Source organism: Podarcis liolepis (genome assembly GCF_965112155.1).
Source record: "Podarcis liolepis genome assembly, chromosome: 12".
Taxonomy (NCBI): Eukaryota; Metazoa; Chordata; class Lepidosauria; order Squamata; family Lacertidae; genus Podarcis; species Podarcis liolepis.
Genome location: NC_139563.1, coordinates 27,936,302 through 28,064,702, shown reverse-complemented (window position 1 = coordinate 28,064,702; position 128,401 = coordinate 27,936,302). Strand labels below are relative to the sequence as shown.

Sequence of the window (128,401 nt, the reverse complement as noted above, 5' to 3'; positions counted from 1 at the left end):
AAGAGAACCCAGGGAGGGGAAGGTGGGAAGTCCAGAGATTTGGAGGAATCTTCTAATTGCAGATGTGTTGTGGCATTATTATAAATTTAAATTTGTAAAACCAAATAAAAATTATTCAGTCTTTTGGTCCTCAGTCTTGCTTGGAAAAATGTAAGTTAAGAGTGGGCCTGTGCACTTGCTTAAGTGCACCTTACCCTTATTAATTGGCTTTATATGCCACCTTTCTGCCAAGGCATTCAAGGTGATTTACAATTCTACGATACTATCCCCCCTTCCCTTGCCTCTCTTGCTCTCATCCTTCCCACAGGACAGAGGGGTGTCCAGGATGGAGAAAGGGGACAACCTGCCCAGCACAAGCCTGCCTCCCTCCCTCCTTCCCTTCCTTCTTGAGAGTTCAGTTTCCTTGATGGGAGATTTGGATTTGGAGAGGCTGGGTGGAGTGGAGAGAGCAATTAGCTTTATGGATTGAAACTGGTGTCATTGTTTGAACAATGAGCTTGAAAGAGCTGGCTTTTTGTGTGATGATGATAGTGTTGACGGAGCTGTAGAAAATCCACCATAAAAGAACATGCCCCTTATTTAAACTGAATTTAACACACACACACTCGGTCTCTGGAAATTTCAACCCATTCTTTATTTCAGGGTGTGATGAGAAGTCTATATACTATTATGGACATTTCACCACTTCTAATACTGGTGGGTTGAAATCTATTGGAATGGCTATATATATATAATTTTTTCTGCTTGCCTCCCTCCTTCTCTCCCTCCCCATCTCTTTGTGTGCCGCTCAGCTGCAGTTTATGCTGAAGAGAAAACATACGGCTTTTTATAGCTAGCCTGTTAAATTGATTTATTTGAAGCCTCCACACAAGAAGTGACTAGCAGTGCTCTCATCTGGGTAGCAATTAAGAACATAAACATGCTAATTATTAGCATTACAGTGCATAAACGTCACAGAAGAAGAAGAAGAAGAAAAACACCTATGTATTGCAAGAGTGTTAGAAAACGTTTTGCCAATTACGTTACATTTTATACAGCTAAATGGGAAATAATGATCGTGTGCCAGAACAAATGTGTGGAAAATGGCAATGCCAATATTTACCTGCTCAGGTTTTAATCCACATCCAACCTGAAAAGAAATAATTATGCACAAAAAGAATCCATTTTCTGTATATAAGGAAAGTTATTTCCATAATCAGCTAAGTCTTCCTTTTCCCTCCTTCTCAAATATTTATTATCTGATCATAGTAACAGTTTTCAAGAATACCTTTCTGTCCTTTTCATGCAACTCCTTTCCCCACAAATAATCCATGACTTGACATCCTCTTCTTGCATTGATCACCTCGCTTCTGTTTGGTATTCTGCTGCCAAAGCCAGTTAATTCAAGCTTGGAGAACCTTCTCACTCCATGGGCTGTGCTCTCTTTCATTGATTGATTGATTGATTGATTGATTGATTGATTGATTACATTACAGTTATATCCCACCTTTCCTGCAAAGACTTCATGGTGGAGTACATAGTTCATAGTTCATAGATTAGGCTGAGAGTAAATGCCTGGCCCCAATTCACCCTGTGAGCTCCATGGCAGAGTGGGGATTTGAACCCTGGTCTCCCAGGTCCTAGTCCAGCACTCTGACCACTACACCACAAGGACTGTCCTTCTAGGCAACCTTCTGGAAGTGGGGACATAAGACAGTGGTGGGCGGGGCCAGAAGCTCACGTGGGTGGAGCAATGGATGCTGATTTTAACTTTGTACAGTAGGCTTGCTTCTGCACTCACTCATCCCACTCTATGCTCCACCAGCATGATCAGAGTTCAAGGATAATTTCTAGCCAAGCAAAAACGCAATGCAAGCAGTGGTGGTGGAAGGTGTGGCCTGTGGAGAAGACTTGTGGCTGAGGAGGAGGAGAGTCCTGAGGGCTAAAGAGAGAGGCTCAAAGGGCCACATTGGGCCCCTGGGCCTCAGTTTCCCTATCTGCGACTTAGCTTCTTGTTGTCAGAAAATGAGACTGCTTAAACTGCTCCACTGGAATAGATCTTGTGCCAGCTTCCAGCTTCCCCATGGTGTTGCCTTTCTTTAGGGCTCTGCCCTTATATCCTGAGCATCTCTGCCCACGACCTTCATTTGCTGCTTTCCTCTCCAAATGCTTCCTGATCCTTGGAAACACTTTTCCCTTTCTCCCTGGGGTGATAATGTCTCCAAGACTTTTTTCCTTCCCCCAAATATTTCTGCACAGGTCACCCTGAAGCTTTTGGCATAACCCTCCTGTGCCCCACTGCAATGGGCAGAACAATCTGATCTAACCCCCCCTCTGCTTTAGATTAGGCACAGGTGCCCTAACTCTCCTGGTTCAACCAACCTCCCATCAGCTGCCACTGCCGCCTCCCTCCACACTTCTTCCCACTGACTATATGAGTCTGCTAGCAATATCCCTATTGGTTGGGACCAGCTGACAGTTCCCCAAATGAGTGTTCCAAGGATGGGGATGGAGCAGGGTGGAGCTGGCCTGGGGTCTGCCAGATTCTGAGCTGCTCTCACAGCCATGGCCAATGGCATCAGGACCAAATTTTCAGACCATCAACTTCCACTGTGAGCAGCAGGGCTGAGAAGGTAGTGGTGGACCTGTCACGCTGCAAAGGCCACTGCAAAGGCCCTCCGTCTGCTGCCTCCTCATGCCACTTTCTAGTTTGTAAGCTCTAGGGGGGCAGGGACTGGTCTTTTCATTCTTTTCATTCTACAGCCACACTTTTAAGCACAGTGTGTGAAAATGAGCCTCCCCCCAGTCTTCCTCTTCCCCGAAAGAAATGAGAACATTCCATTTAGTATTTATGGGCAGTTCAGTCTTCTTCTACTCTTGTCTATTTTGAAATACAGGTTAAAAACATTGTCTCCAACAACAATTAAATCTGCAAAGAAGAGAGAAAGGAAGAATGGCCTGTTTGGCCAGGTAAACTAAAGAGATTCACAGTGCTTTCTATTGCAAAGTTCATCAGGCTCAGCTTAGTGACTGTAAATTTTGTCAAGAAATTCCCTTGAGCTTAAAAAACACTCAACTGGAGGTAAAGGAAGCCATCAATTCTTGGCAATCTAATTTGAGCCTCCGGGGGGGAAAGAAAACCGCTTCTTACACAGGATTTCTGAGCCATCTTCTAACAATGAATGTGTGGTGCTGATCACTGATTACCTGGAGACACCAGGGATGGCATTCAACCCAACAGTTGGAGACTGAGGACTCATCCAGACTTCCTTTTGTGCCGTGTTTCTAGGCACAGATCTGTGCTTTAAGGTGCCATGTCTGAGCTCTTTCCCCCCCTTTTTTGCCCCAGTTCTTTCCTCACAAAACCCCACTTTATCACTGAATCGGAGCAAACAGCAATCTACAGAAAACTCAAATTGCCATTTGTATCGATTCAGTGTTCTTGTGAGAAGGGCCAGGGCAAAACAATATTTTTTTAAAAAAAATGCTCAGACCTGTGCCTAGAAAGTGTGGGGCAAATGTGTGGATGAGTCCTGAGGAAACATTACTTCCCTCTTGTGGACACCACAAGGGCAGAGCTGTGTAGACTTTGTGGTTTGCCTTGCAACCGCTAAGCTAGCTTGCTAGCCTGCTGCCTTCAGGAGGGTGCTGTCCCACTCCCAGTGCTGAAATAAAAATTGACTGCCAGTCTGATCAGCTTCTGTATGTGGAATGGGGCAGCCGGGTGGCAAGCAGCAAATTATCTTGGTCTGACCCTGCTTGCCTTACACTGCCACAGCTAAAGTGGGAACACCAACATGGGTTTCCCAACAAATGAATAACTTTGGTTTAACCCTTCTCCAGCAGAAGTAGTAAATTTAAGTAAATCAATTTAAAATCAATGGGGAAAGCAACACTTGATTAGGCATTTCTCTTGGGAAGCATGAGTTCCTTTAATGGAGCCTCTATTGCTTTTAAAGCGCTAAATGTCTTAATGGAATCTTCCTTGCAGCTTCCTTGCACATATAACACATGTTTGCTCCCTTTAACTGTGAAGATGCTTATAAAGTCTGCAGGATGGCTTTGGATAGGAAGAACGGCTTCAAGACATTGAATAAGGTAGCTATATGTCCAGCATGAAGGGTTGGTCCAAACTAGCATCTGAAGGAGAAAATCCAAATAACCTCCTCTTCTCAGAATATGCAATACTTAAATGTGAATGTTGCAATGTCAATGACTCCAACAGCACCCATAATCTAATGCTAGTGCCAAAGTTCAGTAGTAGACCACATCACTTGCATGTGGAATGCTCTGGGTTCTATCCATGGCTGGGAATGACCCCTGTGCGATTCTTCGATATGAAAAGCCCTGCTAGTGGATTGAACCTCCATGGATTGAACTTGGAGTCTTCTTGCATGCATGTGGTATGCTCAGAAACTGAGCTATGGCTTTGCTGTTGGATTCTGACTGGCAACCCTGGACTAGACAAGACTCATGGGCAGACTTGGTGTAAAGATCCAGCCTTGTCAGCATGTCAGCTTGCAGCAGACACCAGTTCACCAGCTGTCTGGGACTACTGCCAAGCTCCCATTGTACAGAGAAGTGTACCTGAAATAAGCAATGAGTACTGAGGCTCCCAGATCCTCTAAAGCAGCCAAACAATTAATCAACTGTTACTCTATATTGCATTTTGCTCTGCTGAAAGGGAAGGTGCACTCAATGTGTTGCAATCACTCAGCATTTGCCCATCAATTTCTATCCTAACCTGTCCCATGGTCTCAGAACAGGCTCCCCCCCCCCTTAATACACAATGACCCAAATGCAGAATGCACAGTAGTGTTCAGTACCAATGTTCAAATTCATAAGTCTAACCTTTGGACAGCTCTTAAGATATTGTAACCAAATTTTGCATGGTGGCTCCTAATATCAAGGAGCAGGTTTCCCCCTGTGTTTGGATACAATTGGACACCATTTTGAATAAAGATGGAACTCTTGAAAATGCTCTGATTTGAACCACTGATTTTGAAACTACCCTGGGTGTTCGCTTCTAGTTTCATTGAATTCCCGACCAAAGCTGGGTATGAGGCTGCTCCTATTTAATAAAGTGGATTATTATTTTACTCATGATAGAATCTATTCATTTCCACCCACTGCATTTCCACTCCTCTGTTGCTTAAGCACCCACTGCCCTCAGAAAGAAGCAAGGAAACAGAAGACGGACTCCAGAGTTGTTGACTCCAATATTTTGTTAGGCGTGAGTGCATAGAGGCAAAAGGGAAGAGGCAGGGGAGGAGGTTTCGGTGTGGTGCCTAGTCACACAGATAGAAACATCCACAGCACATTAAAGTAATAACAATAAAGCTGGAATGGAGATAATTGGAATTTCTGCAGTGTAGAATACCTCACATGATGGTGAAATCAAATCACTCCTTTGTGCAGGTGACACTGAAAAGGTTTACAGTGTAGAATGGGGAGGTAGACCGTTTTTCTTTGGCTTCATATTTTTCACATTTGTTTTCTTGTCTGTCCTCTCATTATTTACACTCATACTTACACACATTTTGTTCACTTCTCTTTTGCCAAAGACCTGCCCACCCTAATATTCCTCCTTAGTTCGTTCATCTCCACAACCTGGTCAATTTTGTATTCAGTTCACATTCATGGTCAGGGGTCAGCAAACTTTTTCAGCAGGGGGCTGGTCCACTGTCCCTCAGACCTTGTGGGGGGCTGGACTGCATTTTTTTGGGGGGGGGTGAACGAATTCCTGTGCCCCACAAATAACACAGAGATGCATTTTAAATAAAAGCACACATTCTACTCATGTAAAAACACGCTGATTCCCAGACTGTCTGCGGGCTGGATTGAGAAGGCGATTGGGCCAGATCCGGTCCCCGGGCCTTAGCTTGTCTACCCATGTTCATGGTCAACAGCAAGGAGAGCACATTATAGCTTGCCCTTTGGTGGCCCATGCCTGCTTGCTATTCGCTGATTAGGCGAGCGGGTGGGACCAATTACCCAGGCAGCAAGCTTGGCCCTTTCCTTTGCTGCTTGGGAAATTCCCTGGGACTTCCCACAATGGCACCCATGAGGAAGGGTGGGTGGACTTCTTGAGCTGTGATTAATATATTTATTTTAAGTCATGGTGTTCCAATTAGAGGGATGCCATTGGATTGAAGATTCTGTGTATACCACCCACTGCAAAACATTCGAAGAATGTTGAAATGGAATGAAAAATTGACATGTTTGGCATGTTCCATCTGCCAAACATTGCAGATAACTTTAGCAACTGATACTCTTAGCTACTGCCCCTGTGTGTCGCTGGTCCGTGCCGTTTTCTTTCATTCACAGGTAGATTTCAGTAATGCAACAGAGCACCCAGCTCTTTCCTCTAGCATTTCCCTGCACTTCATATCTCACATGCCATAACTCAGGGTCATTTACCTAAAGCAATTCCATTTCCAGAATGCCTTTCGCAACCAAGGCATTTATGTGACTGACACCTCTTCACTTCCACGGAAGATTCATAGTGTGCACTTCCCCTGTCTGCTAATAGAGGTTAAGAGAGTTACTTTTGGTGTCAAAGTTATTGCAGTAGTTCATGGTAAGAGCACTTTATTTATTTATTTATTCAACCCCCTTTGGGCAAAGGGGCAGTGAGCGCAGGGTGGGGGCTGCTACGGCACTGCCCAAGGGCTTCTTATGGTAATAAAGAATTCTCTTTCACTTTGAGAAGGCTTAGTAATTGCAGTTCACCTGAAGCCGGTGGAAAGCATAATGGGTTTGTTGCTGTGTTTGATCCAGTTGCCAGCTCCCAGCTCCCTAACCCATCTCCCTTTAGCCTCCTGTTTTCAGAAGAATAACTCGTTCCAACGCACTCGGAAATGAAATTTTAGGACTCCAGTGAGATTGTAAATGCCTTTGAAACTGTGCTAATCCCTGATAAAGGAAGGGTGTTTGCAGTTAATTAGGAATTTCTGGTTCTTGGTATGCAGGTTACCAAAAAAAAAAAAAAGACCTATGCATGTTGTTGTTTTACTGAAATCCAGCAGTCCTCCAGTTATTACTGGGCTCCAGCTGCCCTCATCCTTGATGATTCGTTATGCTGGCTAGTGCTGATGGGAGTTGGAGTCTAACAAGGGAGCCATACTCTACTTAATTAACTGGGAGGAAAGTCCATTAAGCTCAATGGAACTTTTGATTACACATGTCTAGAATCGCCTTGTTAGCTACAAGCTTCCTCTTTGTGGCCAAAGCGATCGCTCACTTTTTAAAAATAAATGTGGGGGCCAGCTAAATTCTACTTAGAGTCGACCCATTGAAATTAATGGACCCGAGTTAGACACGTCTATTAATTTCAGTGGGTCTGCTGTGAGTAGAATCTATGCTGAAGATCACCCTATGCTGTGAGCACAATTGCCTGGTATTATTGCTGCGAACTTAGGTGCTCTCATAAACGTACTTCCAAGTGAGCTTGCATAGGCTTAGGCTCCACATCAGCTTCATCCAATCAGTGCAGTTTGGTCGCCATGAACCAGTCTTCCAGGAAACAAGGCTAGCCACCGTTTCCTGTGACTTAAAGAGTAATGCCTGCAGTTTCTAACCATGACCTGGCCATGGTTGCTTATGCCTTAGTCACATCCTGGGCAGATGAGTGTCCCATGCTGTAGATAGGGATGCCTTTGAAGAATTATCGGAAACTCCAGCTGGGACAAAACGCAGCCTGCTGTCTGGAAGTTGGCCATGGAGAACATATGGGGCCAATTTTGAAACAGCTGCATTGGATCACTGTTTGTTTCTGGGCCTGGTGTTCATTCTTTCCCTTGGAGATTATATTTTTTAGAAACAGCCTGGATACAGGGTCCTTGAAGTCCTATCATATTCTGTATGATTAGCCAAATGTTAAGTTCTCTTTCAGAGGCTATGCTTTAGAATTAAGCACTTGGGGTGGGTGCTTTTTTTGTGTGGTGGCTGCAAAACCCTGAAACTCTTACTAAAGCCAGGCAGATGCTATTTCTTTTTATGGTGGCGGTGGGTAGTACCGGCATTGGTGTACAAAGCACTATACAGCTTGGGACCAGAATATCTAAAAGATAATCTCACTCATTATACATTCAATGCTTCGAAAGGAGAGACTCCTGCAGATGTCATCTCATCAGGAGGTCTGACTTATACAATCTAGGAATTGGTTGTTTACTTGGTAGGTGGTGGCACCTACCTTTCAGAACTCCCTCCCATTAAATTCCAAATAAGCAGCATCTCTTGTTGGACCCCAGAACTTTTTTTCTGGTGGTACTCAAGGGTACACAATACCGGCACCCCCCAATCACACACAGTCTGTTGAGGACATGGGGAAAGTAGGCAACAGCCCATTTCAAAATGTGGTCTGGCTTGCCAACTTTGTTTACCAGTCCTGCTCCTGTGCCTTTAACCATAACCTGGTGAAGCTTTACTTAGCATCACAGTAAGTGGTAGGGAAAGGTGCAGCAAGGAATGTTCAGGATTCATCCTGCACACCAAGTTATGGGAGCAGAACCAGTAAAAAGTTGGCAACTCTTATTTCTAATTTTAATTCCTAACATTTTCATCTATACTTTCTGCTGAGGGCATGTTTTCTTGCACCCTGCGATCAAGTATTTCAGATTGCCTTTCCCCACCCTAGAGTTACATTGATCTTGGTGCTTTCCGGAGAACATGGCCTGTCCTGCATTAAAGAAGCATTGAGATTTGAACTTTAAAAATGCTGATTGAATAGTTATTAATGCATGGTTTGTGTGAAATGCAAAACCAATTTAACAGCCACTTTTGAAAGCATTCTAATGTAGGTCATGGAACTTCCATAAACTTCCTAGAAGCAATCTTCTTACTGTGAATCACACACAATGCGATATTGATGGGGATTTGCAGCAGTACATTTTTAAAATGCTGTAATCAGTGGGCAGATGATTGTTACCTTTCTGCCTGCTAGCGTTTCTGGACCAAACAGCCATAGGCTGAAATTGAACAGGTTCTATTCTCTCTCTCTCTCCCTATCCCTATCCCAGTGCCTGATCCTATTGTGCAGTGTGATGACATGTAAGCTAATACTTACTGCGCCAGTGCAGTATCTCAACCTATAGTGTGGCATCAGTGATACATTTTGACCAGGGGCCAGGAAGCTTTTTCATCTGGGGTGGCACATTCTCTCATGGGAAGCAAGGTGGTGTGTAACCATGTGATGAGAACAGCTTAAAAAACAGACAGCAATTAAACACAACACAGAAAATAACAGCCTATAATTTTAAAAGCACTACAAAATAGACATCCGTCCCATAGATTGAATATAGGCCATGAAACTTCTTCATAAACCCTTGGCTTCATTTATATCTGGTCATCTTATTCATGGATTGAACCCCGTTCCCCCGCAGAATGATGTAATTTCATATATAAACCACCCTTCGTCCCATAGGAGGTTATTTATCATGACATTTAATATTCCACACTTTAGCATATGGGATACAGCAATGTCTGAGTGTCTCACCAGACACAGGAGAGCGATTAAAGGCGAAACAAAATGAGATACCTTCCAATAAACATGGACCCCTTTCTTTAACTATGCTAATGACCAGTCTTCTCAGTGGAGAGGCTGAATTACCGGTAAGTAATATGTTTGAACACTGAATGTGTAAGCTTATGCCTAAAGTCAATGGGTAGAAGAAACACCGTTAGATGTACTGCTGGATAAGTGTTTTAATTGTTCCAGTTTTTGTTTAAATTTTTTTAAAAAATGTTGTTAAAAGAAAAAAATATTCCACACTATTGGTCCCAAGGATCGTCCCTGTTTCCATTTGAATGATGGTGTGAGGTGAGGCTTCACTGGTACCTGAGACAGCTCCATGCAGGCCAGCGGCTGCCAATTCCACCAATGTTAGACTCAGATGTTCCTTTACCAACAATTGTCCTCAAACTGAGCCTTAAAAATGAGTTGCAATCCCTTCTCAGTTGTTGCTATCACCACCTTCAGCAAGGGGAGCCTTTTCACTTAAACAGGACCAGCCCACTTTAACAGCCATTGAGTCTGACAAAATGAGGGAGAATGTGGATAGTATTCAACTAAGTTTTACTCAAAGGAGGTATACTCAGAGTAAAGCCTAGCTGAGCTGGAATCAGAGAGGGCAAGATGGCATCCTCAGGCTAGAGAGGCACTGGCAGGCTTTGTGGACAGATTCCAATTCCCTGAAGAAGAGAAGCCCAGCCTAAAAGTCATGCCACCTCACTCTAGGCAGCCGCTAATGATTAAAAAACAAAACAAAACACACTTTTAAACAGTACACTTTTAAACAATTATGCCCATAAACTGTCCTTCTGTTTGAGCCTCAACAAAATGGAGTCATTCACAAGATCTACCCACCTTGGAAGAATGGCAGATGAAGGTGATGGACTATATGGAACTGGCAGAAATGACTGGCAGAATCCGAGACCAGGGAGAAGAGTCGGTGGAAGAAGATTGGAAAAAGTTTAAAGACTATTTACAGAAATATTGTAAAATTAATGAATGTTAGAATGATGTTGGATAGAAACTAAGTGGTTTCTAGCTGTAATGTTACAAGGGAATATGAGAAAATGGACTATTAATAGGTAAAAATCTAATGTTACAATATTTTAAGATTGAAGACTAGGATAAACAAAGAGGGGAGGGATTTGCTGAACTAACAAACTGAACTGGAATACAGAAAAGGGAGGCGTGAGGAGGTCCGGGAAATAAGCAAATGAAAGATAAGTCATTGAAAGATTGAATTGTTTTTAACTATTTTTATTTTGTATTTTTCTTTTTTCTTTTGTAATATTTTGAAAATCTTAATAAATATCTTTTAAAAAATATATGGAGTCATTCCCATACAATCATGAATTTTACATTAGAGAATGTTTCATGTAAGTCAAGGGTAGGCAATTCTTAGAGGGCCACATTACCTTGGTGTTAATCCAGCAGGGTCCACAAGTTAGCAGGGCCACCTCTCCCCTCCTTCTCTCTCTCTCTTTCTCTTTCTCTTTCTCTTTCTCTTTCTCTTTCTGGGGCTTCCTTATCTCTCTCCACCTCTTCCTCCCCACCCAAAAAGCTGCCAGGGCAGGGACGGAATGCTGTTGCCTACGATTGGGACTGATTGCTTACAGAGGACTTTTGAAACTAGACTAAGGTCTGCATGCCACCTAGGGCCTAGGGTTACCTACCTGTAAAGAGATTCCTGTGTTGTATTAACATAAAAATACATGTGTTTAATGCTATTTCTGTTTGTGGCCAAAATAAATGTGGTTGTGTGTTGTTGTTTTTAAAGTTCAGTCATAAAAGGCCAACAGACCTAGACATCAAAGTAGTACAGTAAGTCATTATTTAATGACCATTTTCAGGAAAAGTAAGAATTGTGTGTTCCTTGAATCATTATTACAGATTTCCTTTTTCTTGATATTATTAAGCACCTCTGAATAGAGCCTCTGGCTTTTACACAGGCTACTAGTCGTTGTCCTACCCAAGTTCTCCTCTTTTGACTCTGGAACTCTTAACCAGCTTCAAGAGTTTCTGCTGAATTTGTCTCACCCACTCAGTTGATTATTCATCAGTCAAAGCTGACAACCCAAGTGCTACCTTAATGTTGCCAAAGGAAAACATGACTAGTGTTATGAATAAAGTAGGTAGCAATCAGGACCCAGCTTCTGGTAGATTTTTTTTAAAAAAAATAAATAATCCAAACCTGAAGCCCATTAAAACAGTTAAAAGGTTGCTGCTTCCTGAGCCCTTGCAAAGTGAATGAATATTGATGGAAATGGCGACATTAAGATTCCACCAATGTAGAAGGAACACGATGCAGTGCTTTTCAACTAGTGTGCTGTGGCACCCTGGGGTGCCTTGAATCGTTGTCAGGGGTGCTGCGGGCAACACCGGCCTCTGTCCCTCTTTCCTTCCCTCCCTCCTCTGATGCCTCTGCCTCCCCAAGGCTTGTGTGGCTGTTTGTTGCAGCAGCCCTGGCTACAAGCTCCGCAAGTAAATGGTGACTTAGGGGCTGGCCAGGGAGTGCTGGTTGCCAGGAGCTGAAGCAGCCTCAGAGTAAGCAAGCAAGTGGGTGAGGGAGCCCAGCCAGCCAATCCGCCAGTCCTTGCTGTTGGGAGAGGACAAACTAGTAGGAGGCTGAGTGGGCAGGTAGGCACTGCTGGCCTTCCTTGTACTTGCTGTGTGCAAGGCCTGCCCGGGAGCCAAGTGTCCATTGCTGAAGGGGAGACTTTCCACCATGCAGGCCTGCCAGTGCCTGCTGCTGCCACTGCTGCCGTTGGGCCCCTAGGGCTGGGGGCATCCTCTTCCCAGGCCCCTATGGATAAGTATGAGGAGGAACCTCTCCTTGGGACCAGAGTGGGCAGCTCAGAGACCAGGTGTGGCAGCGGTGGCTGCTCAGAGGATTCCCAAGGAGAGGGGAGAGGAGACTAAGAGGGAGGGTGTTCGTAAAAGGGTGAGAGGCTGCCAGCTCTGCAGGCAAGGGGTGATATGACTGGGCTCCTGAGTCCCACAGGGGTGCCACAGACAGAATGTAGTTGGTCAAGGGAGCTATGGACTCAAAAAGGTTGAAAACCTCTGGGAGGTTGATGGTATTGTTGCCACAACAACAACAGATGCCCTTATAGAATAAATTAGGTACAGTATATAGTTCAGACATTCAAACAAAGAGTTTTTAACAAGTATGAGAATCCTCTTGTTATCTTCATTAACATTTGCAGTGTGACACATGTGGCAGGAACCTGCGGATCTCTGCTATGACAAGGTCCGTGGCCTCCAGTGCTCTGAAATGCACATCTGCAACATAAAAAGAACGATTCCAGTTACAGATAGGTAGCCGTGTTGGTCTGCCATAGTCAAAATAAAAAAAAATCCTTCCAGTAGCACCTTAAAAACTAAGTTAGTTCTTGGTATGAGCTTTCGTGTGCATGCACACTTCTTCAGATACACTGAAACAGAAGTTGCCAGATCCTTCTATAAGGAGTCGTCAACAGGCTCATCTCAGCTACCTGCCAATCTCCCATTCCCACCACCCTTCTGAGTAATACCCCTCCCCACCTTCTCACTATATAGAAGGATCTGGCAACTTCTGTTTCAGTGTATCTGAAGAAGTGTGCATGCACACGAAAGCTCATACCAAGAACTAACTTAGTTGGTCTTTAAGGTGCTACTGGAAGGAATTTTTTTATAAAAAGAATGAGAAACTGATGGGGCTTGGGAGTAATTAAATGACTGTATGGGTGGAAGTTCAGGAAATTGTTCAAAGCCGTTTTTGATAATGTCATGAGTCTCAGGAGCTGCGTTAAATCACACTGATTGGGGAGACTTTTGCTGATTGAAGGCAGCAATCCTATGCATTGTAAGTAAGTCCCATTCAACCAAGTGAAAACATCATTGCAGACTTGCGGCAGCGGGGTGAGGTGGAGAGATTGCAAGAGTGCAATCAGGAAGGTAGCACTACAAGTGGAGCTTGCAACAAAATGTTGCAGCATGGAGCCAGTGTGCCAGTCAGCCATGCCCTTCTTCCAAGAGATTCTATTCCCTGCCACCCCACCAGAAGCCAAGCCTATACTTTAAATATTGTTGGTGCTTTACTTATTTTATTTTTAATTGTATTGTTTTGCTGCTTTGTTGTTTGTCACCTTGGACTCCTTACGGAGGAATGGTAGGACAGAAATGTAATACGTCGTCTTTGTCATCAGGCTCTTTTTGTGTGTGTGTAACTGTTTTTCCTTAAGGGAAAAACTTGGGACTCCCCCTAGCATGCTGGTACCCCCCCTTGTCTTTCTGTAGCCCTGTTTTGCCATCTGCTGAGTTTGCTGTTTTGTGCTATGTGGAGCCAAAGTTATAAGTGCACTCCCCGTTGATGGCAGAATATCAATGCCTCAGCAGTAGTGAAGGGTGCTGGTATGCAAAGGACCTCAGCTAAATTCTAAGGATTCCCAGGATCATAGCAGTATCTGAGCCCCACCGGGATACACAGGACCAATTTTTCACATAAAGTTGCACACAATTTTCTTTTCATTTTTCACAGTAATTTGTGAACGCGAACCACACATCTTCATGAATAATGGGAACCTCCAGTTTAATCTAGGGACATGCTAGTGTCTATATTTTATTACAGATACTCAGTATAATCTTTTCATCATTAGAATGGCTTCCTATGATCAGTCCAGTTTGCCAGCAGCCTAACACCATGGGATGAAATGCAAGGGCTGAAACAATTGCCACACCTCAGACCAAGGACAGAAGGAGGAGAAGGAGAAGGAGAAGGAGAAGGAGAAGGAGAAGGAGAAGGAGAAGGAGAAGGAGAAGAAACACTTTTCTCACTTTGGGGAGGATTGCTGGTTATATGATGTAGTTTCTACTTTTCTTCCTCCTCCCCCAAGCAGGCAACCCATTACAATATGTAGACATAGCACTTTAAAATAATGTAAGGATTTGTGGAACTCCCCCCACCACTTCAGCTCAACCTCTGCATGTACGACTGGAACCAAAGATGAACTCCTAACCTACAGTAAATCAACCATAAGATGCTTCCAAAATAATGCAATTCATATGCACAAAACTATAGCTAGAAATGTTTCTTAGAGGCTCTAATTTGGGGAGGAGGAACCCTCAAAACCAACATGTCATGAACTATACAAGTGAAGATCAACAGCATCAGTTCAAAGATTTGTCCATTTGCACACCTGATGACCTCTTCCATCCTGTGTTGCTTTAGTGTTCTGGGTACCTGGGAAGGGGCTAGAAGGTGGGCAGCCTTTTTTTTTTTTTAGCTCAGGCTTGCCAACAAAGATGATACTCAGCAAGTTAAAGAAACAAAGGCACAAGAGGCTCCTTGCAGATACTGCAAGATATTTAAAACAACCACATGACAATACAGTAAATTGATTTAAGAGGATGCTTCGAGATGTGGTAAGCCGAAAGAGCATGCTTTCCATGTTGATTTCCATCATCTGATGAGGATTTCGCTAGTTCAAAAGGATTGCCAGAATTCCTGTCTGACAGGAACCCATGGGCTTCTTAGATGTTGCTCACCTACAACTCCCATCATCCCTCACCATTGACAATGCTGCCTGGGGTTGATGGGAGCAGGAGTCCAACAATGTCTGGAAGGACGGGGATCCTCCATCCCTGCTGTGAGCAGTGACAGTGCTATTTAATAGGGAAACCCTCCATGAAGCTGTGAAATTCCCCCCAATCAGATGCTGCATCAATCCCAAAGCCACTGAATGATTCTGACTGCCACAAGGTCACTGGATACTTTCCTTGAGTAAAGAGCAAACCAGAGCAGGCATTTTCAAATTCTGATTGATTTTGTTCTGCCCAGCAGCCCAAGTGATTTATGCGCTAGCAATTACCAGTTTCTACAAGGTGTTAAATGAATAGGGGAGCGGCAGAACTTGCACTATATTCCCTGCAGGAAACAAAAAGTGCTCCTTTAAAAGGGATACACGCTTGCTTTTATGCAGCTGATGTAGCGGATTGTGCTTATAAAAATCTCAGGCAGCCATTATCTAATTACAGTGATGGATCACCCATTAACAGGCAAGCCTTCTTTCGAAGAAGGTGGTGGTAGTGGTGAGAGAAGCAATTTCTTTCTCAAAACGCAAACCGATCGAACATTAAGATTCAGATGCGCAAAAGCCCAAGATAACAGCTTGGTAGCTCACTAATGGTGTCAGACAACATCTGTAAAGTACAGGGAAGGAGCAGACTGAGAAAAATAAATGGCCATTAAGAACATTGTGCTCAAGAGCTCTGAAAACACAGAGGAGAGGAGAAAACTTCTACACCTGCGGCTACGGCAGTATTTTCCTCAAGGGAAGGATGCAGCCGAGAGAATGAACACAGGCTGCACATGTGGAAGGTGCCAAATTTAATCTCCCAGGCCAAACTAGGTGTGCTATCAATTAAAGATAAAGGGACCCCTGACCATTAGGTCCAGTCGTGGCCGACTCCGGGGTTGCGGCGCTCATCTCGATTTATTGGCCGAGGGAGCCGGCGTACAGCTTCCGGGTCATGTGGCCAGCATGACTAAGCCACTTCTGGCAAACCAGAGCAGCGCACGGAAACGCCAGAGCGGTACCTATTTATCTACTTGCACTTTGACGTGCTTTCGAACTGCTAGGTCGGCAGGAGCAGGGACTGAGGAACGGGAGCTCACCCCGTCACAGCCGACCTTCTGATCAGCAAGTCCTAGGCTCTGTGGTTTAACCCACAGCGCCACTAGCGTCCCACTTGTGGTATCAATTACATGGATGCAATTTACAATGCTTGGTTATGTGGGGAACGGCATTCTGTAAACAGTTGCTACAGGAAAGCCTAAGTAACCTTGAGATCATGGGGGTGGGGGGGGTGGGGAAGTTGAGCTTGAGATCCAGGGCCCATTGCAGAAACCCCAGGGCTCTCCGCACCTGCTAGTCACTATCAACTCCCCTCCCTGTCATGGTCCTGGCTGAAACACCAAATGAGATGCAAATACAAGCTTCAGAAAGCCTGATTTCCATTCAAAGCATTTGTCCCTTTGGATCTTCCTGTAGCGCCACTGTCTTTTACTAAAACCGTGAACAGCGTTTTGGGCTATGATTGCAAATGAGGGGGGAGGAGATGCAAATGAGCTGGAAAGCATTGGGAAATTGTGTATGCCTCTGTTCTGTAATTAATTTTTTTTTTTTTAAAAAAAACCCCTCAGTTAATCAGGAGGAGCATAAAGAGAACAGAACAACAAGAGGTTTGTTCACATGGTATACAGTACAAGCTGCCTCTACAGAAGCACAAGTATTTGTGTGAAGGAATGTACACTTTCTGTGTACATGAGAATACACTTGTTGACTGTAATGTGTCAACACCTTTAGGAACGCAATAGGCAACAGCTGCTCCCCCCTGTACTGTATTTAATTCAGCCAAGATTCCAGTTACCTTGACTTTATTCTTATTGCTGTCACATTCCATTGCTATCCTTCTTTTCCCCTGTAGGGAGACTTAGCAGCATGCAGACGAAAGAAGATATTGAAACTGAGAAAACAGTTTTGTAACAGCTTTAGGCAAGGGAAAATAAGAAAGGAAGTTGTACTCGAGTGATTCACTGCTTCCAAATGCCGCATCCCCCCCCCCCCCCGTGAAGGTTATCATCCTGGGAAATAAATCTATAATCCTGAAATGTATGGCATGAGTCACATCCATAATATAGGAAGATAATGCTGAATTCTCATGAAACATTTTGAATGGAGGCAAGTTGTAGGAGAAGACAAATTAGCTTTGCAAATTAATTCTAGGGCATTTCTGAGCTCAGAAGTACAGAGAGAAATCTGAAGCATTACACTAGATGCTGCAGTAGTGCCACCTTTGATATATTCTGCTGAGGATTCAGTAATATTGACTATGGTATTTATTTTAAACATGTAAGTACTGTACTTGGCATTTATATGGTGCTTTACAGCGTAATCGCATGTGCTAACTCAAAGGGGAGCTTTAGGTGACTCATGACCCCATATCTCAAGGACTGCCTCTCTGCACATGAACCAACCGGGACCTCATGATCATCACCGGAGTCCCTTCTGTGCCCTTTCTGAGGGAGATGCGAAATGTGGCGATGTGAGAACAAGCCTTCTCAGAATGCTCTCCCCAGAATTCTCAATATCTGTTTATAGGGGGCAAGCAAAAACAGTTTTATTCACCCAGGCTTTGGGACGCTACTTTTCTGCTCATTACTTTTTGGTCAGCAAGAGCTGCTCAACACTGGAACAGGCTGCCACAAGAGGTGGTGGACTCGCCTTCTGTGGAGGTTTTTAAGCAGAGGTTGAATGATCATCTGTCATGTACAATCTAATTAATATTTCTGCACTGCAGGGGGTTGGAATGGATAGCCGTCAGTGTCCTTTCCAACTCTACAATTCTATGATTCTATGAGTTGGCCCTGCTCTTCTATACACACTATTGGTTGTTTTTACTCTTGCTTTCATACCTGTTTTAAAAGCTTCTTTCTGTAAGTCACTTTAAATTCACCTTTGGGGTAAAAGCGACTAATAAATCTAATATGATATAAATAAACAAATACCCCCCCCCCCATAGGCAAAAACTGTCATAAAGGCGAGGAGCACACACACACTCAAGATATAAGGGAGTATTCTGAGAAGAAATATATTAAACTGAGGCCGGGGTGCATCATAGGCTGTGTTCTACAAATCAACCCACAGCCCCACGTTTTCTAATCCTAATAAACAACCAAAAACTAACGAGCAGCCTCAGACTGCAATTCATTAAGTTAAGTGCGATCCTGTACGTGCCTATTTAGAAGTAAGAGTGCAACAATCCTAACCCCTTACCGGGGAGTAAGACCCCTTGAATTACTTCTGAGCAGGCATGGTTAGGCGTGTTCTGTAAGTCCCATCAAGTTCAACAGATTTCCTCCCCTGGGATAAATGGATTACAGCCGTAGGTGCCCATTAAGCGAGAGGGTGAGAAAGTTGGAACGATGAGCAGGTAAATATGAACCACTTTCACTTCCTTTCCTTTTCCTCGACGGCGTGCTTTTGTTCTTTTTACTTTGCTTTTTTTCATTTTTGATTATTTAGGAATAGGCGAGAGCCCTCCGCCGCATACCTCACCATCCACGCTTATTACTCGCCCGTGGAACTTAAATTTCCCAGCGGAGGCATTGGGTCTCCTGGAACTACATTACCCAGAAACCTCCAGGCCCTGCCGACTTTCCTCTTTGCCTCTTCCCATTCGCTCACGGGGACCTCGTTACCCAGAGAACCTTGCGGGGAAAAAAAACCCAACCAGAACTACATTACCCGGAACGCTTTGCGGGACTTAAGCGCTGTCGTGGCGTTTGTGGGGTGATCAGAGTCTGGCGAAAGAGTTTCGTAAAGCTCCCCCACTTTTGCCCGGCTGAGTGTCGGAAGCAGGCCGGCTTCGAGAGGGGCCCGCGGGTCGCAGGAGCGAGGCTTCACCGCGTCTCCTCCCCCGCCCCACGCAGAGCGAGGATGAGGAGGGCCGGGCTGGGTAAGTGGGGCGCAGTTGGGGAGCGGGGCCTAGGCGGCCTCTGGGGGAGAGAGGCCTGTTGCCTAGCAACCCCGGCTGGGTCTTCAGGCTAACTCTTCCTTTTGCTGCGAAGGCAGTGTTTTCCTCTCGGGGGAAGAGCTTGGGGTGCAGGGGGGAGTTGGGGGTCCCATCAACACCTGGCGGGGGGGGACAGGTTACCTGTCCCTGGAAAGCGTCCCCTGCTCTTTGCACGGAGCTACTGAGCCCTGCAGGGCTTACTCCCGAGTAAGTGTGTGTGCATGAGATGGGCAGCCCGGACGAGAGGAGACGTGTTGTAACTTACTCCTTCCTTACTCCTTGGTGTTGTCTGCTGCCGTCGGGGGTTGGGCCTGGAAGCTCAGCATCTCTGCAGTTGTTACCAGAACCCGCTGCATGTTTTTGCTTAGGCACCTGAGCCTTGTAAACTTGAGTGGTGGATCTCTACGATGCCACCTGTTTCCTGTGATTCATGTTGAGCTTTCATTGAATTACAGCTGTGAGGGGAGAATTTGTACTTCAGTTTCACTTTTTGAACTGAGATTAGAGTTCACTGGTAGTGATAAGTAATCTCACGTTCTGTGATTGGGTAGTAACTGTCCCTACTTAGTGAAATTTAAATAAAAATATTCCCCCACCCCAGGATCAGAAGCTTCATGCCTCTGAATACCATTTGCTGGACTTCCCATGAGCATCTGGTTAGTTGCTAATAGTAATATGAGTAATAACACATATATTCTACCTTTACTTCAAGGAGCACATGGTTCTCCCCACCCTCCATTTTATCCTCAAAACAACCTTGTGAAGTAGGTTAGACTGAGAGTCCATGACTGGTCCAGGGTCATCCAGTGAGCTTCACAGCTGACTGGCAATTTGAGTGTCCTAGTTTGACACTCTAATCATTACACACTGGTTCCCAGGAGAAACAGGATACCGAATTAGACAGGCTTTTGCCAGTGTAGAACAGAATAGCATTTATTGCATTAGTACATAGACCACAGCAGAAGTTTTCCTTTGTAATCAGTAAGGAAGTATGGAGAAGGATGCCTTTGAACAAGGAGTTTTATTCAACTTCTTTGGGTGGGTGAATCCATATTTTGTACTGATCTTCCATGCTATTTTCCCCAAAACTTTTTGGTGCGATTGTTTCCAACAATACAACTGTTCTCTTTCTAGCTAGTGGGGTGAGATGCCATCCCACTTCTTTTGACACAGACTTAATAATGTCTGTCTTGGCCATTCCTCTTCCTTTTCTCTCTTACATTGGGCGCTGGTTTCAATATGAACTGGCAGTATCCAAATCTTTGTCCCAGAAATCCTTTCAACTAGTAGTTCCAATGAGGAAATGATAAAGTTTTTTGAGAGGTGCTCACTATATGTGTCATAACTTAGTGGCAGAGCACACAAAATCCCAGATTCAGTCCCTGGCTTCTCCAGGTAGAACTGGAAAAGACCTCTGTCTGAAACCCTGGAAGGCCACGGCCAATCACTGTACTGTAATTTACTGAACTAAAAGTACCAAGGGACTGACTCTGGATAAGACCCCTTTCATTGTTTCCAGGTCTAGTAGCAGTACTATGAAAACAGCAGCATTTCCCATATGGATGCTCCACATGCAGCCTGGTCTTCATCAGGTTAATCATGTCCCACTGAGTGTTGTGAAATTTTCTCCCTAGCTGTGAGTTCTGTGAAACAAACTCCCACTCTTTGACCTGCGACCCTTTGTGATATTTTCCCGTTTATCAGCAGCTCTTTGGTGGGTGAATGCTAATTTTCATGGATAAGATGGAAAATACCATTTACTGTTACAATGGTAATGCCACGTAATGGGCAGTGAACCCACCTAATTTGAACAGCAAACTAATGGATAGCTAGGGTATTCGTCAAACTCTTAGTCCCTGTGGAATAATTAGGGACTTACACAAAGTTGCCCACACAGTAATTTGGTTATAACGCATTCTGCACAATGAGGTGTTTTCTTCCCTCTCTTGTCTCCTCATGTCCCGCTGAGTATTGTGAAATTTTCTCCCTAGCAGTGAGTTCTGTAAAAGAAAACTCCCACTCTTTGACCTGCGAACCTTTGTGATATTTTCCGTTTATCAGCAGCTCTTTGGTGGGTGAATGCTAATTTTCATGGATAAGACAGAAAATACCATTTACTGTTACAATGGTAATGTCACGTAATGGGCAATGAACCCGCCTAATTTGAACAGCAAACTAATGGATAGCTAGGGTATTCGGCAAACTCTTAGTCCCTGTGGAATACCGGTAATTAGGGACTTGCAGAGTTGCCTGCACAGTAATTTGGTTATAACAAATTCTGCACAATGAGGTGTTTTCTTCGCTCTCTTGTCTCCTCTTTACATCTTTCTTCCATATTTGGATTGATTTGTGAAAATTTTCTCTCTCTTTGCAGTGCAGAAACAATTTGTTTCAGGTGTGGGGAACCTGTGGCTCAGGGCCCAGTTGCAGCTCTCTAGGCCTATCTCTCCAGGTTACACCTCTTGTTAACCACATCCCTCACCATCCCTACTTTGCACCTTCATTAAGTGTTTTGACTTGGTTGGAATGTATCTTTGAACTTTGATAATGCCTCTTGCTTGCCTGGAAGGGAGGAGAGATAGTGGTGTGTTGGAAACCAGTCTACTGTACAAAGGTAAAATTTACCTTAGTTGTTCCACTCACCTTTGCCTCTGATCCTGCCTACCACTGATGTGTGATGTAAGAAGGTTGTCCAGAAGAGAGTGCAGCCCTTAGGCCAATGAAAATGGTTCCCCATCCCTTATTTATTTATTATTACACACACACACACACACACACACACACATATATATATATATATATATATATATATATATATATATATATATATAATATTTATTACTTTTCCAACAATTTAAACACAACAACAACAACAAAAGACAATACAGTACAATACAAAGACACTACATAACACTAACACATTAAACTAACAAAACAAAACAAAAACCGTTTAAAACACATCAAACAAATTCAATATCTTATCTTTCATTCACTTATTTCAACGACCTCCTCACACCTCCCTTTTTGTATTCCACTTCTGTTAATTTTTTCAGCAATTCCTTTCCATCTTCCTCTGTTTTCTATCCTATAATTATCTTGACACATTCTAACCTTATTTTTCCCTTTAATACTCTATTCATCTATTTATACTTAGTTCCTTATAACATTTCTACTAAAGCCATATAACTTCATTCCAACATTTTTCTAACATTCATTAATTTTACAGTATTTCTGTAAATAGTCTTTAAACTTTTTCCAATCTTCTTCCACCGACTCTTCTCCCTGGTCTCGGATTCTGCCAGTCATTTCCGCCAGTTCCATATAGTCCATCAACTTCATCTGCCATTCTTCCCGGGTGGGTAAATCTTGTGTCTTCCAGTACTTCGCAATAAGTATTCTTGCTGCTGTTGTTGCATACATAAAAAAAGTTCTTATTATTACATTTATATTCCACCTTGCCTCTAAGGAGCTCAAGAGACAAAGACTGGCCCATGGTCACAGAGTGAGCTTCATGACTGAGTGCGGATTTGAACCCTGGGCTCTCTGGTCCTAGTCTAACATTCCCACATCTGGGCGTCACAAAGTTAAACAGCTGTCTTCTTGGCTTACCAGCATGGTTCCTTGTTTGAGTGTAATGCGAAGCTAGGGATTCTGAGAGAACATTCCACATGCATCACAGCTGCGTAGACCCCCAACTGAGCCAGACCCCTTGTATTTAGGTAGAGGAAGGTAGAAGAACTCTAAGGGTTTCTGCTCCCATAATAGTCATATGGGAGAAGATGGTCCTGAAGCTACGCAGGTCCCAATCTGTTTCAGATGTGATCACCAGCACTTTGAAGTATGCCCAGAGATGGACTGGCAGTCTGTGCAGACCTGGCAAAATATGATCCCTCTGGGCTGTCTCCGACTACCAGCAGCGTAACCCATTGAAGTTTCTGGCAAGTCTTCAAAGGCAGCTCCCCATACAGCATATTGCAGTAGTCTAATAAACATGTTATCAGGACATGGATAACTGTGGCCAGGCTGTCTGTCCAGGGTCCAGCTTCCACTGACTGTCCAGGGTCTATCAGGACCACCAGGCTACAAACTTGCTCCATATGAAGAGTGCAGCCTCATCAAGAGCAGGTTCAATCTCACCTCCATTCTCAAATGATCCACCCATGGATGAAAACTGAGGAATCTTACCTGTTTATTAGCCCTCATCCAGTCCATTACAGCTTCCAAGCCCTGATTCAGCACTTCCACTGCCTCACCTGACTGATGAGAAAGATAAGTAGAGCTGAGTTTCATCAGTGTACTGATGACCTCATTCCAAATCTCATTGAGTTCTTCATGGAACAAAGGAGGGGGTGGTTTCTCTCCTCTTTGCTGGACTGTCTTATGAGGCATTAGTAGCACCTCACTGATATTGCTGCTTTTTTAATCACACAGAAGTCATGCGTGAGGATATTTTCTTTGCTTTCATGTTGTTTTCTCTTGGGATCTTTGTGGTAAGAGTGTGGGGCAGGGACACTTGCTTCTGGTGATCAGGTGTGTGGACGTTTGAATATTGCAGTTGTGAAATTGCTAAGTGTGTAATCGAAGTGTCATCGGTGGATTCAAGAAACATTCTTGTGGGAGAGATGCAGTTTTGAGTCATTGTCTGAAAGTGACAGCTGAGATTCTAGAAGAATCTGTGGTTTGTATGTTGCGTCAGTCATAAAACAGAAAACATCTGGGTTAAGACATCCCTAGGGTGTGATACGTAACTGAACTTTGACTGAGTAGAGTAATTATTTGATACACAGCTTCCTAAGAAAAGTCAGTGAGCTGGTCTACAAGTTACATAATGAGTATTTCTGATATCTTTCGTTCTAGCCATTTGTAAATATTGTTCCAGCTAAACTCTGTGCATGGAAATCTCACAGGAAAATTAATACACACACACACACACAAATAAAACAAAACTCATTATTTCACTTTTGTTATTGGGGGTCAAATAGTCTTCCAGGCCATAAAGTTTTCAGTAAACTGGCAGAGTGTAAAGCATCTGTAATTAATTTTGGCACTCCCACTTGGAGTGGGATAGGCTTACAGGCTTATAAACTATGCAATTATAAACTTTACAATTATAAACATTGGATTTTGTATTTATTTATTGTTCTGACTGATTTGTTTGTTTGTTTTTATGTGGGAAGAATAATGCAGATCAACCAAAAGGAACGTTTGAGCTAAGGATCATGTTGGCGACAAAATGCAGTCTTCTGCAATGTTTACATTAGGTGGACTGATATAACACTTGCAGTTACATCACTTGTGGTCTTTGTTGCACAGTCATTGCTCTTTAATGCAGGAAAAAAGTCAAAAGTACTTGCTATCTTTTTGCCTGACAGTTTTGTCTTTTTGTGGTGTCTCTGTTTTCGGAAAAGACAGACTCTCAATAACCAGCCTGTTGAAAGTTGTGGTAATGTCCGCTTCCAAAAGTCTCCTTAAAGTGGTGGGCTACAGACTGAAGCACTGATTAAAATTGGAAATAAATTAAGGCCAGTTAAAATTGCCAATAATTATTCTAAACAGTACATGTTGTATTTTCAGATTATTTGGCTACACCATGGATTTTCTTTCAGATGTGCACATAACAGCTTGTGTGTTGACTAGGGCAGCTTGTACTTTCATAGTGTTGAAAAGGAGTTCCTTGCTAATTCTAGTCTGGTGACTCCGATGACTTGCATGTCCGGAGACCTGAATGTATGCAGCAGAGCTTCCAATGTTGTTTCTAAGTAGCTCTGCCATGCCATATTGCAGGCACTGAAGAGTGAGTTACAAACAGTACTTCCTTAAAGGCTGGGGTGAGGAACCTGGGGCCAACACAGTGGTGGACTAAAGTTCCAAGCACCCAGCCAGCATGGCCAGTGGTCAAGAATGATGGGAGTTGCAGTCCAGCAAGAAATGCCATTAATGGCTTGTTTTTGCATTTGTGTGACACAGCATGAAGCAGCTGCGCTGTGTGTGTGTGTGTGTGTGCGCATGTATGAAATATTTACAGCATGGATTTGGGGTTTCTTTTAACACTTAAAATCTATGCTGTAAAAATGGATATTGTTGCATGTAGCTCTGGCTGTATCCATGGCTGTCCACTAATTGTTGTAGTGTAGTAAATTATCTTTTGAGCCATCTGGTAGCATTTGAATGTACATGAGGAATTCATTCAGATATGCGTCTCTGTTCAAGTATAATCAAGATGGTGCAACAGGAGATGATTCAGCAAGGCATTAGCATTTTGGAAGGTGAAAGAAAGAACAGTGATGGACCTGCATGTTTGTCAGGATGGAAGTTGTGGGAATGGGAGTGATTCTGGACTGTTCAATCATTTTTGAATGATATACACTTCTGGATCCAAAGGTTCCCTTTGGTTTGGAATTGTATGTGAAAAAGTTTTGTGGGGAGGCATTTGGTGGAGTAGGTACATTTGTTTGTGTTCCCTTCATCTCCTTTCTTCATATACTTTGGGTCTTCATCTTGTGTAATACCAGTGCCTGCCTCAATCTCTTTAGACAGGTGTAATAAAAGGAAATTGCTCTTCCCCCTCTAGAAATCCTGTTTGTTTTGTTTTTTGCTCTATTTATGGGGTCTAAACTGATGTTCTTCTTAGGTGAAGGAGCTGCTGGCGGCAATTATGGCTACAGCAACAGTGGGTACAGTGTATTTGAGGAAGAAAATGAGAAGTTAACAGAAAGTTTGCGTTCAAAAGTCACTACCATAAAATCAGTAAGTATATTATTATAGAAGCATTAAAATTGATGGCAGTACATAATGCTTGCTCAATCAGGGTAATAGCAATATAGTCGCAAAAACTGAGACAGCTTAATTGAATTTGGGCAAAATATTGCCCATCAGAAGGCCTAGTGGACTCATTCGTGGAACAAATTTTCTGTCTAATTGGATTTGAGCTCCTGCTGACCTTTCTGGCTAATCAAGATATTAGTTACAGGTTGGGAAAGCAGAAGCTCTGCTTATTTGGCACACCGTGACTAAGGGTTGCATTCCCAAAGGACTTATAAGTCAGCAAGGTCAGTTAACCGACCTACCAGTAAACCATCAGGCTAAATTATTCCTATTCCAATGGAATAAATATAGCTAAATGGGTTGTGTCAAAGCAAGACAATTCTCACCCCCATCAGCCTATGTTATTTGAACCACAGTGTGTCATGTGAGAGCAAGGGTGCTGCAGATAAAGTACAGTAAATCTAATTTGATTGGGCATTGTACACTATAAGGAAGATAACTGTTCTCTACTGCAGGCTTCCCCAACCTGGTGCCCTCCATATGTTGTTGGACTACCACACCCATCAGGGAACCAGGCTGTAGAAGGCTGCACTATAGCACATCTCTTACAGCATAAATATGGAGGTGGTTTAAAATACTCAAGTAGAATGAAAACAAAAACTGGGGTATGTTAAATAACTTGAAGCATCTCATATCAAGAAATAAAGAAATTTGAACAAAAGATTTGTAACATGACACTACAAAATATCAATACTTGGCTTGAGTTGCTGTTAGTTTGAGACAAGTTTTATACAGTATCTGAAAGCCGTAGACTAGAATTTACTATTATAGACTAGAATTTACTATTATCTTTTAGAATATTTTCAGAGTTGCCTGTATCTTGGATCTTTAAGATGATTCCAGAAAGCATATTAGCTACATTTGATGTTTCCCAAAGAAACTTAGTTTTGCATGATGTAATCCAGTTAGCAGTATGGGATCACAATCTTCTTTTTCCTCATAGCTTTCCATTGAAATTGGATCAGAAGTCAAACAGCAAAATAAAATGCTAGCTGAAATGGTATGTATATGATTAAAGTATTCAGTTCCTTTAGATGAATTTAGAATTTGTTTAACTCTCTGACTGATAAATTTAGTTGCACATTCTTTTCTGAAATGTGTCAGTATATAATTTGTTGGGTTTTAATTTTTTTTATAAACCTGTAATTTTGAATTCTAATAGTAGATGTGCTTTTATTTCCAGAAAAAAATTCTAGGTATCAATTTTTCAAACATTTTCATATGTTTACTTAAATTATTTTGAGATTTCTCTCTAGAATTTGCATCAACGTCAAAATATGCCTATAAATTTTGTGGTGTGCCTGGCCACAGTTTTCTTAATTAAAAAAGAAAAAGCGCTCTTTTCTGGTCAGAACGACACATGCAGAATCTGGCTTTCCCCACCTGGATGGTGAACCATGTTGTCAATTGGTGCCCTTCCATTTCCAATTTCATAGGTGAAGCTGAGCTTGGGGAACCCTTTCTAAAAAGGTAAAAAATTCACTGCTCATCTGTTTGGGAGGAAGAGCTAGAGTCAGACTCCCTTTCCCCCTTAAACAGATGATTGCAAGGAGTTTAAGTGGCTTTGCAAGCAGAGTCTCTAAAAGTCCCTTGGCACACATGCTGCTTTGGATCATGGCAAAGCTGTTTATTTATCACATTTATATTCCACCTTTCCTCTAAGGAGCTCAAGACGGTTAGCATGGTTGTCTTTCTGCCCCACCCCCAAATTCCCACAGCAACTCTGAGGAGCCATTCTTTGCTAGTTTAGTGTTGCAAATTAAAATTAGACTAATTTCCTACTTTGTTACTACAGGACAATGAATTTGATACAACAAGTGGATTTCTTGGTGCCACGATGGGTAGACTGAAAACACTCTCCAGAGGAAGCCAAACAAAACTCTTATGCTACATGATGCTGTTCTCCCTGTTCGTTTTTTTTGTAATTTACTGGATTATTAAATTGAGGTGATGCATATTCTCCAATGCGAGATGATTTGCGCCACGTCAAGATCCTAGGAAGGTATCTGCGAAAAATGATCAACTATTTTTTGTAAACTGCATTAAGTATTAATGCGTGTGGTTTCTCAATGATTATCAGGCCAGAACTACTTCTATTTTTAAAACCCTTATTTTGTAGGGTTCTTAAATTGAATTCTGCTCAAGGCTGAGCACTCTGTAGAGCGCCCCCCCCCCAAAAAAAAGAGAAGTTACATTGTGGAGTGAAGTGTATATATTAAGAATGACATGCAAAGGATTTTTTAAAAAATGTCTAAAAGCACCAGTTCCACTTTCCAAATACCACTAACAATAAAATGAACGAATTGCATTTGATGATGCTGTAAAGTTATATTCAGTTGTTGTTTTTTAATGAAGTACATGATCGTGGCAAAGCAAAGTACTGTTAAGCCTCGTTGTTTCAATGGGAAAGGTCAGCATGTGCTTAACTTTGGCTGGATTATGTCCATGGCAGTTTGTTCATTCCTGCAGTTAGAATTTATATTAACCAGAACTGTTAAAAAGAATGGCTGATGTGTGGAGCGGCTAATTTTCTCAGTATCTTAAGTTGCCTTGTGACTGCTTTTTTGTGGTGTTAGGGTTTCAACAAAATCGGCAAGTGGTCCAACCCACAAAGAGTGAGCGTGAAAGTGGGCTTCTGTGTCTGGATCTCTATGGTTCTTGTGTCCCGTTCATAGAATCATGGAGCTGAGAGGTCCTTCCAATGTAATCCTCTTCTACAGCATCCCTCATAGGTTGGCACCCTGCTCCTACTTAAAAGCCTTCAATGAAGGAAAAGCTACCACCTTCTGAGGTAGCCTCTCCCATTGTCAATCAGCTTGTATCGCCAGGAAGTTCTTCCTGCTTAGTCTAAATCCTTTTTTTGGGGGGGAGGGGTTGTTCTAATCCACTAGTTTTAATTCTGGACCAACAGAGACTAGATTTGCTCCATAATCTTTGTGACAACTCTTCAGATATTTGAAAATAGCTATCTTGCTTGTCTCTTCTCCAGGGTAAGCTTCAACCTAACTTTCCACCTAGCACCTGGGCTCCTAGTCCCTCACACACACACCCCTTCATTGCCTTCCTTGGAACGCATTCTGGTTCATCAGGATCCTTTGAGAATGGCAGTGCCCAGAACTGGACCCAGTACTCTAGATAAGGCCTGACCAAAGCAAAGTAGTATCATTACTTCTTGCAATCTGGATACAATCCTTCAAGACAACCTGGAATAACAGTTGCCTTTTTAATTGCCTCACACTGCCAACTCATGTTTATTTCTTTTAACGTGTTGAAACCAGTCCAGAGTGCACATCTGGCTAATTCCGCTTTCTCTTTCACCCTTGTCATGAATCTCAACATAGCATTGCCTCTTCTCCCAAGCTCCCACTGCTTCCATCTCCTCAACCAGTTCTTCCTTATTGGTGAGACTCGGGTCTAGGGTAGCAGTTCCTGCAGTTGGTTCCAGTAGGCTTATAGTTCTGTGTCCCTCTCTGGGTTAGGCAAAATGGTTGCAAATCAAAATAATGCTACATTATTTTTGTTTTCATTAGTTAAACCTTGATAGCTTATTACATAGACTTACTGGTTAATATAACAGCAAAAGCTTCTTACACTTTCCTTGGTGTCGGTCTCATTGAACTTATTTGGATTTACTTCTGAGTAGATATGCATAGGATTGCATTATAAATTGCTAGCTGTGGTATAGACAATGTCATTTGCTTTTTTCAGGAAGATTAAACTATTTTCTAGCGCTGTAGTCTTCAGCCTTTTCAGACCTGGGCCCCACCTTTAACTTGATGCACTTCAGAACCATTTTCTTATTAAGGTATATTTATATGGTGCCAGGGCTGCTGTTGCAATCCACCTTGGATTAGGCCCAACCCACCAGTATGAAGAGCAGTATACTAGACTAGGAAGCTCTGATCAAAAGTTAAGACTTTGCCAGGTTGTTGAAATATTGTACAAGCATATTTGTAAGCTTCAGGGGGGAACAGAGCACAAAAATATTTGGAGCTGCTGTGATGGCTACAGACATTCTTTCTGAGAAGTAATGCCAAATTGATTAATTCAGTACAAAATACTTCCTGAATATGGAAATTCCCTACTTCGTCAGCCAGTTTCCTGGGACAGCTGCAGGACAAGAGTGAGGCTGTGGCAGTAAAGTAGTTTTCCGACTGATTACATGGTCTCACGGTAGCCAGATTTGTGGGAGCTCTTTATGAGATATGGGGCTTTCACCTTGGCAGGCTGCCATTTCTGCAGAAGTTAAGAGGGGCTCATCTTAACACAGTTCCACTATTTTAGGAAATGGTAAAAGAACATGTAGTCTTGGAAATTATCTTTGAGAGGGCTTTGTCCAGAAAGGCAGCCTATAAATATTTTAAATAAGCTATCCCAACTACTGCTTGCCAATCAGATGTTAACCCATCTATCTAGAACCTCAGCCAATCTAATCTGCCTTTATGAAATGACCGGGAGCAATGTATTGTGGAATTGTATTCGCTAGAGGTGAATGATGATTTTTTAAAAAATAAATCAATCTCTAGATTGCAGAAATGGTAGAGTGTATACACTGAGGGATCTTGTGATGGCCAACTCAGTTGTACTGCATCTGATCATTGATAAGATCGGTCACATGATCCCATTAACAAGGGCTGAGGAGAGGGTTCAGGTCATGAAGATTTCCCATTCCACCAGCTCTATAAATACATGGCACCAGGGCTTTTTATCAGGGAGTAGTCAAGGGTACGCAGCACTGGCACCTCTTTTTTGTTGTTGTTAAAACATGCGGCACTTACTGTAACAACTTCATGGTGAGCACTATGGAAAAGAGCACTGCAAGGCACCGTATTGGCAGGAGCAAGGATATATTGATGCGTTCATGTGCTTTAGAACTCCTTTCTGCAGATAACTTTTAATATTTGTATTTTTTAAAAAATACTCAAATGAAATGTGTCATGAGTTATAGTTATTGTTATAAAATTTAAAAATGGCTGCAATTTACTGAAAATAGCACTTCCATTGTGGTAATTCTTAGAAATGGTGGGGGATATCCTATCCAAAATTCATATATCCACAGTGTCTCTGCTGAAGTAGGTTAGTGACTGGCCCAAGTTTACCTAGTGAGCTTTGTGTCTGGGTGAATTTGAAGCTTCCCAATCTAAGTCAGGCAACTTGACAGCTAGAAGAAAGGGAGAGCGCAGTTTACCAGCCCAAAGGCCTTTGGGGCAACAGTGCCTACAGCTTTCTGGGTAGATCATCATGGTCAGAGGGAGACCAACTCAGATTCCATTCAGAAGCTGGCGAAGAAGCAGCAGCTGCTGCAATGCTTCTTTTCCTCTTCCCCTCACCAATCTATATTTCTTCTGCATCCCTCTGTTACATTGTGAGCCTGTGGGCAGAGAAGGTCTCATTTTTTTAATATCTGTATGGCACTTAGAAGATTTTAAAAATCACCAAAGTGCTCAATATTAAACTATGCTGGCTTAATACTAACTTCAAAAAAAATGTGAATGGGTGGCCGGGGTTGGGGTTGGAGAAAGCCACCTACTGAAGAAAAAAAACATACATAAAACTAGAATTTGACACTAATGTTGAACTGTTTGTTAAATATTTTTTAAAATCCTAGAACTGCTGCCTCACCTACAGTTTATAAGAAGAACAGAAAATTTGATCTTACTCTTTCTTCCAACGTTGTTATTTCATCACTAATTTTTTTAATGAATGAATGAATTGATGCATCGTTCTTGTTTTGCAATCATAAAACTCAATAAATATTTTTTTAAAAACAGTTCTGTGGTAGAGAAAATAACATAAATTTAAAACTCTTGGTATTGAGCTGTTACAAGGGTAAGACTTGGAGCGGGGTAGACAATTCCAGAGATCTCCCACTTCTTTACTGAGTGTTTGTTTGATCATTAGAATACAGTGGTACCTCTAGTTACGTACTTAATTCATTTCGGGGATCCGTTCTTAACCTGAAACTGTTCTTAACCTGAAGCACCACTTTAGCTAATGGGGCCTCCCGCTGCTTCCAGAGCAGGATTTCTGTTCTCATCCTGAAGCAAAGTTCTTAACCCGAGGTACTATTTCTGGGGCAGCAGAGTCTGTAACCTGAAGCGTATGTAACCCGAGGTACCACTGTATTGGGGCACCTGGGCACTCGTTCTATTGTGGCTATAGTTCTTGCCCCTTTTTTTTCTCTTCTCTAGCCAGTCCTTCCGACTGACAAGCCAAGCAGGTGAGACAGACTACAGTGGTACCTCGGGTTACATACACTTCACAGACTCCACTAACCCAGAAATAGTGCTTCAGGTTAAGAACTTTACCTCAGCATGAGAACAGAAATCGTGCTCCGGGGGCATAGCAGCAGGAGGCCCCATTAGCTAAAGTGGTGCTTCAGGTTAAGAACAGTTTCAGGTTAAGTACGGACCTCCGGAACGAATTAAGTACTTAACCCGAGGTTCCACTGTATCTGTGTGTGGCTGCTTCAGTCCCTTTTACCCAGGAGCTCCAGACTTAGGATTTAGTGGGCTGAGAGCAGGGCGACTAAATAGCAAAATGAGGGGGGCAAAGGGATATTTCCTACTATGGCTACTACCCCCATCCGTCTAGCCAGTGGCCTGATGAAGGCCAGTCACGTGGACACAAAAGGGGCAAGAGATCAAAACAAGTCCTTTTAAAGCAGATAAACTTTAAGATAGCAATGTGCAATGCGTATTGTGAGCGGTGAAAGTTATTACTATGAAATCCCATCATTTGCGAACTGTTTCAGGATCTGAATCGTCTGTCATAAATGTAAACTGCATGCCTCACTCTTGCACTGTTCAGATGGGTAAGGCTTTGTTTTTGCTTTAGACAAAATAAATAGTGCGAGCCAGTTCTTCAAAATTTAAAAATATTTTTTATTCAGCTTAGTACAGAGCCAGTGTTTGCAACTTATTGCAAAGTCAATTACCACTTCTTGATTGTCAGATGCGTTAACAAATTACACTAATTTAGCCAACCAGATGGAATTTTAGGGGGTTTGCTTTGAAACATGTTCTGTGAATTACCCATTTTAATTGTCTCCTCTCTGAAAACGGCTACGCTAACAATAAACCTAAACAATTACTCTGGAGCAGCCTAGATATGTGCTGTGCACACAAAGGTGTGCAATCAATACTTTGCTATTCCAATTGAGGAATTGCCGGAAGCCTCCCTTGGAGCAGAGAGGATTCACACAGGCATTTAAGAAACTCTTATTGGTATTTGAAGTTCTTCTTGACACATGATGAGGGTCTTCTATTATATGGAATTTAAAAGCAAATAAACAATTGCACTTCTACAGCAATTAAAAGCAGGCCCAGAAAAAACAATCTTTCACCAGAAGCTACTGCTCAAAGCTCTGGTTTTTGTGACGTATTTAAAATGTTTTAGCTTTGTAAGAATAGCCAGAGAAGTAGTCCATCTTTGCCCAACCAGAGAGTGAGTATAGGTCATGCCATATAATATTTGAGGTAAAATAAGGTTGCATGTGTTTCTGGCAATGATTAGGTATGGTATTACCATATAAGGCACAATCCCCAGCAACATGAATGTTAAGAACATTCAAGGTAAGTAACTCTTAGAATAGATCTTTTGGATATTTTTCCCTCACTTACAGAATCTTCCCAATTCAGCTTACTGAAATGTAAGCAGAGATCAGCAGGAGTCCTGGGAGTTACTTCCTTGGTAAGATGTCCATATACTTGCATATAATAGAAAGCATGACCTCATCAGCACCAGCTCCTATGGAGAGCAATCTAGAGTCTCTGCGAAGGAAAAACAAAGCAAAAATAACATTGGCAAAACGAAGATTGTCCCATCTGGCAACTTTTAAACACAACTGCAGTTAGGTGTTCTTATTACTGCATAGAATGTTAGGTTCTGAAAGAAGTTACCCTCCGCCCAATTAAATGAATGAACCAGTAAGTCACTGTTTAGTTTAAAATGCAAATTGACTCTTTGGAAATTGAAACTCTTCAGCTGAGCCTCAGTATCATGTAGTCAAAAAACAACTACACACAGCCAGCCCTCATTTTTCTAGGGAAAGGGCATGGCTGGCTGGAACGCTTGACAAGAGCATTCCGCAACTTTTTCTTGCAGATCCCTCCTCTTGCTTTAATTTCTTACAAGCATGGGGAAGGACTGTGCCTCAGTGGTATGCTCTGCATGCAGAAGGTCCCCGAGTATCTCCAGGTAGAGCTAGCAATTTCCTGTCTGAAATCCTGGAGAGCCTCTGCCCCGTCAGTGTAGACAATATTCCACAGGATGGACCTATAGTCTGACTTGGTATATGGCAGGTTCCTATGTTCCTCAGGGAAAAGCTCTGAATATTTCACCCTCTGTGCCCATGGTGGCAGCCCAGTCTTTGAAGTGAATGGGGAAACTTACCAACAATATATTCACCCAATGGGGCAATATATGTGTGCCTCCTCCCATATGAAAGAACTGCTGGGTTGAAATAACTACAGTAGCTGGTCAAATTAATTTGTCCAAGCAAGTGGGATTTCTAAACTACTTGCATGATAAACACAATATTTTAAAAAATGTGCATTTGTGGTAAGGGACGCATACCCACAAACAATGTGTCCATTTGTACAATCATATAGCCAAGGTATTCCATGAAAACTCTTGTATAAGTAAAAAGAGTGACACAGAGAAGGAAGTTGATAAATAGAAATCCCAGAGCGTGGCAATTGAGGTAAGCAGACTTTTTGTAAATTAATTCTTCCACAGCACTAGAGGGGGAAATGATTCCATAGCCAAGAGCAATTTTGGAAAGGTTGATCCAAGAATAAGACAGCTGACGGACTTGCATGGTGCCTGACTAAAGTATTCCTCTATGGAGCAACTTGCAGCCCAAACGCAGCAGCCAGATGCTATGGGATATGATGGCTGTAGTAATGCAAACTGACCTATGCGTCAGACGCTTACTAAAGGCTGTGCAGCAGAAACATCACCAGGGAGTGAGGTTAAGGGTGCATGCTGCTCAGTTATGAGAGACAAACCTCCCTCCTGTGACAACGTCATTGACAACAGTCATAAAGTCTGAGCAAAAGTAGCAGCATTTATCGAAAAGCTTTCCATGTCCCCAGAAAAATAAAATGTAGTTCGTTCTATGACTACGTAATACTGTATATCTGGTGAGGGTGGGTGGGCAAGAGGGATGAGGAATGAAGTCAATCTCTGACTTTCATTTGGGAAAGCAAAGAACAGTTTTTCTAAGGAAGTTACCAAATATTCTTGCAGAAAGGAAGAATAGAAAGGCAGGGGGGGGACTGTCTGTAGCATTCCTGCTACCGCCCCTTCAGCCTGGCCAGGATTCAAAGATGGATACTTGCACACACAACTGGAACTTTATAAATTGCATTTGGCTGAAGAGTTTCAATTCCCAAAAGTACAATTTGCATTTTAAACTAAACCGCGAACAAAGGGCATGATGTTTGCTGAAAGACCGATGCTTTGCATCTGGCTCATAAATGGACATAAGACAGAACAGGTAAAGAAAGTCCTTTAGAAAGTCTTTCAAGCCAATGGCAGCTGGAAGGCACAAGCAGAATTCGCTGATCTGACAGCCCAAAATAATACTTCTGCCATATTTTTTTAAAAAAAACCATACCAGAGGAGTTAATAATTTATGTAATGAGGTTGTTCCAGGCCAAATCACTAACCCAGCTCTAGTTTTACACTTCCGGGAGCAATTCAATCTAAATTTCTGAGGGCTATTCTTCAAATACCGCATTGCATGCCCAATGCTGCCCTGTGTCAAGGTCAGCCTTCAGAAGGCCAAAGCCGGGGCTTGGCTTGCCGTTTTCAACTTTGCCTGAAGCTCACCTTCCATCCAACTGGCTCAGCCCCACTCACCCTTCAGGATGGCTTTCAGTCTGTATGGGTTAAGCCAACCCACAAACGCCAGCTATATGGATTATCCCTGGGCTCCCTCATCCCTCTGGGACATGAAAAGGCTGGAGTGGCTCTCAAACGGCCTACTGTAAGATGTTGAATGGCAGCGCAGTTTAGGTTCAACCTCCAACCACACTCTGACTGACAGAGCACTCCAGCCACTCAATAAGCCAACTCTCTATCTCTATACTCTAGGTCAGGGGTCTGCAACCTTTAAGACAAAAAGAGCCACTTGGACCCGTTTCCGAAGAAAAAAAACACTGGGAGCCACAAAGCCATTGCATGTGCGCCGCTGCCCTCCGATCTGACAGCGGGCGGGAAGGTGACGTCGGGATGGTGCGTGACTAACGCACGCACCGCCCCCATGCGACATCACAGCCAGTACAGCACCCGCCACAGTGGGGAGTGTCGGGGCGCACAATGCGCCTCCTCCCCTCGCTAGTATCCACCCCGGAGCCACAGCAAAGGTGTAAAACAGCCACATGTGGCACCGGAGCCGCGGGTTGCAGACCCCTGTTCTAGGTCAAAAAGCATTGCGGAGCTTTCATTCTGGCATGCCTAAAGGCTATTCCCTCAGCAATGCTGGAGGCAAGCTACCAAGACTGCAAGTGCCCATGTGCTTCTGGAGAGGTTGAGTTTGCAACCCATGTCCTCCCACACTGCTCCGTTTATGGAGATCTGCTAGAAAGCAACACGCGCCAGGAACTGTTGTTAATTTTTTTAATGCTGATGACCATTTTAATTCATTTTATGCTACTTTTATTACTTTGTTTTATTTCATTTCCCCCCCTTATTGTATACATATGGATAATATGTTCTATGTACTCCTTACCCTGGTTTCTAAATGCTGGCCATTGACTGTAATAATAAACATTTGAACTAAACAGTGGCTTGCCTATTTAGCAGGAGTCTCCTGTGTGTGTGTGTACACTTCTGAATTCCATCAATTGAGCTTAAAATACCAAATTGTGATGTACTGCTTAAAGTAGGGTTGTGAAGAAATATGTTGGATGCATGGATGTAATAACATAAAGATACCTTCCCCATATTTATATTAACTCCAAGCATACAACACCTTGCATTCTGAGAAACAAAACATTTAAATCAAAGGTTATTTCTTCTATCTATATATTGATCACAGAGTATTCACTCACCTGTAGAGTCTGCTCACAAGCACCTCATTAGTGAACCCCATTCCTCCCCAGAACTGGAGACAACTATCTGTTAACTCCCGAGCCAGACGCCCTGCCTTTAATTTAGCCATGGATGCAAATTTGGTCACATCATTGCCACAGATATACAGAGCTATAATAAAAAAAGACATAAAGAATACATTTTAAGAATGCCTATATGGATATTTTGTTTGTTAGGTTTTATAGTTTATATGTCTTTCTTCCATCATGGAACCTAAGGCGGCATACTTGCAGTTCCATCCAAGCAGAGACCACAGCCAGACCTCCTTAGCTTCAGCAAGATGGTGGCTTAATGTGTCTCCATGGATGATAGGGCTATCAATGGCTGCTAGCCATAATGGCTATGCATTACCTCCAGAGTCAAAGGTGGTATGTCTGAATACCGCTTGCTGGGATTCACAGGTGGGGAGAGTGGTACTGAGCTCATGTCCTGCTTGTGGGCTTCCCAGAGGCATCTGGCTGGATGTTGTTGCATGAGCTAGGCCTTTGATCTGATCCAACAAGCAGATAAATCCTAACAAAATAGTATGGGGGTTTCCCCCCAATACTGTCTGTGCACGAATGTACCAGACTCCAGCTTGCACAACAGGACTTCACTTTCTCCTCCAGCCTGCAGTCTCCCAAGGACCCTCAAAATCTGCTCCGGAAAGTTGAGGATGGGAATCTCTCTCCCCCCCCCCCGCCCCCCGGTCAAGCAGATATCTGAAGCAAAACTTCAATCCACTTACCAATAGCCCGATAGAGTAAAGATCGAAGGAGTTCCACCTCCGTCGCTAATTCTGCCAGACGAAAGTGCACTGTTTGGTTATGAAGTATTGGCTGGTTGAATGCCTTACGCTGGCGAGTGTAATCGACCGTCTCTTGTATCACATTCTCTAGTGGCATCAAAACTATAGAAATTGGAGAATGAAAGAGGAAGTGAGTTTAATGAATGACTTTTCCGCAAAGGTTATGAACCCTAACCCTTTGTATTTACTGGAGAAGTGGCCCATAACGACAAGGGTAAATATGGTCGTGTGTGTGGCCCTAGAGCCTGTGGTTAAACAATGACTGCTTCGTTCAGACTTAGTTCACACACCCATGCGCATCGTTCCATTGCTCTTCTTCACAGGCGTTTCTGTGAATGGACCACTGAAAAGCATTGTGGGCGAGAAGATGAGAGGCAAAAATGAAAGTTTCACCCGTGACAACCCGTTCACTCATGCAAGTCCTCAAGCAACAAACAGGAATGTTCATTCACAGAGGGCCCGATTCCCCAATTCAGGGTAGATTAACTTGCGACCTCCAAACAAGTTACTGTTTGGAAACAGCTTTAAAGGACATGATATGTCATATGTCTTGGAATGGATCACTAAGGTATTAATTTACTTACAGCACGTGTTTCCTTGAAAATAAGTCCTACTGTGCTCTATGGTGTTTACTGCCTGGAAACGACACTTAACACCCCATGGCTCATGCTAGCAGCTCTGAGAGACCCTAGGGGATGGGAGAATCCAATGTACACCTCTGTATAGGCTTGTTCACCTGTTAACAGTTCTAAGGAGAAATCTCCACCTGGGAAGAGTCCAATACATTCTCTCAAGCAACCCTCCTAATGGGGAAAAAGTGAATCAGGATATACTGTGTCTATTTGAACACTGTTACTCCTTTCTTTTCCTCTCTCCCCACCTCTCTTTCTCTCTCACTGTCACTCCTCACACACACAGATGCACACGCAACCCAAAAAAACCTCCGTTTTTCTTTCATTGCATGAGTTACATTTCATATTCAAATAAAATGTGGTTGCACTCTGGTTTGGTTGTAACTTTTATCTCATGGCAAGGGGCAAGGCCCATATCCAAGACTCTTACTGGCTTGAGATTCCCCCTTCTCCCCCACAAAGTAGAAAGTGAATAGGTCCATCACTCCATGAGAATGGCAACAGCTCCTCACACTTCTGTCTTGCAGAACGCTCCACCTTTCACACAAGAAGACAACATTTGTGAGGTGTTTTCTGACACAGAAGAGAAGCTTGTGAGGAGCTTTGCATGTGTGTTAGAGCTTCTGTGGGACTCTGGATTGCGACAAAATAGAGCTTACAGTACTTTGTTCACCAAGAATTCACCCCAGGAATCTCAGCCAAATCCTATTCCCACTGAGCCACAGCAAACACCACTTTATAAACCATCACAGTGGCAAAACTGTTTTCAAGGGTTGAGAAGGGAGAGAAATCCGCTTAATCTTCAGCGTTAGTGCTTAAGAATCCATTAGTTGCAAAGCAACTGGGAACCTTCCTTTGTTAAGACGTTTTCATGTCCCACGCGAGTTCTCAGCGTAACACTGAAGGAAAATGACTCTTAAGTGTTACTGTGCCTCTGTGAACATTTGACACTGCCTGCCATTTTCCATTCCCCCTGCTGCTTCCGCACAACAAATGTGTAGCCAAAAATAGTTATTCCCAGCATTCATGTGAAAACATATCCAGCTTCTCAAGCTGAAGTTGCTTTGTTGCTATTTTACAGCTCACTTAGCAAACTCAGGCTTCACTTTGTCCAGGATGTTGTGGCAGCGCCATGTCCCCTGGGTCGCCTCCTGACACCAAACGGGCACCTTCACTCTGCTGGTCTAGGCAGTGGCTGAAGAAACTTCTGTCTCAGAAAACCTATCCAGACGTTGTACTTAAATGTCTGGCTGATATTATATATGCTTTTAAGTGGTTTGTATATTTTTGTCATGTTAATCATAGAATCGTAGAATTGGAAAGGGACCACGAGGGTCATGGAGTCCAACCCCCCTGCAACACAGGAATCTCTTGCCCAGTGCGGCACTCGAACCCATGACCATGAGATTAAGTCTCATGCTCTACTGAGGTACCTGTTCTATATATAACTGCACTTGCATACCGCTTGGATAATTTGATCTTATTTTTTAACAAGTGGTTTATAAATTTTCAAAATGAATAAAATACTTAAGACCTGTGTGCCCTGATAGAATTATTATTAATTACCTGCTCTTTGCTCTTAAGATCCCAGGGTGGGTTACAATGTTAAAACACAGCAGTCCTCGTAGTGGTGCAGCAGTACAATTGCTGGCACATTTGCAAAGCTAAGCAGGGTCTGGTATGGTTTCAAATTGGGTGGGGGACTGTGTTTTGGGGTTCCTGCATTGTTGAACTAGATGACCCTGAGGATCCCTTTTCAACTCTACAATTCTATGACTGTATGAGTATTAAAAAATGGTTTAAAACAACATAAAAAGGTCAAAATAAATAAAAACATTGTCCAGTAGCACCTTAGAGACCAACTAAGTTTGTTCTGGTTATAAGCTTTCGTGTGCATGCACACTTCTTCAGATGGTCTCTAAGGTGCTACTGGACAAGTTTTTTTTATTTTGACTGCATCAGACCAACACGTCTACCTACCTGAAAATAAAAAGAAAGTGTGTCCTAAAAATATGCAACTCAAGTGTCAAAAGCCAGGATAAAGAGGTATGTATATTCAGCATTTGCTGGAAGCTGTATAATGAAGGTGCCAGACGCACCTCTGTGGGGAGGGAGTTGCACAAGTGGTAAAAGGTAAAGGACCCCTGGACGGTTGTCCAGTCAAAGGCGACTGGGGCTGTGGTGCCCATCTTGCTTTCAGGTTGACGGAGCCGGCGTTTGTCCACAGTGGAACACTGTGACAGAAAGCAGAGCGCACGGAAACACCCTTTACCTTCCTGCTGCAGCAGTACCTATTTATCTACTTGCACTGGTGTTCTTTTGAACTGCTAGGTTGGCAGAAGCTGGGACAGACCAATGGGAGCTCACTCGATTGCGGGGATTCAAACCACTGACCACCTGATCAGCAAGCCCAAGAGGCTCAGTGGTTTAGACCACAGCGCCACCCATCACACACCTTTTACAAGTGTTAATCTGTATTTCATACCATAGGTTTATTTCAATTTGCAAACTGCCTTGGGTACCTTGGCAGAAAGGTGGCATACAGTATAAATATAACAAGGGGGAATTAGCGGAGATTGGAATGCAGGCATTCCCTTGGTCTCTCCATGAAAGTCTCCTGCTTTAATTGCCATGCTGTTTTAACAGCCTGGTGTATTTCTAATTGTTTTGTATTTAAACAATGTTGTGCAATTGGTTTTCATGTTTCGCAAACCACTTGAGTGCTACCTTGACATTAAGCAGTATATATGAATCAATAAAATGGGTTGTATGCAATGCTGGGCATAGTCAAAACAGGCCCACTGAAATTAATTGGCATGGCTAAAGTAGGTCTATTAATTTCAATAGGTCTGCTCTGAGTAGAAGCTGGTTGGCAGCAACCCAATAATACTTTGTTTCCCATAAGGACTGCAGAAGCGGAATTCAATCATTAATTTGTTGCATTTACTATAAGAACATATGAAAGTGATCTCTATAATAAAATTAAGAAAATGGCATTTCCAACAGAGAGTTTTGTTTTTGTTTTTTTAATCCATCGTAATGGCATTGTGAAGCAGATGGCAGTGCTATATGGTTTATAAAAAATGCACTAAAAACCCTAGTTAAGGAAAGGGAAAAAATGTTAATTTCTTAGTTTTGAGTGCTGAGCGAAGCAGAGGGTAAGATTAAGTGCAAGAAAATTCTACACATTTTCTAGGAGGACCTTTTCATAATAAGCATGTACAGCTGAGTTCTGAAAGGCCCTCTGGAAAATTTACAACCGCTAACTTATAAGAACATAGGGAGCTGCCTCTTACTGAGTCAGAAACGGAACTTTTTGTTCCATTTGTGGACTCCTGCTTGTTGAACTTTCATTTATGTATTTTTATGAAAACAGAATGTCAAGTATGCAGAAGGGAGGAAAAAACTGACTTTGCCAGCGCATACCAAAGTATTTGGTGTTCTGCAAAAATAAGGGCTTTCAAAATGCCCATCAAGATATGGCTGAGATCTACCACTAAAATGCATTTTGTAAGTTGTTATGTAAGGGTCAGGCTTTATCACTGCCCAGAGGACTTACTGTTGGCTACTCCCCACATTCGCTCCTCTTGGAATTGCAACATCTGGTATGTAAAGCCCATTCCTTCCTCCCCAATGAGGTATTTTCTGGGAACTCTGACATCTTCAAAAAAGATTTGTGCCGTGTCGGATGACCGCATGCCCATCTTGTCGATTTTCTTAGCAATGTGAACACCTAAAAATAAGGGTTCGTGGAAAAAGTGACAGGAAACAATTAGTCCCAAACGTACCGTGGTATTTTCTTTTTAAAAGGTATAACCAAGAGTCTTCCTTTTTAAACACATAAGATTTCAAAATTTAAGAACACATGCAAGTGTGTGTGTATTTAAAAACCCCCAAGATAAGGTAAATACTTCCATTTCTACCTCATCTGTAAAAGCGGTGGGGCTGTTGTTAATCAGCAAATCAGAATTCTCAAGATCTAAAAAAGGTCTTGCTTTTCATAATCCTGAAAACAGGAACAGCTTCCTAATGAGAGTAAGCTGAATTTTAAAGTGAAAAATGTCAAAACTGCCCAGGTTGCTTATTATGGTAAAACGTTAGAATCTTGATTAATAAAGGAAACAAAACATGTAAAAAAAATTACAGAGAATTAGTATGAAATTTGTTCAGTCTTTCAGAGCATCATTCAAGTATCTAAACCCTTGAGAATGTACCCTCCATTCCCATACAGAATATGGTTCTGAGAGCAAAACACCCGCAACAATTAACCTCAGGTCATTCCAGGATAAGTGAGCTTTTTAAAAAGAAAAGAAAAGCATTTGGAGAAAATGGGAAGGAGTGGGTTGAGAGAAGGGGAAATTTCATCTTTGTTCTCTTTGCTGGGTGGAGGTCAGAATGAAATAGATAAATGCTATTTTCTTTAAGGTCACATGACCCGAGACAGTCAGCAAAACAAGGCTGCGGAATCATCCTGGGCTTTCTTCTCTTTTTAACCATGTGTTGGCATGGCAGGGATAAGCAGCTGTGTGTCGGACCATATGGAAGCTAGCTGCCTTAAACCAAGTCAAGCCATTGGTCTGCCTAGCTCAGCATCGTTCACTCTGGCTGCCAACAGCCCCCCAGGGTTCCCCCAAGGAGCTGGAGGCAGTGTACATGGTTTCCCCCTCCTTATTTAATCCCATGAGCCTCTAGGGCTCTTCCACGTAATGTTTCAATCTTGCGTGTGTAATTAAGCCCATTAGCAGAACGGAGTTCACAGTGACGCATGGAAAAACGAAAGCATGATTGAAAACATCCTCCAGATTCCAAATTCAAAAAAGTTTCTGAATCTTGGCTGCGTAGCAAAGTCCTAATTTTGTTATGTTTCTAAGGCCGCTTGGTTAGAACTGCACGCACATTTGTAATTCCAAAGGAAACAAAAGTCCACAGAATGATAATCAAAGCAGCTGGATTCAGTAAGGTTCAAAAACTAAGAGAGGTATTTCACCCTGGTTAGGAACAAAACAAAGAAGAAATAATTCAGGATTACTGGCCATTTTTAAAAGAAAAAAACAAACGGGCTGCAAGTTTAGCTATGTTATGACCAGACTTAATTTTGGTGAAGTCCATAAACTCAGTTCACATAAATTTTAATTGATCTCAGTCACGGTATTATCATTCCTTCCATTTGCATGTTCAGGCAGTGGGTGCTGTTTACTTATGTAGCCCAAACATCACCACCCACACACAAGGGAAGATATTAGCAGGCTTGAGCAGGGCGGAACCCAAGATTCACAGAAGTACAAAAAATATTGAGGGTGGGGGGAAACCCCTAAGGAGGAAGGAGAAAACTCCAAAGCCAGCCTAATGAGAACTGGGGGTGCTCAATGGTCACAGAATGCTGACAGACCATTGTGGGAGGGTGGTAGCGTTAATGGAACCCTGAACAGAGACACTGCATGCTGCAACATTTCGTTGCGGATTCTACCTGTCCTTCTCCAATGCAGAAGAGGGGAGGGATCAGCCCTGAAGATGCATGAGAAGTTTGTTGGTTTGTTCTTTTAACGGAAAAGGAGCAGTTAATGGAACAAAAGTCCTTTAATCATAAATGGAAATATTTTCATCTGAGATTGTGGGCAGTGCCGACAATGGAGATTCCAGTCTTATCTGGGGGGAGAACAGTAATTTTCCCATGCAGAAAACATACTGACTCTGATGCAGGAAACCCTACGATGGTCTGTTCCTATCGAAATCGGCCACAACTATCTACTTATCCTTAAGTTGACCTGGAGGCCTTCACCAGTTGTCCACAATGTCTCTGAGATCCCCCTCGCTGCCTCACAGCATCATGAGATGCTGAGAGTGGTTGTCTCTTTCGCCCATGAAAACTGAAGAAGGAAGTTTCAGCTCTGTGTGCTTTTCAATTGTCATTGCCAATCTCAACTCTACATACAGTGGTACCTTGGGTTAAGAACTTAATTCATTCCGGAGGTCCGTTCTTAATCTGAAACTGTTCTTAACCTGAAGCACCACTTTAGCTAATGGGGCCTCCAGCTGCCGCCACGCTGCCGCCGCACGATTTCTGTTCTTAACCCGAGGCATCATTTCTGGGTTTGCGGAGTCTGTAACCTGAAGCGTCTGTAACCTGAGGTACCACTGTATATGTCTTTGGACATATTAAACCGACCCCAGCTTCAACCATATTTTGTAAAGAAAGATGGTGATGGCTCTGGGTTTTCATTGGTTTGGACCCCAAATTGCTCCTTTGTCGACTGTAAAGTGTCGGGGGGAAGCAATTTCTACAAACAGCCGTTTCACCTGAAGCCCCGACCACCACATCCCACATCACTCCCAAGCCGCCTCCAGCTCCCAGGAGCAGATTTGTAGGAAGGGAGGTGAGGGGGTTGCAGAAAGGGGAAAGGTAAGGCAGTAAAGCCTATTTCATGAACTGTTTTAAATTCATGGGTGGAAAGTTGGGATTCTGGCCATCAGGTTTCCAGGTCACCTAATGAAGTTAAGCAACAAAAACAGTTTATACAGCAAAGAAATATATCTATCTATCTCCTGGCTGTAGCTTTGGTGACCGTTCTCCAAGACATACTAGATTGATAGCACTATTGTTCAGTGTGTTTGGATGTTTCAAGCCGTGTTTTTACAAGTATTATTTTTTTTAAAAGAAAATAGAAATCTGTGGGTTCCTTATCTATTCCTACAATAGGTTACAAGTTTCCACATCAAACACATTTCTAAGAGAAAGATGGTTTTAAATTTCCGCTGCTTGGGGTGAGGGAAGGGGTAGAGACTATGCATAAAATATTTACTTTCCTTTCGTTCCCATTTCTCATTTCCCACCCATCCCCCCTGCGACTTTCAAACCATGACATATCATTTAGCCTCTTTCAAATGTGATTGATTACTTTAAGAGAGTATCTCATTTCCAGGCAACACTGTTTTCATTTGAGGATGGAAGGACAGGTTAGGGAGGTCAGAACAGAAGATGTTCCAGCCCTCCAATTTTTGGTACTACTGCCATTTCCCCATATAATTTATTATATTTGCATCCTGCCTTTGTTGCATCATGGAACTGAAGGCAGCAGACTTGCAGTTCCCAGGCAGTCACCCATCCAGGCACAGGCCAGACCCGGACCTGCTTAGCTTCAGCAAGTTGGTGGCTTCATGCGCCTTCACGTGCCTTCACAGACACTCACAAAGACACCAGTTTTATTACCAGGTAGCTTCATCGGCAGACACAGAAGAGATTTGTTTCTGTGAGGTGGTCCGTCACTAGTGTTTGCCAGCAAGCACATCCAATCTGCCTGACAACCAGATGTAATCCACATTTTGCCACCATTTATAATATAGTCGTCTCCTTTTCTTACAGCCTTCGTCTTGATGCCTATTCAAAAGTAAAGAAGTTGTTAGGTGTACCTGTTCCAGAAATTCAGGCTGCACAGGGCTTTGTGTAACAGCACCAGCATACTGGAACTTAGCCTAGTAGCTAACTGGCAGCCAGTGCAATTCTTTCAGCAGTTGTGTAACACGATGGTTATAGTCTGCCCTAGTGAGCTGAGTTGAGCCACTGCATTCTGCACTAACTACAGCTTCTGAACCAACCTCAGAGGCAGCCCCACATGTTGCCATTTGCATTGCAATATCATGCAAAACACTAGGCCCTTTCCCCCCGCAAGAGCCCATTCTGCAAAGCTTTTTCATAACAGCACGCAATGTCCCAAATGCTGTAAGATTATGACCCACAACCCTGATGAGGAACCCTTGTCGCCACCAGCTCAGGAAGCCCACTCGCAGAGAATCCTTTCCATACCCAAGGTCCCAGTTTTGTGCAATTTCAATAGCCCTCTGCAAGCTAGTAAGTCACAGCTCTGGCAAGAGTGATCTGCTCTCCCCACTGCAGCCGCTAGACATGGAGGAAGAGGGAGGGGAAAGCAGTGGTCCCTCCCACTTTAAGTATGGCTCCACCTATCAGTGGCATGCAGCCCTTGACAGATTGCCTTGGAGAGAATGTGACAGAAATGGTTACTCGTCCATGCCCTATAGCATAGCAACTAGCAGCTTAATCTCCTGCACATTTGTGAAATTGAGAATGTAAACACAGTTTACTGGGTGATCTCGGGCCAATCACCATCTCGCAAAATTAAAGTTTCTGTGTTGTCTGTGCGGGGCAGAGGGATTGTGTGTGCGTCACCCTGAGGAACTTTGAGGAGAAGCAAGATCCAAAAACATGATGAAATGAACACCAGCTTACACATCTTATAAAAATCCTCAGCATCGTCTATTTACTTACTTGCAACATCTGAGCCTGCAGCAGGTTCACTGACTCCTAAGCAAGCCACAACATCTCCAGCTATACTTGGGGCAAGGAATTCTCTCTTCAGCTCTTCAGATCCAAATCTGCAATGTGAAATATTCACAACATTGTTTGCTACAATTCTGAAGATTTCTGAATGCAAGTGGCATTACAATATTCCTCTCCCCCCCCCCCATTTTTTTTCTTTGAATGGGAGAGCAATACTTTCATTTATGTCTTTTCAAAATACATATTCAGAAGAGACAGAAGCCATGGAAATAACTTGTATGTCTGCAGAAGGGGAGAAACAAAAAGAAACCACAGAAAAATAAGATTTAGAATGTGGCTGTCAAGCAAGTAAGGCAAGGGCACCAAGAGGCAGCTTCTTCTAAGGAATGAGAACCAATCCAAATGGACTGGTGGCTTGCTGGGGCAATTGACAAATGCCCTGTTTTTGCAATACCCTCCTTCTTTGCAGTCCCTGGCAAGCACCCAAAAACAAAATACTCCAAACATATAGGGACATAGGAAGCTGCCTTATACAGAAGCACCTGCTCACACAAAGGGGTTTTTTTGGAGGAGTTTGGATTTGATATCCCACCTTTCACTCCCTTTAAGGAGTCTCAAAGTGGCTAACATTCTCCATTCCCTTCCTCCCCCACAACAAACACCCTGTGAGGTGAGTGGGGCTGAGAGACTTCAGAGAAGTGTGACTGGCCCAAGGTCACCCAGCAGCTGCATGTGGAGGAGCGGAGATGCAAACCCGGTTCCCCAGATTACGAGACTACCGCTCTTAACCACTACACCACGCTGGCTCTGACCATACTCAATTGCCGATGACCATACTCAATGCTTCTACGTTCATGTATTAATTTACAAGGCCCTTAACAATTTGAGTCCAGGATACCGCAACAGCCAGCTAATCCCATATATCCCTGCCCAATCACCGAGTTCTTTGGGGGAGTCGCTGTTAAGAGGCCTCCCCCCCCCCCGGCGCTTGGATGCACAGCTCAAATACAACAGGAGCTGTGTGTTTAGTATTGTGGGCTCAATTTTACACAATGCCCTTCCAGTTGGGGGACAAGCGGCTTCCCTCCTTCCTGAACCTCCAAACCTCTTTTTTTTGCAAGCAAGCAAGCAGGCAAGCAAGCATTTTAACTCAAGTTTGATTTTATATATTTAACTGATTTTTTTCTGTATTGTGTTTTTGTAAACCACTTAGAGATTTATTATAAATTGCTCAGACAAATAAAGATAATTGCATAAATGTGCAGACTTCGACACAGCCCTGCTCCTGCCCTACATGCAAACCATCCGTGAGCGGAACCGATGTTTCAATTCCAGAACAAAATGTGAATGCAATTCTGTTGAATGGAGTTACAAAGAAGAGATTTATAAGGGCATCCGAACACTATTACGTTTACCACACTCACTTCTTCCACGCAGATGCCTGTGTATCCCAGGGAAATGCTTCCCAAGTTCCCCTTAAAGAGCAATCAATATGCTTTCTGGCAGATGGGAGTCTTGCTGAACTGAACAAAAACATGTCTTAAATGCCTGCACTTCATTCTGATTTAACTGGAGGGGGGGCATTTGTTCCCTTCTCTTAATATGAAGGAGGGAGGCAGGGAGACGAGATGGTACTCTTTCTTCTTTCACATCCCACAGGGGAGGAAAAAGGAGCCATGCAGAGCGTCGTGCAACTGAATTAATTAAATCTAGAGTGAGGAACGTTTCTAATTAGGACTGACACTTTATGGCATACCATCAGTGGGGGGAAAATTGTAGCTTCAAGTAGGAACAGCTGCAGGTGAGTTCTTTCACATTCCACATTTCATTAAACCACCCTACGCTCGCGTCTTTCTAAGCGCCACGTCAAGTGACCCACTTCAAAAGAAATGGCAGGTCTTCCAGGACGAGTGTGGCACTTGGCACACATAAGTGGCGCAGCGGATCTGCACAGAAGGGCATCGAACTGCTGATAACCCAAGACTGAGCAGCAGCAATACTGAAAAGAGTCAATCTTGAGAGTCACACGCTTAGGGAGGGTTGAATATAACCATTTCTGTTTCTCTCCGTTTCTTGTTTTTCCATTCTTAAGTTTGGTTCTCCGCATCAGTTTGCAATAATAATAATAATAATAATAATAATAATAATAATAATAATAATAATAATAATAAATGAAACAGTCCTCCTGAAAAAGTCTCATAATAAGACACATTTCTGGAACCAATTTTTGCTCTATACGTGTTTTTGCTAAGCAAACATCCTCAATGTAACAGATTTTTTTGGTATGTTGCTGTTCACAAATATATGCGTGTACAGTATATGAATCTTCACACATGTACGCGTTACCTAGTTGAAGAAATGCATTGCAATATCTGGAGAAGTGTGAGTTTTGAAGGATGGGGGATGACTTTCTGCAGGGATTGAGTGTGTGATCAAGTTCCCTGAGGTGAACTCAGATAAGCAGCTGATTCAGCTGCATCTCCACCTGCCATCAGGTATGGGGAAAGTGGCCGTGATTGGGGGAAACCACCTTATGGGCCGAGCTGGGACCTGTGACGGGCCAAAGCGGGCTTGTGGACTGCAGACTCTCCACTCCTGCTTTAGAAGTTTTATTCAAAAATTACTTCCTCAAACCTCAGTGTTCCCTTAAGCAGGGCAGTGCCACCCTTTTGTTGGAGACCTGCTATGGGCTGCACTTCCGTTGCCCCTGGAGTTTGTTATTAGAAGGAAGGCTAAGCGGTCCATTTGACCTCCTGCAATTCCTTTGGAAAATAAGTATCAGGGTAAGTGGTTTAGGGTTTATTATGAAGGACTCCCAATATAATCAGAATTTCTCATGTCGCTCTTCTGCCAACAGTGCCTGCAATTTCTGCTGCAAAGATTCTTGTGTTCCAGGCATGTCCAACAGGTCAATCGCGATCTACCTACCAGTCGATCGTGGGGTGTCTGTGGTCAATCATGGTCGAAGTTTGGTGAAGCCTCCCTCCCAAAAGCTCAAAAACTCTGGTCATTCCCCCCCCCCCAAAAAAGCTCAGCAACTAACTGTGGTCAATCCAATGGGTAGATCACTGCCAGTTTATTTATAGTGGGAGTAGATCGCAATCTCTTGTAAGTTGGACGTGCCAGTTGTATTCAGTTCTCAACCAATGTGTCCCTTCCCTGCCTCCTCCCATCTCTTTTAGTGCAGCATATTCTTGCAATTTCCATGAGACATTTGTGTAGCTTGTAAATGGATGTGATTAGTATCCCAGAGGCTGTCATTGCCACATGGTGTTGAAAAAACACAGCAAACGTAAGCCAAAACACTGGGGGAGGGGGGGGATGAAGCCATGTGTCAGCTATTTATTGATTTGTTTAAAAACCACAGGGAAGAATTAAATATAATAAAAGCCTGTTCTGGGGAATTCTTTCCACAGTCTTATTGCATCAAGCTGCCATTTTTATCCTCAGCAGTACAATAAATGGGCCAGAGTTTGGGAGGAAGCAATCGATATGTGAAATTATGGCAACCCGCATGTTGCCAGGGGGTTTATACCACACATGTTTAAAAGGAAAAAGAAAAGGCTATTTGGAAAGATCTCTCTGGGGGAAGCCTTCATATCGAACAAAGAATGTTCACATTTCTAACTTGTCTGGATAAATTCAAGAACGGGGTGTTAATTCAGAAAGGAGTAGAGGTGGGAAGACAAGCAAAATGCTTTTTACACCTGGACTTGACCAATTCCAAATTCAACTTTAACCACACGGTTGGATTACTGCAAAGGACTTTTTGTGGGGCCACCCTTGGGGTTGGTCCTGAGGCTACAGGTGGTGCAGAACATGGAAGCTAGGTTGCTTGTGGGGACAAATTACCACCAGCATATAACGTATTGATTGCAGGATATTCACTGGCTGCCGCTTTGCTACTGGGTCAAGTCCAAGGTGTTGGTACTAAAATCTACAGCTCAGGACCAGGTGACTTGAGATACTACCTTAAACCCAATGGTCTGCAGGAAAGCTTCTTTGGCAAGTTTCACAAATCTCAGAAGCCTGTGCTCCAGTAACTCAGAGCAGGACTTTCAGTATGACTGCCCCTGTACTGTAGAATAACGTTTCTGTCAAAATATGACAGGCACCCATTATCTCCACTTTCTGGAAGCAGCTGAAGACATTTCTCGTCCCAACAGGCTTTCCCAGGTGGGTGAATGGGTCTCTGCCACAGGTCTCTATCCTGTATTGTTTTAGTTTTGTTTTAAATGTATCAGCTGGTTGTTGTTGTGTAATACCATTTGCTGTTTTAATTGTACACTGCCTTAAGATGATTGTGTGCAAGGCCAACAGTAATTAATGATAATGCGCCTACATGTGCTTAAATCTCAATCTACAGGCTTCCTTGATAGTTGACAACACAACAGAAGGCAATCTCTGCCCCACCAAGAAAGCATAAAACAGGTTGTCTCAGAGGCTAGGGACGCCATTGATCTGCTTCAGCTGCAGCCACTGATGTAGCCCATGCATTGGTAACCTCAAGTCTGGATTACGACAACATGCTGTATGTCAGGCTACCCTTAGCTTTGCTCTAGAAGATTTGGTCTGTAGTGCTTTTAATGACCACCTTACCCCATATGTCCAAGTAAATTACTGAGAACATTTGGGAGAACATTATTAGTGGATCCTCTGTAGTCCAGAAGCATGACTTGTGTCAACAAGGAGCCATGCCTTGAGTGTTGTGGGCCCAACTCCATGGAACTCCCTTCTATTAGAAATCCAGCAGGCACCATCTCTGGTAGGTTTCAGATGTCAGGTGGAAGCTGTTCTATTTCAGAAGGATACTGTTTTGCTGGAAAAGCTGCACAAAAGGGCAACCAAAATGATCCCGTGGCTGGAGCAACCAACATTTTTGACTTATTAGTTTAGGGGGGAAACTGAACAATGGTGATGGAGACATGACAGGCATAAAAATTATGAATGGTGTGGACAGAGAGAACTTTTCAACAGCGTCTACATACACAAGTTTCTAAGACAGGTGATAAAAATCCCTTTGAGATTTTCTTTCATAGTATTTTCAACTCTGGTGTCTACATGTTAAATTGTTGATGGTCCTATGATTCTCTCATCCCGAATTACTTCCATCCATCTTCTTGCAAACCAACTGTCCAATCTTGTTCTTGTCTCTATCGAGTTGGGTGGCAATATTACCTGCTGAGAGTTTATTTACTTATTTATTTTTTTACCTTGAGGCTCGTCTCATCAGCAGTAGTAATGGTACTGCAGTGGGGAAAAAAACATGTAACATGGCTTCTATTTCCTGAACTCCCAAACAAGATAATCAGCAGCTTTGATAAACTAGAGCGATTATCGACCTGCCGAAGTGGCGGGTGCTGGTGAGCTGCGATAATATGCAGGCTCAGGTGTACAGAACCATTTCTACTAATGGGTTTTTCTATGTTACCTTTCCTTCTAATTTGCAGAGTGGTCTTTGATCTTCACAGCATTTGCCTTCAAAACAACTGCTAAGTAGGTCATATGGCAGTTCCCATATTACAGATGGGAAATTGGTGAAGAGTGCACACCTTGCCCCATACGATGTTCACAGAGGCAGCTGGAGGGGCCATCAGTCAGGCGGTGAGCCAGCTTGACAATGTGAACACATGTGGGGAAACTTGACAGTGAGATGCTGATCTGTTATCCAGGTACTAAGAGTCAACAGCCTCCTTAGATACGGTTACACCACAAGATAGATGGGAAGGCACTTTCCCACTCCCAAGCTATGTACTGCAGCTAGAGACCAAATGGGATGTCAAGGTGGTGATGAAGTTGATGATAACAATAATGTTTTGGGGTTAGCGCATCTATTTTATTTAGTGTTGAAATATGTGCTTATATCTCACAAACTATCTGGAAAAAAACCTCTTGCATATTTACAAACTCACAAAAAAGATATGGCAATTACATATATGAAATGTATAGTAGTATGGTTTTTTTTGTTTTTTCATTCTCTTTTGCTCTCTTATATTCTTTCTTTCTTTTTTATTTTCTCGTTTTGTGTCTGTAGTAAATGTTGTTTGATATTTTTTAATTCAAATAAATAAATATTGATTTTTTTTAAAAAGGGGGAAAAAATCCTCTTGCTATAGCTTCATTTTGCCTTTGCACCAAAATAATAGCAGCTTTCTTGAAATTAGTAGTAAACAAATTAAATCAGGACCTTACCATTTATTGCAGATCTTTGCTGAATTGTGGTGAATACATAAAAGTAAACACATACCAGGCGAGTTAATAGTTACCCTATTTATTTATTTGTGGGATTTCCTAGATTGCCTTTTGTTAATTGATCCCAGGGCGATTCACAATAATTGAAACAACCAAATGAAGCATTTAAACAAATCCTCCAACAAGAATATAGCTTTTCATTAAAATCTGTGTGAGCTATTCTTTTTCCTTTGTGGTATTTTATGACTTTGGGTGAAACATATGTCACATTTAAAATCTTCCATTTTTGCCTTCCTTCATTATGCAGAGCTAGATTGAAAGCTGTAGCTCTCTTTCTGCTTTTGTAAAAAAAACCTCACTGTCCCCTGAAGAACAAACCCTTTAAAGTCAAGAGAAAGAGCCAATGAGTTTTTCTTGGGAAATCTACCTTGCAAGGGCAGGTGTCGCCATGTCAGCTTGTACTCCAATCGCCATGGGAACCCCTCCACAGCGAATATTTCCCAGTTCTTCAGCCACTGCAATACTGTATGAGAAGTCCAGGCCAAGGCCGCCATATTCTGTTATAAGAAAGGGAATTTTCTTCTTAAGAATTATAAAATGGTATTCAATCAAATTTGTTGTTGTTGTTGTTGTTGCTACTACCACCACTTACTCTATATTATGGAAAATTGGTTGTTCACTATGCATTTGGATACCTCTTAAGCTATCGTAACCTAATTTTTGAAGGATGTTCCCTCACAGAAAAGAGTAGGTTTTCATCTATGCTTGGATACAACTGGATGTCGTTTTAAATCAATATTGTAAACTGAATTTTTCAAAACTGATTTTTTGCTTTCTAAGAATTCCCGATCAATGCTGGCGAAGCTACCAGTATACTATAATGCAGCTTTCTCTGACCTGATATTTTGCATTCCAATGACCTTCAGCTCCAGCCAGCATGAGAAATTGTCATGGACTGTAGTCCAAAATATCTGAAGTATGTGAGGAATCAAGTGTTATACTGTTTGTACATCTTGTAAAGCCAAACTATAGTTTACTGGGACTGCAGAAACATGCAGGCTCCTGAGGAGGAGCTCACACCTCCTCTAAGTGCTCAAGGGATGTTGGTTTGCACTGCTCGCTTAATATACCCAATTTAAAATCATGATTAAGAAGAATGCATACATTGGTAGAAGGCATCTTCTAAATTCTCTTCTTAAAGGTTATTCCTCCCATTTCCATCACCGGGAATAAACCTAATTCATGCTTATTTGTCTGAAGTTATATATGTACAGCCTAAAAGGATTTTTAGCAACTGACATTAAGAAAAACTCATAAAGCCCTCATATTCTGAAGCAAATGGCATTTGTTCAATAATGGAAATATACCACAAATCATGGGCTAAGATTTATCCAGGGTTAGCATGGCTTTAAGTTGATGTTAATGCTTCTCTAAATGGGACTTATTTCATTAGTCTGGGCTGAAAGAAGTCAGGTTCTTGACTTGCTCCACTGGGTCAGAGTTTGCTCCTCTGGGACATCTGTCGGAAAAGAAATTAAGTCTCCACCAGGGCAAACTACAGAGTACATACCAGCTCTATTTTCCCACACATGTACGCTTAAGGGGGACCATTACACACCACTGACCAAGCTCGGACATATGTATGTTGCTTCAAAGCTCAAACTCTAGAAAAGGACCTCGAAAGTTACACCAAATCTGGTGCCTACACTTGGTAATGATGCAGCCCTCTTGAAAAGAAGGAAACCTGGAGTTGCATCTAAGGAAGTTCTGCTCAGAATTGGCCCATTAAAATTCATCAGCCTAACTTAGCCATGCCCATTAATTTCAATGGGTGTACTCCGAGTAGGACGCGGGTGGCGCTGTGGCTAGCCTAGGACAGAGCCTAGGACTTGCCGATCAGAAGGTTGGCGGTTCGAATCCCCGCAATGGGGTGAGCTCCCGTTGCTCAATTCTAGCTCCTGCCAACCTAGCAGTTCGGAAGCATGTCAAAGTGCAAGTAGATAAATAGGAACCGCTCTGGCGGGAAGGTAAACGGCATTTCCGTGTGCTGCTCTGGTTCACCAGAGGCGGCTTAGTCATGCTGACCACATGACCCGGAAGCTGTCTGCGGACAAACGCCGGCTCCCTCGGCCTATAGAGCGAGATGAGCGCGCAACCCCAGAGTCGGTCACGACTGGACCTAATGGTCAGGGGTCCCTTTACCTTTTAACTTAGCCATACCCATTCATTTCAATGGGTCTACTCCGAGTATGACTAGCAATGGCTATACCCACTGGGCTCCACAGAGCGTGGTATTAATTGGCTTAGATTCAGTTTCAGAAGGAATCCAATCAAGGGGCACTCCTGCTAATAGAGGTGGAAGGAGTGACTTTTGTCAATTCGCTATTCTTGTACCCTGCAAAAATCTGCTCTGGGGAACTTGGGGACTTATTGTAATGAGGTAAGGGGACTGCAGGGGGAGAGGGAAAGTTTTTAAGTTAATAAAATGTAAAATTTAGAAGCAACAATTTAAATGCATAATAAGCTGACTTCAAGCTGCTTTTCATATGCAAATGCCAACATTACTCGAAACCTGACAATCATCTCTCAGAGTCCAGAACAATGAGGAAAGGCACTTTTGTGAAAAGATTTGATCTGCCACATTTTACCAGCTATAGAAAAACACTCAAGGGGGCAGAGGAGATTGCTGTCCTCTCACAAATATGAGCATTAAACATACTGATGTATTGTGATTCAGTGGTTTTTGATGTTTACGAAAGCTTAAACCATAATAAACCATAATAAATCTAAATAAAAAAATTCCTTCCAGTAGCACCTTAAAGACCAACCAAGTTAAAGTTAAAGTTAGGTTAGGAAACTTAGGTCTTTAAGGTGCTACTGGAAGGAATTTTTTTATTTTGACTATGGCAGACCAACACGGCTACCTATCATAATAAATCTGTTAGCCTTTAAGGTTCGATAAGGCTTTCGTTGTTTTTTGCTGGACGAGACATAGCTACCCCACTAGAAACCATAAAAAACTACGAAAAAACTCTTCTCCCTTAATACATGCACACATAAGTTTTATGCGTATGCCTCCTTTCCGCAGTTCAAACTAAGCTCAAGGCAGCTTGCAACATGAAGAAGATACACAACTACAGTGGTACCTCAGGTTAAGAACTTAATTCATTCTGGAGGTCCGTTCTTAACCTAAAACTGTTCTTAACCTGAGGTATCACTTTAGCTGATGGGGCCTCCCGCTGCCGCCACACGATTTCTGTTCTCGTCCTGCAGCAAAGTTCTTAACCCAAGGTACTATTTCTGGGTTAGCGGAGTCTGTAACCTGAAGTGTCTGTAACCCAAGGTACCACTGTATAACATAACAAAAGTAGTCATAAACAATAAATAAAACAATAAAAAATACTGAACAATTTCCACATAAATCGCAAGATTCAAAACTAAGATACACAGACCAACAGAAACAACAGCAGCACCACAGTCGGAGATGTCAGAACACAAAATTTGTAAGTGTAATCAGCACTTTGCCTAGTTGAACATCCTAGAAAATGATAATTCCACAAAGGGCATTAGCAGTTCCCCTGCAGTACAGGCTGTTCAGACACTGTGGTTGAGGGAGCTATACATCTGTAACCTCCTGATTCAAATGTCACCTCACCCGATGGACTTAAGCACATTCTTCTCCCTCAGCTTCAATATCCCTTTCTGCAGTGAGTGGGGATATAATCATACAGACTTGCCTTGAGGGATTCATCATCAACATCATCATCATCATCATCATCATCATCATCATCATCATATTCCAGACCAGAGATAAAGCACAATGAGAAAGCTATTCTATTCTGACACTTCCATTATCAGGCTATTTCCAGGACTACTTGGCAAACGTGATCTTCATGCCCACCTGCCTGCTAGCCCAACACATTTTCTACAATTTACCCCTGCATCCATTCCTCTCCCTTTCTGCCGTTGCCTCCCTTGTGCAAAATTTTGGAGCAGGAGTAGGGGACCCCCAACTCCCATCTGCATGGCCATTAGTCATGGGAACTGCAGTTCAGAACTTTGATAGCACTATATAAATGATACACAACCTGAAACGAATCTAGCTGCAAAAGACAAGACCCAATTTTTTTAAAAAAATTATGCAATAGCAATACAGGCATTTGACTATAATAGTACCTGTCAATGCTAATTGCAATGCAATTTATCACAGATCACACAGCAACGCAGTGGAATGCATAATCGCTTTATTAAGAGGTTCAAAGCCAATAAAGTAACACACATGGATACACTGAATATGCATTGAATGGTCCGTCAAGCCAAGAGCAGTTTTAAAAACAAATGCCCTATTCTGTATTAACTAATGCATAAAATACCAAACAAGATCATGCAAAATCCTAGCTGGCACCTATTCAGGACCCTGCCACTGATTTTAATTAGCCTTATTTCATTTTCAAATATACAAACAAACCTCTTCTCAGGCTAATTTAAATTCATCTATTTCATAAGGCCCCTTCCCCAATAGTTATTTCAAAGGCATCTGGTTTTCTTAAATAAACACGCTATGAGGGTTAGGCATGTTACATTTATGTTGCACCCTTCCATCAGGGGGACATGGATTTCTCTGAACATCACAAACATGCAGTTTATCCTCCTATCAAGGGGTATATGAGAGAGAGAGAGAGAGAGAGAGAGAGAGAGAGAGAGAGAGAGAGAGAGAGATTGGTCCAAGGTCACACGAGCTTCATGGCTGAGTTGGAATTTAAAGAGAGCCTGTGGCCCTCCAGATGTTGTCAGGCATCAACTCGTATCAGCCCCAAGCAGCATGGTCAATGGTCAGGGATGATAAGAGCTGCATCCAACAACATCTGCAAGGATGGGATGGGGCACAGATTCCACATTGCTATTCTTGCTAATATGGAACCTCTTATTAAAGGAAGTTTGACTAAACAAAAGCTTAAACCAGGGATGTTTTAAATACGCTTTTCTTTTATTTTAAATTGTGCTGCTTTAATTTTTTTATGTTTGTCACCCTGGGCTCTGACATCCACTTAAAAACAGTTTCAATTTCTGTTTATAAATAACAGCTATAGACGTTTGCCAGCATAAGCAGTCAAGTGGATATGTGGGCACAATAAAAGAGGGAGAAGATATAGCAACCTGTTCCCTTGACCGTGGATCTGAGATATATTTACAATCAAGACCAGCTTTTCCATCCAACGATTCCATCCAAAGGTAAGCTGCATTTGTGCCATACATTTGAAGCAACCTCTGAGGAAAAGAATTCTGGGATCTGTATTTTGTCAAGAGTGCTGGGAATTGTAGCTCTTTGAAGGGTAAACTACAGTTCCCGGGATTCTTTTTTCCAGGGGTTGCCTGAAATATATGTTGTGTACACAACCTACAGCTCTATTCCTCCCTACATCAGGAAAAGGGGAAGGGTAGAAAAGGATGGCAGGCCACTACTTTTGTGGCGAGGGCAGAGGAAAGAAGGTAGAGAAAGAAAAGGTGGGGGACAGAACCAAAACATAATGCTTATTAAAAAGCCTGGGAAACCAGAATTAATGTATAACTATTTAATTTTTAAAAAACAAGTGAGCTTGTTGAGAAAAAGAACAGCCAGGTTTTTTGGCAACGTGCCTTGATTTTTAATCAGTATTTCCAAGGCTCTGTTTTCCTTAATATGCAGGGGAGATTAGTGTTCTGATTCTCTCCTTTTCTCAACGTGTGGAAAACTGCTTCCTCTGCAAAACAAAATTTTAACAAGGTCGTGGAAGATGAAACGCATGACCTAAAATGCAGCTCTGCCCTCAAAAAGTGGACTTTGACGTTTGTGCCTTAATCCATGCCTTATTATGAGATGAAGTAAAAACAATTTTAAAAACTGAGAGCAGCAAACTAATAACCTAAATAAACAAACAAGCAAACCAAACTTATCAAACTGCAGCAGATTCATGCTACAGTCCCTCACCCAAGACTCCTAAGCAAACTTAGTAATCATAGGTCTATAAGAGGCAAGATGCTCTTATGGATATAGAATATGGAACAGTTAAAAGTTTCTGGTTAAAGAATATGAAACTGAGAACACAATAAATGAATAGTTCTCACAACGGAGGCATGTAAAAAGTGGGGTCCCCCAAAGTTATATATTGTGACAAGACAGTGATGAGCACTGCGCAGGACAAGTTTGCCGATGACTCCAATTAATTTAGGGTGATAAAAACAAAACAGGGACAGCAAAGAGCCCCAGAAGTATCTCTCCAAAATGGCAGAATGGGGATCAAAAAGGCAAAAACAGCTCAACCGAAGCAAGTGTAAAGTGGGATAAAAAATTCCTAGCTTCACTTATAGTGCTAGTGGTGTCTGTGTTGGCAGCAGCAGGGCAGGAATGGGATCTGGGCATTGACTGAAATGTCTCTGTACTGATGCTGTGAAAAAGGCAACTTCCATCTTGAGGAACAATGAGAAGAGAAGAGAAAATAGACAACAAATATCACAACACCTTTATACAAATCTATAACGCAACAACGCATGGAATACTGTGTACAGTTGGTGATGCAGTACAATTGGCTTCAGTTTAGTCAGCCTTTGTGGCTGTGGGGCTGTCACTTGGGCCTCTGCGCTGAAGTGTTATAACTTGTGCATCCTTGCCCTTTGGTATTAAGGAACAATTCAATTTAGCTTGCATTTAATGAGAAACTGCCTCATTCTTACTGCTCCAACCACTGAAACACAGGTACTCCTCAAAATTTGCACTCCTCAAAATTTGCAATGCAGTTCTCCATCCAAAAATGCATTATTTTAGGGGCATTTCCTAGCAAAAATGCATGTACAGTGGTACCTCGGGTTACATATGCTTCAGGTTACATACGCTTCAGGTTACAGCCTCGTTAACCCAGAAAGAGTACCTCGGGTTAAGAACTTTGCTTCAGGATGAGAACAGAAATTGTGCGGTGGCGGTGCGACAACAGTGGGAGGCCCCATTAGCTAAAGTGGTGCTTCAGGTTAGGAACAGTTTCAGGTTAAGAATGGACCTCCGGAACAAATTAAGTACGTAACCAGAGGTACCACTGTATCCGTCAAAGCGGCATACCCAAATGTTTTGTATCGGGAGAAAAATCACACTAAAATGCTGATGAAGTTTCATGAGGACTTAATTAAATCACAATTTGCTGTGGGAATGTGGAGAAATGAGAAACTTACACAACCGAAAGTGACAGTGTCATTGTTCCCTACTTTCCAGGAGCTGCATTTGCTCACGGATTAAATGTTTCCAAGAAACATTCCTAGACTAAACTTGCTGTTGCTTGCCTAAGCAGGCCTGGCTGTTTAATGGAAAACACATTATTGTAATTAATTGCAAATCAAATTATATCACAAATGACTAACGATCGTGGCACAAAGGCCATGTTCATTAAAAATTTAACCTGCCACTATCGAGAAAGGTGTTTTTCTGCTCCTAGATGACAAAAAGGAACCCTGGCCTCAACGCAGATTAATTACCATCAAGACTGAGCATCATTTTGACCTTTTAAATAATCAATGTCCAATGAACACGACAGCCAAACTTTACATCTTTTGCCTTAAATAGCTGAAAGAGAGTGAATAGTGGAGGAAGGGGGAACTGCATTTCCTAAGAACTATGCAGACAGTTATGACATCCTAAGCACCACACAAAGGTTATTTGGTTTCTTCCTACCACTCACCATCTTGGAACCATGAATTTTTATGGACAGACGCTTCCTGTGAAATTTGAGAGAAAGCAAGTGGAAGCATCTAGAGAACATAAGGGACTGCTGGTTCAGTTGCAGTAGCCCATCTAGTCCAGCATCTTGTTCTCACAGTGGTCCCCCACAGGCAAGCAGGAAAGAAACACAACAGCCCTCGTCCCTCCTGCAGTTTACAGCAACTGGAAATTCAAAACCATACTTTTACTCCATGAATTTGTATAATACTCTATTAAAGCTCTCCAAGTTGGTAGCCACCGCTGCCTCTTGTAGCAGCCAATTCCATAGTTCAGCTATGCGTCGTGTGAACAACGTTCTTTTGTCCACAATCTTCCAACATTCAGCTTCACTGGCTATCCCCAAGTTCTTCTCACTTTTTTTAAAAGCACTGCCCATGATCCCCAAACAGTGTGACAGGTCCACCAACATGTACAGGGCCACAGGTTGCCCATCCCTGTTGGAAGGCCCCACTGCCCCATTCTCCTAAGCGACCGCAGTGCACATCTCTCACTCCTGCTAACAATTCCTCCATCTCCATCCATCCTCAGCCTTAGCTGGGGTTGAGCTGGGAAAACAACAAAACCTATCAAGCGATCTTCCCAGAACTATTAGAAGAGGCATAGGCAAACTCCGGCCCTCCAGATGTTTGGGACTACAGTTCCCACTATCCCTGACCACTGGTCCTGTTAGCTAGGGATGATGGGAATTGTAGTCCCAAACATCTGGAGGGCCGGAGTTTGCCTACGCCTGAATTAGAAAATGTACATTTCATGCTCCAGCTGTACCGTTTCCTCCCCAGGGAGACAGGATTTTATCCAAGTATCCACAGAGATACTGGCAAGCCTTCTCCCTTCCCAAGGACAGTAATCAACTTTCTGAGTAGCAGAGGGCTCTTTCCTGCAACAAAGGGGCAAAAAACAAGGTTGGACATAGCATTTTTTAAAATCAATTTTCCTTGTATATCTACTGAGGTTAAGGATTCTCCTTTCACACACATGGAAAGTATTCAGCCCAGCACCGTCTGAGATCAGCTATTAAGATTCTGCAGGTATGGAAACAATAGACTGCCCCTGTTTTCCACAGGGATCTCCAGTCCCTGCCATTAGACACTTTTATACCATTTGTCTCTGCTTGGGTCACAAGAAAGGTCTCCGAAACTCACACTTAGAATTCAGAGCTCAGAGTTAACGCTTGCTGGAGCTTCCCCTTCGGAAAGGGGCATCTGCAAAACAGCAGGCAATGAATCTGCCAATCTGAAGTCGCTGCTATGTTGACAAGCAAGGTGAAATGGCTCCTCAAGGTAAATGCGCCACCAGAAAAAGGGCAGAACAATCCTAGGAGTGCAAATACTGAAGCTCCCTTAATAGAGGCTGGATGCTCCTTTAACACGCTAGCCAATCTGCCGAGTTTACATTTTGCCCTTGGGATGTCTTCCCATACTCTGCAGTTGCATTTAAAAATGCTCCCCCTCGCAAAAGCAGCATGTAAACAATTCTATGCCTGCCTCCTAAGGAGTCAGTTGCACTGAGATTAAGACAATTTACTCCCAGGTAAGGGCATATGAAATTGCAGCCTTATACCAAGTCAGACGACCTACGTACTGTCTGCACTGTTCTACAATGGCTGGCAGCAGATCTCCAAGGCTTCCAGCGCTGCTTGCAGACCCCAAGATTTCACCTGGGTCCTCTGGCATGCAAAGCCCATGCTCTGAGCTACTGGGGTTGTGCCATCCCAAACCACTCCCCACCCCCCGCTTCTGAATAGTCAGGTTATCAGTAAGCACAATTACTGTGGGAACTCTTTTTTAAAGCAATAGATCAAGCCATACCTCTACCAACCTAGAGTGTTGCCTACATCATTCCCCTAATTAGAAGCTTGTGTCGCTTCATGCCATGCTGCCATTAAAAAATGTTAATGAGAACAGCCTTTTCTAGCTTTATTGTGTACTCTGGAGATTGCATGGACACTTGATTTAATTTGCCTCAACGTTTATTTATGCATTCCCTCCTAACGAATCTGCACTCTTCGTTTAAAATATTCAGGAGACAAACATTAATAAACGGAGGCCTAGATATTGGACAATATTCTCGTCTTGCATAGCAATCCGGCAGCCCAGTGCAAATGGCCGTAGCTATGCTATGCAGACATAGCTGGTTGGGATCCTTGGCAACACCACTAGGTAAAGGTAAAGGGACCATTAGGTCCAGTCGTGACCGATTCTGGGGTTGAGGCGCTCATCTCGCTTTACTGGCCGAGGGAGCCGGCGTACAGCTTCCGGGTCATGTGACCAGCATGACTAAGCCGCTTCTGGCGAACCAGAGCAGTGCACGGAAACGCCATTTACCTTCCCGTCAGAGCAGTTCCTGTTTATCTACTTGCACTTTGACATGCTTTCGAACTGCTAGGTTGGCAGGAGCAGGGACCGAGCAACGGGAGCTCACCCCATTGTGGGGATTCGAACTGCCGACCTTCTGATCGGCAAGTCCTAAGCTCTGTGGTTTACCCCACAGCACCACCCGCGTCCCTGGCAACACCACTAGCAATGTCAAAAAACAGAGTAAGAGAAGGAAGAGGTATAGGGGGACCCAAAACAGAAAAAGAGAAGAAAAAAATTAAGGGGAGGACAGCTGGTGTGGCACTAGCCATCAGCAACTCATCCAGGTCTAGCCCTGACTTCTTGCTTGTTGCACTGAATTGTTTGAAAATGAACACTTGAAGGCATTCAAGTAATGATGAATGGCCCTTGCTTGACCTGCAAGCTTTTAACCTCAGAGTTGCAAAGAACTCTTTAGTGGACAGGATGGAATGATACCTAGGTTTTCTTTTCTGTAGAAAAAAAATGTTAGGTGTTAATGCATGTATTTGATATGCACATTATTATTTCTTTCATTTATAAAATGTTTCCTATATGGGGCATCTCAAAGTGATTTATAGTACACTTGGTAGAAAACTGCAGTAAACAAAATAATTTCACTCTTCAAAACATATTATAAAAGAGATTATAGAGAGAGTACCAACTTTCCAAGAACTCTACTTTAAATCATTGGCTATTGTATTTTAACTGCTGGTTTGTACAAACTTTTTAACATTCTTTTTTTCTCCCAAAAAAATAACCCAAAGATAACAGTAACAAAAATAAAACAATGAAAGCCAGTATATAAAACAAACAGGAATCAGTATCTAACACCAATAATAAAATTAGTGTCATACAAGTAAATACTGCAAGTGTTGTGTGTTGGGATCTTTACTCTTCCATTACAAAGTATAGAAAAGTTGCCTTCAGTTGGAGATCTGTGCTTCTGGTTGTATCATACAGAAGAGAAATGTTTTCAGTTTCTTTATAACACATATCCTGTCCTTTCTTGTACTACATTTAGTTCTATAATCCAAAAGGTTTTTATTTTAGTATTATACAACTATTTTTTGAAATTGACTCCGCTTCTCTTTCACCTCAAACATAACATGTTTTGATTATATATTTTGCTCAGTCAATATGAAACAAGTTAACATGGATAAATTGTTCCAAATAAATTTTCCTTTAAGTTAGCATGGATTAATGGAGCATGTGTATTTTTGAACAGCCATTCCAATCACTCTGTTGCATTATCAGACGTTGTTTCATAAGAACTTTTCCCCCCATTTTCAAACATTTGGATGTCTGGATGGCATATATGGATTTGTATGTGTAAATTAAGATGGATTTAGTGATATTTATTATACTGTTAACACAAGGTGACAGAATTACGCCCCCTCTTCCCTTTTTTTCCCTTTTTTCTTTACAAATTTGCAATAAACATGTTTTTTTTAAAAAAATATCCCATTTTTGTGCATGTTGCTTGCCAGTCTTCTCTTTTAAATTTAGAAAGAATTGTATAGATTTTTTAAAACCAACTTTCTCTGAGCATTCTGTAACAAGAGATTTTTGAATGGAATTTTAAGACAAGCAATTCCATATTTTGTTAAAAGTTGTTCTCTTGTGGGTCTTATTTGGAAAGATGGAAGGTATGTCTGATTCAGTAGATTACTGCTTGATATTAAGCAACTATGTGTCCTTGGTTTATCCAATCCTTAAAATGAAGAATGTTTCACCAGATTGAGCCATTAAGTATATGTTGTAGTTGACTTTCTAGAAACTCATTAGTCAAAGGTAAGGGGAAACATTTCTGGAGCAAGTTTTTGAAAACACATGCTCCAAACTTTAAGCATAGCTTTTGTAAACATAAGATTGGTTTCCTTTTTAAAAAAAAACTGGTGGGGGGGAATACTTTCTGACACTTACCATATTTTTCGCACCATAGGGCGCACCGGACCATAGGGCGCACCCAGTTTTTTGGGGGGAAATCAAGAAAAAAATATTCCCCCCCCCCAGCCCCAAAGAGCAGCGTACAGGCTCCACACAACCTCTCCCTGCCAGAGGGGTTGCGCGCAGCTATGGAACAAGCCAAGGATGGATCCCGCTCGCTGTTTTGGCTTCCCCTTTAGCCCCGTGCAGCCTCTACCTCCTGGGAGAGGCTGTGTGGGGCTAAAGAAGCCATAGCCCCGTGCAGCCTCTCCTTGGTGGAGGGGTTGCGCGCAGCTATGGAAGAAGGCAAGGCAGCGAGTGGGATGGATCCCGCTCGCTGTTTTGGCTTTCCCTTTAGCCCCCTGCAGCCTCTCCTTGCCGGGAGATGCTGCGCAGGGCTAAAGAAGCCATAGCCCCGTGCAGCCTCTCCCTGCCGGAGGGGTTGCACGCGGCTATGGCACAAGCCTGCATTCGCTCCATAGGACGCACACACATTTCCCCTCAATTTTTGGAGGGGAAAAACTGCGTCCAATAGAGCAAAAAATACGGTAATTTTGGAAACAAGAAGTGATTATTTAACAGAATCAGCTTATAAATCTACACAAATGATCAACTTTAAAAAAGGTAAAATACATTCCAAGTTAGTACCAGGTAATTAGTGTAAAAATATGTGGTTGACGTCTTAAAATAAAAGGCATAAAAATCAAACCCTAGCAGTATGATTCAGAAGATGTCCTCAAACAGCATTTCTGTCATTCATTTTTAGGATTCACTGATTATTTATCGTTTCCCTTTTCCTCTGGCAAGAATGAAAACTGCTTACTAACTTCCCCAAACTTGCACCAGAGTTTACTATTAGTAAAGGAATGTACTGGAATGACAAACTAATAAGCTACAACTACGTACGTAGACAAAAGCTGATGACACCTTCACAATAAAAACCCAATACAATTCAGTTGATCACAGTCAAACACGGCTGTCCACTTCTATTGAAACATTCTATTCCTATTACACACTTCATTCTTCACAATGGAACAATCAAGCAGATGTTTCCTACTTTTGAAGTAGAACAGGTGGCTGGACAGAAATTGTGTGTGAATGTGTTGTAGAGGTTAGAGTGTCAGACAGAGACCCGGGAGACCAGGGTTCAAATCACACTTGGTCATGAAGATCACTGGGTGACCTTGGGTCGGTGACTGCCTTCCAGCCTTACATATCTCAAGGGGTTATTGTAGGGATTAAATGATGAGCGGGGGATGGGGGAGCATGCACAACATCTTCCTGAACATTTTTAAATTATTATATATTAATTGTATAGGGGGACGCGCGTGGCGCTGTGGTCTAAACCACTGAGCCTCTTGGGCTTGCTGATCAGAAGGTTGGCGGTTCGAATCCCCGCAACGGGGTGAGCTCCAGTTGCTCAGTCCCAGCTCCTGTCAACCTAACAGTTTGAAAGCACGCCAAAAAGTGCAAGTAGATAAATAGGTTTCCATGCGCTGCTCTGGTTTCGGTGTTCAGTTGCGCCAGAAGCGGCTTAGTCATGCTGGCCACATGACCTCGAAAAACTGTCTGCAGACAAACGCCCGCTCCCTCAGCCTGTAAAGCGAGATGAGCGCCGCAACCCCAGAGTTGTCTGTGACTGGACTTAACTGTCAGGAGCCCTTTACCTTTACCTTTTTTTAATTCCATAAACACCTACAAAGTGATACACAACATAAAACACAAAGACTTGCCCAAAGGTTTGCAATCCAATCCAGCAAAGAAAAGAAAGGAGATGGGATGACTGAAGACAAAGATGGAAAGAGGCACACGAAATATAGACACCTTGTGATGCAGGATTTCAAAACACTTTTTTAAATCATATACAAAAACTAGTGAAGTTATTTTCAAAGGCAGCTGCTCCATCAGAACTGGCATAATACCAACTGACTGCAGCCTAAATACCTTCAGACTAGCCATGTTACGAGCACGTTCATATTAGTGGTTGGAAACACAGCAAGGTCATGTCTCTTCACAGTGTGACAACAGTTAGGGTATGTTCACATTATTCTGCATTTGTGTGTTTTTTTAAAAAAAATGGATTGAAACTGGTTTGTGGCGGGGAAACACCACATTGAACAGCAGTATTTGTCAAGAAACTCCAGGATCAATATGGATTGCAGCCAACAGCATGTAAGTTTGGCTTCAAAGATTAGCAGTGGTAGTGCACTGGATTAGAAGCAAACAGTTCCGTGAACATACCCTTAGATATGAAAAGAGAAGTCAAATCATCGACCAAATTGGGAATGCAAGACTGCTCGTAAGTATGCCAGTCTAGAGAACTGCTTTGATCCAGTTTCTGGTTTCAAGTTCTCTTTAACCAGTAATCTCATTTGTCCTTTAAAGTTAATCTTTAATGTTCTCTTTGCACCGTCAGCATTTTTATAAAGTGGAAGCTCAAAACTAATTGGATTTGTCAAACAAACCCATCACGGTGTAGCAGTTTTCTGAAGCTGAGCAACTGTTTATTGCTCCTGTTCCGTCATTCTGGGCCAAACCCTATTAAAATAATGGCATTGTTTCGACAGAATTTTGGCTTTCGTTTTCTATCAGAGAGATACGATCAACGGTCAGAGAGAGAGAGAGAGATAGAACACACACGTGTGTGCATGCATAAACACGTTCTTTCTTTTGTCTGGGTTCCTGGGCCTTTCCTGCAGCTGTTAACTGTCCAAGATAAACAATAAAGGAGACAATGCCTTCAAGGATACTCTCCATTAAATGGTTAATCCCACAGTCTGCCTCTTACAAAATCAAAGAAGTATCCTCCCAGCCAGCCCAGTTGAAGCACAGTTTCCACAATGAGACGGTGACAATATTATACCTTGAGGAGCATATTCACATTGGAGACTTACAAAACATTTGCAAAGGGAGCTATTTTTAAATAGTTGCATTCTTACAGGGAAGCAAAATCACAGAGGCTGAATTCTGGAGCATTTAAGAGACAATTACCCAAGTCCTCATTACCTGCAGACAATATTAAAACATGCGCACACACGACCCTGCAAGGAAAACCCCGCACTTGAGTGGGACATAACAAATAGCAGGCGCTCAACAAGATCTGGCAATATGTTCAAAACGTTTGCCTTGCACATCTTGCTAGTTTTCTTGTGGTGAAATGCCATCCAGCACACAGCTAGAGATGTGACCCAAGCTGTAGGATAATAAAAGAAGTACAATCTTGTGCAATTTAAATATGCAGTGCATTTTGAAGCCCATGTTCAATTTATGCTAAAAGCTGAGCATTAAAAAAAGGGGGGCAGCAGGCGAAAAAAGAAAACAAGATAAGTGATACATTACCAAGCTTTTGTTCCATTTAACTCTGCAATTTGGTTTTTAAAAGTGCATTTCTTAAACAGGAATGACCAAATGCTCACGTATAACTACTCAGAACTAGATCTGAACCATGCAATTATGCCTCATTTGCTTTTCGTGGATTCTGTATCTTTTCAACCCTGACTATGATTCAAAGTATGTTTACTAAAAAATTAGTAACTAGACTAGTTCTAGTTCTCTTTCAGAAGCTACTAAGAATTAAAAAAAAGTCTTCCCAAGATAAGAGCAAGAAGTTATTTCTCTCTCAATTTCCACTTGAGTGTTTCAACAGAGATATGACAGCAGACCCTAGGACAAAATTGGCAAGTGATTTGAATTCTTGGCCTAGTCCACTTTTGTCCAAATTTTACAAGGTGTCCTGCCACAAATTTAAAGGTCTGTTTTTAACAAAAAACAAAAACCTGAGGCAAAGCAAACCAATGCTCTTTTTCAAAGATAGCAGTCCTCCTGAAAATAAGGTGAAAAAATGTAACTTGGCAACAACCTATGTTCTCCTGGACCTATCCCTAATGAACTACTTTTGGCTGTATATACACCAGACCTATAAAGCACATTCAAAATACATTTCTTCTGTCAAAGAACCCTGGGAACTGTAGTTTGTTAAGGGTGCTGGGAATTGCAGGTCTGTGGGCTATGTGTGAACTATAATTCCCATAATTATTTGAGGGTAGGTTTTGAATGTGTTTTATAGGTCTGCTGCATCCCCAATCCTTGTCCTTTTCTATTATGTGCTGTGTAAAGGATCTGTGCAGCAACCCTAAATCCTATGATGAAACCGTCCTCAGATTTATGGGGTTGACATGGTGATCACATTGTCCAATCCCTATGTAGACAAAATAGCACCACACACACAGAAGGTATAAGCAAGTCTCAGGGAAACCCCAAGTTTTTCAGAAGTACAAGACCCCTTAAATAGGAAAACAACAACCCCAAACCTAAGCATGCTCAGTAACCATAAAATATTGATTGACCGTTGGGGGAGGGAGAGGGGGGAAAGACAGGAGAGAAAAAGAAATTGTACTGATGAGCTTGGCTGGCACCTTGAACAGCACTGCAACATTCTGTTGCCGTTCCCAGTTGTTGCATTAAATTCTACAATGCAGTCAGTTCACACAAGGCAATTATGTTAAGATTGACCACAAGGAACTTTGATTCTCATCCTACACACCTGTTTGCTGGTACAGTGGTTCATAAGTCAGACTCTTCATTCAAATGTGTAAGGAGGCTCTGCAAGAATAAATTAAACATGTCCCGGAATACACCCAGAGCAAATTACACCTGTGGTCGGGAGGGTAGGGGAAACTGCTATGTATCTTGGTGAAATCCCCCCGGTGTTAAAATGTTCTAAATGAGATGAATTTACAAATAGCTATTGAGATTAATTTAGAAACAGCTTTTGGTAAATCTCTGAACCAAGCCCTTTAAAGGCCAGAACATGCCTTTTACATTAAAAGTAGAGACTTAAGACTATTTCTTACCAGTTGGCTTATTCACTCCAAGGAATCCAGCTTTCCCCAGAGTCTTAAAAACTTGGTGTGCTGGAAACTGCCCCTCTTCTTCCCATTTGTCCACAAATGGGTTGATTTCTTTGTCAATAATCTGTATTTTGAGAAGTGGGGGGGGGGGGGGAGAGGGAGAGACAAGAGTTCGGAAAGTTAAGCTTGTGCTATTTGGCCTGGCTGAGTCCGATTAGCTTCAGTGGGCCTAAATAGGCTTAACACCAGATGCTACAGTTTAAATGAGATTGTGGCAGGGTTTGTGTGTCAGGCTTCTCATCTTAAATTGAAACAAAGCACTTTGTTAACACCTAAGGACAGCTGACTTTTCTAGTTCTTGGGAGATTTCCCTCATCTTAATCACACTTTCAATTCAAATCAACAGCATCCTGTAGGCAGTGCTGGCTGGTGCCCACTGGGACTGGTAGGGCAGAAGGCAGGGAGCCCCACAGTAGATGGCGCCACAGCCAACTTATTCTAAGTTTGCCCCTCTTCCTCCCCACTGAGTTCTACAAGGGCAATATGGAGACTAAGCAGGGGGAAAGCCGATAGGCCCCATTTGCCCTAATGGACTAGCCTCCATGTGTTGGCTGGGGCTGATGGGAGTTGTAGTCCAAAGCATGTGGAGGGCAACAGATTGGTGGAGGCTGCTGGATGGCCTGACAAATGGCAGCTCTTTCCCCACTTCCAACTAAGTCCCCTTTGGGGAACCACAGAAATTCACATACTCCTTTGTGAATCCTTTCTGCCCTGCAGGTGTATTGAAGCTGCTTGGAAGTAAATGGCAAAATGAAGGCAGATAAACATATGAGATAAGAATTATTTTCCTCATGAATCTTGAAAGGTTCTGGAAACCAAGCCTTACGAGCAATGGTTGAGGGAGTTGGGTATGTTTAGCATGGTAAAGAAGAGACTGAAATAGGATAGCCATCTTCAAATATCTAAAGGGCTGTTGTACAGAGAATGGAGCAAGCTTGTTTTCTCCTGCTCCAGAGGCTAGGACCCAAATCAATGGATTCAAGTTACAAGAAAGGAGATTCTGACTAAACATCAAGAACTTTCTGACAGTTAAGAGCTGTTCAACAGTGGCTCAGACTCCCACAAGAGGTGGTGGACTCTCCTTCCTTTGAGGTTTTTAAGCAGAGGTTGAATGATCTAGTTGAGATCATGTATGGTCCAGATGAGATTCCTGCATTGCAAGGAGTTGGACTGGATGACCCTTGGGGTCCCTTCCAACTCTACCATTCTATGGTTCTATTAACATGAGGAAAACGTTGTTTTTTTGTCAGAAAAAAGAACAATTTATTACAAACAGCTAAAACTATCGCAGAGGTACGCAAGTCAGCATTCAGGTTACATATTCAGATGACGCACCAAAGTTTGCAGGAAATGAGTTACTGACTCATGTGCAGTAGAGTATATTTTGTCAGTGAACTTTGAAATCATTTCCCCTGTTTCTGAGGCTAGGTGTCATTGCTTATATAGCCAACACTGTAACACATTCACACATGGAAGAGGTGTCAGCAAACTTGTGAAACCCCAAGGTTACAAAAAATATTCTGGGGGAGAGAATCCTAAGAAGGCACAAAACCCCCATCAGCCAAATGAACACTGAGCTAAGTGGTCACAGAATGCAGATTGACAGGGCCAGAGAGACAGAAAACTGGAAAGTGAGACAGGAATGGCATGGCTGAAATTCTGAACACTCCACACTGCAACATTTTGTTGTAGGTTCCACTTGCAAAATTGAATCCCCTTTATTATATATATAGAACACACCAATGAAACACTCTTTAACAGGTTTCTTGAAATCTGCTTATAGCAGCAACTCGATTTTCGGTAAGAAGATTGAACAAGCCTAATTGCTAACCAGCACCTTTATTTATATCCTGACTTTCCTCCATAGAGCTAAAGATGACATTTGTAGTTCTACCACCACATCTCATTTTATCCTCACAACAATCAGTTCATATACATCTGATAGAAATGTTAGTCTTTTTTATGAGAAAGTTACTGCTTTTCTGTTCAGTTTTGTCGTGAAAACTGGCTATGTGCTGAAGGAAGACAGAGAGATGAATGCAAAATCATTATCACAAAAGAAGTGTGTTTGCTGTTTTTAATCTTTTTCCCCTCACCAGGAAAATAAGCAAATCTCATGGTGCAAAAATAGGCAACCATATAAATCTGGAAGTAAACACATCTACTTTCTAAACTGTCACGTGTTGGCAAATCTACGTAGAGCTTCTCTAGAGATGTTCAGAAGAATATAGTGTTTTCTTGTCAATACTCCCTATACCACTCCTTTAACATGACATTCTTGAAATGGATTAAACAGGGTTATTAATGATTGTCATCTGTGCCAAGTGTTTGCCTTGTAATCAGCACAAACAAAAGGAGTCCTGGGCTTCCTTTTCCAGTGATGGTATCAACTCCTTGCAGGCTTCCACCATGGATATATATAAATATACACATTCCAGACAGTCAGATTGTTATTTTATGTGTGTGCACGTACTGAACTGCAGGTTAACAGTACCTGGAGTTTAGAAAGAGTCGCTGGCGGCTGGTGCCTGTTGGACTGGTAGGGTGGGAGGCAGGGAGACGAACAGTAGGTGGCGCCAGAGAAAATGACAGGCAGATCCAACTAATTCTGATTTTGTCCCTCCCCTCCCTATTGAGTTCTACAAGGGACAACACTGAGCCTATGGAGGAAGCTGACAGTCAGTGCCATCCCTTGAACTAGTTGTAAGGAAGGACACAGGCTGGTGGTCAGACAGTGCCCTGTTCATCCTAGTGAACCTGCCTCCACAATCAGTGATGAGCTACATGGAACACAGTACAAATAAAAGTTGCTTTCTACATGCATCTGTATCTGGGACTACGGGGGCGGGGGGGGGGGGGACAGCCGGCAGGTATAAAACAGCTGCTCTCTGAAGTCTATAAAAGCCAAGAGAGCAGTTAGCAGTCTGAGTAGTTTTCCCCATCATGTTTGTAAGCCAGGATAGCTCATAAGTTTGGGCCTAAGGGCTGCATTCACCCTGCGGAGGGGCTACACACCTACAGTAGCTATGGCCACAAACATTTTCGCACACACTACCCCCCTCAACTGATCCATGCAAATCAAATAAGGAAGAGAATTACTGCTCCTTCCTTCTCATTAAATGAACAATCTGGTGACTGGGGAGGAACAACTCACATTCCCGCCAGAGTACTGTGGCTATTTTTATTTTGCTGCCACTATTGCCAAAATCAGTGGGCTCTTTTTGGTTTATGAGCTAGCCTCTGGCTGGGTATTACTAACCTCAGCTGTAAAGTGTCAACTGGTGTCACTTAGGCCAGCTCCATGTTTACTACTGTCCCATCTAGTTCCGCCTAGAATGAGTCAAGGTACAAAACCATTTTTTAATATGGTGAAAATTACCATGAGATCACCTTTGGCACCTCATTTTTCATGCTGAGAAAAATAGGTCTGTGAAAAGTTCCCTTTGGGGCAAAAGTGGAAGATTCCATACTGGAAAACCAAGAGAAAAACAAAAACAAGAAGCCCAGAATTGGTGACTGGTGACTACACCATGGATGAATATCTTGAATCTTCATATTATATGAAAACATAGACGCCATCAGCAGCTGTCCCAAGCATTCTGCACCAGTCATGGCCTCCAAATGGTCCCCAAGAGCAAACAAATACAGAGTAGAAGTTCTAAACCAGGCTATATCTGGGAGGAAATACAAACTACTGCAACTTGATAACATTATCTTGCCATAAAGCACTGTAGATTCTAATACGGCCGTACCTTGGAAGTTGAACAGCCTAGTTCTCAAACATTTTGGCTCCCAATCAAAACCCAGAAGTGACTGTTCTTTTGGAAGCTGAACATCTGACGGGGCTTCCGTGGTTTCTGATTGGCTACAGGAGCTTCCTGCAGCCAATCAGAAGCTGTGATTTGGTTTTTGAACATTTTGGAAATGTTCGGATTCCATTCAACTTCCAAGGTACAACTGTACTAGGAAAGCTGGATCACAAACTTTGGCTTATGCTTCATGAAGGCAAAAGATGCTCCACCCTCTTTCACCTCAAGATCTCCTCTACAAACCTGGAGCATTAACCAATATTGAAGAGAAATTAGCAAACCCACCTGAATGAAATTCTGTGCTCATTCACATGCGTGCACAAGAACGTGTGGTTGTTCATGATTAGTTATTTGCCACAATACAGAATTATACACAATTCCTGCGGCAAAGGTGGTGCTCTCAATCTGGGGGGGGGGGGGAGAACCATGCCTACTGGATCGGCTTCCTTTATACCAATTGCCCTACATCTCTGTTACAAGTTACTTAAAAGGTAAAGGTAAAGGACCCCTGACCGTAAAGTCTAGTCGCGAACGACTCTGGGGTTGCAGTGCTCATCTCGCTTTACTGGCCGAGGGAGCTGGCGTTTGTCTGCAGACAGTTTTTCTGGGTCATGTGGCCAGCATGACTAAGCCGCTTCTGGCAAACCAGAGCAGCACACGGAAACACCATTTACCTTCCTGCCAGAGCGGTACGTATTTATCTACTTGCACTTTGACGTGCTTTCGAACTGCTGGGTTGGCAGGAGTTACTTAATGGGCCTTAATGAAATCTTCCCTTGATCATAAGCCAAGCATGGGGTCATCTGTGCAAGGCTTTAAAATCATCTGAGAAAGATTTTAAAATACACAGTCTGGTGACCTTAGTTATTGATTAAAGGTCAGTTTTTAGGTTGCAATGGAAATTAAAAGCAACAACTGTTTTTTTACAAGTCCACTCTCTTGTCCAAAATTAGGTACTACTAACTGTAGACAGAATTTATTTTCCAGAGTGGTTTAACAATCAATCCTCCTTCCCATAAATCTCTAGGAATTGTATGTCTGTGAGAGGAACAGAAATCGCTCAACAACTTTCAGCGCCCTTAAAAAGCTACATTTCCCAGAATTCTTTGAGGGAAACCTTGACTGTTAAAGTAGAGTAAGAGTGCTTTAGCTCTAAGATGCAGATGTAGCCTAATTAATTAATCCCTTAAGTATTATCCATAACTGTGATATCCACTTTAGCTCCTGTATATATTAATACGACCAGTATGGTGCTTAATTACATTTTGGGACCTAATAAATAGAGCACATTTGAGTTATTATATTAACAGTGCCTATAATGCCAGCGGGAGACAGCAAGGGAAAGACTTCCTCATAGCCTCATGACAAAATAATTCATGAAGACTGCTCTTTAATTAATGAGGAGAAAGATAGTAGGAGCAAAGAATGAGCAAAGAGCCAGACATAGTTCTTTAATGATAACAGGGCAATTTTAAAAGCTAATATTAAGATCAATGACTGCGAGACGATAGCTATTTTTGCTACTTATACCAATAATCAAGACGATAATCACTTTAAAAGGATCTTTTAAAAGTAATTTCTTGAATTCACTTCACAATACAGCATGTTTTCATTTATTATAAAGTCTGGGAATAATTCTAATAGAAGGCACTAAAAACTGCTTACAGTACCATCCCTATTCACGTTCAGAACAATGGAAACCAAACCCTTTAAGTTTCCCTTGTCAAGTTACAGATAGGTAGCCGTGTTGGTCTGCCATAGTCAAAATAAAAAAGTTCCTTCCAGTAGCACCTTAAAGACCAACTAAGTTAGTTCTTGGTATGAGCTTTCGTGTGCATACACGTATCTGAAGAAGTGTGCATGCACACGAAAGCTCATACCAAGAACTAACTTAGTTGGTCTTTAAGGTGCTACTGGAAGGAACTTTTTTATTTTCCCTTGTCAACCAACAGTATAATCCTACATATGTTTACATGGAAGTAAGTCCCATTAACTTCAACAGGGCTTACTTCCAGGTTAAGTGGGCATAGGATTTCCACCTAAATATGCAGGTGCTGCATATTAGATCCTGAAGCTGAGGCTCCAATACTTTGGCCACCTCATGAGAAGAGAAGACTCCCTGGAAAAGACCCTGGTGTTGGGAAAGATGGAGGGCACAAGGAGAAGGGGACGACAGAGGATGATATGGTTGGACAGTGTTCTCAAAGCTACCAGCATGAGTTTGACCAAACTGCGGGAGGCAGTGGAGGACAGGAGTGCCTGGCTGCTCTGGTCCATGGGGTCATGAAGAGTCGGAAACGACTAAATGACTAAACAAACAAAAATATCTCACTGTTGCCCAACATACACATAAATTAGAGGGAATCACCTGCAAGTGCAGTCCTAATCCTAATTTATTAAATGGAAAAAGCAACAGGGCTGTTGGGCCATTGTGTTTACCGGTAGTCCCTTCAAAAACACAGCATTTCCATACTATATAGACAATGAGTACTCTGTTGTAAATCTGACCCAGAGAGTGCCTTGGATAACCACAAATGTCTGCAGATTTCACCTGCCATAAAACCTCTCCACTTTTTGGGAATTGCTCTGAGGTCTTAGGTTTTCTCTCATAACTTTTACTCTCCAGGACAGGTTCCTTGGGCCTTTCCCCATAAAACTATTTATTTATATTAAAAGTTATATGCTGCTTTCCATTTGTATGAAAGAGCTAGCAAAATGTAAAAACAATATATAATGAAACACAATCAGATAATCATCATGATGCAGCTGAATAATCTGTTGAAGTACTACAGCAAGTCGGGAATAGAAGATAGTACAGTCTTGATTGCAAGACAGTACATCTATCATGTGGGCACGTAAAAAAAGCCAGTGTGGAGTAGTGGTTAGAGTGCTGGACTAGCACCTGGGAGAACAGAGTTCAAATCCCCACTCAGCCATGAAGCCCACTAGGTGACCTTGGGCCAAATGACTGTCTCTTTGCCAAACCTACCTCAGAAGGTTGTTGCAAGGATAAAGTGGATAAAGTGAAGAGAGGGAGAAGTTTGTATGCCACTTTGAGCTGCTCTTACAAGGAAAGGCAGGGTATAAATGTGGTGTCTTTTTAAGCCTCCCAGGCCAGAGGGTTCCATCCCCTCAGTCCCACCACCCATCAAAAAGGCCCTTTCTCATGCCACAGTCAATTCTTCACAGGCTTATGAGCCTGCTATCGTCAAACATGTCACAGCAATTCCTTCAAATACCACAGTGTGATTGGGTCTAAGGACGTAAAATGTACTTGCATGTATTGTGCCTTTGTTGTGCTGACAGATTGAGGTGACGGGAAGGGGGGAAACGCAGCAACATCATTCCTTCCCCAGCCATTTTTAGCTCAATCCCATCTATGTGAATCATGTCACACATTTATGGAATCACCAGAAACAAAGTGAACTAAAGCAACTCCTACCATGTCCAGTCTTGCTTTATCTCTTTCTAGGGGAAGCTCAAATACTGGATTCCGTCGCTTAACCAGAATACATGCTCTAATTGGACACACCAGTGTTTTAAACATCACTGACCTTCTCAAAGATTAATATTGTTGACTGTGGCTTCTCAAAGATAATTATGCTAGCATATCATCTCCCCTTTCTTCTTCTTTTGGAATCTAAAATACTTTTTGATTCTTTCATTTAGCAGAGAAGCACAATCAAAACAAGATTGCAGAGCACCTTCTCTCTGTTTGCAAGGGCAGGGAAGATAAGACAAGAGGACAATGGTTTCGGCCAATAGTAGTAATAAACATCCCTTGTGTTTCACTAATGTCCACAGGAAGGTTCTAAGAGGCAAGCCAAAAAAAGTATTTATTGTGGCCGAAGTATTATTGAAGCAGAAAGGTTTATTCAGAGTTCAGACATGTGTTCTGTGACCTGCCTCTGGCACAATTAAGAGTTTCTTTCCCTCCATAGAGAGTCCGAAGTATTGTGGTTTAGTCAGAAAATGGTACAGTGGCCTGTTTCACATATCATGATAAGCCAAACCATGGCTCACTGGGACTACGCAGGTTCCCAAAGAGAAGTTCAAAGCTGCTCTGCTCCTACCTGGTCTGTTTGTTTTCTTCTTCTTTTTTAACTTCTGCATTGCACTGAGCTAAGCCCAGGTTTGGCTCAGCATGCTGTCCAAACTTGGGCTTGTGCTTAAGCTCCCTAACCACAAGCCATAGCCAAGTTTTCTGGCGCATGCCAAAACCTCCCTCTTGCACCTCAATAGCTGCAGAAGAAGTCTGAGATCTGCTGCCCTAGATAGCCTGAGAAATCTCTAGTCTTGCATGCTTGCTGAAAGGCTTGCAAGAAGTGAAGGAAGCTAAATGATTACCCTGGCTCGTGCACTGGTCAAAAGTACAGTATACCAGAGGAAAGACAACATGAAACAGAACTATTCCTGTAAACCTAGTTTTTCCACTCGGCAAAAGAGACCAAGATTCCATCATACCCAGATAAGCATCAGCAATATTTGCATGTTCCCAGGCAGCAGTAATGCATGTGTTGGTGTAATCCAGTGTTCCCAGGCAGGATACCTACAGTTCCTACTCAGAATAACTAGAGCACCAGAATGTTTAATCATAAGCAAAGATCCTCAGTCCATAAGTCTTACCTCCCTCACCTTTTAAACAAGCAACACTAGCGCTTAGGCAGAAAGATAGTAGACTTGTGGCTGCCCCCTTACAAACCAATCCTATACATATCAACTCAGAAGTTAAGTCCCAATGACTTCAAGGGAACTTCCTCCCAAAGTTAGTATAGGATCGCAGCCTTACAATGCTAAAAATACTGCAGTGTACATCCAGTCACACAGGAACACATTACTGAGTTAAAATACTATTCCCCAACCTTTTGAAAGTATTAGGAAACAAAAAAATTAATAACTGCAAATGCTTGACATATTAGTTAATACTATTTGATGAAATAATGTAATGTTCTTGTAGATTTTAATGAAACCAACTCCCAAAGCACGCCCTGGGCTCAGTAATCAGGGTGGTGCAGTTTCTCCTTTGAGCCACAACTATTATCCCAATTGTTTCTAATCCCATCTACAAATTATGCCAGTACTGGAGCAGCTACTCAGAATGCTGGCAGTAGGAACCTATTTCTCCAGCATTGCATTTTCAGTTACCTCAGCTATTGACCCTTTGTCTCATAGCTCTGGAACCTACACCAGAGCCCGGCTGCTTCCACGCCTAAGTCCACAGTTTGCTTGCTTTTCAAAGGGTGTCTGCGTGGCACAAAGCATCGCTACCTCATGTTATCCCTGTTCAGCTTCAGGACTTTCTTTTTCTTTTTCAGAACTCAAAGCCCAACTTAAAAACTCAACCAAACACCAGTGCAATTTCCCTAGGTGTTGATAGCCTGTTATGCTACTATCCTGCGCTATGGAGATTGTTCTAGCCAGTGTGGGGACTTCCAGAAGTTGCTGGACTACAATTCCCATCATCCCTGGTTCTTGACCATGCTGGCTGGGCCTGATGAAAGCTAAGAGTGGAGGCTGCCAGGACAGGGGAAAAGCCCCATTGCCTTCATGGCACCAAATGGGAGTCTGCAGCCGGTGACAGTAAAACCACATCTGCACTATAGAAAGAACCATGATCAGTCATGTAGCCCCCCAAGGTATCCTGGGAAATGTAGTCTGTTAGTGGAGCATTACTAGGAGTCCCCTGATCCTATCCCAGAACTACAACACCCAGGGTTCCCCAGGAAGAGAGAATGCCTGTTAAACCACTCTGGGAATTGTAGCTCTCTGAGAACAGGGGGTCACCTAAGAACTCTCGGGACCCTTCACAAACTACATCTCCCAGAATTCTTTGGGTGGGTGGGGAAGCCGTGACTGGTTTAAAGCGGTACCGTGTTGTTTTCAATGCGCGGTCTGGATGCGGCCTTGAATTCAAAAGGCACCGCGGCTGCGGATTCCAGCGCCCAATTCACTGCACACAAAAAACAACCAGAGGCGAGGCGGGCGGTGAGGCCGAGGCGCCCCAGCCTACCTTTCTCAGAGACTCCCTCAAGGCGAAATGCTCCTGCGTGTATATTAGGTGGTCTCCGGAGGGGGACCCGGCCACGGCGGCAGCGCTGCTGCTCCGGCTGCGAGGAGAGCTTCCTTGCGCCCCGCGCAAAAGGAGCAGCGACTTAGCTGCCTCTTTGCGCCTTAGCGCAGAAGCCCAGCGCAAAGCCATGTTCGACAGGGCAGCTAAAGAGCATGCGCGGGTCCTGCGGCGGAGAAGGACGGAACGAAGCTGGGCCGCCTCTCGAAACGCCCCTCCGACCTTCGCCTCCGCTGCTGCGAACGCGCTTTGGGTCGCTTGGGAAAAGGCTTCGCGGGCGGTCCCTGAGCAGGAGCCGCGTCAGCTCCAGGGACCGTCGTCGCACCCTTAAGGTGGAGCCTTCCCTTTGCAGGTCCCTGCAAATAAACAACAGCGAAAGCTGCAAACAGTATAATTTACTTATTCACAAGCGCTTGAGTCGCTTAGCAGACTCAAGCAGCATCTCTGAAGCAGAAAAGCCTGTTTTCCTTGTCTGGTAATGCAGGCATTGGGGGTGGGGGAGTGATACTGAGTTGCTGTTTTTATTTTGATTATAGACTTTGTGGTTTTATATTTTGATTTTGTTCTGTGAACCGCCCTGGGACCTCCAGGTATTGGACGGTATATAAATTCAATTAATAATAACAACAACAACATGGACTACCAATGGTGTGTCTCAGCAGTTTCTTATGTGGCCTGGAGGCATCTTGGAAGAGGTATTCCCTTCTGCATAAGAAAGGGAATCCCTGTGTTGTGCTTGCTAGCTGCCGTTTTTTATAAGTACAGTACGTACACTAAGATTGTCAGTAAGTATATCAAGTTTGTAGAAGTCTATTAAAAGTACATATTTTCTTTAGAAATCTCCAATTCCATACTTTTGCATCTTTAGGCTGCAATTTCTTACTCACCTGGGAGGATGTTCCATTGAATTTGATGGGGCTTATTGGGAAGGACTGTGGCTCAATGGCAGAGAACCTACTTTGCAAGCGGAAGGTCCCACCTTCAGTCGCTACTGGCCAGCAAAGGCTCCCTGTCTGAAATCCTAGATCCACTGCCTGTCTGTGTAGACAATACTGAGCTAGATGCACTGGTAATCTGGTTCAATATAAGAGTTTCCTATGATCCTGTAGGACTTTGCCGTTAATCAGTTTAATTTCTGGTTAATTTTAAAATTAACTAAATTTTCAATCGTGGTCGGGAGAATTGAGTCTGCATGTGGATAGGCAGTGCATAACCAAGGAAAATGCAGCCTTCCAGGTGGAAAAAGCTTCCACATACCTCATTGAACCTATTAACAGCGCAAGCCTTCTGTTTTACTCAGAAGTAAAGCCTACTCAAGTTCAGTAAAAGCCCCACTGCCTTAAATGGCTCCAGTAGCAGTTGGTGGGGTGGCATAGGCAGGACAGGGTTGCTGACCTGCCTTCCCAACACAGCATCACAGCTGGCTTCTCGCAGGGAGCGAGGTGACTGGAGATCATGGAAGTTGTGGTTCAAAAAGATTTGGGTTCCCAAGGTAGAAGAATGCTGCCCTGAGCTGAGGTTTGAGTGTTTGGGGTCCTGGGAAGAGCCTTCTCCACTGTGGCACCCACTGTGTCAGGGGTGGGGGAGTTTTGGCCCTCCAGGTGCTGTGGAACTTAATCTCCCATCAACTGCAGCCAGCGTGGCCAATTGCCGAGGCTGATAGTTGTAGGGAAGGGCCATGGTTCAGTGGTAGAGCAGCTACCTTGTAAGCAGAAGCTCCCAGGTTCAATCCCTGGCATCTCCCAGGTAGGATTGGAAGAGACTCCTGCTTGAAATCCTGGAGAGTGTCTACCAGTCAATGTATACAATACTGAGCTAGATGGACCAGTGGTGTGTCTTCGTAGGAGGCAGCTTCCTCTGTTCCAACAACACAGAGAGGGCCAAAGGCTCCCCAGCCCTGCACTATGTAGAATGAACTCCTAGTGGAGATCAGGCAGTCAGTAATGGTGTGATATTTCCTACCCTGGCATTTCCTAACTCTTCAGAACAGTTTTTGCTGGTTTGATTACTGTGGTTATTGCAGCCGTGCTATTGTATAGTTTGTTTACCAGATTTCAATTGCTTTTTGTTGGTTTGGTTTTTTTAATCAGATTTTGGATCGCCTGTTGTGAACTGCTTTAATATATTTTTTTCTAAACAAAAAGCAGTAGATAAGGGTTTTTTAATAAACGAATAAAGCCGATTTAATCTGAAGTACATTGTTTGCAGCAGTCCAGGGTCGTGGAGGCTTGAAGACCTGCGGCAGTTTCTACAGCAGGGGCCCTGACTCCTGTGTCCTAGAGCTACTCTTGTTAGTATAGAAGGCAAGCTTTTTAGCCACTGAGAAAAGGCCTTCTCACCCTTTGTGCTGATTGGAGCCAATCGGAGTGAAAGGTGGTCAGTCAGCCATTGAGGACTGGCTCCTAGGGTCACTTTGGAGAAAGCGCATGGGAAGAACGTTGAGGAGTTGCTGTTCTGTAGCTCCAAAGCTTAAGCGTTTAGGAACACTGAAACCAGGTGCCTCAATTTCAAGGCAATAGTGTGCAGGTTCTGTTATATACAATGGAACTTCAAGGGAAATGCAACTTAGGTCACTCTGAAAGAAGATATTGGAGCAATCCGAATCATTTGCCCATGTATGTGCATAGAAAATAGGATCTAGTTGAAAGCAACATGTGGAGATCTGCACTAATTATAGCAATGCATCCCTAATTATTATTATTATTGGGTAAATATAATCTTAGAATGTTCTTGTTTTATTATTACTGTTTATTAAATTTCTATACTGCCCTTCATGTGAAGTTCACAGGGCAGTTTACAATATAAAAACATTAAAAGGTTGTATAATCTTAGAAGGGTGGGACCGGGGGGGGGGTATGGCTGTGACTTCCACGAGAAGCCCCTGCACTTCTGAATTTGCCACCACACTACTGCATCTGACCAAAAAACTAAAACCCTCACATAATCACTGTACTTCACCAGATGTAAATGAACTCCTATTTTTATTATAACAGTGCTATCATGGTGTTCTCACGGTTACAGTTCTATTTTCTGCAAAGAAAAAAAGAAGCCTTTCACCGTGCATCTTAGCATTCTCTTTACCAAAATAACACTGTAGTTGATTGTTCAAATAGATTTCTTTTATTACTCAAATCAGCATGTGCAGGAAATTAAAAGAACAGGAAGCAGCCTCTAGAAACTTATTTAGGGATACAGTAAGCAAGAATCTGCTTCATGGAATAAAATTATAAGCAGGCATTTTCTGTTTTCTTTAAAAATAAAAAAAGATTATCACTGTCTATTTGTTCTGTAAGGACTCCTGGAACTTAAATCTGGCTAGTTATGCTAGGATGCTTTTTATTCCACTTTCAATATTGCTTAACCATCTTCTTCTAAGCAATAACACATCCTCCTTTTTCTTTGAAAGGGTTCCTGTCTTCAGGAATGCCTTTAACCAGAGGGTCTTCTCCAGATCTTTCTTCAATGTAATTTTTAATTTCTTCAGAACATTTGGAAACCTTCAAAAAGAGAGAGCGAAAGAAATCTAAATACAGGGGTCGTTTTGGAAGGCAAGAAAAGAGTTTCACATTGATACACAAACACATATTGATTAATGATAAACACCAGAAACAAAATTTGCAAGTTGCTATGTATAAATATTTTTTCCTGCAACTTGTGTTATTTAACAAAATTTGTATAACTGCAAGTGAAACCTCTAGGCAGTTTACTAAGAACATGACATATACATTAAATCTGATTTTTGAAAAAGCAAGTGTATAAAGAAGCAAAATGAATATAACAGCAGTTTAAAGTGTACATTATGATATTGCATATGAAAATATACATTGCATGTGAAAACGTGTTGAGTAGTAGGAATACAGGCAACACCTGGTTTAGGTGTGTCCAAATAACATGTGCATGGTGCCAAACCCAGAAGTAGCTCCAAAATGCCACAAAAAGGGGCGGAGCAGACGTATGCGAACTCTGACAACGCATGTGGGGTCTAGGATGGAACCCCCACACAAAATGAGGTTTGCCTGTATTCTGTACCATCAATTTGTTTTATATTTGCTATGTTAAAAAAACAACAACCTCACACCCACCTGGAGAGGAAGGGCAGGATATGAATTCAGTATATTATAAATAAAAATAAGAAAATTATATCCTCTGGGAGGGCACAGGTTCCCCATCCCTCATCCACTCGGCCAAGGCTAGATATTAGTGAAAAATAACAGTACCTCCTACCCTGCCGGGACGCGGGTGGCGCTGTGGGTAAAACCTCAGCGCCTAGGACTTGCCGATCGCATGGTCGGCAGTTTGAATCCCCGCAGCGGGGTGCGCTCCCATCATTCGGTTCCAGCTCCTGCCCACCTAGCAGTTCGAAAGCACACAAGTGCAAGTAGATAAATAGGGACCGCTTTATAGCAGGAAGGTAAATGGCGTTTCCGTGTGCTGCTCTGGTGCCGGTTCGCCGGAGCAGCTTCGTCACGCTGGCCACGTGACCCGGAAGTGTCTGCGGACAGCGCTGGTTCCCGGCCTCTAGAGTGAGATGAGCGCACAACCCTAGAGTCTGTCAAGACTGGCCCGTACGGGCAGGGGTACCTTTACCTTTACCTTACCTACCCTGCCACTGGATGAACTTTATGAAAATGTAGTTTCTTGCAATTCTCTTGAGTATCTCCACTTCTCTACAATATTTGCCAGGAGAGGCAAATCTGTCCAGATTTCTGGAAATAATCATGGAAACACTTCATGCCCAATTTGTTTTTCCCCCCCCCCTCCCTAGTCATCTGGCCATTTCTTCCTTACTATATTGCATACCTCAGCTCCCTGAAGTCTTGTACTAAAGCAGTAAAAAAGCCCCAAATTTAGCCCTCTGCTTGCCTACCCCATAATTAGCCTCTTCACGCTTCTCCCCTTTCCTTGTAATTGCAGCTTCCACTCTAATTCAGGCTGTGTCATCAGTTCTGCAGCTGATGTCAATAGGCATTCCCTCGTGTGTCAGTGATTCCCAAATTGTGGTTGTTTTTGGGAAGAGGGGGCCGGGCCAGGCAGAATCAGCCAAAGACATTTTGTACCCAAGAGACAGAAAATCCAGATAGTCCTATACTCATTTCACAGTTGTACATATGATAGATTAAATCAGGAATGGTGTAGAACAGAAATAAAGGCAGAAGTACCGTACTAAGAAGTTCTGATCTAGACTTAAGAAAAGTGCTCATGAAACTTCATCAGCATTTTAGTGTCAGCTTCTAATATACACATGTTTGTAGGCAATCTGCACGTTTTTACAGAGTGCTTTCCCTTAATATAGTGGATTTTTGTACGTTATTTTCACTCGTACAGTATGTGCATTTATATGCACACTTTACCTCAATGCATGCATTTTTGTATACGTTACTTGGCTGAATAATTAGAATTGTTGAGTTGAAAGGGACTCCAAGAGTCATCTAGCCTAACCCCATGCAATGCACGATAGGACAGGTTCTAGACTAGCTTTCTACCTCACATGCTAGTCCCCTGTGTGTAGTCTGGAGAGACGGCCCTCTCATTAGGCAAAATGAGGAAGCTACCTCAGGCGAGAGATGCATTGCAAAATTCAGCAAACTGCACCTTTTGAGGGATGGTTTGTTCCAGTTCTCTTACTGTTTTGTAAAGTGTGGATTAGGTAGGGGTCACCTGCACATGTGAACTGTATTGTATTTCTCCGCCCCGCCCCCCCAAGACTGCTGTTAGTCAATCACATTGTTAATGACTTGGTTCGATCACACGCCCTTGCCTGGCAATAATTGCTAGGGATCCCTGGCATATCCTGTTAGGGCCAACTAGTCTGAAACCCTGGGTAGCTTCTGCCAGTCGTATAAAATCATGGAATTATAGAGCTGGAAGGCTTATCTAATCCAAACCCCTGCAATGCAGAAATATCAGATCTAAATAATCCATTGGTCTGACTCTGTATAAGGCAGCTTCCCATGCTCATATGGATTTCACATGTGTACCTTTTGAGCGCAATCTGGCCAGAGTAGTCTTTCCCCACAACGGAATACAATTCAGATCATTTATCCCTACCTGTGTCCCTTATGTATCGGGGAGAGATGGTTGTGTTTTGTTTGGTTTTGATTTCACCCGAGTCTAGAAAAATCAGTCATCCCTTCCTCCCTTTCACACACCCCTCCCTTCAATTTGGGCCTCCTTTCGAGGCCCCTTTAATGATCCTAGGCAGTCAAATTGCCAAACTGCTTTGTAACCAGCGAGCTGCAGACATGCACAGAAGGCCTCTTCCAAACAAACAGGCTTTGATCCGCCTGCCACTGAAAACAGGAGCTGCTCCAACCAACAGCCAGGCTCCCCAGATATAATAAAAAAAGAAACCACGCAGCACTCACCGGCTGCCGTTCCAGCTTGACTTCTTTCCGGAGCTGTTCCACTTGCATTTTCAGTTTATCCTTCTCGCTCAGATCCTCTATATTGATCGCTGGCATCGCTGGCTTAAAGCAGGGAGAGAGGCAGAGGGAGAAGGAGAGTTAAATGAGGTTGAGAGGTGCAGCTGAGTGCATAAGACGCCCTTCCCCACCCCGGTGGTGCCATGGGGGGGTTGGACTTTAGGGCAGAGGTCCATGGCCCCACTCACCAAAAGGAGCAGGAGGGCCCTGAAACACAGCAGGAATGAGTGAACTAAAAAGCAGGGGCACAAGATCATTAAGTCCGGCGTCTAAAGTTACCTAATTATGTCTCTGCCCTCTCCTTTTCTCCCCAGAAAATCCTTACCTCCTCTTTGTGAGTTTGTCCCGGTTTCTCTGTAGCAGCGGTGGCAACTTCCTGTTCAGCCAACTTTCTTGCCAGGCTCTTTGAGCTCCTAGTAACTACTTTCAGGATTTTAATTCATCAGCAGAATCCGTCCTAATCTGATTAAACTGCACAGTTTGACCTCTCTCTGTGGCGCTCTCTCTCTCTCTCTCTAGTTTTCACTGCTTCAAACCAAAAAGAAGCATTACACATACATGGAAAACCATCCTTCGCTCCTCTGTCTCCAGGCCATCCCCAAATTTCCCTAACATTTCCCTAACATCACACAAGGCAGAGAAGGGGGGAAACCCCAGCTCTCTCGCTACCTAGAAAGACTCTCGGGTCCCAGGAGAGGAGAAGAATGGAGGTCAGGGAATTTCACAGAGAAATCCCCTTGGATAATTTTTTTATATGGGATTATTAACACACCTGGAGGCTGTAAGCTCTCAAGTGTGCATGAAGAGAGACTGCGGAGCTGGGGGGGGACGGGACGGAGAGGAGGATGGGAGGAGGGAAACTCTGAGAGACAGGATGTGTGCTTCGGCTTTCTCTACAATGGAAAACACCAGCCATGCTGAGTTCTCCAGAGGAAACAGGTTTGCTAAGGAAATGTCTGGCCCTTTCTGCCTGCCCGAAACAATAGGGTGGCTTGGAAAGCAGCATGGGAAAATAGAAAAGGCAAACCTATAGAGGGGGGAAACACTATTAGAGTTGTCCTTCTCCCCACCCCAAGGGAAGCAGGGGAACACCCTAGCAACAGCTTGTTTATTTACATATATTAGGCTGCAAACCTATTTTGGCTGTGCATGCCTATATGCAGTGGGGTGTAATGTACTTCTGGGTATTCTTTATTTCATTCCCTTCTTGTGAGGCATCTTGAAGCAATTGACTATAAGAACATCAACAAGCTGGGTTTGATGGGAGCTGGAGTCCATTAACCTTTGGAGCGCCACAAGCTCCTCTCCCCGGGCCTAAAGTCTCTCTTTTTTTTTAATGACTTATTTTCTGCTGTTCATATATATTATGGTGATCACCAGCATTGCATATTAATATGTTTCAAAAGCTCACAAACTTCTTTTGAAGCACAGTATTGATATTGCTGTGATGCTGGTGGTCAACAAAAGAGGTTAAAAGACTCACTCAAGGCAAATCTAAAAAGAAAAGTGGTGCAAACACTGACAACTGGGCAACACTGGCCTACAAGCGCTCCAGTTGGAGAACAGCCTTTAACCAAAGGTGTCGTGGACTTTGAAGACGCTCGAACTCAGGACGAAGGGGAGTAATGTGTTAAGAGGAAGGCATGCTTGGCAAACCCTCACCGTGATCAACTCCCACCCAGAAACATGTTCCCACTGTGGAAGGACGTGTAGATCCAGAATTGGTCTCCACAGTCACTTACGGACTCACTGTTAAAACTGTGTTCATGGAAGACAATCTTACTCAACTATGAGTGATCACCAAAGAGAAGACAGCACAGTAAGTGCTATTCACTCATAGTGCCCGTTTTATATGAACCTGTGAAGTTGGACTACTGGCCCATCAAGGGATATTTTATCATGCATGGTGGACATGTAAATAAGTCCCCCCAAAAGAGGATAAGAATACATACACTGATATGGAGAATTTTGAAGATTAACTTTCAACTGAAACCAGAACTTTTCCTGCTTGGACTTATGGATATACAATTAGAAAAGTTCGATGGAACTTTGTTGCAGTATATGATTACAGTGGCGAGACTATTACATACGCAAAGATGGAAAGATTCATCATTACCAGCACTGGTAAAATTAATGGACTTAGCTGAGATGGCAAAATGTACAGGTTTAAGTTGTTAACATTTACCAAAGATTGAAAACCTCTCATAGACATTTTGTGTGAGAAAGAAATTGAAATAATGGCACTTGGATTTGGGGATTGAAGTTTGTTTATAGAAAGTGGTTTGGTTGGGTGTTATATTGGAGTGGATGAGGTGAATGTTGTTTATATATAGCAGACAGATGAAGAATTGGAAGTTTTTTAGTTTTTGAACTTTATTTTTTCTATTTTCTATTTTAAGCTTTTTTTTGTATCTACTTATCTGGGATGTAGGTGGCGCTGTGGTTAAACCACAGAGCCTAAGACTTGCTGATCAGAAGGTCTGCGGTTCGAATCCCCGCGACAGGGTGAGCTGAGCTCCCATTGCTCGATCCCTGCTCCTGCCAACCTAGCAGTTCGAAAGCACGAAGTGCAAGTAGATAAATAAGTACCGCTCCAGCGGGAAGGTAAACGGCATTTCCGTGCACTGCTCTGGTTCGCCAGAAGCGGCTTAGTCATGCTGGCCACATGACCCAGAAGCTGTGCGCCGGCTCCCTTGGCCAATAAAGCGAAATGAGCGCCGCAACCCCAAAGTCGGCCACGACTGGACCTAATGGTCAGCGGTTCCTTTACCTTTACCTATCTACTTATCTAATTATATTTTGCTTTTTTTTTGGTGGTTTTCTCATACTTAGACTAATGTTGGATAAAAAAGATATTTGATATTAGGTTTTGTATTTTTCTCTATAAACTCTAATAAAATTTATATTAAAAATGGAAACACACACACACATATTAAAAAGAGGGTGGTGTCACATGCTTGGGGATACATCAACATTTGCAGAATTATGGGGTGGATTAAACTAAGGGGTCCCTCCCCCCCTTTTTTTGCATTTTGAGTGGTAAAGCACATAGATTTGTACTCTAGTTTACAATGTAGTTTCACTATGCTGGATAACTCCTGTGGCAATACCCAAACGGACCTAGCAGGTTAGTTGTAAATTTTACAAATGCCTCAAAATAGTACTGATCTTCAGTAAATATCTGAAAAAGAAAATGCTATAAGAGAGCAGTGGAATGTTGTTGTTAAATATGGAATATTCAATCTTTATGTGCTTATCCATTTTTATTCATTGTTTTACAATAAATTGTAATGTTTGGAATATAATCTTTTTCCAGTGTACATCTATGGATCCTTAAGAGCTTTTGTCCTGATTGGGTGTCTTTTGAATACCCCTGTAATAGTATACAACAAATGATAAGAAAATATTCTAGGCAGCCACAGTGCCTTCTAATCTATTAAATGGTGCAGTTCTAAATTGTATACCATAACTGCCGAAGGGGATTTGAACTTGGAAGAATAATGGGAGCTCCATAAGTTCTGCTAAGCCAGGCATAGGCAAACTCGGCCCTCCAGATGTTTTGGGACTACAACTCCCGTCATTCCTAGTTAACAGGACCAGTGGTCAGGAATGATGGGAGTTATAGTCCCAAAACATCTGGAGGGCCGAGTTTGCCTATGCCTGTAATAAGCTTTCAAAGGGACAGTGAAATGTACGTATGTACCACTCCTTTGAGCAGCAAACTCAGGTGGCAAATGCTGATAGAAACTGAACCAAAATAGGACCAATGAGAAGTGTGCTTTGGACTGTCACTATTTTCGGGTGTGATTCCATCACATAGCAGCAAATTCAGGTTGCACCATTATAGTTGATTGGGAGCTCTTGCACAACAAACCTGCCTCTCTCTGAAAAGATTGGGCTTTTACTGATAAGGAAAGCAAATGGGAAAACATACCGGAAAGTGTGGGAGAACAGTTACTTTGACACGATATCTCCCTGTAAACAAATCAGGATTAATACTCCATAAACAGGTCATCTGGAAGCACCTTAAGAGTGGTTAGACTCAACACTCCATATTTATTTCTTAATATTGAAGGTGAGGATTACGTAAACAACTTTTGTCACAGTTACAGGTTTTTTTTATTTTCTTTTGATTGTACATCTTTTTACACCTTTATTCTCAAAAACAAACACATATATTAAAAAAGGGGGTGGTATCATGCTTGGAGAAACATCCACATTGGTAGAATGAGTGCTTTTTTCCCTAAAAAAAATGTTTAGGGGTACTCTCATTTTGACTCAAGAAAATCACCATTTTATAGTTCAGATCAGGGGAAATAAATACAGTAAATGGACAAAAGTACAAAGATTCACAAAATGTTTAGGGGTATGCGTACCCCTGCGTCCCCCCAGAAAAAAGCACTGGGTAGAATTATGGGGTGAGTTAACCCATGGAGATCCCCCTTCCTCTCCCCACAAAAAACCAGCCCAATGAGCACTGACCATACTTAGTAGCTACAGATTTTGAAGTATTATGTGGGAGGAGATGAGAGATTCCTGCTTGAGCCCCTTAAGTATCCTGCATGACAGAATGGCTGGCTGGCTGGCACCCTAAGAAGGAGCATACTGCAACACATTGTTACAGTCCCATTTGTACATACATAAAGACAAACGTAGGAACCATGCTGGATATGAACAAAGTTCCAGCATGTCCTGTTTCCCAAAATGACCAAGTAGAAACTCCAAAAAGCCCACAAGCAGAATATGAAGGAATATCCTTCCCATATAGGCTACTATTAAAATGAGGCTGCATTTTAAATTATATTTTAACCTGTATTTTAAATTGGTTTGTTTTTAATTTATTTTTTTTAATTGTAATTTTACTGGTGTTAGCCACCCTGAGCCCAGCTATGCCTGGGGAGGGCGGGGTATAAATTAAAAAAATATTATTATTATTATTATTATTATTATTATTATTATTATTATTATTATCCACAGTAACCATTATTAATAAATTCCAGCTAAGTTAACTCAATCTAAAATGATTTGCTAAGGAGATTTGGGTTTTCCACACATGTCCTAGATTTCTTCACCCCCTAGCAAGACCTTCCTCTGCAATGGGGACAAAGAGAAATACTTTCTTGCTTCTATTATAATAAGTTTCCTAGCATTACTAGGCACAGGTTCTTGGCAACAGTTTTTTAAAACATCAGTCTTCGCCTGTAGAGCCACAATCTAAAACTAACCAACAAAGCAGGGAAGTGAAACAAGCAGTAATGGATCAAATGGATTCTGGATCAAAGCCACAAAACATAGAGGGCAAAATTGGGGTGTAATGGGGGGAATGAGAAGCAAAATAATGAGAAGCTTGAAGACTCTGTTTATAAAAATACAGAGCGGAGAACCTTTCCTAACCTGGTGCCCTCCAGATGTTGGGGGACTGTGACTCCCACCTTCCCTGATTGTTGGCCAAGCTGGCTAGGGCTGATGGGAGTTGTAGTCCAAAACATGTGGAAGGCACCAGGTCATGCAAAGCTGTTGTATGACAATGAAGAGAAAGAAGAGGTGATCTTAAGGTAAGATGAAAATAAGATCTTGAAGGCATTTGATTGTCAGCATAACCAAGACAGATCCTGAAGCTGAGGCTCCAATACTTTGGCCACCTCATGAGAAGAGAAGACTCCCTGGAAAAGACCCTGGTGTTGGGAAAGATGGAGGGCACAAGGAGAAGGGGACGACAGAGGACGAGATGGTTGGACAGTGTTCTCAAAGCTACAAACATGAGTCTGACCAAACTGCGGGAGGCAGTGGAAGACAGGAGTGCCTGGCGTTCTCTGGTCCATGCAGTCACGAAGAGTCGGACACGACTAAACGACCAAACAACAACAACATAACCAAGATGCAAGGAAGGAAGGACTAAAATAAAGGTCTTGGTGAAAAGGATAGATAGAATGGGGCAGAGATTCCTCCTATAGAGGATCTGTCCTCACTAGCTTGGAAGATGAGATAATCTCCTGCTCCCTGATTCTAACTTGGACCACCACCAGATCTTGGGGAAATCAATGTTAGCAACTCAGACCTACTTTATCGCCCTTTACTGCATCCTGCCACCTGCCCCCCATGCTGAAATTAGGCCCTTGGGGCTATTAAACAATTTATAATTAAGGCTTGTTGGTGGCTCATTCCATTTTTGTCCATATTCCTCCCTCCATGCTATTATTATCGATGCCTGGCATATTAATTCAGTTGAAGTTGAGGAGCAGTGGGTGGGGAATAGTAGTTGTTTCCTTTCATAGAATACAGCAGTGCCCGTTTTAAATTCTTCTTGGAAAGCTAACAATAACCAATTCCAGATTTTCTGGAAGAGCGGAAGACACTATCATTTGGGCCACCTGAATGCTCCGTCTAGCTTCCATTGCCTATCTTAAGAAATTGGCCAGAATTGGACACTGTACTGGAAATGCGCCATAAAAAGATGCTGATTAATCTCCCCCACGTTGCTCACTTACCGCTTTTCTTGCACTCAGAGGATTAAGCACCTCTGAAAACACAGCTGCATCTCTCAGGGTGTTCTGCTACATGCTGATGAGTAGTAAGCAAAAGAGCATAAGAAGGAACATACTTCCAGGACAGAGAATGTGCTTTGAAATGGCTCCACATTCAGTTCCTGGCATTTCCTGCTAAAAGGAGGGGAAATGCCTCTCTGCCTGCCTATAGGGATTCTGCTCCATATCAAACATGCAGCACTGTTTCCGTTCCACTGCAGTTCAGGTTCCTCAAAACCAACATCAATCAGCTTGCTGTTCAGATTTAATAACATAATTGATTACAATATTGTTATGATTCCACACTGTTCATTTCAATGGGTGGGGTGGGGGAATCCTATTAATAGTATATTGTTTGCATACTGAAAAAAATAACAAAAGCAAATTACAGACTGGGGGGAGGGAAATGACAATTGTGAATACCAGTTGCATGTTTTTAATTTTTTTTGCCTAATTTCCAGTGCTGCTTGCAGACAGCCACACAAACTGATGCCGTTTCCAGTACCATATCTCATTTCATCTGAATTCTCCAACATCCCTGCTAATCTGAGTAGGCAGTACTGGGTTAGATCAAATAGTTTGTTTCCTATTCCTAATATATGTATAAGCATTTCCTCTGGTCTCAGTAAAGCTCTTAATTTCTGCATGATGTCTGAGCTTCCACATGACTAATAATAATAATAATAATAATAATAATAATAATAATAATTTTTTATTTGTACCGCGCCCACTCTGGGCGGCTTCCAACTAAGATTAAAAATACATTAAAATGTCACACATTAAAAACTTCCCTGAACAGTAAAAGCCACTTCCAGAAATATTGTGGAATATCGTGCGAGGTTAGTGCTCATTTTTGTGTTATTTGGAAATGGGTTTTTCTCTGGAAGCAAGTAACACGGAAATGAGCAGTAGAGTCAATGCTTGGCATCTCCAGTTAAAAATATGTGGGACACGATGTCTGAAATGCTGGAGACATGCTATGCCTATCACCATCTTCAGTTAGAAGGTCCAACTAGGCAGTGCTGTGAAAGACCTCCCTCTACTTGAGAACCAACAGGATTAGGCAATGCAGTGCAATGGTTACAGCAGGGGTGGGAAACCCCAGGCCTGGAGGCCAAATGTTCCCCTTCAGGCCTCTCCCTTACTAATGCTCTGTGAACCCGTGATCGCCTTTGTTAGGCTAGAATGTGTGGTGCTTCTTGCCTGCTTGGATGGAGAGAAGTTCAGTGCAGATGCCTCTCCCTTTTCCTGTGGCTGGAACGAAACCTATTGTACGAATGCGACCCACAAGTTGAAAACAGTTCCTCATTCCTCGACAGGGTGAGGGACTAAGCCCAGAGAGACCGGAGTTCAAATCCCTACTCAGTCATGAATTTCACTGGGTGACCTTGGGCCAGTCATGATCTCTCAGCCTTACCTACCCCGCAGAGTTGTTCTGAGAAGAATACGTAGAAGGGCGAGGAAGAAGCTTTTGGAGGAAAAGGGAAATAGGTTTTTTATATATATAAATATAAAGGTAAAGGGGCCCCTGACCATTAGCTCCAGTCATGGCCGACTCTGGGGTTGTGGTGCTCATCTCGCTTTATCGGCCGAGGGAGCCGTCGTACAGCTTCCGGGTCATGTGGCCAGCATGACTAAGCCGCTTCTGGCGAACCAGAACAGCGCATAGAAATGCCGTTTACCTTCCCGCCGGAGCGGTACCTATTTATCTACTTGCACTTTGACGTGCTTTCAAACTGCTAGGTTGGCAGGAGCTGGGACCGAGCAACAGGAGCTCACCCCGTCACAGGGATTCGAACCGCCAACCTTCTGATCGGCAAGCCCTAGGCTCTGTGGTTTAACCCCTAGCACCACCCACGTCCCATTTTATAAATACAGTATAAAAATACAGTGGTACCTCGGGTTAAGAACTTAATTCATTCCAGAGGTCTGTTCTTAACCTGAAACTGTTCTTAACCTGAAGCACCACTTTAGCTAATGGGGCCTCCCACTGCTGCCACGCCTCCAGAGCACGATTTCTGTTCTCATCCTGAAGCAAAGTTCTTAACCCGAGGTACTATTTCTGGGTTAGCGGAGTGTGTGACCTGAAGCGTATGTAACCTGAAGCATATGTAACCCGAGGTACCACTGTATGTAAATATAACAACTGGGCTATAAGAATAAATAATCTAACTAGGTAGAAGGCTACTTCCTGTGGAAAGCTCGGATAACGTCCGATAAGCGCATAGACAAAACTACTGCATCGTGCCAGTGTGGCACAAGCTCCCTAAGCTTTGCTTTTTTAACTTCAGAAGTGAGCTATAGTGGGGCAGAACATCTTGGTGCCGACTGAGTCCTCAACAGACGCCTGGGGACACTTTCGCGTCTGGCTGGTGTTGTTCCGTGCATTCAACTCGGGGTTTACTCCAATATTTGCTCCTTCCATCTTCCTCGCACCTTTTCGCCGCTGTCGGGGTCGCGAGCAGCAAGGCTCCAGGCCCGCCCCAGCCGTCCCGGATACGCGTTGGGATGGGCCAGCGACCACCTCGCGGAGCTGCTTCTTCGGAAGATGCGCAATGACGCGCGGGGCGCACCAGCCGCGCAAGGGACCGCTCCCTCGGTCCGCCCGCCCCCTCGCGGTTTTACATCGCTTTCCAGAAACGGATGAATCACCCCCTCCGAGCCCTCCCTAGTCTGGGAAGCACGCCCGCAGGCTTTGGGCCAGGAGGCGGCGGCGGAGAAGCCGGGATCGTTTATAAAGGGGCCACTGTGGCCAACGTTTCCATCGGTCGTAGACCAGCCAAACGCGCGCAGCGACTTGCAGCGATGGATCTGACTTCTGGAAACTCGCGGGCCTTTCTGTTGGTCGTCTCCTTGGTGGTACTTCTGGAGCAGGTCTGGCCCCAGTCGACAACGAGAGGTAATCGGGGCCCTTTTTTGGAGCGGGTGCATGTTATCAGCTGTTTTCTTCTTGCGAGTTGTTTTTGCTCTTCCCAGGGATGGCGACCGATGTTCTCTTTCCAAAATCCTCGCTTCGCCCCATATGCTGCACCTGCCTCCGTCTGCCAAAACCCTTTTTATTTTATTTTTTGCCTTTCCTTGCCTAGCCGGTAGCCAAAATATTATGAGTGCTGGTGTTTTTATTCTTTCTTGGCAAAGTTTTTCTTTCAAAACTTTATTGTACAATGTTTACAAGAGAGAGAGAACAATTATAGCAACAGGTGAAAATTAAAAGACCAAAGAAGGAAACTGTAGAATAGGAACGTAGAAACAGGGGTTAAAATAACAAAAGTCCAAGTAAAGACTATCAGTGCTGTCAAGTAATAGTGATGGTGTCATTGAGTGTTTGTGGGTGTGTTTGGCACTTACTAAAGCGCTTGTGCCTGTAATGCAGAGATTATATTCCCTTTAAATATGATAAATTAAAGAAGGATCTTGCATCGTCCGGAAATGCGAGATATGTTGATTAAGCAATTCCCCCCAAATGTCAGGATTCAGAAATACAAGCCACATCTGCAGCAAAATGCCATTTTCCAAGCAATTTAGTACTGTGACCACAGAAAGCTGCCTTATTCTGAATCAGAGCATTGGTCCATTTAGCTCAGTATCTTTGCTCTTTGGGTTTAAGGGTTCAAAAGAGGATTGGGCAAATTCATGAAAGATTAGGCTATCAACAACTACTAGCCACAATGGCTATGTTTCTACCTTTGCTGTTGGAGACTGGGGTTTTTTTATATAAAAAATTATCCGTTTCACAAGTTTTAGATACCGTGTCATTGTAATAAAACCTCAAAGCAGTTTACGAAAAGAATAAAATAATGCGGCCATCAGAAAAAAGTATTTAAAACATCCAAAAAGAATAATTAAAATGAATGCTAAGCCAAATATCAAATTAGAAAACATGCCAACATTCTACATGTCTGGAGAATGGGCCTTCTCTGCAGTGGCTCCCCGTCTGTGGAATGTTCTCTCCAGGGAAGTTCGCCTGGTGCCTTCATTATACAGTTTAGGCGCCAGGCAAAAACGTTCCTTTTTAACCAGGCCTTTGGTTGATCTGTTTGGCATCCTATGCCCTTTTAAAATGTAGCTCTTTTCGGGGGGTGTTTGGGTTGCTGTTTTCATTCTGTTTTTATATATGTTGTGATAGTTTTATGTAAACTGCCCTGAGACCTCCAGGTATAGGGCAGTATATAAACTCAATTGATAATAATAATAATTTATTTAATACAATTTATACACCACTTGATAGCTAAAAACAACAACCCTCAAAGCAGTTTACAAAGTAGGCTTGCCTAAAGAAAAATGTTTTTAGCATGTGCGGGAAAGTGCCTGCCTGGTGTCCCTAAGCAGAGAGTTCCAAAGTGTGAGTGCTGCCACACTAAAATATTTCTTACAAATGTGGAATGAGTATTATGTGACACCAGTCACAGATCCAAGTAGTTTAGCGGGCATATGGAGGGGGGCGGGTAATGGGATCTCGCAAGTAAACTGCCCCAATCTGTTAAGGCCTTTACATACTAAGAGTAACATCTTGATCCTTGCCTGGTAGCAGATTGGCAACCAGTACAGCTCTCTGAGAACATGTATTATAAGATGACAGGGTATAAACTCCTGTCAGCAATCCTGCCACAGCATTCTTAACCCAGATTGATGTCACCTAGAATAATTTCAGCTGCCCCACCACAGTCCTCTCCACTGCCCTCCACAAGAAGGGGGTATGCCTCTGAAACAGGGACGCGGGTGGCGCTGTGGTCTAAACCACTGAGCCTCTTCCGATCGGAAGATACGCAGTTCGAATCCCTGCAACGGAGTCAGCTCCTGTTGCTCTGTCCCAGCTCCTGCCAACCTAGCAGTTTGAAAGCACACCAGTGCAAGTAGATAAACAGGTACCACTGTGGCGGGAAGGTAAACAGTGTTTCCATGCGCTCTGGTCTCCGTCACGGTGTTCTGTTGCACCAGAAGCGTCTTAGTCATGCTGGCCACACGACCCGGAAAGTTGTCTGTGGACAAACGCCAGCTCCCTCAGCCTGAAAGCGAGATGAGCACTGCAACCCCATAGTCACCTTTGACTGGACTTAACCGCCCAGGGGTCCTTTACCTTTTTTATGCCTCTGACTCGTGGGAATCGCAGGTGGGGAGAGTGCTCTTGAACTCAGGTCCTGCTTTCAGGCTACGGTACTTATAGGCATCCGGCTGACCACTGCGAGAACAGGATGCTAGACTACTTGGGCTTTGGGCCTGTTGCAGGAGAGGTCTACTTACATTTCACTGGGACAAATTTTCAACACATGAATTTCTTACTTGCCTCCCTACTCTCTTCTTGTTTCTGGGATTTGTACCTAAAGCATTTCTCTTTCCCCCACCCCCTTCCGTTTTCATGCAGACAACAGAGAGATCTGTCTCCAGCCACCACTTAAAGGACCCTGCCGGGCTTTGTTTGTCAGGTGGTACTATGACAGAGCCACCCAAACCTGCCAGGAGTTTAGGTTTGGGGGCTGCATGGGAAACCACAACAACTTTTTGAGTTTTGAAGAGTGTTCAGAGACTTGCGGGAGAATCAAGAGTAAGTTGTAGCTCTTTCAAATCCTGGAGTGAATTGCGGAATCGGTTTGATAAAAGCAAAGGTTTGGCTTAGATTGTTGTTTTCAACCAGTTGGTTTCTCTTTCGTTTTTAGAGGTGCCTAAAATATGCCGACTGAAATCTGACGAAGGAATCTGTAGAGGTTTAATGCGAAAATATTATTTCAGCCTTGAGACGATGAGCTGTGAAAAATTTTATTATGGAGGCTGTTTAGGAAACCAGAACCGATTTGACGATAAAGACTCCTGCATGAACTTCTGCCTGCCAAAAAGAAGTAATTATTATTATTAATTAATAGCTTGTTTGGGTGGGGGAGGGTGAAATGTTCTGTTGTGTCTCATGGGACTGGTGCTCGCTAACCATTTCTGATGAATTAATTTTGAATTATTAAAAGTTTGTATTGAATTGCATCAATTATTTATGGCATTGTTCGTTTTTGCTTTACCAATGCACTATTGTGGTGTGTGTATCTTTTCCCTAATTGATTGCACGGATGGAAATGTTTGCTCATTTTTAATGCTTTGTAGTTATGAGCCGCTTTGAGCTTGTTTTTGCTGGGAAAGCAGTGTACACATATTAAATCAAAGATCAGAAACTCGGCCCACTTTCTGATTGGGAACTGTTGGTTTGTATGCCTAACACCACTGCAGTCTACACTTCAAAAAACAAAAATAAGTAGTGTTAAGTAACTCTGTCTCTCTCTTTCTTTTTCTAAAGATACCCCCTCCTTTTGCTCTAACCCCAAAGACGTGGGAATTTGTTCGAGTTCAGTTCCTCGCTTTTATTACAACATAGACACAGGAGATTGTGAAGAATTCACCTATACAGGTTGTGGAGGAAATATTAACAACTTCCTCACTCGGAAATCATGTCTCAAGGCCTGCAAGAAAGGTAGGAAGCTCTCTCTTTGCTGAGATCGAGAGTTACAGGGACGTTTGCAGTCTTATAGCCAGATTGTGAAGGTTCACAAATAAGCCGTGTTCTAGTAATTCTAGAGGGATTAAAGAGAACAACATTAAGCAGCACAAACAGCTGATGCTCTCCAAGAGCAAACATGGAGGCTTTTTGTTATATTGGGGTGAGAAAACTGTATCCGTCCAAGTACATATCTCTCATCATTCCTGACCATGTGACGTGGTGGCTGAGGCTGATGGGAGTCCAAGAACAACTGGAGAGGCACAGGTTTCCCCCTCCTGCATTAAACCACCTTCCATAGGTGCATAATGCAGTAAGCCACAGGTGGATTGTGGTCCTCCCGTATTTTCAGCTTACTCCCTTGGCCAAAGGTTGTGAGGATGTAGAAGGAGGTGAGAGGGACCAGAAGGGGGCAATAGTTGCCGGATGAAGGCTAGGCATGGACTGTGCCCTCCAGTCGTTTGTGCTGTTCTGAAAGGAGTGCGAAGCTGGGATGTGTCCCGGGTTGTGGCAAAAGCAGCTTGTGAGAAAGCATCCTCTGCCAAGGAATTTCAGACAAGGAGCTCTTCCCTTTCCCTGGCAGACTGTCTTCTACCCATCACGGTCAAGGGCACGTTTGCTTTTGTGAGGAGGTAGTACCTGCAGGTATTAAGGGTGAGCCCAGGCCCTGCTTGTCACAAGGAGGGGTGTTCTGGCTTTGGTCCTGCTGAGACGGGGACTCGCTTTTGTCCCTGCTTTAATGCCCAAAACACGCATTGTGGAAACTGCAATTACCTGGTGGTTGGGAATTAGCAGACCTAGAATGTTGCATCCCTTTTTCTTCTCTTTTGTCTTTATTTACCACATGTGAACAAAGTGATTTAAGTTACTTCCGATTATATTTTGATTTCTATTTTCTTAGTAGGGAGAAAGAAACCACCTGCTACGGGATCAAAATATGTTGTCTCATAAGGATGAGGAGTCTACAGCCAACATTCAAATCCAACGAACATTCTTAAATCTGGAGAGGTTTCTAGACTAGATGCACTGATTTCACACACTAGAAACTTTTAACTTATGGGTGGGTTTAGGTTTTGTTCAGTTTTATGTGGCTATGTAACAATTTTACTATATGAAGAGTTTTGAACAGCAAGGTTACTTTGATCTAGTTACAGCTCACTTAGGGATTGGGCCCCATGCACATGCCAGTGTGCCCTGTTGAAGGATAAAATCCTGGGCTGTTGACCCTTATTCAGATACTTGGACGCATAAGAGGCGGCTCAACACTCCCTGCTGAACACTGATTCTTCTCTACTGGCTGCTGAATACGATAGACCCTTTCTGGTGGTTTCATTATATGGAACACTAAATTAAGACCTTCTCCTGAACTTTCTTACCTTCATCTTCATAAGGAGGGGTGGCAGATGCGTGGTAGGGGGCTTACCTTGCATGCAGAATGTCTGAGGTTTGGTTCTTGGAATCTCTAGTTAAAACAGTCCGCTGTGCTGATGTTACATGACCTCCCATCACCTGCATGACAGCAGCATGATCAGTCGGGGTGTGGTTGGTGCAGTTGAAACACATGGGCAGAACCAATCCAGTGCTTCTGCCAGTGCATTTGCAGCACACCACTCTCAATGCTGCCTTGCTCAAGTTAAGCCAGTGATGCCAGTGGCAGGAGATCAGGCAAATCTCACTGACCACTAGATAGCATTAGATAGTGGGCAATGGGGAGGGCTTTGGTCTGAAACCCTGGAGAGCCTCATCCACTCATTGTAGACAATTCTGAGCTGGCTGAACAAATATTTTGGCTTGGGATAAGGGAGATTCCTGTGTTTATGTGTGAATAAGTCTGGCAGAGAGGATATATTACAGACGTTGCAGGATAACTGCAGATGCAGATCTTTAGATCTTATGGAGTTTCCTCCAAGTTTTATAAAATGTTACTATAAATATAAATGCATACGTTTTAAACTTTCCCCTTTGTGTAGTTTATGAAAATGGTTCTGCTGTATTGGAAGAGCTGAAGTGTTGTTGAATAGCTGAAGCAAGAACCATGGCCCATAGTTGGTTTTTTAAAAAACAGATCTTTGTCAGATATTGCTTGCATTGTTCCTTTAACTGAAGATTAACCAAACTCGTTTTCCTCTTGAATAAATTGGTATTGCTGATATCAATTGCTTTGCTGTGAACTTTTCAAGAACATCCTTAGGGGGCAGGCTTGCCAAAAACTAAATTGGAAGGGAGGAGAATGTAGACAAGTCAAAACCTAGTCGGACATTCTAAAATTTTATCCTGGGTTCAAAGCCCTTGTTTGAGGTTAGGGAATATGAACGTGGACTAGTGGTTGGGAGACTAGGGTTCAGTTCACCACTCAGCCATTTCTGGGTGGTTTTTGTACACACACAGTCTCTCAGCCTAACCTACCTCACAGGATTGTTATGAAGGTATAGAAGGGAGAAGTGTATTTGCCACCTTGGAGAATAGTTGGGATATAGATACAGTGATAATAAAAATAAAATACGTTTGTTCTTGGTAATATACATAATTGTAATGCTGCTGATTAAAAAGCTGGCACTGGGAGGAGACCAGCAATGAACTTGATAGTGGGGTTTGCTTGTTTTTTAAGGTGAATTATAAGCTACGTAAGGTTTCAGGAGTGTGGTGAACTGATGGCTGCATCTCCCATTGTCAACTGGTCCAGTTCTAAAGCTACAGGATTAATTTTCATCATGAGATCATTCCTGCTGGACAGTTAAGAGTGGAGAATGCTAGTCAGATATTGAGATTATGTCCCTCCTCTTTAAAGTCATCCTCCTGATCTCTTGCACAGAACACATTTTGAGGTGCCTTTATTAATGTCCATTCGGCATGTTTTTTGTTCTGAAGCTGAAGAAGAGTCATCTGCCTTCACTTGATGCTGTCTGTCCTAAGGATATTTGCACCTGTGTCAAACCTTACTTTGCCTATATGAGAATTGGTAAAATTACATCCTAACTTGCTATGTGCAAATGTGACTGACCTTCACTGTAAATTTGTAAAAATAAAGAAAAATAAAATAAGTTGTCATAAGTGTTTGTTTCTCCTAATTTGTTACACATTGTTTTATGTAGATCAAGTTTCCCCCTAGCGAACGTATTTTGCAGTCCATGTATGTACACACTGCATGCACATGCTACAGTTTCATTCCACTTTATCCAGTTAAGTTCTAGACTCTGCCTCTGCTCCCAAGCATATCCGTCCCATTCATTTCAAGGAAGAGGACAGATGTCCACATGCAGAATTCCCTCTTTGACAGCTGAAGGGGTCATGGAGATCCATGCTCAAATCCCTGTTCAGTGACTCCTTGTGGTCTGAAGGCTATCACCTTGCTGAAGGTAAGTAGAGCAGAATCTGGTCAGCACCTGGATGGGTGACTTTTCGAGAACTGCAGTCACATCCTTTTCAGTTTCATGATTGAAGACATGTATTGAGAAGACATATATGAAGCAGCCTTAAATAGGTGTCATACCAGAACATTCTAGTCTGAAGATGCAATTGATAAAGCTTCTGATCTTTAGGATGCAACGCATGTACTATGCCCCAAACCCCATGTATTAAAAATGTACAAAAATAAAATACAAGTAAAATTCAGCATTGCATCTTGTTTCCCTTCAGCAGACCAGCATCCTTTCAGATTTCAGAGAATCAAAGGATTGTATGCTATGTTAGGCGCACTCAATGTAGATCCATGGAAATAAATGGACGTGACTTAGGACTTCTTTTTAATGGGTCTGCTTTGGAACCTTGAAGGTCATCTGGGCCAACCCTGCTTAACAACAACAACAACAACAACACAACAATAATTTATTATTTATACCCACCCATCTGGCTGGGTTTCCCCAGCCACTCTGGGTGGCTTTCAAGAGTGGAATATTAAATACGCGATAAAACATCAGACATTAGAAACATCAAGCTCTACATCCTAGCAATAAACTGCAACACCCACCCAACATTTTCCAATCGACATTGAAATGCGCCTCTAGTCAATATGACCGAAATACCAGTTAACAGGAGCTTTGAAGTATTGAAACAAACCAACATTCCCCCAGCTTAATAACCGAGAGTTTACTGTGCAGAGCTGAGTGTGACTTACCCTGCAATAGCCAGGTCAAACTCCTGCAAATTGGACTGGGCCTTGCAGTTGGGCACTTTGATAAGAACAGGACTAAAATATACAAATACTTCTCCCGATTACCCCCTCCAGCGCATAAACCACCACCCTCCAAAATGCCCCCAGCAGTTGGTTTAATGGGCAATTTATGTTCTTCAAAGGAAGTCAAGTAATAATGGTCACTTTGCGTTCTAGACAAAGCCATAAACCCCGGAAGCATCAAGAGACGCGTGGCCACATTATGCGCATTGGGGATTATTTAAAACTCAAAGGCTCGGCGAGCTGTTGATGGTTTCGGGGACTTTTTGCTCGAGGGCAGCTCATGCCCTGCGCCGTCGAAGTGGGCAGCCCAGACGCGCCAGGGCCAGGCCTCCGCGGCAACCCCGCTCGCCGTCCCCTCGCCTCCGATGCAGCTCGCGGATGCCCAGGGACTCTGATCCCGGGGATGCCTTTTACAACGCGCCCGCGAGACGCGCGCCCAGCCCCTGAGCCGCGACGAGGTGGCCGTGGGAAGACGCGCAGTTCTTCCTTAAAGAGGCCCCGGCGGCTCCGCGAGCCCAACGTCTCCGTCGTTCGTAGACGAGCCCGGCCCTCGCAGCCAGTCGCCCGCGGCGGGCGATGGGCCAGGCCGCGGGGAACTCGCGCGCCTTTCTGCGGGCCGCCGCCTTCGTGGTGCTCCTGGGCCGCGTCCGGCTCCAGATCCCGACGGCAGGTAGCGTGGGGCGCGGGTCTGTTTTGGAGGTGGGGAGCTTACTTGGCTGCGCTCTTGCAAGACGCTGTAAAACGGATTTCTTCTCACCTTCTCGGTGATCGCGACTCCAGACTCCAACTCCTATTATTATTATTTGTTGTTTTTCTTAATTCCTACGCCGCCCTTCCCTCGCAGATCACAGGGCAGTATGCAATATATATATTTTTAAAAAACCAGAAAAATACGATACGATAATCTTTATTGTTATTGTCCCATACAGAACAACGAAATTGAAAACACTACATAAGACATTAAAAAATCAACAAGCCTGCTATCCCAGCTATCCCAACCTGGTTAGCTCCCTAAAAACTCTGATAACCCATTTTAAAATACAATATACTCCCATAGAGACTCCTTACACTGCGTTAAAACCAAAATCGCATTTGGGTAGAAACTATTTCTCAGGCAGCTAGTATCCCTGTACCTTCTTCCTGAAGGCAGAAGCTGAAAGAGATCATTTCCGGGGTGCGCACTATCCTGCACTATCTCTGCAGCTTTCTTATGGCACCTGGAATTATAGATTTTTCTCTATCAACAAAGGAGAACCATAAACTCCGCCCACAGTTTAGAAACGGACACGGAGCAATGGATCCAAACTACAAGAAAGAAGATTCCACCTAAACATTAGGAAGAACGTCCTGACAGTAAGAGCTGTTTGACAGTGGAATTTGCTGCCAAGGAGTGTGGTGGAGTCTCCTACTTTGGAGGTCTTTAAGCAGAGGCTTGACAATCAGATGTCAGGAGTGCTCTGATGGTGTTTCCTGCTTGGCAGGGGGTTGGACTCGATGGCCCTTGTGGTCTCTTCCAATTCTATGATTCTATTCTATTCTATTCTACATAGATGGCTTCATTAGTCACAGGTCTGCGAGAAGAGGAATGTTTTTGCCCAGTTCATCCCCACATTGCCTCGCGTGATGTACCTGCCCCCCCTCACATCCAACTTGCTGGCGACAAAGCGGTTTTATTATGAGAAATAATATGAGCAAAGAAGTTGTTGAGTATTTGGCTTACTAAAGCACTTGTGCCTTTGTTTAAATCCTCCAGGGCTGGGGGGTGATGGGGGGCTCAAAGATTGCACTCGGCACTGAACATCAGTAATAAAAGGAATGATAACATGCACATTAAACACACACACAGTTCAGATGATTTTTTGTTGTTGTTTAGTCGTTTAATAGACCCTCTTAAAAGCTAATGATTGACTGAAAATAATGGAGCTTGAAGGAATCTTTTGGAGCAGGGTGAAATGGACTGCAGAAGTCTTAAGCGGATCACGACACAGTCCTGTTTGCTTGGCAGCGTGGCAATTCTCTCGCTTTGGGGGCAACTGTTATTTATACCTAGCCCATCTGGCTGGGTTTCCCCAGCCACTCTGGGCAGCTCCCAAAACACAATAAAACATCAAACATTAAAAGCTTCCCTAGACAGGGCTGCCTTCAGATGTCTTCTAAAAATAAGCTTGTTGTTTATTTCCTTCACATCTGAAGGGAGGGCGTTCCACAGGGAGGGCGCCGCTACCGAGAAGGCCCTCTGCCTGGTTCCCTGTAACCTCACTTCTCGCAGGGAGGGAACCACCAGAAGGCCCTCGGAGCTGGACCTCAGTGGGGCTGAACGATGGGGGTGGAGACACTTCTTCAGGTATGCAGGGTCAAGGCCATTTAGGGATTTAAAGGTCAGCACCAACACTTTGAATTGTGATTGGAAACATACTGTTCAATGAATGTTGGATGATTCAACAGAAGGAAGTACTTCTTACCACAGCGCATATTTAAACTTTGGCGTTTGCTCCCACAAGAAGCAGTGACGGACACCAACTTGAACAGCCTGAAAGAGAACAAAGTGTACAAATTCACAAAGGATTAGGCATTCAAATGTGACTTGCCGCAGAGGCCCTTTTCTGACTCCCCTTTTGGAGGTTGTATGCCGCTGAAGGCCAGCTGCTGGGAATTGCATGTGGGGAGGGTGCTTTTGAGTTCAGGCCATCTGATTGACCACAGATAACCGGATGCTGGACTGCCTGAGCCTTTGGCCTGATCTAGTCAGGCTCCCCCCCCCCCTTACTTCATTTGGACTTAAAGCGTTTCATTTCTTCCATCCCCCTGGTTTTGTTTTCATGCAGACAACAGAGAGCTGTGCCTAGAGTCACCGGTGCCCGGAGTCTGCCCAGGTTCATTAGACAGGTGGTACTACAACCGAGCCTCCCAAGACTGCCAGAGGTTTACTCACCAGGGCTGCTTGGGGAACGAAAACAACTTTTTGAGCTTTGACGCTTGTATAGAAACTTGCGGGAAAATCAAGAGTAAGTCATTGTTCTCAAATTTCAAATCCTGAAGTGAATTGGGGGAGATTTTTAAGAGCAATGGTTTCCTTTAGGCATTTTTTTTAAAACATCTAAACAGTTGCGGTTTAATTTTCAGAAGTGCCTGTAATGTGCCGAGTGAAACCTCCGCAAGGGACCTGGAGCCCCCTCAAGCCGAAATATTTCTTCAACCTTGAGACAACGAAATGCGAGGAATTTTTCCCTAAAAAACGTTCACGACACCCTAACATGTTTTCCAGTAAAATATCCTGCACTGATGTCTGCAAGTTGGGGAGAAGTAATTATTTTTTCATACAAGCCATAGGCCTATTTAGCTTGATAGGTGGGGGAGGGATGAAATGTTCTCATGTATTTCCTAAACTTACTCTCCAAGGGAACAGGAGCTCTACAACAGCGGTTCTTGGTGAACCTGGTGATATTGTATCTAATCTAAATAAAACTGTAAACTTTGCCAATTTTAAAAAAATCTGGGCATTATTGGTTATGAATTCTAAACATCACTATATTCTGCTCTTCAAAACACACACACTCTTAATTAACTCCTTTCTCTTTTTTTTGAAGAGGGTCCCTCCTTTTGCTCTAGTCCCAAGGATGTGGGACTCTGTTCAGCTTCAGTACGTCGCTTTTACTACAATATAGCGAGCAGAACTTGTGTGGCATTCAACTATACAGGATGCGGCGGGAATGATAACAACTTTCTTACCAAGAAAGACTGCATGAACGCCTGCAAGCATGGTAGGCTTCTCTCCTCTTGCTGTGATAGAGATTTACAGGGACTTGAGCTGTGTTTTAGCCAGATTGTGAAGGTTCACAAATAAGCCCTGTACTAGTAAGTCTGGGAGGATTAAAAAAAAAAAGTTTTTAAGTAGCACGCAGAACTAATGCTGTCTTGGTCCCGTGAAGTTCATATGGAGGCTTTTCGTTATATCGGGGTGAGGAAACTGTCCGTCTAAATGCTTCTGGACTACATCTCTTATCATCCCTGACCATCTGAGGTTGATGGGAGTTGGGAGTCTAATAAGAAAATGGAAGGACAGATGTTTCTCACCTCTGCATTAAACCACCTTCTGTGGGTGCAGAGTGCAGCAGCCACAGGTAGACACTAGTACCCATTCAGTTTGCTCCTTTTCCCCAAGTGGTTGTGGGACTGTCAAAGGAAATGAGAGGGACCAGAAGTGGGCAGTAGTTGCCGGAAGAGGGCAAGGCACGGGAAATGGCTGTACACTCCAGAGTAAACTGTGCTGTTTTGAAGGGACTGCAGTGCAAAGGTGGGAATTGCCCAGACACAGCAATAAAAGCGGCTTGTGAGAAACCCAGCCATAGCTTCTTTCTGGACCAGCTGCCCAACATAAAGCTGGGGCCTCTGGAGAGGCTCCTGCTTCCTCCCAACCAATCAAACAAAAGCAAAGGGCCATAGCCTGTTGGTAAACCACCTGTCTTGTACGCAGGGGGCTTCAGGTTCAATACCTGGCGTCTCCAGGTAGGGCTGGGAGAGACCTCGGCTTGAAACCCAAGTCAGTGAAAATGGTGAAAATGCTGGCCTAGATGGACCAGCATCCTCACTCAGCATTCAGGCAGTTTCCTGAAATCCCGGAGGGAGCAGGGAGTGGTGTGAGCAGATACGTTTCCACGGGGGTTGAGGAAGGAGAGAGGGGATGAGGGGGAGCCTGCCTAAGCATAAGGAACTCAGTCCTAATGAACTGGAAGGTAGTTAAATCCTGGCCTGCTTACTAAGCATGATGATCTGCAAATAAAACATTTCCCATTTATAGTGGTACCTTGGGTTACAGACACTTCAGGTTACAGACTCCGCTAACCCAGAAATAGTATCTTGGGTTAAGAACTTTGCTTCAGGATGAGAACAGAAATCGTGCTCCGGCGGCGTGGCGGCAGCAGGAGGCCCCATTAGCTAAAATGGTGCTTCAGGTTAAGAACAGTTTCAGGTTAAGAACGGACCTCCGGAACGAATTAAGTACTTAACCTGAGGTACCACTGTATTTCCATAAGGGCAGGCATACTGAAACGTTCAGTATATTATGCACATGTGTGCATTATTTCCTTAAAACATGAAATCCTTGCTTGGAGAGGGGGATAAAATTAGGGGGCACAACACAGTGTGAGGCATGCTGGACACGGTTCCACACAGCCGGTGTTTTGCAATGTCTTTTTTTTTAGGTGACCACATCCAAAAAGTTTGAAGTGTGCTTACAAAGCATCCTCCACTGCCCCTGCCTCCTTTTTCTCCCTGCCCAAGGCCCAGGAATTTTAAGCAAGGGCCACTCCCCCTTCCCTGGCAGTCTGTTTCCCATCTGCACACACTCTCATGTGTTACGATCTCATATGTTAAGGCCAGGTAAGCGTCCACTGCTGCCTTCTGCTCCTCCCCAAGGAGAGTTCAAGGGCCTTATGGTGAGCACAGGTCCTGCTTTCTGTGAACTGGGCTGTTCTTGACTCAGTCCTGCTCGTGGGCATTCGAGAGGAGTGCTCACTTTCGCCCCTGCGTGAATGCCCACAACACGCATATTAGAAACTGCCATTATCTGGTGCCTTGGGTTTTGCAGACCTGGTACGTTGCATGCTTTTTTTTTTCTTCTCTCTTTTTCTTCTGCTAGTACAAGTGAATGAAGTGATTACGTTACCTCCGATTGTGATTCAGTTTCTATTCTTTTCTTAGTTGGAAGAATGTAAGCCACGGTTGCAATATTGGGAAATACTATCTCATAAGGAGGAGAAGTCTACAAGTCAAACAAATGCCACATACGTTCTTGCACCTGAAGGTCTCTAGACCAGAAGCGTTATTTTAACATTGAAAACTTTAATTTGTGGGTGGGTTTTGTTTTTGTTTATATGTAGCAATCTTAACAGCTCTTCTATATGATCAGTTCTGGAAATGTAGTAAGTCATCGTCACTGTTATCTGATCAGCCTTATGGACTGGCCTCTATATTCAAAGCACGGTGATCTGCTGAGGGAGATAACCCTGGTTTGTTGACCTTCATTCAGAGATTCTTGATGTGCAGGAGCAGGCTCAACACTCACAACTGAACAACGATCTTTTTCTGTCACCTGCTGCATATTATTTGCTTTATTTATTTTTCTTAAAGAAGACTACAAATAAATTGGTATTGTTGCTATCCATTCTTCCACTATGAACTTTTCAATAATTTTATTAATTTTATGAAGGGATTTGCCAGGAACTCCCAAGTGAATTGAAAGGGAATACTTGCGTGATTATTATTATTTATTAAATTTGTATACCACACTTTATCCAAAGATTACAGGACGGTTCACAACATAAAAATACAAAATAAGAACACTGCCTCCTGGGCTTCTTTGGGTGGAAGGGTGGGAAATGTTGTTTGTGGGAATGCAAAGGAAGGTAGGAAAGAATATATTCTTTTGATATTATCCCTTCTCACTCACGCTAGTGAGCAAACAGCAGAGCACATTCCCTTGCAGCTTATAGCAAAGCAGTTGATGACTCTTTAGAGTCTTTTAATTAAGCAATCCAGTCTGGCTTGTCCAGTCTGGATTGTTCCTGGTAAATGTCCTCTTTATTTCCCTCTAAAATAACAATAACACAACACAGTCTTTTTGAAAATAACAATGAAGTTTTACTCACATTCAGTTCACAGCAGTAATCAGAAGGCAGGCTTTATCCTGTGGTTATAGTTACATTTGTAGAGGAAAGAAGTCTGAGCTACGCCTCAGACTTTCTACCTGTGGCTTCCATCTTCTGCAAGGGTGAGCCACATGCTGGCTAAGAGCTGGAAGAGGAAGTCCAAGAGTCTGAAAAGAAAAAAAAGGAAAATGGCTGCATGGCCAGCCCTTTTACAGGGTCAGCTAGGGTCATGCCCATCTATCTGGTCACATACATACGAGAGCAGGGATGACAGGAAGTCCTCCCTGTCTGGAGCCGCATTCTCCTGTGTGTCCATTCTAGGCAACAGGAAAATGTTGTACTTGACTGCTCTAGCAATACATCCCACATTGTTGGCATATGTCTGTCTCGAGAGGCAATAGAGTGCGCCTCCAGGAATGAGCTCAAACCGTTGTGTTTGCAGCACCAAAGTGACCTTTCCTGGGCAATGTATATGTAGGTCCTGGGCTTCCTAGAAAAGGACACCCCCCAGCCTTTCTAATGTGGTCCAAAGGAAAGCAGAGCAATATATTTGGCACCAGCTTGGCCACATAAGTTGCTAGAAGGAGGTGTGCAAGGCGCCACCCAGCCATCTTAAGGACTCCGCTCCAGATTTGTGTAGGGTTTTCTTCTCCCGAAAATATCCTGCAAGGCAGTGGAGGTTCAGGGTCAAAGTGTTCACTCTCTTGGATGGGCTACCTTCCCAGGTTGATGAGCCCCATCTGCCCCTCACTTCCCACTACAGCACTTGCAGAAACCACCTTCTTGACCATTTAACTCGCTGTTAGTCTCGTCTGCTCAATCCTGCAGAGCAGGTATTTTCATACAAGGGAAGTCCTTAACTCATCAAGGGTTTGAGACCCATCACCTACTCTCACCCAGGAGGAGTATGACATGTCTCTCACCAAAGATACTAGCCCTCCCCTCACACCCCATACACCCATAGTGAGATATAAATAATAACATGTACCTATTACCTATGGTTCTTCTTGGGGACACGGGTGGCACTGTGGGTTAAACCACAGAACCTAGGACTTGCCGATCAGAAGGTCGGCCGTTTGAATCCCCGTGACGGGGTGAGCTCCCGTTGTACGGTCCTTGCTCCTGCCAACCTAGCATTTTGAAAGCACCTCAAAGTGCAAGTGTAGATAAATAGGTACCACTCCGGCGGGAAGGTAAACGGCGTTTCCATGCGCTGCTCTGGTTCGCCAGAAGCAGCTTAGTCATGCTGGCCACATGACCCGGAAGCTGTACGCCAGCTCCCTCGGCCAATAAAGTGAGATGAGTGCCACAACCCCAGAGTCGGTCACAAATGGACCGAATGGTCAGGGATCCCTTTACCTTTATGGTCATTCTACAATGTCATCTACAATGCCAAACAAAGATGAAAGGACTTCCTTCTTCCAAGGTGTTTGTGCTGTGAGTCCTGGTCTGAAGATCCATGACACTTATCACCTTGCTGAAACCAAGCAGGGCAGAATCTGGTCAGTACCTGGAAAGGTGACCTGAGAACACCTGCCTATTGCTTTGGGTTCCATGATGAAGAAAGGCAGGATATAAGAAGCTGTCTTTTACTGTGGTCATAGTATTAAATCAGTGAGATGCTAGTCTCTGGTATTTCCCCAATGCAAAGCATGTGCTCTACCACTTAGCTACGCCCCTTAATATGTAGGCCCATATGGACTACACTGCACTGCACCAAGCCATTTCAACTCCTGCCTATTTGACTGGGCCTACAAAATGAAGATTGCAGTGAACAGGATTAATATATACAAATAATTCCCTTTCTGCTGAATAGTCCCAGTGGAGATTGCTTGACAGATATTGAGGATATTTCCTTCTTCTTTGAAGTTGTCTTCAGGATCTTACACAAAATACATTTTAAGGGGCCTTTATAAATGTGTATTCACCATGTTTTCTGTTTTGAAGCTGAGGAACAGTTATCTGCTTTTACTTCATGTTGTCCCATCTTCCTGGGTATTTTTGTACGTCTACCAACTATTAATTTGCCGATATGAGAACTGGTAAAATCACATCCTAACTTGTTAAGTGCAGCTGTAACTTATTTTCACTGTGAACTTGTGGGGAAAATGTGTTAATAAAACAACGGAAAGTGTTTTTTTCCTCCTTACACTTTACACATTATTTATACAGTATAGGTCTTGTTTTCCCTTAGTTAACTTATTCTGCAACCCATGTGTGTACATGTGGCATACACATATTTTCACTGCACTTTTATCCACAAGATCTAGACTTATGCCTTTGTTTACAGGTTATGTTCAGTTATATTCAGTTTTCCCTTTGTTAACTTATTCTGCAAATCATGTGCGTTATCTGATACAGTAATGTTAGCCTCGGATGTAAACTCTGTATATGCAATCATGCCTATCCATCTCTTTCATTTCAAAGACAAGGCCTAACCTATCCAATGTTTGTTATTTGTCCTTTTTAATGGGTGCAGCTCAGTTAAGACTTCATTTTAAAGTGGATCACAGCTCATCTGACAAAGGAACACGGTGTCAACTGATGTGGGCAAGCCTGCAACTTTAAACCCTTGATACCATGGCACTTTTATGAGATTCTTTTCCAAAGTTGGGATGTAACCACCTAGATTTCAGATGATTTGATTCCAACTGACGATCCTGGTACTTTTGTTGTTGTTGGAGAATGCAGTTATTATGTTCTTGTTCTGTACTTCTCAAGCCTAGCAATGCTAGTAACCCGACACTGCAGGGATCAGTGTATGAAACTGCCTTACCTTGAATCAGACAAGGTGAAATGTGGTTCAGGGTTATTGCAATGGAAACCATTTATTTCTAAATCTAAGGTAACCAGGGCAACCAACCATCTAAGCTAATATTGCCCAACCAAGGGCTCACCCATACTTCCATTTGTGCCACAATATCTAGCAGGTCCATGATTTGTAGGCTCGGGTCCAAGTGTTTGTTTGTGTCCCACCGCTTTCCTCAGGAAAACCTGCTGTTTACTGCTGAATCGGAGCAATGATTTTCTTCAGATTGTCATCCTGCTATTCCTTTGCAGGGCAGTTACACAGAGGATTCCATAGCATCACAGGATTGCACACTGTTAATCATACTCAGGGCAGACCCATTGAAATGAATGGCCGTGACTTGGGTCCATGTATTTTAACGGATCTACTTTGAGCGAAACTTAATTTGATGCAATCCACAGAGCTACAAGGGATCTGAAGATCATAGAGCCCAAGTCTTGATATGCAAGGCAGATCCACACTCAAGTCTTGATCTGCAAGGCAGAAATCAACTGCAGCATTCACAACAGGCAGCCATCTTCCCGCTGAAGTTTGACTCAGGCAGATGTCCATCCTTTGTTTAAACACCTCCAGCAAAGTAGAGCTCACCACTTCTCAAAGCAGTCTGCTCCACAGTGTTAAGAACTCTTATCATTTGGAAATCTGCTTCTTTGCCCTTGAAATTGAAACTTGGCCCTGGTCAGCAAACAATATGAATGGCTTTAAATGGAGATCAGGCAAAATCGTGGAAGATGCCTATGTTCTACCTCTTCTCTCAGAAACAGTATGATTCTGAATACCAGTTGCTGAGCATTGCAGGAGTGGTGAGTGTTGTTGCATTTAAGCCTTTGCTTGTGGGCTTCCCATAGGCATCTAGTTGGTCACAGTGAGAACAGGTTGCTGGGCTGGATGGGCCCCTCAAGCTGACCCAAGCAGGTTGTCCTTATGTCCTTGTGGCAATTACCTGGGCCTTGATTTAGGATTTGCTGTGCAAAGTTGCACAACAATTACACTGCAAAATCCAGTCCTACTCCTGCCAGTTGGAATGGGAATAGCTACTGAGCCTGCGAGGTGAAGCTTGCATTGAAACAGACTAACATATACAAATAATGACCTTGCCTCCTGAGGTCTGAGTTTTCATAATAATCATTCCCCAGAAGGTCTAACTGTAAACAGCAGTAGGTTAATGGTCAATTTATTTTCATCAAACATCTAAGGAAGTAAAGCAATGGTCATTTTATATTCAAGACAAAGGCATAAATCCCAGCAGCATTAGAGCTATTTCTACATTATGCATACTGAGGATGATTTAAAGGTTCAGCACAGGGGGGTGGTTTTAGTGACTAACTTAGATTTACTGAATGGCAACTAACCTCCCCCCTGTTGCAAATTATAAATACGGTTACATAATTATTAAAGTTACGCAGAACCAAAGCCACACATGATTAATAGGCTGTGTCAACCACAATTCAATCTTGCCTTGATTCTGTTCTCAAGGATTTATAGTTACTTGAAAAAATATAATTATCCTCTTCCCAAATTTAAAACATTTCATTCCTTTACGCCTTGCAAATTTAGATTTCAAACCAGCTTTGCCTTCTAGCAACAGAGCTGTGTTTGTTTGTTTCTTATGTTAGCCCTACAGACTCAGCTTTTGCTCTGAGAGAAATGGGCACCACTCATTGTCCCAATAAAATGCATTTTGCAGTAACCCGCATTAGCAGAGAGGAGCTAAAAGCCTTGGCTGGTGTAGGCTCAGCACATAAATACAGAGATGCTAGCTGAATGGGAGAGCATATAGAAATGAACAAACTGGAAGGGACCAAAGACAATAAGTTCCCTGCAATTGCAAACTCTTCAGGTTATGGATCTGATTTTTATTTTTATTCTTGGCTTATGTCACTTTGGAAAGCCATGTACACAAAAGACCCAATGTTAGTTAAAGCAAGCATATTCCACCCCATTCCTCAACATAAAGGGTTCACAGTGCCATTTACATATAAGATAAAAACCAAGACAGTGGCTACCCACAGGCTTACAGGGCACAAAAAGGGGGAAAGGGCAGAGGGAAGATGGAGAAAGCAAACTCTGGCATCAGCTCTTAAAGTTCAGTAGTCGCTCTGGAATGGAAGCACTTTAGGGATAGGAACCAAATGTAGTGAGTCTCTGAACGGAGCTGACAGAGTGGTCCTGCTTTCCATCTTTCTCCTTGCTGCAACCTGGTGGAATAGCTGCTGCCAGGTAACCCCACCTCTGGGACCCTTGGACTAAGTTTGGCTAAGAGAAGCAGCTGAACCTATAGAGAATTGGCAGACAGACAGAAGGACAAACAAACAAACCATGCTCCAAAACAGACAGACTAGGGTGGCATGCAACATTAAAACACAAAACACCATTCAAAACAATACAGATAATTAAAGTGACTGGCTAATAAAATGACTAACAATTAAACAATTAAACTGGCATAAAATGTCTTCAAGAGACATTCTTCAAGAAATAGCGATGCTGCTGTCTCATCTCTGCTTAAAAGGGTTCCACTGCATGCAACCAGCAACATTAAATACCCAACTTCTAGTTGTAACATGGGTGGAAACTAGCCGTGCTCCTCCAGATGATCTCCGCAATCAGGCAGCGATACAAGGGCTTGGGCTGTCCTTAAGGTATCCCGGAGCCACGTTCTTCAGGACTTTGCATATCAACATAAGAATCTTGTATCCAATTTGAGTGCAAGCAGAGAATATTTTGGTGTGGCACAAGCCAAGAGTTCCTACTGTCTGAATGCAAATGAAGATCTAGAAATGCACAAAATATAGAAAGGGTAAATAACATCGGTCAGAGAAATAGCTAACCCTTTCATGAGAAACAGCCATGCCCAAGTTGCGGGAGAAGCGCAAGCCGACTTAGTTCAGCATTGTCTGCATTGACTGGTTAGCAGTTCTCCAGGATTTGAGACAGGAGCCTCTCTCAGCTCTAGCTGGAGATGCCAGAGATCAAACCTGGAACTTTTTGCATGCAAAGCAGATGCTCTACCACTCAAATATGGTCCTTCCCCCGAAGGAAAGATTCCAAAATAGGCTGAACAGAGCATAAACAGTATACCAAGAAAGTCCACGATGAACTATGAGGCAAAGGCCAACCTTCACAACATGAATTCTGGTTGGTGCTGTGAGCTATTTCAAAAGTATGTTTTATAAGAAAGTAGATGGTTAAGGGGATTGTCAGTAAATTGTGTGCATGCAAATGTCTAGGTTCCCAGTTCAGTTCAGGCCTATAGCAACAGAAATCATTTCCATCTGAATGTAACAATCAGCCTTTTGGCAGCAACAGTGCTAAATGAGATTAGAGGCAGATGTATTTTCCCCTGGTGGTTGGGGGAAAGGAAATTAGTACATTTGCTTCCTTTTAATAATCTCAGGAGAGGGATTGGAGGGGGTTGAGGGAGAACTGACATATCTGGCCCACTCCTCATCAGTCATCCGTTTGTTCTTTTAGAGACCAAGAAAACATGCTCAGACAGCTATGCTGTGTGGAAATGAGGCAAATGTAGATAGAGCAAAGGATGTCAACTGAAGAGGCTAGACAATAAGAACCTGATTTTTAGAAAGTTAAAGCAATTTTTAAAAAAAGAAAAGAAAAGAAACAATAGCATCCTTAGTGAGATTTGATGTACAATCTGAAATCTCTCTGACATGCATGGGAGAGGAGAACTTGAAAGACAAATTGCTATTTTTACTTGCAACAATATCCTTAATTCTACATACTATGAAAGGATGAGCAGGATGGAAGGGGCTGTTTAAAAAAAATTAAAATTAAAACACACACCATTATTTACCATCCTTCCTTTCTTGATTTAAAGCCTTATCCATCCTTCGCACCAGCCCCTACTGCCATAGGAACATAGCAAGCTGCCTCAGCCTCAGCCAGACCATTGGTTCACTTATGATTTATATAGCTCAGCTGTTGTGCACAGGTAATAATAATAATAATAATAATAATAATAATAATAATAATAATTCATTATTTATACCCCATCCCATCTGGCAGGGTTCCCCCAACCACTCTAGGTGGATCCCAATCGAATATTAAAAACACAATACAGCATTAAACATTAAAAAACTTCCCTAAACACAGACCGTACAGCCATACCTGTACAGCTCAACTATTTCATTTAATGTAATGTGTGAACATGTCTTATCAGCACAGCTGGGAAGCCTAGTGAGTTGCCAAGACTGCTATATTTGCACTCATTTAATCTGGTAATGTATCTGAATTTGTTAACTACTTAGGCCCATACTTGCTTAAGCTGTGCAATCTACTGCTATCTAGCTTATGCATTATATTTACAGATACGATTTGTTTACATTTCATTTATATTTGGCTGGTTCTGCTTCAGGCAGCAAAATAGCTTGGTTTACTACTGTCCCACTGTAGAGATTTAACTTACATAGACCTGGGGAGTAGAGGTCTGAAGAAATCTACTAACTCACACCAACAAAGTTTGGCGCTCCAGAAGACAAAAAAGCAGGGACAGTGGTTTACTGGCAGGATTCTTTGGGGGGGGGGGGAAGCCATGGCTGTTTAAAGTGTTATCCTATTACTTTGAATGTATAGTGCAAATAGGGCCTAGGTGAGGATAGGGTGGCAACCTCAGACCTTATTTCTGTCTAAGGCAGTGATGGCCAAACTTGGCCCTCCAGCTGTTTTGGGACTAGAACTCCCATCATCCCTAGCTAAGAGGACCAGTGGTTGTAGTCCCAAAGCTGCTGGAGGGACAAGTTTGGCCATCACTGGTCTAAGGGATTGAAATTTCTTGAGCTGTTGCTAGTTCAGATGTCTGCTTTCTCCTCCCACCCACCTGACAGACTGTCACTCGACTTTACTTTCTTAGACTGAGGTAAATGTTTTAAGTTCCTAACAAAACACGAAAGAAAAGGAAAGAAACAGGGAGGAATTAAAAATTATCAAAGGATGAAGAAGACTCAGCTGTGCCCATTAATATTAAATGCTGCTTTTAAAGGTTAATGGGATTATTATAAGAACTGCTAGCTGCTGAGGGGGAAAAGGCCAGGAAAATTAGTGACCTGAGAGAGGAGGTGCAGAACTTGAGAGGTAATGAGTTATTGGATGAGTTAAAGGAAACTGCTTTCAAAAGTAGAGAAACAGATAGACTTCAAGAAACAAGAAAAGAAGTGAACCTATAAAAGTGAATGTGGAAGAGTAGATGACTTCCTGTTGATAAACCCACCCAAGCTGTAGTTAAGCATGATGAAATAAAAACATTCAGCCATCATAAGGGGGGGGGGAAGAGAGAAATTGATTACAGTGTGAGATGAAGGCTTCACAGTAATAATGAAATTTCGCATCAGTGTCCTAGGGCTAAGAATTCTAGGTAAACGCGCCTAGGCCAGAACTCCAGAAAGCAGCCTGCTTAGCTTTGATTCAAGCTCTCAAAGCTACCAGGAAGAGAAGCAAACCGGATTTCAGACAGCAGGAAAGGACAGGCAGCTAAATGAACAAGAGAAGATACATTTGCAGGAGCTGTGTTGCTGTTTTTTGTCTGTGAAGTCTTCCTTGGGATGAATGTTACAGAGCCATGACAAAATGACAAGCCAGTCATAGGAGATGTCAAAACTGTTAAGATAATGGCTTTTCTACACAAATGTTCAGAAAATGCCATTTCCTCAGAACTCTGGCACACAAATGTCTTTGCTTGTTGGAACTGCTGACAAAAAGTAAAATAAAGTAACAGTCTACAGAAATCCAGACAGATTATCATTTCACTGCATTTGATCAGGACAACTGTTTGTGCCCTGAACGTACAAAAGGGCCCAGGAACAATTCCTGGAACATGCTGCTGCCCACCTAACACTCAGACATCCTTTATTTAGATTCCGGGTCATTTTTTTTCCAGTTCACAGCATGCTGCTGACAAAAATGACTTGACCAAAGGTAAGGGAAAAATCAATATTTCATTATAAAATCATCACAGCATTTAGCGTTCTAATAAGTTACTTCCTTGCCAGGTCTACCCACAATCCAGGATTTCCTTGTTTGCTTAGGGCGTTGGGGTCAGGAGGCAGAATGATAGAAGTGTGACATTTTAGCTAGGCAAAGATGGCTGGTTCAATAGCTTGGCCATAACAATTACGCAGTAATGGTACCTACTCTTTTGTGCTGTGGAGTTAGTCCCTCAGACGTCAAATGTTCAATCATAGACATAGACCCAGCAAACATCCCTTGTGCAATCCAATCTGCAGGTCAAGCTGATCTGGTTGATGTGCTCCTGTTCTTGTTGCTGTCCTTTTTTGAACCGGCTGGTTTTATATACAGTTTTCAAAAACATTTTATACAATTGTTTCTAACTGCACTGTATTTTGTTTGCTGTTAGCTGCCATGGCCACTAATGTGTGGAAAGGAAGGACATAACTTTACATTAAAGGTGGAGAACCTGTAGCCCTCCAGATGTTGTTGGACTTTGACTCCCATCAGCTCCCAGCCAGCATGGCCTATGGTCGGGGTGATGAGATTTATAGCCCAGCAAAATACGGAAGGCCACAGGTTTCCTTACCACCACCCTGCTTTAAACAACCAAAATACACATTCCGTTGCACCTACCAACATAGATCACCAGTCTGACTATAAACTATTCAATTTGGCATCGATATAAAGTAATCTATTCATAAGCATCAAGTGCTTATCTGTTTTGCAGTTGCTCCCAAACTATCCAACTGATCTCTGTCAAGGTGTCACCTGTAATCTCAAAACCTGAGAGACTACTTGCAGTTGGGAAAGCAAAAGGGAAACACATAGAAATGTGCGGATGAATGAATGATTACTAGAAAGGCACATAAAATCAGAATGAATGTTCACTCTTGTATAACTGCCCTGCAAACAAATGCTCAGTAAAGGCTGGGCATAGACTAACCTTTGTGTCAGCTTTGTGCAAGCAAATCAGGGACGAAAGTTGAATTAACACGTCAACTAGAGTAGTGTTTATTTTTATTTTTCTGTAGGGGAGTTAGGTGGTGTTGCATCAAATCAAGTATTATCCCATACTTTCCAGTGCGTTTCCCCTTCATTTTCACTACTGTAAAAAGTCCAGTCTTTGGGGAAATGGCGTATGTTGTGCAACAGCTCCTAACAAACTAAAATTGTGGAGCTTGAATTTGTTGGTACGTGACTGAATCCCGTTCAAAGATACTGACCCTCTGGAAGCACCAACAGTCTATTTAGAAGTAACTTCTACTGAATTCAACCAGGAAAATGGGATTTGGATTGCAGCCAGTTGTTGAATTGATCTGGACAACAACAACAACAAAGTGCTCCCTTTTCAGAAGGGAAAGCCACTGTTTTTTAAACAATGCATGACAAAGGACTGAAGGTTAGCCTCTATTTGTCAAGCAGCTGTCACCATGGGCTGCAGTTAGTGGGTTCCTTCTTGGCTACGGTCTCTCAGGTGTGCTAAACATCAAGCCAACAACTTCATCACTGTCTCTGAACTTCCTCTGAAATATCATCTCAAATAAATATCACCGGAGGGCAACAAGCGTTTATTCACCCAGATAAGGCTTTGCACATTGGCTTCCCCCTTCACATGGCAGGTGTTTTGGCAGCCCCATGGCAGGAGTGGGGAGCTTTAGTTGTCAAGGGCCACTGCCGCTGCAAGACAGCATGTCGGGGATAGCCAATGTGGTTTCCTCCAGGAGCAGATGCTGGCCCCACCAACCTCAGCCTGCCTTTAGCTAGCAGAGATGTCCCTCTGCCCAGCCCTGCCATCTTCCACCAGTCTCCTGCCAGTTGACAACAGTGAAGTTGCACCAGCAACACTCTGCAGAAGTAGAAGTCCCACTTGTGCCTGCCTCTGTGGACAGGTGGAGGTGCCCCTAGTAGGATTCTCACTGCTGGTGGCCAGCCTGAGGAAAGCTGAAAAACAGGGCTTTCTGGTGTGAGGGGTAGAGCTGAGTTCATCTGGAACATGTTCGATCCAGAGCTGGTGACAGCGCCATCATGTGATGACATCAGGCCAGATCTGGAACTGACTGTTGCTTCAGCTCCAGGCTGGCACAGCAATCTGCCTGCCCGCCTGCCCTCCAAGCTTCTGCTGCAGCCACTGTGCATGGCATGGCTGTAGATCAGAGGTAGGCAACCTAAGGCCCGTGAGCCAGATGCAGTCCAAACGCCTTCTCAATCCGGCCCATGGGCGGTCCGGGAATCAGCATGTTTTTACTTGAGTAGAATGTGTCCTTTTATTTAAAATGCATCTCTGGGTTATTTGTGCGGCATAGGAATTCATTCATCCCCCCCCCCCCAATAATAATCTGGCCCACCACATGGTCTGAGGGACAGTGGACCGGCCCAAGGCTGACAAAGGTTGTTGATCACTGCTGTAGATGCAGCAGTGTCCCCAACACTCTGGAAAGCCCTGCCAGGCAGGGGTAGGGGAAGGTGAGCAGCAAGGAACAAGCAAATACCCAGCAGTATAAACTAGCCAGCTTGCATTTTTCTTGTAATGCCCTCTGGCATAACTAGATTTTTATGGCCCACCCAAAGACAAGGCAGGGATACTTCTCTTATGACAGAGAATTCCAGAGATGTGGCACTGTGACCAGACGTCTGCATCTCACCTGCCAGCCACACCTCAGTAGATTTATCTCAGTTAGGAATTGTCAATAAACCAATCCTGCTTTGTTCTCTGCCTCACCCCCAATGGTATGGTAGAAAACTCCAAGCTCTAACCAGAAGCTGAGTCATTTGATGGCCACCTCACTAGTAATCTATACTGTACATGTGCTGGTCATACGTTATACAGAACCAAGTCACAAACACTAAAGATAATAAAACAAAATTAAAGAAAGATCAATTCACTACACAATTTGTAAAACCACTGCTCTTTTACTTACTCTGGAGACTTGAGAGCAAGCAGATATGAAGTTCCCTGGAGAGACTTGGTGGTTGGAACTTGACTCCACAAAACAATCTACCCCATTCTCATTTTCTCCAGTACCACAATTCATTGTCTAAAAATAGGTAACTATGACAAACGAGACAAGTTAAATAGTTATAGCTAAAGCAAAGTATATGAAGTCTAGCAATATTTATACAAGGCATCATACTTTTGAACAGAAGATCTCGTTTCCCCAAAGCAGTTACGAAGACGTAATTTACCTAAACTGTCACCGAAGCTTGATTCATTAACTAGGGGATAAAGACGTGAAACATTACAGAACTTCAGTTACAATTTATAACGAAAGGAATTCATCACTTATGCCAACAACTACCTCAAAGATAGATCCCTGGTGCCTTTTAATAGCTGCTTGGGAAGGAGAAAGTCCACACGGGTTTGTTTTTTTAAAAGATCAAAGTTCTGATTTATTGGGACAAGTTGTTCATCCACATCCATCCCCTGCAATTGTGTTGACACCATGTTGATCCCACACTGATTCCTGCTAGCCCCGAGGATGACTCACTTGGCAATGGGGTTGAACATGGTGAAGGGGGATGCTATTATGTTGCACATATTGGAGTAAGACATTCCTTGCTTACCCATCGGAAGGCTGCTCACATATGATTTCTCAGAGCCAGCCCTACCGTTAGACAGAGACAGCTGTCTGTCTTGGGTGATGGATGCTGGAGGTGGGTGGTAGGGGGAGCAGCAGCAAGGTGTGGGTGGACAGACCAGTGTGTTCCACATTGCCTGGCCTGCAGCCTCCAGCTTGCAGCCTGCTGCTCTCAGGTGTGCTGTAGGATATGGTCCAAATACCTTTCTGGTTGTCTTCAGTATACAGAATGAGGAGGAGCATTCTGCCTTTTGTAACAGGCAGCATAATGTTTGGGCCAACCCCATCTTAGGCACACTTAGAAAGGAAACTATTTGCTCGTTCCAAAAATTTCTAAGGGGGAAGAAGGTTTAAATTATGAACAAGCTTCTTCTGAAAGACATTTTGGGCCTTTGGAAAGCTATAGTTTCTTTCATAGCTCTCAACCTTTATCTGTGAGATGTTTCCTCTTTTTGTGTGTGTTCTCGGAACTTTTGACTTGTGAAGTATTTCTACTGTTCCAGCTCTGGGATATATAGAATTGGTGGAAATAATTATGCTTCAGTACAGGGAATTGAAAACCCTTTGCTGCAATGTATTATTATTATTATTTTTAAAAAACCTTTTTATTGGGTTTTCAAAGGTTTTTCACAGCTTGTAGAATTGCTGACGTATCTGCAAGATTCCCGAAGAGACCACAACAATAAAATAATAAAAATGACATAAAACAAAAACTTCTGTGTAACTGTGCTGCACATCTATCAGGGGTCAAGACAAGCACAGGAAAAAGATGCATGTTTGCTGTCAGTAAAATGTCTAAAGATCATTGAGATCACTGTTAGGACCATAAGTGGTTTGGGGAAGAAGTCAGACCAGAATGATTTATTTAACTCCGGCGCTTCAGCAAATCCACATTGCTGACAAACAAAGGTGTTGAGAGGATACCATGTACCCACAAACAAGTTCTTAGCTCCCTTATGCCCTCTGTACACCTCTGCTACTTTTTCTGCCAAAGCTCTGTGCTGTATGTTGGCCCACCAGGATTGTACAGAAAATGAAGTTTTGTCAACACCACAGCTTGGCTATTTACAGACCATTCGCTGCCATCAGTAGAGCTATTAAGCTTTTGTATAACACGGCCCATAGTTGCAGGGTGTATCAATAATAAACCAAAACCCAAGTCCATCAGAATTAACTGATGAACTAATGACAAGTTTTCTTGGAATAATCTCTGCCAAATGCCTTGACTACCCGGTGTTAGGCAAATGCTTATAAATTTGACTTAGTTTGACTGGCATGCAGTACCACCAGTAATCAATTTTTAGCACTGACTCTCTAGTATTAGCTGAAACTGTTTTCACTTGAGTCCAAGCGGTATTTTTTTTTTATCCTTGCAGGTCCTTGCATCCCACTGTGTGGAAGAAACAGAAATCTAAAAATTAGCCTTCATTTCATTTTGCTAGAATTGCCAAAATGGGTGGTAAACTTAGGAGGGGAAAGTTTCATTTATGAAAGTGTTTTGCTGTTTTCATGTGCCAAGTTGCAAGTAGAATGTGTTGCTATTATTATCCAGATCTTAGCCCCCTGCAAAGGCCATCACACTTAGCTTTCAGTTTGAATGTAGATTTAATTTCTACAGAGTAATTATGAGTAATAGGTTACGTATTCAGGAATAGCTTTGATGTATTTCATAGAATGGTCAACAAGGCTGTCATTTGGCTGTGAATCACATTCCTGATTCATATGATTAATAGATAATCCTTCACACCTTTCTTCTTACTCTCTGGGGGATCTTATTTTAGAAATAGTTACATGGGCAAGAAGAAATATGTTTTCATAACAACTACATATAAGAAAACAGCAAAGAATCATGCAGTTCTCTCTATTTGTGGATATAAAGCCAGAAAAAGGAATTTTGGCTTTGCTCATCATGAACCAGATTTAATGCCAAAATTTGCAATTCTTACACATTCTTGAACAAAATGGACCGAGCTATGTGAGGAACATAGGAAGCTGAGTCAGACCATTGTTCTACACTATTGGCATTGTCTACACCGAGTGGCTAAAGGGACGCGGGTCGCGCTGTGGGTTAAACCACTGAGCCTAGGACTTGCCGATCAGAAGGTGGGCGGTTCAAATCCCCGCGATGGGGTGAGCTCCCATTGTTCAGTCCCTGCTCCTGCCAACTTAGCAGTTCGAAAGCACATCAAAGTGCAAGTAGATAAATAGGTACCGCTCTGGCGGGAAGGTAAACGGTGTTTCTGTGCACTGCTCTGATTCGTCAGAAGCGGCTTAGTCATGCTGGCCACATGACCCGGAAGCTGTACGCCAGCTCCCTTGGCCAAAAAAGTGAGATGAGCACCACAACCCCAGAGTCGGTCACGACTGGACCTAATGGTCAGGGGTCCCTTTACCTTTACCTTTACACCAAGTGGCAGTGGTTCTCCAGATATCAGGCAGGAATCTCTCCCAGCCCTACCTGGACAGGCCATGGTTTGAACCTGCAAAGCAGATTCCCTGCCATTGAGATACGGCCCTTCCTCACAAAGTCACTTTTGATCAGGATGCAGCCTGAACTGAGCCAAAGTTTGGCTTAGTATGTCATCCGGATCCTGGTTCATGGTTCAAACAAACTACAAGCTGTAACCATGATTTGCCCTATGATTTGCCCTACATGCTATTAGGGGGCTCTGGCACCCCCCCTGCCCCTGTGAACCCCACAAGTTTGCACCCAGGGGCCATAGTTCAACAATCAGGAGTTTACTGATAGGAAAAGTTGCACCTGTGTATTCAAAGGTAAGTCACTATGAATTCAATGAGTATTATTCCCATGTAAGTAGGCATAGGATTGCAGCCTAAAAGAGGAATTGCAGCCAATAAAATACCAGCAGGAACATATATATAACATTTGCAAGCAGCAAAGACAACATAAAGGTTCCCACGTGATGACCTAAAATTACAATGGCCTTTCGAGACAAAGCCTTTCTTACAAGCCTCCCTTGAGTCGAAGCTCAGCTGAGACGCCATTAAACAGATCCAGGTGGAGGCTGTGATTCATCCCTCAGCCTTCACCGCTAGCAAACTTGGAATCTTCCGATTAAACCAGTGTGTTCTCACTACTTTTGGGTCTCATCCAGTGGCGTAGCGTGGGTTGTCAGCACCCGGGGCAAGGCAAGTACCGTATTTTTCGCTCTATAGGACGCACTTTTCCCCCTCCAAAAATGAAGGGGAAATGTGTGTGCGTCCTATGGAGCGAATGCAGGATCCCCGGCTTCGCCGCGAGGCACCTGACCTGGAAGCCGGAGGAGGAACAGAAGGGTCTCCTTCTGTTCCTTCTCCCGCTTTGCAGTGACGCCCCTTTCCAGCGAAGCTGGAGGAGGAACAGAAGGGTCTGCTTCTGTTTCTTCTCCAGCTTCGCTGAAGGGCGCTGCGCCTTCTCCCTCTCTGCGCAGCACCTTTCCTGTGAAGGAGGGGCGCTGCACAGAGAGAGAGAAGGCGCAGTGCCCCTTCAGCGATGCGCCTGTCCTGGCTTCTGCTTTAGCCCTGCGCAGCCTCTTTGGGCAGGGGGAGCCTTCATCCCGCTGCCCTGAAGAGGCTTGGTGGGGTTACCCCAGAAGCCAGAACAGCCACACGGTATCCCAGAAGCCAGATCCCTCTTGCTGTTCTGGCTTCTGGGGTTCAGAATAAGTTTTTCTTGTTTTCCGCCTCCCAAAACTAGGTGCGCCCTATGGTCCGGTGCGCCCTATGGAGCGAAAAATACGGTAATTTGCGCCCCCTAACCCGTGGATTTGCGCCTCTTAACCCATGGATTTGCGCCCCCTAACCCCCAGATGTTGCGCCCAGTGCTGCCGGCCCCCCTGCACCCCCCACGCTATGCCACTGGTCTCATCTGCAGCTACCTTTCTCCCAGATCCCTATTCCTGCCCACCCTTTCCTATGACTTTTAGGACCTCTGTTTTTGAAGTGGCTATTTTTCTTGTTTCTCTATTGAAAATCCATCCCATTACCCATATCCACCAGACAATGGCATATCTTCAAAGAACAACAACAGGCTAAGAAAGCATCACTTCCCACCCTCCAATCTGCACTCGCTACCTTTAATCAGATCACGAAAAATAAGAGAGCTGAAGTGAGAATCGGGGGAGAAACTTGAAAGAAATGTGTGCACTGCGAGGAAGGAAACTGCAGCCTGCTAGCCGTATAAGGTCCAAGGTCTTCTTGCACCAAGAGTCTTAGTAAAGGCCTTAAATTGGATTTTGCAATCCGCCTCCCTGCTGTTTTTAATAATAGCAGTATCTAGCATGTATATATTCATTTCGAATGTGTGGAGCACTTCACACACTTCCTCTTGTAATTCTTAGCAGCAAAGATCACATATCCATCCGAAACTCTAGCAGGTTATGCCAAGCATCACATTCCTTGCCTCGGTCTAACCTTTAATCAGTGTGTAAAAATGATGGCAGCTAATGTGAAGATGGTGGGGCAGGCAGGATCTGAAAGAAAAATGTAGATTGTGGTTGAGAGAATAATGGAAGGCTACTTCTGTGAGGCTGAGCGCCTTGGAGGTGGAAAGGGGACATAGCTCAGGGGGTAAAGCATATGGTTTGCATGCAGGAGGCTTCAAGTTCAATTCCTGGCATCACCAGACAAAATAGCCCAGGCAGGAGGTAATACAAAAGATCTCCAGCTAAGACCTTAAATATTAAAATTAAATTTAAGCACATTTTTAACTACTCCCCCAGCTCCCGCACTGTGATGCCACAATGCCAAAAGGTTTTTTGGCCACTGACTACTTCCATTCGTATCCTACTGTGATAGTGTCATTTGAGGGGGGCCCTCAATTTTGAAAAAAGTTTTAAAAAAATTATATTTGCTACCACTCTCATGCATTCCCTGCTGTGAGGCCAAAAGGTTTATAGCCCTCCCTCAAAAATCATTTAAAAAATAATAATCAAAATTTGCCACACCCACTTTTACATTTCAGCTACACCCACTTTGACATGCATAGCTGTCAACTTTCCCCTTTTCTTGCGAGGAATCCTATTCGGAATACGGTGGTACCTCTGGTTACGTACTTAATTCATTCCGGAGGTCCGTTCTTAACCTGAAACTGTTCTTAACCTGAAACACCACTTTAGCTAATGGGGCCTCCCGCTGCTGCCATGCTGCCACCGCATGATTTCTGTTCTCATCCTGAAGCAAAGTTCTTAACCCTGAAGCGTATGTAACCTGAAGCGTATGTAACCCGAGGTACCACTGTAAGCGAATTTCCCTTTAAAAAGGGGAAACGTTGACAGCTATGTTGACATGTGATCCCCCTGGTTGGCATTGGGCCAATTCTATCCTTGGCCTGAAAAATGTTAGCTACTCCCATTTTACAAAATCCTTCCCTCGTGCTGTAAAAATAATCCTGTCCCAGCTTCTGAGGTACCTGCATCTTTCAACCTGTGGGACAGAAAAGAGGTTAGGAAGATTTTTTATAGATAAATGACAGAAAGGAAAAGAGTGATGAAAGAGAATATATAAAGAATAGATTAATAATGGTAGGTACATTCACTATTAGAATAAAATCATACAAAGGGAATTGACAGGAAGTCCAAAGTCTTTATGATATTTTTGTTAATAATCTTTGCTAATAATTGTTGTTAATAATTGCATAAAAAGCAGCATAAATACAGCTGAAGCTTAAGGTTCATAATTATGTAAGAAAAAATAAGTATATGGGTTTTTTCTTTTTTTGTGTACACGATTGAAATTTCAATTTACTTTAAGAGATGTACTATATATGTGTAATGTATCGTAAGACTATTAATAAAGCTTGTTACAAAAGAGAGAGAGAGAGAGGAAAAGAGTGATGAAACCCCTTTGCTCACGCTGTTTTTTTATGTTAATTTGCTGCTTCTGTGGCTGCATTTTGAAGAAATGAATTAACCGGGTGCTGGTTATAGACTGCTGCATATATCTTGACCCTTAACTGATCCCTGCAACTCAGTTTACTGGAAGCAGTTGTGTGGTGCCTAGAGCTGTCCATGGTGAAGAGAGTCTGCTTCAGAAGACTCTTCCTGCTGCCTTGGGGTGATGAACCTGGGGTCCTCTGGATGTTGTTGGACTCCAACTCCCAGCAACCCCAACAATATGGCCAATGACCAGTGATGATGGGAGCTGGAGT

The 128,401-nt window shown here is 43.1% G+C and overlaps 4 protein-coding genes and 2 long non-coding RNA genes across 13 annotated transcripts; 2 read left to right on the top strand and 4 right to left on the bottom strand.

Annotated features, from left to right (window-relative positions):
• Nucleotides 1-10,098: 10,098 nt before the first annotated feature.
• On the bottom strand, nt 10,099-21,798 carry LOC310689759. 2 transcript variants are annotated; one of them, XR_014517639.1, is made up of 3 exons: nt 19,311-21,798; nt 10,906-12,772; nt 10,099-10,223 (listed from the first exon to the last, which is right to left on the bottom strand). It is a non-coding gene; the product is annotated as an uncharacterized lncRNA (long non-coding RNA). The 2 variants fall into 2 exon arrangements; XR_014517640.1 differs by lacking the exon at nt 10,099-10,223 and having other exon boundaries at nt 11,311-12,772; nt 19,322-21,798.
• Nucleotides 18,767-38,761, top strand: BET1 (Bet1 golgi vesicular membrane trafficking protein). Of its 4 annotated transcripts, none has more exons than XR_014517635.1 (5): nt 18,785-18,988; nt 25,677-25,792; nt 26,814-26,870; nt 27,666-27,872; nt 38,081-38,761. XR_014517635.1 is itself a non-coding variant. In XM_083467724.1 (4 exons), the coding sequence occupies exons 1-4, from the start codon at nt 18,970-18,972 to the stop codon at nt 27,819-27,821; spliced, it is 348 nt and encodes a 115-aa protein (XP_083323850.1). In that variant the 5' UTR covers nt 18,767-18,969; the 3' UTR covers nt 27,822-31,640. The 4 variants fall into 4 exon arrangements, 1 of the variants encoding a protein (XP_083323850.1); XR_014517636.1 differs by lacking the exon at nt 38,081-38,761 and adding an exon at nt 36,299-36,660; XR_014517637.1 differs by lacking the exon at nt 38,081-38,761 and adding an exon at nt 31,479-31,640.
• On the bottom strand, nt 32,731-79,936 carry LOC310689746 (putative acyl-CoA dehydrogenase 6). Its single transcript, XM_083467696.1, has 9 exons — nt 79,610-79,936; nt 69,734-69,854; nt 53,302-53,431; nt 46,671-46,777; nt 45,597-45,764; nt 41,949-42,122; nt 37,698-37,859; nt 36,931-37,081; nt 32,731-33,642 (listed from the first exon to the last, which is right to left on the bottom strand). Exons 1-9 carry the CDS (start codon nt 79,796-79,798, stop codon nt 33,552-33,554), a joined length of 1,293 nt encoding a protein of 430 aa, XP_083323822.1. The 5' UTR covers nt 79,799-79,936; the 3' UTR covers nt 32,731-33,551.
• LOC310689766 lies at nt 58,461-69,715 on the bottom strand. Its single transcript, XR_014517652.1, has 2 exons — nt 69,424-69,715; nt 58,461-58,615 (listed from the first exon to the last, which is right to left on the bottom strand). It is a non-coding gene; the product is annotated as an uncharacterized lncRNA (long non-coding RNA).
• Nucleotides 79,937-82,763: 2,827 nt separating the features above from the next.
• LOC310689756 (guanine nucleotide-binding protein G(I)/G(S)/G(O) subunit gamma-11) lies at nt 82,764-86,920 on the bottom strand. 4 transcript variants are annotated; one of them, XM_083467727.1, is made up of 3 exons: nt 86,414-86,920; nt 86,032-86,129; nt 82,764-83,163 (listed from the first exon to the last, which is right to left on the bottom strand). In XM_083467727.1, exons 2-3 carry the CDS (start codon nt 86,125-86,127, stop codon nt 83,038-83,040), a joined length of 222 nt encoding a protein of 73 aa, XP_083323853.1. In that variant the 5' UTR covers nt 86,128-86,129; nt 86,414-86,920; the 3' UTR covers nt 82,764-83,037. The 4 variants fall into 4 exon arrangements, with proteins under 4 accessions (XP_083323853.1, XP_083323852.1, XP_083323851.1 ...); XM_083467726.1 differs by having other exon boundaries at nt 86,032-86,133; nt 86,414-86,918; XM_083467725.1 differs by lacking the exon at nt 86,414-86,920 and adding an exon at nt 86,277-86,411 and having other exon boundaries at nt 86,032-86,133.
• Nucleotides 86,921-94,931: 8,011 nt separating this feature from the next.
• On the top strand, nt 94,932-109,420 carry TFPI2 (tissue factor pathway inhibitor 2). The gene is made up of 10 exons (XM_083469109.1): nt 94,932-95,511; nt 97,975-98,154; nt 98,267-98,446; nt 98,890-99,063; nt 102,406-102,443; nt 103,799-103,931; nt 106,087-106,266; nt 106,385-106,564; nt 106,849-107,022; nt 108,962-109,420. The coding sequence occupies exons 1-10, from the start codon at nt 95,256-95,258 to the stop codon at nt 108,973-108,975; spliced, it is 1,509 nt and encodes a 502-aa protein (XP_083325235.1). The 5' UTR covers nt 94,932-95,255; the 3' UTR covers nt 108,976-109,420.
• Nucleotides 109,421-128,401: the final 18,981 nt, after the last annotated feature.

Excerpts from the sequence above, each read along its gene's own strand:
- LOC310689756 (XM_083467725.1), bottom strand. The coding sequence starts at position 86,345 with ATGATCTTGTGCCCCTGCTTTTTAGTTCACTCATTCCTGCTGTGTTTC. Across the intron at positions 86,134-86,276 it reads GGGCCCTCCTGCTCCTTTTG|CCAGCGATGCCAGCGATCAA; the intron begins GTGAGTGGGGCC and ends CCCTGCTTTAAG. Across the intron at positions 83,164-86,031 it reads TCAAGCTGGAACGGCAGCCG|GTTTCCAAATGTTCTGAAGA; the intron begins GTGAGTGCTGCG and ends CTCTTTTTGAAG.
- BET1 (XM_083467724.1), top strand. Across the intron at positions 25,793-26,813 it reads AAGTCACTACCATAAAATCA|CTTTCCATTGAAATTGGATC; the intron begins GTAAGTATATTA and ends TTTTCCTCATAG. Across the intron at positions 26,871-27,665 it reads ATAAAATGCTAGCTGAAATG|GACAATGAATTTGATACAAC; the intron begins GTATGTATATGA and ends TTGTTACTACAG.
- LOC310689746 (XM_083467696.1), bottom strand. The coding sequence starts at position 79,798 with ATGGCTTTGCGCTGGGCTTCTGCGCTAAGGCGCAAAGAGGCAGCTAAG. Across the intron at positions 69,855-79,609 it reads TGAGGGAGTCTCTGAGAAAG|ATTATTGACAAAGAAATCAA; the intron begins GTAGGCTGGGGC and ends CTCAAAATACAG. Across the intron at positions 42,123-45,596 it reads TCTGCCGATGAAGCTACCTG|GTGTTCACATTGCTAAGAAA; the intron begins GTAATAAAACTG and ends CCTTATTTTTAG.
- TFPI2 (XM_083469109.1), top strand. The coding sequence starts at position 95,256 with ATGAATCACCCCCTCCGAGCCCTCCCTAGTCTGGGAAGCACGCCCGCA. Across the intron at positions 102,444-103,798 it reads AGGCTATCACCTTGCTGAAG|ACGAGCCCGGCCCTCGCAGC; the intron begins GTAAGTAGAGCA and ends CGTCGTTCGTAG. Across the intron at positions 106,267-106,384 it reads AACTTGCGGGAAAATCAAGA|AAGTGCCTGTAATGTGCCGA; the intron begins GTAAGTCATTGT and ends TTTAATTTTCAG.